We start from the raw sequence: 144,179 nt of genomic DNA on the forward strand, positions 1-144,179 counted from the left end.
GGGCAGTGGACAAAGAGAGCAAGTGAAAGCTGCTTGAGGCCTAGGACAGATCTGACTTGATGCTCCTTCTCCTGTATTCTATTTGTCAAACTCAGTCACCATCACAAGGGCAGCCCAGAAATGAAACGACATCTTGATGGGAGGAGTTGCAGAGTCACATAGCAAAGAGGTGTAGCTATAAGGAGGGGAATCATTGTGGTCATTTTTACAAACGGTCTACCACATTTTTCATACACTTGCCAATAACAGTATATTGTTATGATTATGGATTTCTGCCACTCTTTTTGGTAAAAAAAAGAAAAAGGTATTTTACTGGATTTTATTTTATTTTTTATTTATGTTTTAAATTTTATTAACATCTTTATTGGAGTATAATTGCTTTACAGTGGTGTGTTAGTTTCTGCTTTATAACAAACTGAATCAGTTATACATATACATATGTTCCCATACCTCTTCCCTCTTGCATCTCCCTCCCTCTTACTCTCCTTATCCCACCCCTCTAGGTGGTCACAAAGCACCGAGCTGATCTCCCTGTGCTATGCGGCTGCTTCCCACTAGCTAGCTATTTTATGTTTGGTAGTGTGTATATGTCCATGCCACTCTCTCACTTTGTCCTAGCTTACCCTTCCCCCTCCCCATATCCTCAAGTCCATTCTCTAGTAGGTCTGTGTCTTTATTCCTGTCCTGCTCCTAAGTTCTTCATGACCTTTTTTTTTTTTTCTCTTAGCTTCCATATATATGTGTTAGCATACAGTATTTATTTTTCTCTTTCTGACTTACTTCACTCTGTATGACAGACTCTAGGTCCATCCACCTCACTACAAATAACTCAATTTCATTTCTTTTCATGGCTGAGTAATATTCCATTGTATATATGTGCCACATCTTCTTTATCCATTCATCTGTCGATGGACACTTAGGTTGCTTCCATGTCCTGGCTATCGTAAATAGAGCTACAATGAACATTATGGTACATGACTCTTTTTGAATTATGGTTTTCTCAGGGTATATGCCCAGTAGTGGGATTGCTGGGTCGTATGGTAGATCTATTTTTAGTTTTTTAAGGAACCTCCATACTGTTCTCCATAGTGGCTGTATCAATTTACATTCCCACAAACAGTGTGAAAGGGTTCCCTTTTCTCCACACCCTCTCCAGCATTTATCGTTTGTAGATTTTTTGATGATGGCCATTCTGACCGGTGTGAGATGACATCTCATTGTAGTTTTGATTTGCATTTCTCTAATGATTAATGATATTGAGCATTCTTTCATGTGTTTGTTGGCAATCTGTATGTCTTCTTTGGTGAAATGTCTATTGAGGGCTTCTGCCCATTTTTGGATTGGGTTGTTTGTATTTTTGATATTGAGCATTGAGCTGCTTGTGAAATTTGGAGATTAATCCTTTGTCAGTTGCTTCATTTGCAAATATTTTCTCCCATTCTGGGGGTTGTCTTTTTGTCATGTTTATGGTTTCCATTGCTGGGCAAAAGCTTTTAAGTTTCGTTAGGTCCCATTTGTTTATTTTTGTTTTTATTTCCATTTCTCTAGGAGCTGGGTCAAAAAGGATCTTGCTGTGATTTTTGTCATAGGGTGTTCTGCCTATGTTTTCCTCTAAGAGTTTGATAGTGTCTGGCCTTACATTTAGGTCTTTAATCCATTTTGAGTTAATTTTTGTGTATGGTGTTAGGGAGTGTTCTAATTTCATTCTTTTACATGTAGCTGTCCAGTTTTCCCAGCAACACTTATTGAAGAGGCTGTCTTTTCTCCAGTGTGTATTCTTGCCTACTTTATCAAAGATAAGGTGACCATAGGTACGTGGGTTTATCTCTGGTCTTTCTATCCTGTTCCATTGATCTATATTTCTGTTTTTGTGCCAATACCATACGGTCTTGATTACTGTAGCTTTGTAGTGTAGTCCGAAGTCAGGGAGCCTGATTCCTCCAGCTCCGTTTTTCTTTCTCAAGATTGCTTTGGCTATTCGGGGTCTTTTGTGTTTCCATACAAATTGTGAAATTTTTTGTTCTAGTTCTGTGAAAAATACCAGTGGTAGTTTGATAGGGATTGTATTGAATCTGTAGATTGCTTTGGGTAATATAGCCATTTTCACAATGTTGATTCTTCCAATCCAAGAACATGCTATATCTCTCCATCTGTTTGTATCATCTTTCATTTCTTTCATCAGTGTCTTATAGTTTTCTGCATACAGGTCTTTTGTCTCCTTAGGTAGGTTTATTCCTAGGTATTTTATTCTTTTTGTTGCAGTGGTAAATGGGAGTGTTTCCTTAATTTCTCTTTCAGATTTTTCATCATTAGTATATAGGAATGCAAGAGATTTCTGTGCATTAATTTTGTATCCTCCTACTTCACCAAATTCATTGATTAGCTCTAGTAGTTTTCTGGTAGCATCTTTAGGAGTCTCTATGTATAGTATCATGTCATCTGCAAACAGTGACAGCTTTACTTTTTCTTTTCTGATTTGGATTCCTTTTATTTCTTTTTCTTCTCTGATTGCTGTGGCTAAAACTTCCAAAACTATGTTGAATAATAGTGGTGAGAGTGGGCAACCTTGTCTTGTTCCTGATCTTAGTGGAAATGGTTTCAGTTTTTCATGATTGAGGATGATGTTGGCTGTGGGTTTGTCATATATGGCCTTTATTATGTTGAGGAAAGTTCCCTCAATGCCTACTTTCTGGGGGGTTAGGTTGTTTATCTGAGATGTTTCTTCTTTATTAAGGTAGGATTGTATTGCTATAAACTTTCCTCTTAGAACTGCTTTTGCTGCATCCCATAGGTTTTGGGTCATCGTGTTTTCATTGTCATTTGTTTCTAAGTATTTTTTGATTTCCTCTTTGATTTCTTCAGTGATCTCTTGGTTATTAAGTAGTGTATTGTTTAGCCTCCATGTGTTTGTATTTCTTACAGATTTTTTCCTGTAATTGATATCTAGTCTCATAATGTTTAGGTCGGAAATGATACTGGATATAATTTCAATTTTCTTCAATTCACCAAGGCTTGATTTGTGAACCAAGATATGATGTATCCTGGAGAATGTTCCATGAGCACTTGAGAAGAATGTTTATTGTGTTGTTTTTGGATGGAATGTCCTATAAATATCAATTAAGTCCATCTTGTTTAATGTATCATTTAAAGCTTGTGTTTCCTTATTTATTTTCATTTTGGATGATCTGTCCATTGGTGAAAGTGGGGTGTTAAAGTCCCCTACTATGATTGTGTTACTGTCAATTTGCCATTTTCTGTCTGTTAGTATTTGCCTTATGTATTGAGGTGCTCCTATGTTGGGTGCATAAATATTTACAATTGTTATATCTTCTTCTTGGATTGATCCCTTGATCATTATGTAGTGTCCTTCTCTGTCTCTTGTAATAGTCTTTGTTTTAAAGTCTATTTTGTCTGATATGAGAATTGCTACTCCAGCTTTCTTTTGATTTCCATTTGCATGGAATATCTTTTTCCATCCCCTCACTTTCAGTCTGTATGTGTCCCTAGGTCTGAGGTGGGTCTCTAGTAGACAGCATATATACAGGTCTTGTTTTTGTATCCATTCAGCCAGTCTATGTCTTTTGGTTGGAGCATTTAATCCATTTACATTTAAGGTAATTATCGATATGTATGTTGCTATTACCATTTTCTTAATTGTTTTGGGTTTATTATTGTAGGTCTTTTCCTTCTCTTGTGTTTCCTGCCTGGAGAAGTTCCTTGAGCATTTGTTGTAAAGCTGGTTTGGTGGTGCAGAATTCTCTTAGCTTTTGCTTGTTTGTAAAGGTCTTAATTTCTCCATCAAATCTGAATGAGATCCTTGCTGGGTAGAGTAATCTTGGTTGTAGGTTTTTCTCCTTCATCACTTTAAATATGTCCTGCCACTCCCTTCTGGCATGCAGAGTTTCTGCTGAAAGATCAGCTGTTAACCTTATGGGGATTCCCTTGTGTGTTATTTGTTGCTTTTCCCTTGCTGCTTTTAATATTTTTGCTTTGTATTTAATTTTTGATAGTTTGATTAATATGTGTCTTGGTGTGTTTCTCCTTGGATTTATCCTGTATGGGACTCTCTGTGCTTCCTGGACTTGATTAACTATTTCCTTTCCCATATTAGGGAAGTTTTCAACTATAATCTCTTCAAATATTTTCTCGGTCCCTTTCTTTTTCTCTTCTTCTGGGACCTGTATAATTCGAATGTTGGTGCGTTTAATGTTGTCCCAGAAGTCTCTGAGACCGTCCTCAATTGTTTTCATTCTTTTTTCTTTATTCTGCTCTGCAGTAGTTATTTCCACTATTTTATCTTCCAGGTCACTTATCCGTTCTTCTGCCTCAGTTATTCTGCTATTGATCCCTTCTAGAGAATTTTTAATTTCATTTATTGTGTTGTTCATCACTGTTTGTTTGCTCTTTAGTTCTTCTAGGTCTTTGTTAAACGTTTCTTGTATTTTCTCCATTCTATATCCAAGATTTTGGATCATCATTACTATCATTATTCTGAATTGTTTTTCAGGTAGACTGCCTATTTCCTCTTCATTTGTTTGGTCTGCTGGGTTTTTGCCCTGCTCCTTCATCTGCTGTGTGTTTCTCTGTCTTCTCAATTTGCTTAACTTACTGTGTTTGGGGTCTCCTTTTCACAGGCTGCAGGTTCGTAGTTCCCGTTGTTTTTGGTGTCTGTCTCCAGTGGCTAAGGTTGGTTCAGTGGGTTGTGTAGGCTTACTGGTGGAGGGGAGTAGTGCCTGTGTTCTGGTGGATGAGGCTGGATCTTGTCTTTCTGGTGGGCAGGTCCACGTCTGATGGTGTGTTTTGGGGTGTCTGTGGCCTTATTATGATTTTAGGCAGCCTCTCTGCTGATGGATGGGGCTGTGTTCCTGTCTTGCTAGTTGTTTGGCATAGGGTGTCCATCAGTGTAGCTTGCTCATTGTTGAGTGGAGCTGGGTCTTGGTGTTGAGATGGAGATCTCTGGGAGATTTTTGCCATTTGATATTACGTGGAGCTGGGAGGTGTCTTGTGGAACAGTGTCCTGAACTTGGCTCTCCCACCTCAGAGGCACAGCCCTGATGCCTGGCTGGAGCACCAAGAGCCTGTCATCCACATGGCTCAGAATGAAAGTGAAAAAAAAAAGAAAGAAAGAAAGAAGATAAAATAAAATAAAATAATGTAAAATAACATTATTAATCTGAAAAATAAGAAATAATTATTAAAAAAATTTTTTTAAATAAAAAAAATTTAAAAAAGAAAGAAATAAAGAAGAGAGCAGCCAAACAAAAAACAAATCCACCAATGATAACAAGTGCTAAAAACTATACTTAAAAAAAAAAAAAAAAAAGGAGAGACAGAATCCTAGGACAAATGGTAAAAGCAAAGCTATACAGACAAAATCAAACACAGAAGAATACACATACACACTCACAAAAAGAGAGAAAGGGAAAAAAATATATATATCGTTCTCCCAAAGACCACCTCCTCAATTTGGGGTGATTCCTTGTCTATTAAGGTATTCCACAGATGCAGGGTACATCAAGTTGATTGTGGAGATTTAATCCGCTGCTCCTGAGGCTGCTGGGAGAGATTTCCCTTTCTCTTCTTTGTTCGCACAGGTCCTGGGTTTCAGCTTTGGATTTGGCCCCGCCTCTGCATGTAGGTTGCCTGAGGGTGTCTGTTCTTTGCTCAGATAGGACAGAGTTAAAGGAGCAGCTGATTCGGGGGCTCTGGCTCACTCAGGCCGGGGGGAGGGAGGGGTATGGATGCGGGGCGAGCCCGCTGCGGCAGAGGCCTGCGTGACATTGCAGCAGCCTGAGGTGCACCGTGCGTTCTCCTGGGGAAGTTGTCCCTGGATTACGGGACCCTGGCAGTGGCGGGCTGCACAGGCTCCCGGGAGGGGAGGTGTGGATAGTGACCTGTGCTCGCACACAGGCTTCTTGGTGGCAGCAGCAGCAGCCTCAGCGTTTCATGCCCGTCTCTGGGGTCCGTGCTGATAGCCGTGGCTCGCACCTGTATCTGGAGCTCGTTTAAGCAGCACTCTTAATCTCCTCTCCTCGCGCACCAGGAAACAAAAAGGCAAGAAAAAGTCTCTTGTCTCTTTGGCAGGTCCAGACTTTTTCCCGGACTCCATCGCTGCTAGCTGTGGAGCACTAGCCCCCTTCAGGCTGTGTTCACGCCGCCAACCCCAGTCCTCTCCCTGCGATCCGACCGAAGCCCGAGCCTTAGCTCCCAGTCCCCGCCCACCCCGGTGGGTGAGCAGACAAGCCTCTCGGGCTGGTGAGTGCTGCTCGGCACCGATCCTGTGTGCGGGAACCTCTCCGCTTTGCCCTCCGCACCCCTGTTGCTGCGCCCTCCTCCGTGTCCCCGAAGCTCCCCCTCCGCCATCCGCAGTCTCTGCCTGCGAAGGGCCTTCCTAGTGTGTGGAAACCTTTCCTCTTTCATAGCTCCTTCCCTCGGATGCAGGTCCCGTCCCTATCCTTTTGCCTCTGTTTTTTCTTTTTTCTTTTGCCCTACCCAGGTACGTGGGGAGTTTCTTGCCTTTTGGGAGGTCTGAGGTCTTCTGCCAGCGTTCAGTAGGTGTTCTGTAGGAGTTGTTCCACATTTAGATGTATTTCTGATGTATTTGAGGGGAGGAAGGTGATCTCCACATCTTACTCTTCCGCCATCTTCACTACTTCTCCATGTTAGTGGATTTTAATTCGCATTTCTATTGTTATAAACAGGTGGAACATCTTTTTCTATGAACAGTCTTTACATGTCTCTTGCCCTTTTTTTAAATCAGGTTGTTATTCTTTCTTGATTTTCAGCTAGGATTTTTAATATATTAGAGATTGATCATTTATCTATACTATCAATTTCAGTTTTCCCTTCCCTGGTTTGTCATATATGTTTCTCCTTTATTTGTGATGTTTTATTTTCTGTGCTATATTTATATGGCTTATCATTTTTTCCTTTATGTCTTCTGGATTTTTGATTCATAGTTATAAAGGTTTTCTCTATTCCCAGTTTTTAGTGGTGTTTATCATGTTTCCTTCTAGGTCTATTAATTTTAGAACCAGCTAATGTCCCAAAGTTAAGAGCTGTGCTTGAGTTTTTGCTAACTCCATAGAATAGTGACACATTTTAAGCTCATTCTCTGAAGGCAACTTCTTGTTGGAGAAGGTGCAGTGTACACTTTTCTGCAGGTTGCAGAGAGAAGGAAAGGCAGAGAGGCAGATAATAGAGAAACCTTGATCCAACAAACAGATTTACTTCCAAAAGCTCACTTGCAATGTTTGTTATTTGAGATCCAGAACATCAATACCCATAGAAACAATGACAGAAACGATGGTTTGGTTTTCTCGCCTCTCACCAACTTTGTTTTACCTGCATCATAGGATAAACCACACTTTGCTCTTTATTACCCATTCCTGTTCCCATCTCTAGACCTGAAGAGGCAGGGGCAGGAAATAACATTATCAGTGCCTATGAGAGCTGGAATGTGGACCACAGGCCACCCAAAGGAGCTGAGGTCATAAAGAGGTGTGGCCACTGCCTTAACATAGTGCTGGAGCAAGAAAAGAACACAGGGGAAGAAAAATCCCAGTTCCAACCGCTGATATTCTGTCAAACCCAAGTGGAATCGAAAGGGCAAAAGATCCCAGGTGATTTGGTTCATAAAGGTCAGCTCTGAGGGCATAAAGAAGAGAAAGAAGGATGGATAATGATTAAAGGGTACAAACAGAGAATTCCCATACAGTTAGAGACTGCAGGGAACAGGTCCAGGGTGAGAATTTCAGAGTACCAGGATCTATATCATTATAAATGCTAGAATATATCTTGCATTTCTTCTTCTTTCCCTGACCTTTACTTCTAGACTAGGAAGTTCTCCAGGCCATCTGTGTATCCTTATTGCTTAGTTTAGTGTTTAAAACATGAAGGGAGCACAGAACACATCGAAGAGTGAGCAATAACTGACTAAAAATCGATTTTCCTCTCCAGTGTTTCCCCTTTCCAATTGTTTTGGAAAGGCCATGGAGTTAAACAGCTTTACGTTCAACTACTGGCTGCTACTTACTAGCTCTGTGAGCTTGGGCATATTTCTTTCTTTCTTTTCTTTTTTTAAAAAAATTTTTATTGGAGTATAGTTGACTTACAATGTTGTGTTAGTTTCAGGCATACAGCAAAGTGATTCAGTTATACATATACATGTATTCATTCTTTTTCAGATTCTTTTCCCATACAGGTTATTATAGAATATTTAGCAGAGTTCACTGTGCTATACAGTAGGTCCTTATTAGTTATCTATTTTATGTATAGTAGTGTGTATATGTTAATTCTAATCTTCTAATTTATCACTTCCCCTCATGATTCCCCTTTGGTAACCATAAGTTTGATTTTGAGATCTGTGAGTCTGTTTCTGTTTTGTAAATAAGTTCATTTGTATCATTTTTTTGTTAGATTCCACATATAAGTGATATCATATGGTATTTGTCTTTCTCTGTCTGACTTACTTCACTTGATATGATAATGTCTGGGTCTATCCACGTTGTTGCAAATGACATTATTTCGTTTTTTTTTTTTTTTTTTGGCTAAGTAATATTCCATTGTGTATATGTACCACATCTTTTTTATCCATTCCTCTGTTGATGGACATTTAGTTTACTTCCATGTCTTGGTTATTGTAAATAGTGTTACAGTTCTTAAACTCTCTAAGCCATAGTTGCTTTGTCTATAAAATAGAGATAATAAAAGAACTTAAAGGTACTTTGAGGATTCTTGTGAGGATTAAATGAGATAATTCATGTGAAGTTCCTGCTACCTAAGTGCTCAAAATGGTAACTGCAAAATGCATCAATGACCTAAATGTAAGAGCTAAAACCATAAGACTATTAGAAGAAGAAAACATAGGGATAAATTGTCGTGAACTTGGACTTGGCAACAGATTCTTATATATGTCATGAAAAACATGAGGAACAAAAGAATTTTGGGGTACTTGGGTCATACCATCATAAATGTGAGAATATTACATAAAATATTGTATAAAATGTAATTAAAATAGTAATATTGGGCTTTATCAAAATTGAAAAACATTGCAGTAAAGGACATTATCAAGAAAGTGAAAAGACAACCTATAGAATGGGAGAAAGTATTTGCAAATCATCTATCTGATAAGTTTTTAGGATCCAGACTATGTAAAGAACACTTAAAATTCAATAACAAAAAGACAAACAATCCAATTAAAAATAGACAAAGAACTTGAATAGATATTTCTTCAAAGAAGATGTACAAATGGCAAACTAACACATGAAAAGATGTTCAACATCATTAATCATTAGGGAAATACAAATCAAGATCACAATGAGGTACCACTTTTCACCTACTAGGACAGCTATAATAAACACACACACACACACACACACACACAGGGAAAATAACAAGTGTTGGTTGAGGATGTAAAGAAATTGGATCCTTAATATATTGCTAATGGAATTGTAAAATGGTTCATCCACTATGGAAAACAGTTGGGTAGTTCTTCAAAAGTTAAACTTCAAAAGTTAAACATAGAATTACCATGCAACTCAGGAATCCCACTCCTGGCTTTATACTCAAAAGAATTAAAAATAGATGTTCAAAGAAGTACATGTACACACATGTTCACAGTAGCAATATTCACAATAGTCAAAAGGTGGAAACAGTTCAAATGTCCATAAATGATGAATGAATAGACAAATTGTGGTAAATCCACAGAACAGAATATTATTCAGGCATAAAAATGGATGAAGTACTGATACATGGTACAATATGGTGAACTTTAAAAACATTATGCTAAGTGAAAAAAGTCAGACATAAAAAGACACGTATTGTGTGATTCCATTTTAACGAAATATCTAGAATAGGTAAATCCAAAGAGACAGAACACAAATTGGTGGTTGCCAGTGGTTGGGAGGAGTGGGAAACAGGATCAACTGCTCAATGGGCACATAATTCCTTTTGGGGTGATGAAAATGTTTCAGAACTAGATAGAGGTGGTGGTTGAACAATGTTGTGAATGTACTAAATGCCACTGAATTGTTCACTTTCAAATGGTCAATTTTGTGCTATGTGAATTTCACCTCAATTAGGAAATAAAGAATAAAAAACAGGAGGAAGGAAGTGGGTGGTGATATAGGGGAAAAAATATTGGCCATGATTTAAATACTAGGTATATGAGGGTTCATATACTATTGTCTATTTTGTATGTGTTAGATGTTTTCCATAAAAATTAAATGAAAGCAAGAATAACAAAAATTAATACTGCACCTGATATAGGTGTTACATATTTTAATTGGCCCATTGCAGAACAGATTGCAATCTCAGAGCTTTCCCTCTGTTTTTCTATCTTTGACTCAGGTATACAGCTCTGATAGATTTTGTAAAAGGCATTAACCACACCCACCCTCCGAACAATTCATCTCATCTTAACCCATCTAACACCAAATAATTAAGGAATAATTATCTCACTCTCAAAAGCTATATTATGCTATTTTCTTTTCTCCTCATACTTACGGCAGTAAGGTTCTGCACCTGGGTTTTCAGGCAGTCCTGAACAACATGAAAATATTTGCGACATTTGTGTTTCTGTATTATATACCTTTTGAGTGAGGGAGGGGTTCATAGCTTCCATCAGATTCTCAAAGAGGCCTATTAGGACCTCATAAAAGCATAAATATCACAGCAAACAGAGAAAGATGAATTATACAGAGTTGGAGAATTAAGGTACACTTGAAAATGACAGAAATCATGGATTAATTTATGAAGGAACATATTGGTGGATATAACTAACAAACAGGGGTGGTTCAGCTTCAGGTATGGCTTCATGTAGGGACTCAAACAATGTCTTGGACACAATCTCTCAGCTCTGTCTCCATCTGCTTTGCACTCTTCTCAAGCTTTTTCATGTGGATATTCAAGCAGTCACATATTCTCTCTTGACACAGGTGGTGTGGAAATGTCCACCCACATCACAAGTATAAGAGTGGAAAAAATGTGGATCCTTGAAAGAAAACTGGTATGCTAGCATCTCATTACCAAAATAAAAGGAAATGGATGCTGAGAGGGTAAACATAACAAATGTTAGCTGGGAATACTAATGATGAATCTTCATATGGGCATAAAAGTAAAGTAGATCCACTTCTACCTATGCTTCCTGATATTTAGGATTTCTCTGATTAGGAATACTTGTAATTAAGAGCAGAAATGCCCTCTGAGTGGACCATGCAGTGAAAACTGGAGTTAGGGCAAAAGCTGCGGGTTCTGCCAGCAGTGATGGCATTGGTGAAAGAAGCGAGAAGAAAGGCAAAGTGTTCTGGCTAAAACTCTTGACCTGACCAGCAAAGAGAGAAGTGCTGACAGCAAATCAGAACCAGCAGAGGCTCAGCAACAACTCACAAAAGTGAAAGCAATGAAGACGGGAGATCTATATTTAGAAACAGGTGGGAAGGGAGTCACAGGATATAGTCTTTCAGTGGACATAATTATAATAATAAAAATAAACACCATTTATTAAGCATCTCTTGTATACTAAGCACTGCCCCTGTGTGTATTATCTGCACTATAAACTCCTGTGAGGTGGATGTTATTATCCCCATTTAATTTGGAAGAGATCAATCTCATTATGTTTATATAGCTTGCCCCCGGCCACAGTGTCTGATTACTAAGCGCATTCCCCTTGCCACTTGCTTTGCAGAATGGCTCCTTGAGACCAAAGAATGCACTGTTCTGACAGCATGTTGCTTATGACTCTGAGCCTTGCCTTTACAAAACGTGAGAGAGTATTGCACATGCTAGAACTGAAAATTTGCTGTGTAAGCACTGTGCTAAGAGCTTCGTGAACATTACCTAATTTTATCTTTGCAAGAACTCTATCCCCATACGACCAATAAGGAAACTGAAAAGTGTGATTTCCTGAAGTCACACAGGGAATCCAGGGAATCTGATCCAAGAACTATGCTGGTCATCACTCTTTTGATCACAAGATCATTAGAAACAAAACTTTTGGATAATTCTCATCTCAGTGAAATTTCAGGGCCCGAATTTATCTTTGCCCCCAAGGAGATCTTTGTACAATGGTCTTTCTCCATCAAGCATGTATGTTATCAGATATCAGGGTCTATAGAAAGAAATACTATAAAATATTTTTTAACTTGGAGAAAAAAAAATTAGAGTTGTTCTGGTTCTTATTTTGCCCTGAAGTTTTCACTGGTTTTTCTTTATTAGATTTCTCTCCCGATGCCAAAAGTTTGATGTTTTCCTCCTTGTTTTTTCTTTTCCTGGAGGTGATTTTGATACTGATATGTGATTTGATTCCATTAGCTGGATTCTTCCTGGCTTATTGTTTGGTGCTGTGTTTTTAAATTCCCACAGATATGCGTCAGAAGACAACTGCTTTATTCTCACATGCCAGGAAGGAGAAAATCAATCTCCATTCCCTATGGGTGCCAAAAATTTTCCTGTACCCTAAGCACTTTCTTTCTGTCATTGTTGTCCTTTAGCAAGATAGAGAGCAGGAGAACATTGTGTATGAGTACTATATGATAGTATTAATAATAATAATAATTAGTATTCATTCAACAATTATTTATTGAGCACTTCTTATATTCTAGGCTCTTGGAATGCATCAAATAAACAAACCCTCAGAGAGCTTGCATTCTAGCAGGGGGAAATGGACAACAAACAATAAACATAATATAAATAAGCAAAATAGTATATTGCTTAGTGATAAGGCTATTAAAAAGGGTAAAAACAAGTTAAGCAGGAAAATATGGGGTAGAAGATGGCTGCAATATTGGTAGTATGGTCAGTGCAAGCATCACTGAAAAGGTGAGATATTAACAAAGACTTGAAAGAGTGGTGATGAAGGAGCTGTAAGCATAAAGATAGGGAAGAACATTCCATGCAGAGGGACAGCCAGTGCAAAGGCCCTGAGGCAGAAGCATGCCCAGCAAGTTCTTGCATCAGCAAAGAGGCCTCTGTTCCAGAAGCCAAGTGAGGAGGGGGTCAGATCAGGAGGAGATAAAAGACATAACAGGGAGCTAGAGTATGTAGGGTTTGTAAGAATTTAGTCGTTTTATTTTGATTGAAATAGGGTTTTAAACAGAGGAGGGACTCAGTTTATCTTTTATTTTAAACAAATCACTCTGAGATTAGACTATAGGATTACGAAGATGTTAGCAGGAAAATGTATTAGTAGATTATTACTGAAATCCAAGAGATGGCTCAGACTAGGTGACAGCAATGAAGATGATGAAAGAGGTCAAGTTCTGGGTAGATCCTCATGTTTACTGACAGATCTGTTGTGAAGTGTGATGTACAGAGTGGTTATCAACTGAGATGGGGAAGGTTATGGGTGGAATAATTTTGGGAGGAAGACCTTGATATCTAAATGCATTCTTTTATTTATTCATCCATTCATTTTTCATTCAGTCATTCAATAACTATTAAGTGCCTCTTACTAATTTTCAGAAGAAATATTACAGATGAGGAAACATAGGCTCAGACAGTTTAAGCCGTTGGCCAAAGTTCGTTCTGCCAGTAATCAGTAACCAGTAAGTCCAGTCGGAGTCTTTGTGATTTTCTCTTGCAAGCCTATCCCATGTGACTTGACTAAACTGACAGAACCAGAGAAAGATGAGATTGATACGGTTTTACTTATATGTTGTTAAATATCAGATAATACTTTTTTGCAAGCAAACATTTCTTGTCTGATATGTCCTATTTTATCTTTCTGTGAGACACAAGGAAGTCTCCCCCTTCCCATTACATTTTAAGGCCCTTATAATATCCCATTCATAACTTCAAGCAAAAATGACTAAGTGTTCTGCTTTTTGGAAGATGTAACAAAGATATAGTCGAAGCTTCTAAAATACTGAGCACTTACTGTGTAACAAGTGCTATATCTAGATATTTTCTAGAATAATGTAAATTTCTTGACATCATTATAACGCCTGTCATTTCTTTATCAGGGATGTAAAACAGCAGTAAGAAAGCCACGTTAATAATTAGGGTAAAGATTTTCCGTGAATCAATGTTCATTGCAGCTCTATTTACAATAGCCAGGACATGGAAGCAACCTAAGTGTCCATTGACAGATGAATGGGTAAAGAAGGTGTGGCACATATATACAATGGCATATTACTCAGCCATAAAAAGAAACGAAATTGAGTTATTTGTAGTGAGGTGGATGGACCTAGAGTCTGTCATACAGAGTGAAGTAAGTAAGAAAGAGAAAAACAAATACCGTATGCTAACACATATATATGGAATCAAAAAAAAAAAAAAAGTTCTGAAGAACCTAGGGGCAGGACAGGAATAAAGACGCTGACGTAGAGAATGGACTTGAGGACACAGGGAGGGGGAAGGGTAAGCTGGGACGAAGTGAGAGAGTGGCATGGACATATATACACTACCAAATGTAAAATAGATAGCTAGTGGGAAGCAGCCACATAGCACAGAGAGATCAGCTCGGTGCTTTGTGACCACCTAGAGGGGTGGGATAGGGAGGGTGGGAGGGAGACACAAGAGGGAGGGGATATGGGGATATATGTATACATATAGCTGATTCACTTTGTTATACAGCAGAAACTAACACAACATTGTAAAACAATTATACTCCAATAAAGACGTTAAAAAAAATATTTTCCTTGAATACTTTTGGCAAAAAACAAAGAAACAAACAAAACATCAAAAAGTTTCAATAGCTGGAAATGTATCTCTTTGGATATGAACTGTAAGATCAAAAGAGGATGATTTTTCTTCCGAAAGTATCTTTTAACAGCTCTGTGGGATGCTCCTCTGGCCCTCAGGCCCTCTTACTCCTTCCCGCCTCCCAGAAGGGAATGCAGCTTCCCTGATGCTTTCCCCTGTGCTGCCCTGAGTTCTGGTTTGGGGCTGCATTAATGTTTCTGTTATTCTTGATTGGCTCTGTTGGTGGTTAAAAGGACTCTTTTAGCCATGTTGGAGGAAAAAATAATCTCATTCTTTTCTATCCATTTCTTTTATTTTAACTTTTAGGAGTCTATTTAATAACTTTTCTTTTGGACATAGCCTCCAGTTATGATTTTGAGGCTATTCTGGGTTTTTTTAAAAAATGTTTCTGTAAAGATGCCATTTTACCAGTGTGCATGCTTCGTGGACTTTATTTTCTATTACATGTGAAGAAAGCAGCACCTCCTTCATCCATCCATGATGCTGCCTTTGTTCCCCTAGGTACAGTTTTGAATTTAATAAAAAGGATACAGCTCGTAGCTATGAGAAAAGAAAGATGTGCTCACAGCATGACCCTCCTTCTACCCTCACCTCCAATGCCATCCAGAGGGGAAACATGAGCAGGTGTGGATTGAGAGGTGAGGGAGGGAGAATTTATCACTAATATGAGGCCAGTAGAACCCATGAACACACAGAGCCCATCAGAAAATAATAGCAGCATTCATAATGTGTTGGCTCAGTCCAGAGTTGTAAATAAAATGTAGAGATTATCAAAAGAATGGCAGGGTTGGCTGAATCATAACCACATGCCGTTCTCATTCTGAAAGCTGGATACAGAAGCAGAGACTGAGTCCCCAAACATGGATTTCTTCCATCAACAGAGGAGCAGTTATGCCATGATAAAGACGATGATGTTTTCATCTTCCCAGTGTCTCTCAAATGATGTTTGGTCCTTGTTCTTGCAGACCACTCTGACAGAATGCCTCTAGAAATTTTCAGTTTCTCTAGATGACTTGATTTGGTAGTATAAGAAAATCTCCTTATTTTCTACCATACCAGTTCTGAAATAGTGTTAAAGGAATAGGAATAAGTCTTAAATTTACTTTTCCATGATTGTCTAAGAAATGAATTGATTGCTGAGAAACTATCTCACCTGCCTAAGAATTTGAAAGACTTTAAACTCTTTAATTTTTTTGTTTTTATGATAAAAAGTTAACACTGTAATGTTCAACCTCTGCTTTCTAATTATTAAAGTAGGTGAATCTGTGTTTTATGGCCACTGTAACAAGTTGCTACAAACTTAGTGGATTAAAACAGCAAGAATCTATAATCTTACAGTTCTGTACGTCAGAATTCTGATGTGCATCCCAATGGGATGAAAACAAGGTATTTATGGGGGATGAATTCCTTTCTGGGGGCTCTAGGGAACCCATTTTCTAGCCTTTTCCAGCTCCTAGAGGCTGCCACATTCCTTAGCCCATGACCTCTTACATCTTCAAAGTCAGCAATGCCCAGTCAAGTTTTTCCCACATGCCACCAAACTGACACTGACCCTTTTGCTTTCCTCTTCCACATTAAAGGACGCTGGTGGGCCATATCAGTAATCCAGAATAATCCCCCTATTTCAAGTTCAGATTAGCAATCTTAATTCCATCCTCAATTTTTATTCCCCCTTGCCATATAACGTAACATGTTCACAGACCCTGGGGTAAAGATATGGACATCTTTAGAGGCCATTATTCTACCTACCACAGTAGGTTGTTCTGGAGGACCTTCATTAGATAGCAGAGAGTTAGTCCAGACCTTAGAAACAAAATTTTTTTTTGTACTCCAGTGCCTTGTTGTCTGCTTATAACATAGGCATTGCTAATTGCTCACAGTGTTCTTTTTCACTGAAACCCAATACAGTCTCAGAATCCTTCTTAATGGGAAGCTCCAAGCATTCCTCTAGCAATTGATCAAAGTCATCACATGAGGTGAACCATTTTGTCATTTCTATCCCAAGTCGTTTTACTTCCTCTTTATGAGATCTAATTTCTTAAAACATTTGTAAAGCATGTTTCCTGACACTAATTTAGACTGGCATTTTCCTAACTTATCCTAGTCAATACAGCTTACTAAAATCAGAGTCACGGAATTATATTTGTTCATGTTTGCTCTATGCATATCCCTATATTGGATAAGAAAGTTTAAAAAACAGACAATACCAAACACTGGTGAAAATATAGGAATTCTAATATATTGCTGGTTGGAATGCAAAATGGTACAGTCACTTTGAAAGATAATTTTGCAATTTTCTTATAAAGAAAATGTTCTTACTACATGACTCAGAAACCACATGCCTAGATATTTACCCATTTGAACTGTAAATTTTGTTCATGCAGATACCAGGTGTGTATGTTTATAGGAGATTTATTCATAATTGCTCCAAACTGGAGGCGACCAAAATGTCCTTCAGTAGGTGAATGGATACGTATCATACAATGGAATTCTATTTAGCTTTAAAAAGGAATGAACTACTGATTCATACACAAACATAGGTGAATCTTAAGTACATTTTGCTAAGTGAAAGAACCAAAGGCTACGTATCAAATGAGTGCCTTCATAAGATATTCTAGAAGAGGAAAACTATGAGAACAGAAAATAAATCTGTGGTTGCCAAGAGTTGGTGGAGGGGAGAGTGGTTGATGACAAAAGGAAAACAAAGAAGAATTTTTAGCGTGATGGATCTATTCTGTATGGTAAGGTGAATACATGACTATGAATTTGTCAAAACCCACTGAAATTTACATCCCAGAGAGTAGACTTTAATGTATGCAAATTAAATTAAAAATCAACCAGGAGGTTAGAGAAAATCCCAGGATGAAATGTTGACTGTGACAAAAGAATAGTCTATATTGCATAGTATGACATGACTTCGTGGAAAAGGATGAGGAAATAGGGGTTGACTTAGGTAACTTTGGAAAATAGACTTTTAACTAGAAACCATAAGGCTAAAGAATAAACGTACTGACCATGAACACTGTACTCTAGTCAGTAAAGTTGTTTATCATGGGAATACAGGTTAATTCTGAAAATGCCTTATTTTGTATACTGAGGTCAAAAAATAATTAAATGAATATGAATGGTGGTGAGAGAGAGACTTCTTGTTGGAGAGCAAAGTTACAGATGAGCAAGAGGGGAGGCGAGAATGAATTATATGGTACTGGATTTAGAGTAGGAGATATTAGTGTTAATATATGGTTAATTTATCTTAATACAGATGGAGAGAACCAGAAACAATTATAGGTACGTATATATACATGCGTTAGTATACATACATAAATGTCTTAGTCCTGTCGACCAAGAAAGCCTAAAAGTAGTGACATTCCAAGTAGCAATGAAGATATTCAGTGCCCAGATCTTTGATTCTAGACACCATTCTCCAATAATAGGTACCTGGGTCTCTTGGAGAAATTGTTGATTCTAGGGCTGAAGAAAAGAAAATACACGATGAACCTGGTGCTTCTCGTAGTGCTTCAATGTAAGAACATGCTCAAAAATCAAAAGGATGGGAGCTTGTTGAAGATACACAAGAGCAAATCTGAAAAAGATCCTAATGGCCAAAGCTGGAACAATTTAGTAACAAAACCAGTACACAAAATAAAAATTAAATAAATAAATAAAAGTTTTTCATACAGAAGAATTCCAAATAATTTATGTAGACACTTCCCCCTTCAGTTGGTAGAGCTTAATCTCCTTCCTGTCCTTGAACAATGGGCTGGACTTGGTGATTTGCTTCCAATGAATAGTGTAGAATGGAGAAACAACACTGGAAAAGCCTGGTAATACTGTCTTGGCCAGGTGATTAAAGTTAATATTATAGGTGATAAGTTATGTTGATAGCATGTACCCCAGATATGATGACATGAGAAAAGTACTTTACATATGATATACCTTCAAAACAACAGACAAACCCACATTGAGGGACATTGTACAACATATTTGACCAGTACTCTTCCAAAATATCAAGGTCATCAATAACAAAAGGGAGAAACTGTCACAAACCAGAGGAATCTAAGGAGACATGATTACTAAACACAATTTGGCTTCCTGACCTGGATCCTGAAACTACAAAATAAAGGACAGTAGTGTAAAAACAAATGAAATCTGAAGAAAGATTTGAGTTTAGTTAATAATAATTGCAAATGTTGGTTTTTTTTTTTTTTTACTTTTATTTTTAAATTTTGACAGATGTGCCATGGTTATATAAGATGTTAACAATAGGGGACACCAAGTAAGGAATATATATGAATTCTTCACACTGTCTTTGTAACTTTTCTGTAAATTTAAAATTATTCAGAGCAAAAGCAAAAAAATTTTGACTTGGCACCTTGTTAGAGAATATTTTGACCATACAGTGTCTCTCTACTTATAAAATATTCCATTCATGGATTTGTCTGTCTTTAGGCCAGTCAACACTGTTTTTATTACTAAAGCTTTGTAGTAAGTCATTAAATAAAATAATGTTAAGTTCTCCATCTGTCTCTCTCTTGTTTTTTGTGTGTGTGTGTTTTTTTTTTTTTTTTTAGTGTTTTAGGTCATCTAGATCCTTTGCATTTCCATATACATTTTAGAATCAACCTGTCAATTTCTTCTTCAAAGGGCTGTTGGAATTTAGATACTAATTGTATGTAGATCAATTTAGAAAGAATAGGTGTCTTAATAATACTGAGTCTTCCGATTCAGGAATATTCTATTTGTCATCATTTATTTAGGTCTTATTTAATTTTTTGCAGGAATTTTGAATAATTTTTACCAGTCTTATACATTTGTTGTTACGTTTGTTCCTAGGTATTTTATGTTTTAGGTGCTATGGTAAATGGTACTTTTTAAAAATTTCTAATTATTTTTTGCTAATACATAGAAATACATGTGATTTTTGTATATTGACTATGTATCTTCTGTTTTGCTAAACTCATTTATTAGTTTTATTTTTTCTTAGAGATTCCATTCAGTCTTTCTACATATTCAATCATGTTATCTACAAACAAAGATTTGTTTCTTTCTAACCTGTGGACTTATTGCACTGGGCAAGACCACCTGTAAAATATGCCTAGAAATCATTAGAACAGTCATTCTAGCCTTGTTCCTATTTTAGAAGAAAAGTGTTCAGTATTTTACTGTTATATATTATGTTAAGTTTCAGGATTTTTTTAGACGCCCTCTTTCAGGTGAGCAAGTTTCCTTTGACTTTTAACTTACTGAGAATTTTTATGTGTCTGCTGAATTTTATCAAATTTTTTTGGCATGATTTGTATCCTTTGTTCTTTATTGTAGTAAAATACATTGAGTGATTTTCAAATGTTGAACTAAACTTGCATTCATGGGATAAACATCATTTAATTATTTTGGATTTGATTTGCTGACCTTTAAAATTTTTTTATCTTTTTTTTCCTCTTGCTGCTTTTATGACTTGCTTATTGTCTTTGGTTTCTATCAGTTGGCCATGGTAATTTGAGATGTGAGGTTCTTTGCATTTATTCCGCTTCATTCTTGCTGAGCTTCTTGTGTCTGTAAGTTGATGTCTTTTGTCCATTTTAGAAAGTCCTTGGCCATTATCTGTACAAACAGTTTACCCCTTTCTCTCTCTTCTTCTGGAACTCTAAATATATAGTGTTAGACCAACTGATATTGTCCCATAAACATCTGATTTTTAACCCCTCTTCCCCATTTTTTGGTATTTCCTTTTGGATATTTCTGTTGACCAATCTTCAAGTTCTGCCTTATTTTCTGCTGTGTTCAGTCTGCTCTTAGGCCTACCAAATGAATTATCCATTTCTAATATCAAATTTTTCAGTTCTAGCGTTTATTTTTTTCATATTTTTTAATAGTTTCTATCCATCTCTTCTCTATGAAGGAATTGTTACATTCTGGAATTAGTTTTTTTAGAGTTCTTTGCATCCTGAACTCTGATGGATGTTTTTGTTGTTTGCTAACTGTGATTTTATAAATTATTGGGTTTGTTTGATTGTTAGAGTGAGGATGAAAATCTCTTGTGATTTTTTTTTTTTTTAAAGATCCTTACTTCACTATCTTTTTTTTTTTTTTTTAATTGGAGTTTGTTTATTTATTTATTTATTTATTTATTTATTTATTTTTGGCTGTGTTGGGTCTTTGTTTCTGTGTGAGGGCTTTTCTCCAGTTGCGGCAAGCAGGGGGCCACTCTTCATCGTGGTGCGCAGGACTCTCACTATCGCGGCCTCTCTTGTTGCGGAGCACAGGCTCCACACGCGCAGGCTCAGTAGTTGTGGCTCACGGGCCTAGTTGCTCTGCGGCATGTGGGATCTTCCCAGACCAGGGCTCGAACCCGTGTCCCCTGCATCGGCAGGCGGATTCTCAGGCACTGCGACACCAGGGAAGCCCTCTTGTGATTTTTAAACTATCTAACTGTAATTGAAATTTGTATATTATTTTCAAGGAAAGGTTTGTGGAAATATTACTCTTTCCCTCTGTGGGATATTATAAACAGTGGAATTGCTTTAAGCACACACAAACAGCAAGGAATTAGGAAACTTTTCTCAAGTGATGATCTGGGCACAGATTGCAAATAATACCTCACAAATAAACTGTATCTGTACTTGACCCTTATGTGGGGTATATCATCAGAGGTTTTATAGGTGATGGGTCCTGGTGTTTGACCTCCCTAAATTCAACAAAATTCTCCTTGCTCATCTAAGGAGAGATGAGCATCTCTGAGCTTGGGTGACTGGAAGGCTAACTCTAACCATGCTTCTAATATAATGTGTGGCTTTGGAAATGACTTCCCTTCTTATGACTGAAGAACTTCTTGCTAAACAGGAAAACATAATTAATTTATAACACATAATGTATTTGTAATTACAGTAATGGAATGGCAAATCAGTTGTTAGGGCCAATACCAGCACATATGAATAATAACTTTGAGAAAGCTTTGATAATAAAACACAATTCTTTATCCTTTATGCATATGTTCATAATCCCATTAGGTAGATACTATATTAATAATTATTTATATTTTTACAAAATAAAAACTGAACCATTGATTGGTTGAATCATTTGCAATAGTGAGCATCTGTTATATTTTCCTTTCTAGCTTCAACTCATTCTTATTTCCTTAGGGTAATAACAACATGCTGATTTTCCCTGGGGGAATGAAATCACCAGCATTTTCTGTTGGTGTAGTTTGGGTGGAGATGACTCCATCCTGTCCTCAGTGTTGCACATGTGACCCAGGCCTGGCCAATCAGCTTTGTAACAACATGGCCCACTGTGATTGGTTCATATTGGGCATGTGATTCAATTCTAAGGATGCTTTCAAGCTGTTAAGAAAGAAAGGATCTCTTTTTCTTCTGGGACTGCTAGCACTAAAGATGATGTACAGAAAGGAAAGCAGAACTGAGAGAGAGAGACCAGTTGCTGATTACATGCTTTGAGCTCTTGGATCCCAGTCAAGCCTGCAGTCCTTTGATCCCTCAACTTTTTCTTTAAGTGTACCAATATATTTGCTTAACCTGTTTGGCTCAGGTGTCTCTCCCTTCCTTGCATACAAGATTGTTATGGCTAAATTTATTCAGTGCAAGAAGTTAGTGAGAATTGAGATTTGAAGTCGGATATCTATTTCAGATGACTATATATTTGAAACCGTGCATGTCCCAACTTTCTTACTGAAGCTGCTTTGCTGCAATTTCAACCAGCATTTCTTGAGTTAGGAAATTATCTTGCCCAACTTGCCTGGTTTAAGAGGAGAGGTAAATATTAAGAAATTTATTTGTTCAGTTCTCTGTTCCCTTGGGTTGACTCTAGGTTGTGATTAACTGCAGCTTTGGGCTAATTTGTTTAATATTCTTGTGCAAAACTGTAGATGTCATACTAGATTTAACTAGGAGAAGCAGGGGGCTGTCTTCCGCAAGCCTAGAGTGGCATGAACTATGCAAATGCACATTCACATAAGAGTGCATGTTTGTCTTCCTCACTGCTGTTCCCCTGCAGGTTAACTCTAGCTAATCTAGTAATTAGTGGTAGGGAGCTTGCAGATTTGCAAGCTAATTTACACATAAGAAAACCATGTTTAAAATGACATTAACTCACTTGGTTTCTATGTGGAGCTTGGCACACAGTTGTTCTATCCCTTTGGCTATATAACCCCTGTGGTGCTTTGAAATGGGAAAAGGCATTAGGGTCTGCCTTGGAACAAGATATGCATAATGGGGAAGGAAGTCAAGACAGAAAGTGTTTCTTTTCGGGCCACTGAAATGCTAATAGGCCCTATTACTGATTGTAGAAGGGATTAATGGTCAAGCACTAAGTAGAAATAATGACAACTCTTCTCAATTAATGAGTGCTTACTATGTCTTAGTAACTGTGATAGATGCCATATATATATATATAAAATTATATTTTCTCCTCCTCAAAAAAAAATTATCATCCTTATGATGTGGATGAGGAAATAATGCCTCACAGACCTTCACTAACTAGTCTAAGTTCAAACATTTACCAATAGCAGGGTCATAATTCCTATTTAGGCTCAACATTTTAATTACAATGTGTGCTGCCTACTATAATAATAGACTTTGAAGAAAAGTGTTATCCAAGACGTTAGCAACATTTGTAGTAGAGGCAACCCCATTATAATACAGCTTCTTATCAGAAACCCCACAGGCGTGCAAACATCTTAATATCAGTTAAAAAGAGACACACTTGAACCTATGTCCACTGTCACCTACTACTTAATTTTTTATTCCCTTTCACAGGAAGACTGCTTGAAAGTGTAGGCTATTCCTGTTGGCTCCATATCTTCACCTCCTCTTTTCTCCTAAACCTTCTCCAATAGGGCTTTTGTCCTGATAAGACAGTGGCTCCTGTGAAGGTGAACAATGACCTCTAAGCTCCTCTTCCTTGTTGTATCAGCCTCCTTTGACAGGACAGATCCCTCTCTTTTGCTTTAAACGCTTTCTTCACCTGGCTTCTGGGACACCACACTCTCTTACTCTTTTGGTTACCTTACTGTCTTTCTTACTAATCTCCTCTGCAGACTTTTTTCTTCGGTCCAAAGTTTTAAGCCACCCTGGAGTGCCACCCTAGGCTCCATCCTGAGACCTCTTATCTTCTGTCTTTATACTCCATTCCTTAAGACCTGTCACTTCAATCCTCACCATGTCTTATAGGGGAGCAAAATTTGCCACCCCAAAACGTGTGTCTTTGGCATGCCGATTATTTCAAGCTGAAAACAATCAAGGCCCAAAAGACTCAGGAAGAACCTTTGACCTCCCAACTGCCTAAAAGAATTTATATAGAGGGCTCCCGGAATAGAGCTACCACCAGAGATACCTGCCAAGAATATGGGCTAGGTGTGGTGAGGGAAAACACAGGCAGGGCCTGGAGATGAGAATCCACTCTGTGTCCTATTGTCTCTATATGGCCCAGCAAACATTTGTTTACCAAATTTTGCTTTTCCATGTGAATTGCCTTCCTTCCCTTTGAAATCCCAAACCACTATCCCCAACATCCTTTTATGTCTTTAGCCGAAGATGGTATTTAAGGTGAGCATTTTGGCCATTTTGGCAAGTTAACTCAGGTTTCCTGGGTTCCTCCCATGTACACGTTATTAAACTTTTGCGTGATTTTCTCCTGTTAACCGTCTTACATCAGTTTAATTCTTAGACCAGTCATAAAAATCTAGAAGGGCAGAAGAAATTTTTTTTGCCTCTCCAGCAGTCTCAAATCCAGTTATTTCTAACCACAGTTCTTTCCCCTTTCCTTGTCTCAGCCACCCTTCTCTCTTGCCTGGACTCTTGCTATAGCTTCTACTGTGGTCTCTTTGTCCTTTCTTGCATCCCTAAAATCCATTCCCTTCATGCAGACAAGGTGAATTTATTAAAACACAAATCGGATTGCAAATTTCTTGATTAAAATCCTCCAGTGTTTTCCTGTTGCACTTAGGATACAATTCAAATTCCATTTCACGATGAACAAGGCCATTTTAGATTTGTGCTTCCTTCCTTCTCTTATTTCATTTTTTACTGCTTTCTCTTTGTTTTCTCTGTTCCAGCTACATTGTCCTGTTTTCTCTTTCTCAAATACACTCAGTTTATTTCCAAAACATGACTTACACAGCTCTGCCTTTGAATTTTCTCCCCTAAGGTTTTCATGTAGTGGGGTGTTTCTTATCATTCAGATCTGATCCTAAATGTCACTTCTTCAGAGATTGTTCCTATAACCCAATCTTAAGAGCTTCCTACCCAAACCCCTGCTCTCTAACCCCTTACCCTGCTTTATTTTCTTCATTGCAATAAGTCTATCTAAAATTGTCTATTTAAAAAACATTTTTACTTGTTAATTGTCTATTTGTCCACTAGACTGTAGATGCATTGAGGATAAGAATTTTGTCTGTTTTTACACTGCTGTTTCCTAGAAACATGGAATGATAGTAAATATTCTAAAATATTTGAATTAATGAATGAATACATTTTAATAAAAGGTATTTTAATGTGTCCCATCATCAAGACTTCCTCTAATATAGAAAGCCCTGCCAATCTCCTTGATGGTGTATCTATTTCTCTCCCACTTTTCAAATTCCTTCCAAATAACTTTATTAAATTTCCCTAGTTTATATTTTCATATCTTTCTGCCCTTCATATTACCTGATATAGTGCAGGCATAAATGAAAGATGGATAAAGCAAGCATTTCATGCCACGAATATTCATTAAATATTTATGGTCACTCAGAATGTGGGATGGGTGGGAGAAGAAAAAAGTGAAACAAAAGTTAATACACCATGGTTTAAATTAGGTCATTTTATGAAAGTCTGGAGTTAATTTAAAGACTTTAAGAGTCATCAAATGCTTTTTGTTAGGAAATTTGTAGCATTATGTGATTACATGATTATTAGTAAAAGACAAACACTATTAGCAGTGGGAAGAGTGGCCGGGAAAAGAAAGAAGATACAGGCAGGGAATCCAGGTTGGAGGCTCTTGTAATGCAGGTAGAAAGGAATTAAAACTCTAAACTAGGACATTGGCAAAAAAAAAAAAAAAAAAGTTTAGTGAGTTCATTTTAGGGATAAATTGTGCAGGATTTAGTGAATAACTGGATATCTATGCTACGAAGAGAAGACATTAAAGAGAGTTCTGGGTTTATAACCTAGGAATTTCATTGCCACTAATTTTGACAAAAAATACAAGAGAGTTCATGGAGGGGACTCTTTTTATTATAGAAATTCAGGCCGACCTAGTTTATACACACAAGGGAATTTGTTTCAACGACATTGAGTGTGGTAGAAAAAATAATGGTCCCTCAAAGATGTCTATGTCCTTACCCCCAGAACCTGTGAATATGTTCCCTTTCCTGGCACAAGGGACTTTGCAGATGTGATTAAGATTAAGGACCTTGAGATGGGACCATTTTGGATTATCCATATGGACCCTGCCTAATCCCTTGAATACTTAAGGCCAGAGATCCTTTCTCAGGTGAGTTTAGAGAGAGATGTGACATTCTGCCTTTGAAGACAGAGGAAGTGGCCATGATTCAAGGAATGTGGACAGCCCCTAGAAGCTAGAAAGAGCAAGAATTGGATTCTCTCATAGGGCCAGCAGAAAGGAATGCAGCCCTGCAGACACTTTGATTTTTGCCTGTTGAGATCCGTGTCAGACTTTGGATCTACATAACTATCTCAGAAGGCTCAAAGACAGGAAAGTGATTGGGCCTCAGGAATAATCACAACCTAGAATGTAAACAGGATTATCTGCCCGCATACCTCTCTGCATGTCTTCTTCATCCTTCTCTCTCTAGAGACTGGCTTTCTCTACTTCTCCAATGGCTATGTCTGTACAATGGCTCCTGAGAGCTCCTGAATGTTTTATATATAATAGTTTCATCACCCAGAGAGACTGCTTCTCTTTCTTGACTTTATTTCCAAAACTTTTGTACAAGAATTGTAATTGTCTGTGCTTGGATCAACCAATTATGGTCAGAAGAGATTATTAGCATTAATTAACAGGATGACACCTAAAGTAACCAGGTGGATGGAATGAAATTGGGAAGATCTGTCCCCCCAAAAAGAGAAGGGATGATGCCTAGACAAAAGAACAAGCAAAGTAGAAGGACACAGGTGTAGAGGTTGACATTGCTTCTTTTTCCGTCCATTAGAATTCAGACAGTATATGAGTATTTATGGAGTGCTTATTTTGTGCCAATCACTGAGATAGTCATTGTGTAGCCTTGGTGAACATAACCAGCAAGACCAGTGTCCACGCTAAGCTTGTACGTTTAGTGGGAAAGGCAGTGATTTAATGTTTTTTAAAAATTAACATACATTTAAAACTGTGTAAATAGCTGTAAAGATACAAACGTTTTAAAAGAAATGTCTAACTGGGATGGAAAGATGGTTCATAGAAATGAGACCTACCTAATCTATGCACTAGGGGAGCGTTTAAGCTGAGACCCAAGGATAAGAAGGAGTTGATCGGACAAAATTATGGGGGTTCCAGACAGAGGAAACAGCATATGTATTAAGACAGAAATGAATGTGTAGTTTTATAGAAAGTGAATGACAGTGTAGCTGAAGGTGAAACAATGAGGGGAGAGTAATGTATGTGGAGACTAGAGAGATAAGGGCCTGGGCGTGCCCTTATCAGGGTGTAATAAGTCACTGGGACTTTGTACAAATGTAAATTAGGGACTTAAGTATAAGGCAGTGCTTCAAATAGAGCTGGGCTCGATCTTTACATTCAGATCATGAGCCTCACCTGTAACCTTCCAAATCAAAATCTCTTGGGATAGAAACTGAGGTCTCTGAATTTTAGCATCATCACCTTATGATTCTTATGAACTTTAAATTGTAATAGCTACTCTTCAAAGGGAAATGACAGTGGTACACTTTTGTTACAGTATTATTATTAGAGAATTCAAGGAGGGTTTCATGTATCTCTCAAGAACTGACAGAGGAAGAATAGTGATTATGTGTTCCCCAAATGCAAAAGATAAAAGAGTTAAAGTTACAAAATTGTCAGACTTCACTGATGTTCACATAAGCATACTCGTTTCAATTAACCTACTCAATCTCAATATCAAAATGAAGAATGCTTGTAGTGGAATACACTGCTAATGGGTGTTGCCCAGCTTCTGCCCCTAGGGAACTCTTGATACTTTGTTTATACTTATTTTAAAATATGAGAAAGGCCCTTATACAGGGAAGAATGCAGGACGTGTGTGTTCACCTGTGCTGTAATTGCTGGATGCACTGTTTGTTCATACCCCTCTAAATTGGCTATAGTGTAAATTGATGAACTCTGACAACTGTTAACTTTTTATCTACTAACTAACTTTTTTTTAGTTCAAATTACATTAGCACTCAACTGAAATAAACAACGATATGCGAAATGTCTACTGATCACAAAGCACCTAGTATGTTAGATGTTAAAAAATCTTTGGGCATGACTTTGGAAAGTGTGAAATATCTTTCTTATTTCCATTTGTCCATAATGGGAAGACATAGACGCTGAAAAAAAAAAAAAATCTCTAGTCAACTGCCTATACTCACTAAAATGTTCTCTGCTGAATTCTCTCCTCTTTCTTTTGAGGGGATTTAAAGACGACCCTTCAAAGCACTCCACTCCTTCCTCATGTGCAATGTAGTTGTTGCTAAAGGCCAAGGACAGAACAAGAATGTGGAGACAGGTTTTTTGAGGTTCCTAAATCTGGGGGTGGGGTGAGATGGCAGATAGGCTGTTATGTGTGAAGATTTCTGAAGAATCATTATCACTTAGCATCTCAAGCCCTGCTAAAGGGAAAATCCTGATTCTTCCTGAATAAACATTTGAAGCCAAGTGTGAACTGAATCTTAGTAAAGCTGCAATAAAAATTACACTCAGGTCAATCACAGATTAGCAACCTCAAAAGAACCATGCCTTTTTGTCTAGGTGTAATATTGCTTACTTCACTTTCTATTGTTCTTCTACACATGGTATCCAGCATTAGTTTTTTTTTTTTAAAACATAACACACATAAAGAAGCAAGAAAATATGAAACATGGTCAAGAAAGGAAAGTGTCAATAGATGGAAAAATGATTCAGATAATTGGAATTAGAGACAGATGAGGACTTTAAAATAACTAGGATAACTATGTTAAAAAGTAGAGTGGAAAATGTGGACAAATTGTGTGAACAGATTGAGAATTTCAGCAGAGTAATAATCTATTAAAAAGTACCAAATGGAAACAGTAGAAAGAAAGTAGTTGTTAGAAAAAATGAAAAATGAATATGAAGATGTTAACAGAAGACTGGACATAACTGAAAAGGATAAAGAAGCTCGAAGATTATCCAAGTGGAATTATTTGGAGAAAAAAAGAGTGAAAAAAATGAACCAGAGCAGTTGAGGCCAGTGGGGCAACATGAATCAGTCTAACACTGTCAATAATTACACCTATTTGATACTTATAAACATGGCCCCAAAACTGCAGAATACAATTTTTTTTCAAGTGTATATGGAAGAGTCACCAAGAAAGATTATATGGTGGGCCACAAATCAGGTCTCAACAAATTGTAAATGATTGAAGTTGTACAGAATATGTCTTTGGTCACAACAATAATAAATTAGAAATCAATAATAATAAGATATATAGAAAACTCAATTATTTAGAAATTCAACAAGATCCTTGAAATAACTCATTAATCACAAAATAAATCAGAAGAAAACACAATCAAAATATATCCTATGCAGTTAGAGGGAAATTTATTGCTTTACATGCTTATATTATACAGATAATATAAGGATGGGGGTTATTATTAAATTCATGAAAATAACTGAAAATTTAGATGAAATGGAAAAATTCTTTGAAAAACACAATTTTTAAAAATAGATGCAAGGAGATACAAAAAACACCAGTAGACCTTTATCTATTAAAGATATTGAATTCATAAATAACAAAAACAAAAATCAAACCTTCCTACCAAGAAAATTTGAGACCCAGATGACTTCACTAGCGAATTCTTTCGAACTTTTAAGAAAAAGTAATAGCAGTCTTACTCATTTTTTTTTTTTTTTAGAAGACAGGAGAAGAAACATTTCTCTATATGTTTTATGAGTTCAGCATAATTCTGACCCCCCCCCAAAAAAACACAATCCAAGTCTAATAACCCTCATGAAAAAGGGCCAAAAGTCCTTAGCAAAATATTAGCAAATCAAGTGCAGCAATATATTACAAGATCCTCAAATCTGTGCACATGTTCTTGCCTCAGCCTGGCTCAGTCCTAAACCCCTTCCTGCTTTATTTGCATATCTGGATATCTGGTGCTTTGTCATTCTTGAGGTCCCTGCTGAAATGTAGCCACTTCAGATCCCCTAAAGAACATCTTGGATCAGTCAACCTAACATAGCCTCTCTTCACCCCATGTTTCATAGTACCTCATACCCATGTGTTTTCTTTATAGCACTTATAATAATGTAAAAGAATCGGATTTGTACATTTCCTTCCTTTCCCAGAATATAAGCTTATGAGCAGAGATTTTGTCCTTTTGATACCCACTGCATTGCTAGAGTGTCTGACAAAATGAATAGCACTAGTAATGGGCACTCTAAAATATTTATTAATTGAATGAATGAATGAAATGCAAGTGGTCAGTGAAACTAAGCAACTTAGTGCCTACGTCTGTGAATTTTGGACATCTCTGAAGTTTCTGCTTCATTTCTGCAAAGCTCTATTAGTCAGAACAGCCCTCTTCACAAACTGAATTTTTGCTTTAGATTATAAAGCTGCTCCGTGGGGATCTGTACTGTATCAGGCAGGTGCATTCCCTAGGGAATTATGTGTCTTCACACCAGATGCCCAAGCATGAAAAGCCACCTCTTCCATACATGAGTCAGGCAGTTTCTGATGAAAGCAGCCACTTACTCTTGAAGGGCTTCCAGGAAATCCAAAATGTTGGGAATGTTTTGTTAATAAAGACTTTTAAAGAGATGGGCATGTGTTCTTGCAATGGTCTGAATCAAGCTACTGCAGCTCAATCCCTGCACCTGAGACATAGCTGATTACTCATTTAAGTGGGAGGAACTGTGCCCAAAATACAAGAGTCCAGAAAAGTATCTGTGTTAGCTGATTCCTAAGTCTAATACTTCTTATATTTTACTGACACAGTGACTGCATCTCATTTTAAAACAAAAATGTCACGTGATTGCAATTCAACTTTGGTTCAGTAGAACCAAACATTTAAAATTTTATTAGGCTGTCACTCTGGAAAAAGAAGCTGTGTGTGTGTGTGAGAGAGAGAGACAGAGACAGAGACAGAGACAAATTGAGACTCAAGTATTCACTTCTCTCTTTTGTAATAAAGGAGAGTATTCACCTCTCCTTTGTCTCTGGAGTAGTTTTACATGGCATTAAACAAACTAACAAAACAGCAAAAGCCCACTGAAGACTATGGTCAGAAGCTATCTGCATAGAAGTATTTTTTTTTCTTTAGCCTAAAATAATATAGGCAAATGTTCCCCTAAGCAGGTTTCCCCCAAGCAGGTTAATATCTAATGAAGGTTAATATCTTTGACTATCTAATGTTTGTGCCATAGCTAACTCAGGTAGCACAAGTACACAAAGTGACAAATCATGTATTTGGGACGTTCACCTCATTTCTCAGTCTCTTTCTGCCACCACAAAAATCATTTCAGGGCTGTACAAGTGTGAGTTGATGCTCCTTTGCTAAATCACCTTGTTTAAATCTCCATAAAACATTGCTGCCATCAGCAGCTAGAAACTTTGAGAAGCAATTTAGGGTTGATATAATTTGCAAGTAATTTATCACTGCAAGGGGATGCTTTTATTAAATAGCTGCAGGGTGCCTTCATAAAAAACAAAAGAAAGATTATATTACCTGTGTTCGTCCTCCTAACCCCTTTTGTTTTCTGATGTGGTTATTTAAACTTCTTCTCCTAGGTTGGAGAATAAAGAAGTAGACAAACCCTAGCATGTTTTGAACTGAAAAGATCCATAAGTATATGATGACCCTCCCTGCTTTTATGAAAAAAGATTCCTGCAAAGAAAAGGCACAACAAAAGCTAGACCAAGCAGAGAAAATGTTGTGGAAGAGGTGGGCTTTGAGTCAGATCATAGATGACTGGAGGAGGAGGAAACTCCTTTAAGACAAAGCAAGAGTATGTGGCAAGGTCCTGGGGCTAGGAGTGTAGAGGTATTGAGACCTTCTAGTAGAATTTTATTTATCATTTTTGCTTTGTACTTAACATACTAAATTGCTATATCTATATATTAGATTGGTGATTTAATGTGTCTGTAGCTTAATTTTGAATAAATCTATATGTGATGTATCCAAATTATTCAAAATTCCTAAGGCTAACATTTGTTCTTCCATTCAACCAACAGAGCTTAAACTTCTGGTATATGTCACACAGTGTGTTAAAAATTAGGGGTACAAAGAAGATTGAATCAAATTGTGTAATAAATCAACCTATTAAAATTAAGTGTTTTAGTGGAACTTAGTGTTTTAGTGGAATTTCTGACTGAAGTTCTGTGTGACATGGGACAGAATGAGGCATTTTGACAGACAGGCACCAGCTTAGGGTGAGTAAGGTTAAGTCTTTGCATCATCATGTTTTTAATAATTCTTCAAACATTGAAATTCCAAGTGAAATTGCTGTGAGAATGCAGAGGGGGTGGGTACAGCTTGAGCGAGACAAAGAAGGCTTTCAAGAGCAGGTAAAGGCTTCAGTAACAAATGAGTTAGTGAACTTAGAATAGTTAATGTGTATGGATTGCATGTTCTCCATGGTTTGTATTAATTCAAGGGGGTTTGTGTATGGTTGTATGCATATATTTTATGGAAGCACATTTATATCCTAGATGATTACTTGGACTAAAAATGGATAAACCATAAATTTTTAAATGAGTTATTTGGCCCATAAAAAAAGCAGCCACTGGAGTGTAAGCAGCTAACAGAATTAATATGGCTTTGAAGAGAAAGAATTGTCACTACTCAAAACCTGGTGTTGATTTGCAAGCAAGGCCCCTATCCCCTTGCCCTCATCACGGTCATCTGGTCTCCCTATCTGTCACTTGTGCCTTTGGATTTCAATCACATTTCCATGTAGTATTTTGGTTCTGGAAGCGGAGATGGAGATTTTGTGGCCACACTGTTGGAGAACCCAAAGATGTTCTCATATTTACATACTTAAATATGGCCCAGTCACTAACCTCTTTCTAATTCATTGGCTCTACTAAATTCAGTACAGGCTGCAAAACCAGATAATGCTCCCTGTTTCAGTGGAGATAATACTGTTGGCTAATATTTTTTGAAAGAAAAGTAATGATTAAAAGAAATGAACATGAATTTTTTGAATTGAATTATTTGAGACATTTAAGGAAAGCTGATTTAAAATGTTTTACCATCTTTTTCCAGTTTGTTTTCCCATGGGCTATGCCCATAGGGAGATTTTTTATTTTCCTCTTCCCCAAATAAGATCTTATTAAGATTTGTTCTAAGTTATTTTTTTAAATAAAGAAATGCATACAACTGAATAGTTTATCTTCTAATACCACTGAAAGAAAAAAATATTATCAAGTTCTTATCCCCTAAGGAAACAATATACAAATTCTTACTGGGTGGTTTATGAATAAGCTATATCCATGGAAAAACACTGGAGATTCTAGGAATCCTGATGCTCAAATTTGGCTCCATCCCTTATTAATGACTCACTAGTCAAGGAGCTGCTGGCAACAGTACGTAGATCTTAGATTTGGCCATTTATCCCTCATCAACATTGGGTACGTGTGATTTTCCTCGCTCCTCAATGCCAAGAATGGATGAATTAATTAATGAATTGTTCACAGCCCAAGGAAAAGAGCTCTCTTTGGTCTTGCTCTCTGATTTTGTCCTCTAGTCAGATTTGTGCCTCAACCACAGGAGATAGGAGCAAGGAGACTAAATCTTATAGCGGAAGCCACTATGGTGAATAAAGGAGGGATTAGAGTCTGCCAGGAAAAGACCTAAATTATTGGGCCCTCAACTTTCTTTCCTCCTACCCTAAATGGTTCATGTGGACTAACTCCAGGGTCAGAGATGATGGAAATTTTACCCTACTGATTCATTCTGAGGTTATTCTTGGCTGTGTCCTCAAAGTGTATTACTATTTATTAAGTGCCTATTTCATGGCCAACACTGTACTTTCATGATCTTTAATTAAAAAAAATTTTTAATTAAAAATTAAAAAAAAACCCTTCAGAAATAGGTATAAATTGTATGTATGTATGTATGTATTTAAAATAGAAGAAGAAACTGAGGGCCAAAATGAATAACCAACATGCTCTAGGACATACAGATGGTACAAAGCAGGGCCACCATTGAACCAAGGTCTGTGTAAGGCTGATGTTTTTGAGCTTTCTACTGCATACAAATGGCCTCTTTAACAAACAGGTTTGAGCTCAAAGCTAGATCAGTTGGAGATTATTGATCTCACTATCACTTTAAGTCATTATTTGTATGAAGTATCACCCGGAGCCTGGGAGGAGGGCAAATGAGAGAAAGTATTAAGTGGGTTAACAAAACGTTTTCACCTTATCTTCGAGGATGCATTCACGGCTAGAAGAAAACATATCACACTATCTGATAACTCACTCATGACATAATATGAGTAGGATAGCAACTGCTGGTTAAGAAAAGTCATCAAGAGAAGAGTTGTGAGTAGGACTTCTGATCTTTAATTGCTTTGAGATACAATCAGGGCTCTTTGGTGTCTATCATTTTCATGTTCACTGTGTCTTCAGAGCTCCCTGTAGGAGCCTCGAAAATGAGAGTGAGATTCCAGCTCAATAGCAAATGAATTTAGAATTGATTCTTCATACACTTAAATCTATGATAAAGTAGATAAACAGACAAGCTGCTAGTAATAACAAAAATAAATATGAATTATAAAGCAACTAGGTAAGAATTAGATGAGTAGATTTTTCATTTGAAAAGAAAAATGCAAGTATGTTAGGTGTTGGTATCCAGAAACTTTAGCTTTATGATGGAATATTTACAGGTCCTGACACTTGATAGCTCCATGACTTTTCAGGACAAAATTCTCTATGCCTCAGTCTTCTCACAACCAAATGGAGATAATGGTAGCACCTACCCACCAATGAAGCAGTGATGAGGATAATAGGAATGCTCCCTATACACAGGGCCTGACCTGCTGTGAGCCTTGATACATTTAAATCATCAACTATGATTTATCACTGTGATTACCACTGAAATAGTGTGTAGGAAGATGGTAACACCTTTGGACAATTGAAAATTGAATATTATTTCACTGGGGTTCAAATCCATTCTTGTACCGTGAGGCAGGTCTACAAATGGAAAAGCTTCTTAATTTTATTGGGTCTTCCAAAAAGATGTAGATTTGCTTTATAAAAGCCCTTAAATCATGTTGTAATTATTCTTTTACCTAAAAGTTTGACACATAATAACTCCTCAACAAAACTGAGTTATTTTTCTTTGTATTATCTGTTCTAATATAAGATAGGTAAGCATATAAGATGTGTCTCTATGTACAAAACTCATCAATTGGGACTTATGATATTTGCACAGGATTCGTTGACTGCTATCATAAAACTATTTAACACAGTGACAGTGATTCTATTTTGTCAAACACTTGCACTGCAATAAAGTTCTAATGTGACAGAATAGATAATTTGATGTTGTTTTAAGACTCAGTTTTCCCTAAAATCAAGAAATGTGGTCTATTTATATGCTGCTAGAAATGCCAGGGCACAAGTACACCTGATGCTCTTAACCTTTGTTCCAGTTGGTGCAGAAGGCAACCATTCATTCATCTGACCAGCATCTATTGAGCAACTTCTATATGACCAGGACTGTTCCAGAAACTGGGATTAGAGGGGTGAACAAGTTATACAAGGTCCTTGCTCCCTTGGACTTGCGTTCAAGTGAGTGTAGTTAAACAGTAAATAACTAAAGGACCTACAGAAAGTGATATGAGCTGTAAAGAAAATTAAATGGGAAAGGTTAATAGAAAGTGACTGTGATGGAGGTATGTTTCCTTTAAATTGGGTAGTAAGGAGATCCTCTTTGTTTGTGTGACACAAGTATTTTTAGGAGCATACTTGAATTCTCTTGAAGGTTGGGGGATCTGAAAACCATCAAAATGAGCGTCATTTTTAGAGTTTAGAAAGCCTTCGCATAGCTGGGTTTATTTTGTTCCAGGATTTCAATAGTTATCAAAACTGGGAAGCTCCTTCTATCTTGCATGACTGTCCCCAGTTCTCTGATCACTTTGGTTGGACTCAGACTGAATTTCATCTCTTCTAGGAAGCATCCCTGATCTCCTGAATGTGATGTTATATCCTTTCTGTGTGCTCCTCTAGCACGTACCTCTATATAATACCAAGTTAAAGAGATTTATTTATTTGTCCATTCCACAACTTACTATCCATACATAAAACCATAAGCCCCTTGAAAGAAATGACTTTTCTTATTTGAGTTTGTATATCCAGTACTTAGCACACCTGCAACTTTCCCTCATGAAAGGTGATAGATGATACACAGGACATTTAAATTTTGTTAAGTGTCAGACTCATTTATTAAGCATTTTTATATTCTGTACATGTTGTGCATTTTCTCACCTGATCTTTGGCCCATGTAAAACTAACTAACTCCTATAACCTCGGAAAGGCCATTGTGTTGTAGAACCAGCTTTTTGATGTCTTCCAAGCAACAGGTCATGGAGGCCCTGTAAGTAATATATAAGCATTAAGTGTTCAGCTCTGGAGCATAGTTAATAAATAATAATTCATAGTTACTAAATAGAAAATTTCCTTTTTTGTGCCATTTTTCTGTCATTCTCCTCTCTAATCGAACCCAGTGACTCACTTCTTCCCATACCCAGTCTAACCCCTTATCTTTCATCTAAGACACCTCTTCTTTTTTTTTTTTTAAACATCTTTATTGAAGTATAATTGCTTTACAATGGTGTGTTAGTTTCTGCTTTATAACAAAGTGAATCAGTTATACATATACATATGTTCCCATATCTCTTCCCTCTTGCATCTCCCTCCCTCCCACCCTCCCTATCCCACCCCTCTAGGTGGTCACAGAGCACCGAGCTGATCTCCCTGTGCTATGCGGCTGCTTCCCACTAGCTATCTATTTTACATTTGGTAGTGTATATATGTCCATGACACTCTCTCACCCTGTCACATCTCACCCCTCCCCCTCCCCATATCCTCAAGTCCATTCTCTAGTAGGTCTGTGTCTTTATTCCCGTCTTGCCACTAGGTTCTTCATGACCTTTTTTTTTTTTTTTTCCTTAGATTCCATATATATGTGTTAGCATACTGTATTTGTTTTTCTCTTTCTGACTTACTTCACTCTGTATGACAGACTCTAACTCCATCCACCTCATTACAAATACCTCCATTTCATTTCTTTTTATGGCTGAGTAATATTCCATTGTATATATGTGCCACATCTTCTTTATCCATTCATCCGATGATGGACACCTAGGTTGCTTCCATGTCCTGGCTATTGTAAACAGAGCTGCAATGAATATTTTGGTACATGACTCTTTCTGAATTATGGTTTTCTCAGGGTATATGCCCAGTAGTGGGATTGCTGGGTCGTATGGTAGTTCTATTTTTAGTTTTTTAAGGAACCTCCATACTGTTCTCCATAGTGGCTGTATCAATTTACATTCCCACCAACAGTGCAAGAGTGTTCCCTTTTCTCCACACCCTCTCCAGCATTTATTGTTCGTAGATTTTTTGATGATGGCCATTCTGACCGGTGTGAGATGATACCTCATTGTAGTTTTGATTTGCATTTCTCTAATGATTAATGATGTTGAGCATTCTTTCATGTGTCTGTTGGCCATCTGTATATCTTCTTTGGAGAAATGTCTGTTTAGGTCTTCTGCCCATTTTTGGATTGGGTTGTTTGTTTTTTTTGTTATTGAGCTGCATGAGCTGCTTGTAAATCTTGGAGATTAATCCTTTGTCAGTTGCTTCATTTGCAAATATTTTCTCCCATTCTGAGGGCTGTCTTTTCGTCTTGTTTATGGTTTCCTTTGCTGTGCAAAAGCTTTTAAGTTTCATTAGGTCCCATTTGTTTATTTGTGTTTTTATTTCCATTTCTCTAGGAGCTGGGTCAGAAAGGATCTTGCTGTGATTTATGTCATAGAGTGTTCTGCCTATGTTTTCCTCTAAGAGTTTGATAGTGTCTGGCCTTCCACTTAGGTCTTTAATCCATTTTGAGTTTATTTTTGTGTATGGTGTCAGGGAGTGTTCTAATTTCATACTTTTACATGTACCTGTCCAATTTTCCCAGCACCACTTATTGAAGAGGCTGTCTTTTCTCCACTGTATATGCTTGCCTCCTTTATCAAAGATAAGGTGACCATATGTGCGTGGGCTTATCTCTGGGCTTTCTATCCTGTTCCATTGATCTATATTTCTGTTTTTGTGCCAGTACCAAACTGTCTTGATTACTGTAGCTTTGTAATATAGTCTGAAGTCAGGGAGCCTGATTCCTCCAGCTCCATTTTTCGTTCTCAAGATTGCTTTGGCTATTCGGGGTAAGACACCTCTTCTTTTAGAACTTAGTTCACATTTGAATTTTCCACTTGAAATGCATCTTGCTTTCTACACTTTCAATCCTTAGAAAAAGTTGTGGAAGGGAGAAGTTGTACTACGCTGGAAAGAGCTGGTACTGGGGATCTGGTGGGCAACAGAAACCATCAGAGGAGAATTTAGCTTAATTTCTAGAGACTGACTGACATTGTGCCAGCATTTCTAGTAAATTAGGATCAACCCTAAAATAGAAATAGTAAATGAAATCTTCTAATATGTTCAGCTCAGTGAGCTTCAAAAATCTTTTACATCAAAGTTATTCATGAAGTTTTGGAATTTTGAACATTTTTGTTCAAAACCCCCATGCTGCAAAATTCATGTGCAGATCCAAGAAAAAAGAATCTCTTTGAGGGAATTTGAGGTGAGCTCTGAAGTTTTATATAGATATTCTCGGGGAGCTGAATAAATTATTAAAAAAAAAAATATATATATATTTCACAATAAATATGTGCTACTTGCCACTTTCTGAGTATTTTATTAGAAGAGATATACAGCAGGTTTAGGGCTATACACATTGTGAGTTCCCAATAAATGCTGTTTACTGATTGATGAAATATAAGCTATAATCCTAGGCTGTGATTGAAGCAGACCAAGCCTGGCCAAGGCTGACCCACAACACTAGTTTCATTTCATGACAGCTTTTGTCAGCAAATAGGGCTGATTAGTTCACAGCACGATGTCCTGTTTCCCCAGTGCCTTTGAATCTTGCCACTATCACCCTTTCTTCATGTTATAGGTAAGAGAAATGAGCTATTGCAAATCTATTTGAGAAGTTTCTGGGTGTGAAATGCTGATTCTCATTGCTAATCAGTTGCTAATCCTGCTGATTTTACTTACTGTATATTCTGTATGCTTGTCCACTTAGCCTGAATCCCACTGCTTTTTGCCCTTATATCTTTCATTAAATTAGATAGCATGTGCCTGGCACTTAAAAGGTGCTCAATAAATGGTAGATTTCATACTTTTTTTTGAATATCTCTTCTTTCTCCCTTCAGTGTATTCTGTATACTGCACTCACATTAATCCTTTTACAGCATCAGTCTAATGTCACATCTTTGCTGAATACCTTCAGTGATTCCCAAATGCTTGGAGAATAAAGCACCCACTCCTTATTTTGGTATTCAAAGCCATCTTGGTCCCAAGTAGTGACTTTAAAAAACTTTTCTTGATCATGAAGCCTATGTTCCTGCATAGTGTTTAAGAACTTGGACAGTGGAATCAAATTCAGATCCTGGCTCCACAGCTTATGAACTGTATGGCCTAGTGTACTCATATGTAAAATGGGGAAAATAATATTAACTACCTCCTTTGGTTACTTAATGATGGTCAAGATCACAAATATGATGAAATATAAGCTATAATCCTATGTTGTGACTGAAGCAAATTTCTTAGAATTTCTGATGTGGGTCTTAGCTCTTGACATGTTCACTTTTTTTTTAGTATTAATTTTTAGCAGCTACTTTGTACAGAGTGCTACATTATGTTTTTATAATGGGAAAATCTGAAAGACACACCTGAAAGGCATACCCTCCCTTCAAAGAGTAATGTACTTTCCATCTATTAGCAGATGATTTTGTGCCAAAATCTTGTCTAATGGCCAAGGAGAATTGAGCAGCTTCAGTTTAGCTGATGATATTCTTTCTGTAACTTTTCTGTTAGTCACGCTCAATGAATGGACAAAAATAACTCCCCCAAGGAGAGTAATTTTCCCCCATAATAATAATGTCTGTAGAGTGCCTGAGAGTAATGGCGTTATCAGGAGATTCCTATGGATTTCCTGTGTCCTAGATGCAGACAGCAGGTACAGGAGATGGAAGGCTACCCCAGGGAACAGCCTTTACCTCCTTCCTCTTTCCCGTTTCGTCTCCCACATTATTAATGCAATGCCTCCCTGCCCTCTTCCTGCTCCCAAGGAGGCACTGGAACAGAATGCCATTAATAATATCTCAGTTATTCTTTCTACATTGATAACCACCCATCTGGGAAATGATACAAGAATATACACAGAGAGTGAAAAAATTTGAAACTAAGAAATGACTGATGTTCTTAACTAGCATTATAAATGTTACTTATTTTGCAATTTCTGCCATCGTTTTTTTTTTTTTTACCTACATTCTTTCCATTCTCACTGAATAGCTTGTGTGCATCCTTGCCCTTATCTCCTTGGACATCAGTCTTTTCATTAATGTGAGGCCTATCACATTGGGTATCAATCTGTTAATTAAAACTACAAGGAGAGTCATCCAAGAGTTGCACAATGTCATCCAGGGCTTCTCAGTCAGAAGGGATATTATGAGTAACCTGTTAAACTTTGTTCAGCTTTAGGACAGACACTATCAGAAAACTCTGATTTTTAATTTATGACAGTTGAGTATTAAACATGTGAAATAGACATGGTGCCCTGAGAGCTATTATAGCGTATAGTTCCTGACCAACAAAGCCCCAGGGGATCCCTTATACCTAAATCTATACACTTTGAATCATGAGAACCCCCCCCCCCCCTCCTGGCCACAGACTGTTGACATCTGATCTAAAGGCAGCCAGTGAAGCTACTGACCTAACATGGGTCCGCTCTATTAGGTGGTTACTAACAGATGTACTCAGATTTTGTTAAAGCCCTTTGAATATGAGTAGATGTTTATTCATCAAATGATCCCTTATTGAGTATGCACTGTGGATTTGCTCACCTTTTTATTTCTGTACCTGATTTGCCCCATTTGAGAATTTTCAGCCATTATTTCTTTGAATATTTTTTCAGCCCCACCCTCTTTCTCCTCTCTTTCTGAGATCTCCAGTGACACAAACGTTAGATCTTTTGTTATAGGTCTGTAGGTCTCTGAGTTTCTTTTCATAGATTTTCAGCCTGTTATTGTTTTAATTGGATAATATCTATTGTTTCATCTTGAAGTTTACTGAGTTTTCCTTCTGTCCTGTCTTCTGCTGTTGAACTCCTGTATAAGTTTTATATTTTGGTTATTATATCTTTAAGTTCTAAAATTTTTATTTCATTCTTTTTAGTATGTTCTGCATCTTTTCTGAGACTTTCTCCATTACTTTCAAGCATGTTCATAATTGCCCTCTGGGGCATTTTTCAGTTGGCTGCTTTAAAATCCATGTCACTCAATTCTAGCATTCTTGTCATCTCAGTGTTGGCATATGTCTTTGGGATTTTTCTAGTTCTCTGTAGTATATGTGATTTTTCATTGAATTCCAGACATTTGGGTATTATGTTATGAGACTATTAATTGAGTTTAAACCTTCTGTTTTAGCACTGACACTATGCAGTGGGCTAAGTAGATAATGACCTGGTTGGATTGGTGGTTATCCAACCACCAGGTAGGGTTGGAAGCCCAAGTTCCACACTCAAGGTCCTAGACACCCTGAGTAGGATCATGTCTCAGTACTGCTGGGTGGTGGGTGGGACTTCAGACTCCTCATCAGGCTTCTTTTCTGATACCACCAATGCTGGGAGGGTTAAAGATGGCGTGTTACTATTCCCATATCACCTTCACTGATACCACAAAGGGGGTCCTTGTCGTGTATGTTATATGCCACCCTGCACTGTAAAGAACCAAGGAATTTTCTTGGAGAAGTGGCTGATTCCAGGACTGGGACAAAAAGGGTCAGGAATGTCTTATTTTATCAAAAAGTAAGGAAGACATACGTTAGAAGGACACGGGGACCAGCTTGAATGGGCTCCCAGTGATCAAATCTTGAATACTTTAAATGTCAAAATAAATAATGATAGCAATGAATGATAACCCATTAATTAAAGTAAGAATTCCCTGATTTTATGCTAAAATAAATAAATAAATAAAGCTCTTTCTCATAGTGGAATTACAGCTAATATGTATGGAAGTTGAACAATCATCAATGGAAACTAAAATTTGTAGGTGTAAGTTTGATCAGGAACAGGATATTTGCAGAGTGTCAAAATAGCTCCCACGAATTACTTTTTTGATCACAAAGGGAAAAAGTTATAACCTTACAGTGAAGACACCTGGCAGACACCACCTTAAATGACAAAGATAACATTTAATATTCCTCATGTTGAGACAAACTGACATCAAGTGCCTTCTGTCATAAGGCACTGGGAATGCTTCTTCAGTGGCATTCCTATCAAAAAATGCATATCCTTAATCTAACTGTGAAGAAACATTAGAGAAATCCAAATTGAGGGATACTCAACAAAGTAACTGACGTGTACTTTTAAAAAATATGAAGGTAAAAAAAGAAAGAGACCTGTGGTGCTGTTTGTTTTAAAAGAAACATGACAACTAAATGCATGCAATACATTATCCTGAATTATTTATGACAACTAAATACAACAGATTATCCTGAATTGGGTTCTATGCATGGGGGAAAAAGGGTTATAAAGGATACTGTTGTAATAATTAACAAAGTCTTGGATATGGACTCTGAATTATTAGGGATAGGCAAACTACAGGATGTGAGCCAGATTCATCCCAGGGTCTGTGTTTGTATGACTTATGAGCGCAAAATGGTTTTTACATTTTAAAGTGTTGTTAAAAACAAACCAACCATAAAACCTCCAAAATATGCAAGGGAGACCTGATGAGGCTCTCAATGCCTAAAATGTTTATTATCTGAATCTTTACGGAAAACAGTTTGCTAACTCCTAGACTAGAGTACTGGTAAAAGTCAAGATATGTTTTAGTTAAGCTTCTATTATGGCAAGATGTCCCCCTTGCCTTTTCATGTGCATGAACCAACAAATCCCTTTCATTCTTCCAAAGCCTCTTGAGTTAGAGTTCTAACGCTTGTAACCGAAGGGGTCTTGAATGATACAAACAACCTGCACGACCAAGGCAATGTGCCCTTGCTTTCCTCTATTTTATTTTCTAGTGTTGACCGCATTTAAGGTGATGCGGTTCTTCAGAGGCCTTATCAAGTCTCCAATCCTGGCTGGCGTAACTGTACAGGTATAGAGTTTTCCATTTAGGCTGGTTTATGTGTCTCTGCAAGTGCCATTATACATTCTGCCGCTCTCAGAAGAAATATTGATGAAATGTGTCCAGTGTAATTAAAAATGGATTCATAATGGAAGTGCCAATTCAATGAACATAACTAATAACACTGTGAGTTCATATAATTACTTTTTAAATGGTCTAAAAATCTGATAGGAAAAAAAAAACTTCGCTATCATATTATGCTATTTCATATATTTTTACATCCCAGAAAACACATAAAGCAATTCTTAAGGGAGAGGGGAGTTGAAGGGAAAGAAAGAAGTGTCAAAATGATTCAGAGAAATAAGAACTTTTGCTTCACAGAGTTAGTTCAGAATCTTCTATTCATTCTCCTTTCCATTCATCTCAGCAAACATGTGTTGAGCAAATATCTGGGCTGTGCTCTGTGGCAGGTACTGAGGCTACGCTAATTAATATGATGCTCCTTACTGTTGAGGTGATCAAAAGGTGTTAGGTAGGGAAATATTATCCCATAATTGCAATGCCATATGATAAGTGAAATGAAAGTTGTGCATGTATACCTTATTGCTTAGGTCATTCAGAAAAGCCTTGTCTTCTGTTCTTTAGAACAGAAGTTTGATCTGGGTGTTGAAGGTGAAGAGGAGGTTGCTAGGATAATCTTGATAATGAAGCAGGCATGTGCCTTTGGAGGGGAGATTAAGGGAAGTTTTTATAGTCATTTAAAAATCCAAGAAGGTTGTACATTCAGGACAAAATACCAAAAGATAGTAAAGGAAAAAAAGTTGAATTTTTCTTTTAAGTTTTTTAGGAGGAAACCTTGGGTTCAAGAGGAGCCACCTTGGACAAATAAATGCAGGATAGAAAGCTGGAAAACATAAACAAAAGCAAGAGAAAAGAAGGGGATTAGACAGAGAAGGAAAGAGGGAAAGAAAGGAAGGAAGGAGCCAGCTGAATGTGGGTTTCCAAAAGTCACAGGTCACTATATATCAGGAGATGGCCAAATGCAGACCTTCCAGGACTAACAAAGAGTAAGTTGTGCTGTCTCCCTTGAATTTGCATCTGAGACATGATTTGAGGCTCCCAGGCTTAACAAACCCATCAAACCTTTCTAGAGCTGCTGATTTACACAAGAGAAAGTATGGAGCCCTAGAGGAATCTGTAAATGTGTCACAAGTCAGGAGCATGGTCCCCTACTTTCTTTGCTTTTCTACCATTCCCCAGTCTGTGAATAACAGAACTCCTGTTTCATTTGGAGCATCATATCTTCTGTGTGATTTGGGTGAGCCAACTTGACTCACTCCTAGCTAGATGTTCTGTGTGACCAAGGCCTACCTAATCATAACCGGGACTCCTGGGATTTAGTGATTTGTTAAAAAGTGACCCGATTCTAGTTTGAACTTCTGGAAGAGATCCCTTTTTATTCACTCAACTGATAATTATAAAAATATAAGCTTGAATCTACCTGGGGTCACTACCAGCAATGAACCACCAAAAAAAGAAGTCAACAGCAAGGATGATGGAAGCACAGCATGATGTCATTGTGTGTGCATCTGGGTCTGCTAGTGACAGATTTCCTCAGTTATAGGTTTTTCTGGAAATGTCTTTTTATTCAACCCTTGTTTTTGAAGCACGTTTTACCGGGCACAGAATTCCAAGTCAGTGATTTTTGTTGTTGTTGTTGTTCATTTATTTCCCTTTAGCAGGTTAAAAATGCCATTCCATTATCTTATTGTTTGCATTATTTCTGTTAAATAACAAGCAGTTAGTTTTATTGTTGACACTTTGAAGCTAATGTTCTTTTTCCTCTCTGTACTTAAAATTTCCTTTTTGTTTTGTTTTCTACAGTTGGACTATAATGAGCTTAGGTGAGGCTTTAGTGTATTGACCCTGCCTAGAATTTGCTGAGCTTCTTAAGGCTGTGGGTTGATTTTTGTTTTTTATCATTTTAGAAAATTCTCATCCATTTGACTTCAAATATGTGGTATCTCATTCTTTTTCCTCTCTGAGACTCCAGTTACACCTATGTTAGACCTTTTCCATATATGTCTTAAGCCCTTTTATATATATATATATATAGATATATATATATATATATATGTCTGTGCATCTAATTTTTTCCTGAACTACTTTCTGGTTCACTAATAATGTCTATTATATTTTTCAGTTTTGGACTATTCATTTGATTTTTTTAAGAGTACAGTTAGTTCTCTTGTGAAATTCTCCATCTTGTTACCTATTTTCTTGTACAGAGTAATCATAGTTATTTTAAAGTCTATGCCTGATATCTCAAATATCTGGGTTACCTTTAGGCTTGTTTTATTGCCTTTTTTGTCTTAGTCACTTTTCTTGAGACACTTGGTAATTTTTGATTAAATATTCATAGACGAAATTGTAGAGGTTTTGGATGAAATTATACTCTTCAAGAAATTTATTTACCCTCTTCATTGGCAGTTAGCTAGAATAGGGCTTATACAGTCAATACAATCAGGGAGAGAGTTTCTTTAAATATCAGTGTAAAGATAAATGTTCCTAGGGTATTCTCCAGGGGTTCCAACTGAAAGCCTGGAGTTCTTATCATGAGCCCTCCTCCTTGGGATCCTCAACTCCAATTTTGTTTACTCAGAACTGCTAAAAAATGTGTACTATTTTGAACATACAGAATTCTTGTTCCTAAAAAGCAAAAATTGTTTGGTGCTCAGTGACTGCCTTCTTTAGATGCAGCATGCACTTTCCAGCTCACCGCAGACCCCACCACTCCCTATTGTCTTGCACACAACTAGCTTCATTCATTTTCATCACCTGCATGGTCTCTGTCTGTAACCATTTGATTTCTTTCTCCTGAAATCCAATAGGAGCATAGGATATTCTCTGTTCTTCAGACTTAGTAGAGGAAAGAAGCTTCAGTGGCAGTAAAATGGTTTTGTGTTAGGCATAAAGTAAGACACACCTTAAGGACTGGCAAACGTTTCAAAGGAAAAGCATATGAGTTTTAGGCTTATGTCTCTACCCTTCCTCCTCTCAGGAATCTTATTTCCTCTCATACTTATAGCCTTGACAGCCTTAAACTTCAATTTTTGTTTTCCCAGTCCTGCCCAAACACTGATGACTTGTCTACCTGTGTGCATTTGCTGCCTCCTGCTTTTTGGCTTCTCAGACTCTCACTTTCTGCAAAAATGGTAAATTCTCCGAGCAGAAAAGTGATTTTTCAGGATTTACACCTCACCTCAATGAGCTTCCTTTTTCTGAAATATTGATCTCACAAATCCTGGTTGTCTTGGCATTTTTTACTGTACCTTCAAACAGATTGTTGTGTCTATGCATGCATTTGTGTGCATGTTTATTTGTGTGTGTGTGTTTGGATTTTTAGTCGTTGTTAATGAGATGTGCTATTCCTTAATAGCTTGAAGCAGAAGAATTCTTACCTGCACATTATTTTAGGCATCAGTACGTCTCACATGAAAATTCAGATTTTTTTCACTTGAAAAGTAACAAGTTACAGTAACACAGAATCCTTCTCCTTTCAACTCAGCATGAATTTTATAGAACACACAGTCTTCACCACTCTATATTGTCTTTCACCCTTCTACCCTCACTCATTTCTTTCACCTGTACATCCCTCTGTAACCATTTGATTTTGCATCTCTTGAAGTGTATTGAGAGAACAGTATGTTCTCTGTTCTTCAAAGCCACAGTAGAAGAAAGCAGTTTCAGTGGCAATAAAAGAGATTTTTGTTAGACATGAAGCATTTCTCCATTATAGGCACTTTCCAAGAAAGGCGAGGCACTTCTAGAATACGATACAAATAGACTATAAGCCCCATCCATTTAGTATAGATGAGACTATGTCAGAGGTTTGGAATTATTGAAAATTAGACTAACTGGGTAGCCTTGATAAGTATAACTTCATTAACTTCTGGCACAGTGATTAAGTAATAAAAGAGCATACATAAAATAAAATGATAATCATTCAGGAATTTGGTATGAAAGTCCATCATTCTTTCAATCTTTATTCACTCAATATTTATTGCATAGATACTATATGCTAGCCTAGTTTCCAGGCACTCAGTATTTGGGATGAGTTTTAGTTTTAGCAGGATAATACAGTAAGTGCGTAAAGAAACAAATAAGGTAATTTCAGATAGTGTTTAAGTATTTGTGGTAGGCAGAATAACGGCCGCCGACAATATCCATGTCCTAAAGCCTAGGATCTGTCAATACGTTACCCTACGTGGCAAAGTGGACTTTGCTGATGTCATTAAGCTAAGGACCTTAAAATGGAGAGATTATCCTGCATTAACCTGGTGGTCCCAATATAATAATATGAGTCTTTTAAAGCTGAGAACATTTCCTGGCTACAGTCAGAGGGAGCTGTGAGCACAGAAGAAGGATTAGAGAGCTATAACATTGCTGGGTTTGAAGATGAAGGAAGGGGGCCATGAACCAAGGATTGTGGATGATGTCTGGGAACTGGAAAAAGGAAGAAAATGGATTCTCTCCTAATGCCTTCAGAAAGAAATGCAACCTAACTTGCACACTAATCTTAGCCCAGAAAGACATGTATTGGACTTCTGACCTACAGAATTGTAAAATAATCCCTTTGTAATGTTTTAAGCCACTAGGTTTGTGGTAACTTGTTACCACAGCAATAGAAAACTAACACAATACTATAAAGAAAATAATAAAAGTCTATGGAATACAGAGTATGCAAAGTGGGGGGTGGGGGCTGCACTAGCTAAGGTGATGATAGAAAACTTTCCAAAGAGGAAACAAGATGAGTAAGTCAGAGGACAATGTAGGGAAAGTTTGTTATTTGAGGACTGGAAAGAATACCAGTATAACTGGAGACTAATGAGAGAGTGAGATGTGTGCCTTTAGGAAAGTGGAGGGGGCACAGAGGACAGGGTAGGAGGTGAGGTAGGAGAAGCAAGCAGGTGACAGATCGTGGAGGACATTGTGGGTCTTGATAAAGTGTTTGGATTTTATTCTCATTTTGTTTGGAGGGATTTTATCAGGAGACTGATAGAATGTTATTTGCATTCTTGGCCCCATCCCCAGAGAATCTGATTTATGAGGTTCATGAAGCTACCTGAGGATCTACATTTGTTCAAGCACCCCTACTGATTCTCATGCAGGTGGTCTTTGGATCACACTCTGACAAACACTGCTTCAATTTCTGTACCTCTTTTGGGGCTCTTTCTCTGGCTCATGTACATCTGCTCCCTCCCCTCTTTCTTGCAGACACTTTCCCAAAATCTCAAGACCACAGAACATTTTTTAGGTTCCTGCCATGTTCCTCAGGGAGCCTAGCCTTATGCAGGGTATGCAAAAGGCATCTTAGTATACACTTATTTAGTTGAATTGAATGATATTTATATACTATCACCATTCTAGGTTGCCATTTTTTAGGTTGAAAAAACATATATATAAAATAAATATATATATAAAAAATATAAAAAATATATATATAAAATAAATATATATAACATAAATATATATATATTAGTATGCACTTTTAATGATGCTTAAACCATGGAAATTCTACTATTTCTCTTGCTTTCCCCTCATCCCTTAGGAATATGCTACTTTTTAAAGGAAAAGTGTTCCTGATGAAGTAAATAGGCTTTTAGCTATGTTTGGGGAAATTATATATTGTCTCTTTTGTTGAAGGGCAGGGTGTAAGGAATATAAGAGTGGAGAGATTGGACTAGGGAAAGAATGTGTCTTTAAAATAGCTCAAATCTATAAATTGGATTTAGGAAAATAGACCGTGATTTGGGACACCATAATATGGGGAGACTTTTACAAACCACCACAGTAATAAACATTTACTTCCTGTGTAAATAGCCATCACACTTGATTTGACCTTCTTGCTTCTTTAAAGATAACCCCACAGAGCTCTCAGTAATTCCCATTTGCCCAAGCAACTCCTCATCTCTCTTCATAAGCATCCAAGGCCAGTGGGTGGCATAGAGAGGAGTCTTTCATTTTCAAGAGGTAGCCAACTTTGTCTTAATTTGTGCTTTCTGGTACTATTGAAAGTCAGCAATATTTTTTAAATTGTTAATCTTTCTTGCCTCATAACTATGTTTATTTCTGGGGACTGATGATTGCCAGGCAAGCTTCCTGTTTAAGGCACCCCTATTTCAGGTGTTTCAAAATTATCTTTGATCTTATTCAGAACTCAGCAGCTACATGTGGAATTCTTTCCTGGCTTCTCACCTAATCTTTTCTTCCATCTCTGGTTTGGCTTCGGGATTGTGCTTGCATTTTCTTCAGAGGAATTATTTTTAAGTGACAGCATTGAATAGAAGTGAGTGAATGTTCTTACATAATTGTTCTGAGGATGTGCCTACAAAGAGGAGAGCGGAGACAACTACTTAGGTCATCCAGGCACCCGAACACTTTCTATTTTGCATTGGTGTGGCCTGAATGTTTGCTGTTCTCCTCTGTCCCTGGTAGCAGCTACACTCATATACTATTTCACACTCCTCAATATGTCTTTTCACAAACCTATCCAGGAACTCCTGCTCAAGTACACGAAGGACACCAGAATAGAACAGAAACCAATACCACGGCAGACCAAAAAAGCCCAGTTATCCATAGTTTCTGCTTCCTGATTTATAACTTGTATTCTTTACTACAATTATCTCTCAGAAATCTAGATCTTATCTTGACACTTCTCAGCTCAAAACCTTCAGTGGTTTCTCCTTGTGTTAGGATGAAAATATGAATTCTTACCTCTTGGTAGGAAATTCTAGGGTGACTATATAATTCATTGTCCTAGATGGGACATCTTGAGAGTAAAAGGAATGCTATGAATAATTATGTTTGGGCAACAGGCACAAACTCAGACTATTCTGGACAGATAGGAGCAGATGGTCACCCTAACTAAAAGCTGTTTGCAAACTCACGCTCCATCCCCCTCAGTCACTCTGCTCCAATCACACTGGTCTCTTTCTTGTCCTTAAAAGTGCTAAGCTTCCCCCCTTGTGGCCTTTGCAGATGCTATCCACTTTATGTAAAATACTTTTCACCTAGCTCCTTGCATGGCTGGCTCCGCATCCATTAGGTCTCAGGTTACAAATCACCACCTCAGAGATGCTGTCTCTGATCATCCACTCTTGTGACAATCCTCGCTCCATTATGCTCTATCACATGATACTGTGTATTTTTCTTACAACACTGATTGCAGTCATAAACTCTGTTTGTCTGTACCTTGCCAGCTTCTCAGTCGGTTGAGAAGCTACTCAGTCTACATGGAGTCCATATCTTCTTTCAGGGTTGCATTCACACAACGAGACTGACTCTTCTTGCCCCAATTGCAAACTCCTAGTGGATGGTACTGGTTGTCCCAGCTTGGTTCAGGTGACCTGCTCTGGTACAGTCAACTATCATTAGGGGAGTGGGTCAAGTTATATAAGCATCCATGCCAAGAGCCCACATTTTTGGATAGGGACAATTAAGGGGGTGTGGGCAAAGGCGTGCACTCTGCAAAGTGTCTAAACACATCTCCAGATGGTTTGCTTTCCTTTCTATATCTGTGGTTTCCTAGGGTAGGACTCTGATGTTATGTTCCCATTTCTCCTTCGCTCTTTTAATTTCTGGCAATATCTAGTTACACATTATATTCAGTTCTTTTGAATAGAGCAATTTGGAATTGTTTTCTCACTGATTTGTTCAGTTTTACTGAATTGAGTGGTTGTTTTTGGCATCATGTAGATAACAAACTCTGACTGAATCTAATGAATCATTTAATTGATCAAAACATGTGCACCATACCAATATTCTGAACCTGACCCTTGACATTAGGCCAAGGGATTTATTCTGACATTAGCTGCTTTTCTTTGGAAATTAGAGGGTTTATTCATTCTTGGTTGTATGTGTTTATTTTGTTTGCATTGCGGATTAAAATCAGATGCACGTTATGATTCTACTGATTTAGTAGTTCAATAAAACGGTTTTCTCCCCTTTGGCACAAAAACCTAATTAAACATGTACTCTCTCAGAGTCAGGAGTCTCAAGTCCTAGACTGAGTCCTGCCACTAACTAATGGTATGGTAGTGGGAAAGCCCTTTAGCCTGTCAAATTGGCCTTCCTCAGGTTTGAAATGAAATAATTGATTAAGGTTATTTCTGAGTTGCCTTCAGCCCTAAAATTCTGAGATGCTGTAACTTCCTGAAAAGGGATCAGATTATCTTTTGGCTAGCAATTAGTTTTGGAAAAGCCTCTGGAGAAAATACTTACTTTTAAGATAAACTCTTTAGGAAAAGTTTGTGGGGGAAAATTTTATTATATTTCAAAGAATTAAACATCCTAAGAGGACCTACCCAGGTCCAGAAGTCGATGAGTCTTTCAGAATCTGTTTTCTCTGTAGTCATGGAATTCAGTGTCACCTTGCTGCATTTTGTCTGGGGGTAAAGACAAAGAGGCGAAGTGGCCGAAATGGCTGCTGACCTGATTCTTGTTCAGAACGCTCAGAGGACAGTGCCAAGATGCAGACCAAAGTAAGAGTCATTATTTCTCATAGCAGATTAATGAGAGTGAAGTAGAGAAAGCTTTCTGCTTTGTAAAGATGCCACTTACAGTCATATAACATATGGCTCATCACAGAATAAGGGAAATTAAAATGGTCATTGAATGACAAAGGCCAGAAACTGCCATGATGTCATCTCAAGGAGCATGACGGATACCCTGACCCACTTCCTTCCCTGCCTGGCATTTCCAGTAATGAGAATGAGGACTCTTTGCTAGTTGCTGAGCGACTTCCCTATGAACCTCTCAAAGAGGGTTCATAGCATCTGCTCACCACACACTAACGACTTGAGCAGTATTGCTCCTGGCGTAGTCCCTCCCAGGAGAGACCTGACTACACAGTGCTTCTTTCTGAAAGACTTTTGGCAGCACTTAGCAATTCGCAGATGTCTAATAAATACATCTTGGTGAAATGATAGGTGTTAGGACAAGTGCTGGCAGCTCAGTTCATGTGTTTTTGGGTATCCAGATCTTCTGGGTGTATTTTAAGTATTGCTTTGGTTGCCTTTAGTTTTCAATGATCTCTAATAATGGAAGGAAGTGGTTAATCTAAAACAGCAGAGTTTTCAAGAATAATCTTGGCATTGGTGCAAATTTTGATAGCGATTTTAACAAGTATCTGCCTGATACTCTATCAGTTCAGATCAAGACTTAACCACACCAAAAAGAAACTGCGAAAAGTAGGACGCTTACTATTGCCCCTGAAAGTTTCCTAAATCAGAACTCTTTCATGCTTTAAATTCATTGCTGAGAATATAGAGAATCACGTCACAGAGAGGCAAAGTGCTGGTCTAAAGCATGACTAGCTTATCTCTATCAGAGTCTCTGTACCTTTCTACTCCCTTTCAATTCAATAAACATTCATTGAGTACTTACTGTATATGAGGCATGGAACGTAAAGGGACACACCTTGCTCTCACAGAGCTGACAGTCTAGTGAAGGACACATGCACCCAAAGAAATAACTAAAAGGCTGTGACGAAGTTGCACAGAACTTCAGAGCAGAGACGAGAGTGCAAGGTAGGGAAGTCAAGGATGCAACGTTTGAGCTGAGTTTTGAAGGCTCATTAATAATGTTTCAGGCAGACAAGGAGAGAGGAGGGCAATTTCTATGATGAGGGAACACCATGAACATAGCCATGGAGGTGTGCAAACCAACAACTAATTAAAGAACAGAGAATAATCCGATGTGAATTAAAACAAGTATCGTATGAGTAGAATGAATATTACTGAAAATCTCTAAGCAACTGAGTAAATCTCATGCCAGGCATGAACACCTATCCTCAAAGAACTTACAGACTAGTTTAATAAGCACAACAGGCATATAAGAGAGAGTTAATAACTCAAGATAACAGATGGTAACAGATAGTGTTTATGAGACATAAAAACATTAAATGCTACAGATATTCTGAGGACTGAGAGGTTCAGGACCCCAGAGATTCAGGGGTCACTGGAGGGCATCTGCGGAGGCAGAGGGGCGTGGGAGTTGGAGCTGAAAACTAGAATGCAAGGCAGGATTCCAAGGAGGTTTTCATAATATCCCTCTTCCATTTCATAGGCTTTCAAGTTGTGATCATCTTACTCACCTGAGACCACAACTATTAATTTACACAGCATTATTGTGTCCCTCTTCCACACACACATGCAAGCCCAGTTTTATTTATATGTATATATAGATATGTTATATGTTATGTCTTCCCTATGAATTGACCCTTTTGTCATTATATACTATCCTTCCTCATTTGTTTGAATTTTAGACTTAAAGTCTATTTTGGTTAGTATAATCATGACCACCCTTGCTCTCTTAAGGTTACCATTTGCATTGAATACGTTTTTGCATTCTTTGTGTGCCCTTAGGTCTAAAGTGAGACTTTTGTAAACAGCATACAGTTGGAACCTTTTTTTGTTTTTGTTTGTTTTATCGATGCAGCCACTCTGTGTCTTCTGATTGGGAAATTAAAACCATTCACATGTAAAGTAATTACTGATAGGCAAGGAGTTACTATTGCCATTTTGTTTATTGTTTTCTATCTAATAAACTTTTTGCCCTTTTTTCCATTCTTGCTGTCTTTCTTTGTGTTTTATTGATTTATTTTTAGTGTCATGTTCTAATTCTTTCTCATGACCTTTTATGTATCTTCTATAGGTATTTTCTTTGTGGTTACCATGAGGCTCACCTAAAACATCTTATAGTTACAGCAATTTATTTTAAGCTAATAATAACTTCAGTAGCATACAGAAACTCTGCTGTTTTTCCTTCCCCTCCCTAATTTATGTTATTGATATCACAAATAACATTTTTATATTTTGTATTCTTTTAACATATTTTTATAATTATAGTTAGTTTTTTATACTTTTTTTCAACTTCTATATTAGATGCTAGAATTAAAAGTGGTTTTCCCACCTCCATTACTGTAGTACATTATTTTGTGTTTGTCTATATATTTGCATTTATATTTGAGCTTTATTCTTTCATATTCTTCTGTGTTGCTCTCTCTAGCATCCTTTTATTTAAACTTGAAGGAATTCCTGTAGCATTTTTTATAATGCAAATCTAATAGTGATAAATTCACTCAACTTTTGTTTATCTGGGAAAGTCTTTCTTTTTTTTTTTTTTCAATTTTGAAAGACAGTTTTGCCAGATACAGTATCCTTGGTTGACAGTCCTTCTCTTTCAGCACTTTTAATATATCACCCCATTCCCTTCTGGCCTGCAATGTTTCTGCTGAAACATCTATTGATAGTCTTATGGGGCTCTTTTGTGATGCTGCTTTCATAATTCTCTCTTTGACTTTTGACAATTTGATTATAATATGTCTCTAAGTAGACTTCTTTGGGGACATTCTAGTTGTATTATTTTGGGTTTCTTGAATCTGACTGTTCATTTCTTTCCCCAGATTTAGGAAATTTTCAGCTATTTCTTCAAATAATCTTTTTCCTGTTTCTCTCTTCTCCACATGTAATTCTCATAATGCATATATTAGTCTTTTTAATGGTGTCCCATAAGTCCCTTAGGGTTTCTCATTCCTTTTCATTGTTTTTTTTTTTTTTTTCTTTTTTTCTTTTTGTTCCTCTAATGGATAATATAAATGACCTGTCTGAGTTTGTTGATTCTTTCTTTTGGTTGATCAGTTCTGTTGTTGAACCCCTCTAGTGAATTTTTCAACTCAGTGATTGTATTCTCAGCCCCAATATTTCTGTATTTTTTTAATACATTTCTCTTTGTTGATATTCTCAGTTTGTTCATGTATTGTTTTTCTGAGCTCACTGAGCATCTCTATAGTTATTTTGAATTATTTGTAAGATAATTCATATACTGCCATTTCTTTAGGGTTGCTTTCTGGAGATTTATTTTATTCCTTTGACTGTGTCATGTTTTCCTATTTCTTCACATGCTTCTTAACATTTTGTTGGGGTCCACACTTTTGAAAAAACAGCCACCTATCAAAGTCATTACCGACTGGCTTTTTGTAGGGAAAGAACTTCACCATTCAGCCTGGCTAGAGATTTTGGAGACCTGCAAACCTTTTCTGTTGGTATATTTTCTCTAGATTTGTGTATGTTAATTCTCAGGGAGATTAGCCAGTTTCTTTTCTGAGGAGCTCGTAATTTCTTGTTCTCTGTGGTGTCTGTCTGTGGTATTGCATTTTCCCTGGAGCTCTCTTTTTTCCCCAGCTCTCTTTTTTCTCAGTGGCCCCCATGATTCATGATTATGCCAGGCCCCATCAGTGTTCTAACAGGTGAGAAAGAAACCTGTCTGTCATGTAGCCTCCTGAAAACCCAGAACACTGGATGCAGCCTCCATGCTTTTTTTTTTTTTTTTTTTAAACCTCAGGGAGAGTCCACTGGTCTCTATCTGTATCATCCTCTGTCTGATATTCCATGGGTTTCTTGAAGCAGCACCAGGGGTCTTTTGGAGTAGCCATAAGGTGTCCTGCTCTGTTTTGTTCTCAGAAGCCTCCAGACAACCAGAGTATACCCGGTCTAGTCAGCACTCCAAAACAGGTGAGATAAAAGCCAGTCCTTTGGGCACCCCTCTGAAAAGCTGGAATGTTGGGTGTATGTTTCAACTCTTTCCCTGCCCAGGGAGAAGCTGGGAGTTGGAGGTTTTTCCCATCTTATTCCACATTTAGCCATGGATACGAAGTGTGGTGAGTGAGGGTGTTCTAGTCAAAAGTTTCTCCTCTGTCTTCTGCAGCCCCCAATCTGGCATCTTTTCCTGTCAGTGTTTAGATTTAGGTAAGATACAAACTAGTCCTTCAGGAACCCCCCTGAAAAGCCAGACCATTGCACATATGTTTCAGTCTTCTCTTCCCCTCCCTGGAGAGAACCAAAGATCTGGGTTTTTGTTTGTTTGTTTGTTTGTTTTCAATTATGCTTGCAGATCTGGGTGGGGTGTCTATGGTGAGTGGGTACCACAGATTTCCCTCCTGGCTACAATAAGGCTGGTTTCACACTCACCTGGGGTACAGGAGCCTCTTAGCTATTCTCTGCACTTCTCACAAAAGGAATTGTTCTCTGAATGGTTAATTGAATTGATGTCTCTGTAGGGGGAAGGTGGGTCTGGGGCTTCCTGTTTCACCATCTTGCTTTTGTCAACCTGTCAGTCTTATCTTAAATCCATGGCATTGTGGATTCATAAGGGCTTGGACTATGTGAGACTTATTTCTGCATCCTATGGGTGCTGCATAGTGAGTGTTCATCAAATGTTCAATGAAGGGATATAAATGTGAATCAAGCTAGACCTAAAATGGTTGAGTACAGACCCTTGGCATCCTTTTCTTATTTGGATAACATGAGGCTTTGTTTGGATAAGTATTTAAGGTGACATTTGCCATTGTTATGCTATTTTTTCCAAGTTCATCCATAAATGAAAAAAAAATGTGTTGAACTTTCCAGGTTGGTTTAAGAACAACTCAATGACGTTTCTTTTAAAAAAATTCTCACATTATTAACTCCCTTTACAGAGCTAGGATCACAGGATTATTTGGCCAGCAACATAGAGATCATCCTGCCAACTCCTCCCACACTTAATTTTACAAATGAGCAGACCAAGTCCTGGGGATTTTAAAGGTTGTTCAGAAATCTCCCTGCTAATTGGAGAGGAAGCAGTTACTAGGACTAAGGCCACCTTGAGTGTGGCTGTTTGTAATGTACCAAAACCATGTCTCAATTCTGGAATAATTAAGACGTGTCAGAAATGCCTTAAATTGGTTGAGTACAATATGCACTTCAAAGGTGAATTTAGTATTCAGAGATCATTCTTTCAGATCTCCAGCTGTTACAGAACAAGCTGCCTAAAACTCCAACATCAACAGATGTCTGCTGACACTTACTACTAATAATTGAAATAGTAAAGACAGTATTACAATTAGTCTACAAGAACAACAACAGAAAAACCCCACTGTTTTTATACTTGCTTTTTTTTTTATAGGTATTAATGCATCTGTGTAGCACCTTGAGTGAACATTCTGATTGAGGAAATTAAGGAAAAAACCTTCAAGATAGAGTATGTGTTGGAGATAATAATTTAAACTGTTTAAAAATCATTACCTAGGTAGTACATTTGGGTTAGTGATTTGGGGGAAAATATATTCTGAGTGCAAAAAAATAAAACAAGAATGATCTGAGTAGGCTGCTTGTTTACATGATAAGGTTAGATGAGAGCCCTGGTACTAGGGGGAGAAATGACATAAAGATTAAATGACTGAGCATTTTCAGTTTTTCCCTTTAACTGTTCAGCACAATTTGACACAAAGTAGTTCATCACTGATTTTGACCAAGGTTAATTTACTGGCCTACTCAAAAGCCTTCATTCATTCATTCATTCCAAAAATATTTATTGAACTCTATTATTTTCTACTTACATATTAGAAAGGTAAACACATGATCTGATCTGTATGGACATTTTATTTTAAAACATAAAAAAAAATAGCATCAAGTATTCACTATGTGTCAAGCATTTTGCTTACATCATCTCACTTAAGTCTTAAAAGGAATCTTATAAGGAATGTTCTATTATTATCCTTTGTTATTGATGAGAGACCTACGAATAAATTAAGTAACTTGTGCACGGTCAGAAAATTAGTATTTTGAGAGTAGGAATGAAATCTAGGAGTTTCAATCCAGAATATGTTTTCTTAACCACTATAAAATATAGACTCTCATAGGTAGAGCTACAGAGCAGACTGTGGCTCTTAAAATTGGAACAGGGAAGTTGTTCACAAGCTCTTTTTGGAATCCAATGAAATAAAACCTTTGCCTCTTAACCAAGGGACAAAAATTGTAATGCACATACACATGGATTTGGAATATATTTCAGTGTTTTCATGACCTTTTGAGTAGCATTTACAGACCTTGCTTGGGATGAGAACCTTAGGTTCAAGGTTAAGGCTGCCTGAGGGAGAAAGTCATTTCTGAGATCATTATTTCAATGTCTGTGTTCTTATACATGAGGAAATTGAGGCACCACAAACTTTAACATCTCTTCCAGGGTCACCGGGGAAGACTGTAACTAGTGCCCTCCTCTCTACCACACGGCCATCCTTCCTACACCTAATTCAACGGGAAACTCTTCCTAATAGATAGATTAGAACAGATAGATTAGGACAAGTTTAAATGGATTCAGGCAAATATACCATCAACAGGAAGTCACAAATGAATTATTTTGGAATAAGAATGAAAAGATATTATGGGAAAATAAAAACTGTTCAGTTCTCTTTAAGGACTAAGGAAATGGAGTGTGTTTAGGGATGCCATCTAAGATGTTCAGGCTCTTTGAAACAGGAAGCTAAGATATTAAAAACATTTGACATTCATGTATTCCTCTTATTTTTTTTTATTATTATTTATTTTATACATATTAGTGTATATATGTCAATCCCAATCTCCCAATTCATCCCACCATCCTCTTATTTGTTTTTAAACACTATAAAAAACCCAACAAAGTTTGAAATCAACGGCAATATAAATATTTATAATAATCCTTGTTGCTCTAGTTCAATTACAAATAACACTGGACTCAATGGATTCCCACTTTTCCCACTTCAGTCTTGGAGAAGAAGAATATTTCTATTTTTTAAACATTGTGCAACCCTGAAAATAATCAACAAATCCATTGTTCAAAAAGGAGCTTAAAGAGAATTTCTCTCTTTCTCTAAATTAAATAATCTATTTAAGTCTATTATTTATTGTGACATTTAGGAACTTTTGAGCACCTTGAAAGAAAATCTGTAAATTCTGACGTTAACACACAGAAAAATCAATTTGATGAATGCAGGGTTTGGATTCATTTTATTTTAGGGTGAAAATATACTTGAAATATGGGTTGTGAGTTTTATTAATCTTTTTATCCTTGGGGCCCAAATGCTGATACTTCTCCATTAGGCGCTTGAGAAGTTACAGTGATGGACAGTCTATCAGTCAGCCTCAGGCCATAGACCTTTCCAACAGCCTAGTGGTCCAGTGATCAATACGATATGACCTAGTGAAATCTCTTGCCGATGTTGTCATCACATTGTAGCTTGCAAAGAATACAAATCTAGCTGGTCTGATTTGCTGTGATATTTATTTGTCCTTGGGTTTGCTCTTCTTAGAGGATTTCTTTTTCCCCCAATGCCCAATAAATTATTAAAATGTACACATATAACATAGCAAAAAATTATGATATTGTGTTTGAAATCATTAAAAAAACCCAGCTGTGTGAACAAGGGCACATAACTTAGATCCATCTGGGTCTCTATTTCCATTTCTCTCTCTCTCTCTCTCTCTCTAAATCTGAGAATAAGACTTACTAGCCTAAAGTTATTACAAACGTTAAATGTGCTAAAGCATATAAAACACTTAGTGTAATGCTTAACACCTAAATGGTGTTCAATCAATGTTAAGTATCATATTGTTGTTAACATTTATAAAATTTCAAAAATATTTAAATGCCTTGAAGAGGACTCTTTCAGATGAGATAGAAAAAAATAATGTGAGAGATACAAAGGATTCTTGACTTCAAATGAAAACATTGGGGTTCTTGCCTCAGCATTATCATTGGTTAGTGGGACACATGCTCCCAAACTATAAATTGGAGAAGATATGTTAGATCTACTTATTCAAAAATATTTGTGGAGCCCTACTCTGTACAAGGCACTGAGATACAGTTGTGAGCAAGACAAAGTCTTTGCTCCCATGGAGCTTCCATTGTGGTGGGAGAGACAGGGGACAATATGTTTAAAAATACATAAATAAGATAATTTTATACTACAAGGTGGTAGCTACTGTAAAATAAGAAAATGGGTTAGAGAGCAAATAAGGGGAGAAAGGATCTACATTAGACATGGTGGGCAGGGGACATCTTTGAGAAGATGACGTTCAAATCAGTTCCTTAATGGTGAAAATAGTCTAGCCATGCAAAGCTCTAGGGAAAGAGCATGCCAGGCAGAGGGAACAGTGATTTAGGAAAAAACTTGCCCTGCTCAAGAAACAATAAAGATCAATGTAACTGGAATATAGTTAGGGCAGAAGAGAAGGTCAAGGGTGACGTTAGGAACATAGGGTTCTTTCAGTGATCCCTAAGCTCTTTTCCTGATGTAATTTGTGAAGTTTCTAAGACTGGACAGTAATCCTGATTTTTTCATAGCTTAGAAGGAAATGAGATGGCATATTCACTAATAGGTACGCATCCTGGGCTTATTCACAGAAAAGATTTTTTAATTCCTTCATGTTCCATGAATAACAGAGACGGGACAATGTGCACTGTTTTGGAAACTTGTTTTTTTTTTTTGTATTATGCTAAATTTTAATTATTAAAAGGCTCACATATTTCTATTATCATAAAGACAAAGAAAAGGACTGTGTCCTAGACTTGTTAGAGCCAAAGGGAAGCACAGAACCAGAGTAATTCTATACTTCCTACAGAATGAAAATATATTCCTTTCAAATAAATTAAAAGTAAAAACACCTCATAATATGTCTTGCTTCTTTTATAGGAGGAGATTAATCTAGTGATGCCTATAGATACAGCAATAACTTGTTAATGAGATATTGATTCCTAAAACTAAAATCTTAGTAGTATAATATTTTCAATCTAAATTAATGCTTCATTAATCTAATTAATAGCATGACAATAACTAGAACGTTTAGAGATTGTAATTAATCATAATCACATAGTATTCCTTTACCAATCCATAGGTGTAATGTGATCTTTTGGAAATCAGATAATTTTTACATATAAGTAAAGTAAGCTAATATGCTATTTTATTTTATGGGGCGCTAATGTTGCAATATAATTAGATGTGTAGGGTAGTATAAAGGTGTTTGACTGTATTTGGGAGAAATGAATTTTGACACTCCACCCCTTTTCTTTCCCATCTCTCTCTCCCTCTCCACCCGCCCCCAACTTCACACTACATGGTCCTTACAAATCACTTTCTCTCTCTGGATAGACCATTTGAGAAATAGAGTTGACCTAAAAGACTTCTAAGATCTCTTATATTTCTAAAAATGTTAGTTTGGGACAATGGCATTCCTTAGGAAGAAGGTGACCTCAGACACTCCCACTGTTTCTTTTAACAACTCTATGCTGATGGCCCCAAATCTGTATCTCTAATTCTCTCCTGACATTCAGCCTTTTTATCCAACAATTAACTGGACGTTTCAACTTAGGTGTGTTGCAGGTGCCTAAACTGCTGCTTAAGTAAAGCTGAACTCTTCGTCTTCCCCATTGCATTCACTCCTTTGGAGCTCCCTCTTTGAGTCAATAGTACCAACAACCACACAGTCATTCAAGTCAGAATATCTGGTCATTATAACCCGCGGTTAATTTGTCACCCAGTCTTATAGATTACAGCTCCCAAATGTCTCTCTAAACCACCCATAGTTCCCATCTCCCTGCCCTAGCGTTAGGCTGTGGCATTATCTTCTCTGAGCTGGACGTCTGAGAGCCATTTGACTGCTCTCGCTGCCCTCTGTTATGGCTCTCCTACATTCCTGTCTCTTCACTGCCTCCAAAGCAATTTCTTTGAAAGGTGAAACCAATGATGTGGCTTCTCACTCTACCAAGGACTCAGATATTATACATGTGCTTCAAGGCACCACAACTTGGTCCCTGTACTGATTAAGCTTTATGTTTTGCCACTTTCTTCTTTGCTGCTGTGATTATCCACCCCTCTCTTTTATCTGCGGCTTTGCATATCATGGCTATTCTTTTGGTTTTGAATATCATGATATTCTTTGCATATCATGGCTATCCTTTTGGCTTATCCTTTCCAACAAGTTCTTTTTTTGCGTGGGCTGACTACAACTTAACTTTAAAATTAGGTAAATTATATCCCATTTTAAACCCTCCAATGGCTTCCCATTGCAATTAGAACAAAATATATACTCCTTTATTTTATAGGATAAAATCCATACTGCTATAAAAATCTGCATGATCTGTCCCCAGCTTAGTTCTGTGCCTCAGGGTTGCCAAAGTTCTTACCTTTCCAGAAATATTCTTATCCAAGATCTTTACTTGATTGGCTGCTGCGCATCATTCTTTACTCAGTTCAAGTTGAAATTACCTCTCCACCACTAGTCAGTCTCTTCATTGGCTTAAAAGTGTTGATCACTGTCTGAAATTACTTTATCTTTTATTTTCTCACTTGTTTATTACTTTTCTCTCCAACTAAATTGTAAGCTTTCTGAGGGGACTTATCTGTCTTGTTCAGTATCATTCCTTAGTTTCAGGCATGTAATAGGTACCGAAAAAATATTTGTTAAGTAGTTAATGAAACCTACCACTTACACTTCACATCCTGGGGGAAGACTTCCTTGATTTCCTGGACCAAAAACATAATTCAATATGTTCCTAAAATACTATATCTGTGTTTATCTATCTTTTGATATAATGAACCACAACTATAATTTTCATAGCTTTATTAAGGTGTAGTTAATTGATGTACAAAGAACTACACATATTTATGCGTACAACTTGACAAGTTTGGACATATGCAAACATCTGTGATACTATCACCACAATCAAGGTGACAGACACCTCCCAGGGTTTCCTTGTGTGTCCCTTTTTTGTTGTTGGGATTTTTTTGTTGTTCTTATTTGTTGTTGTATTGTTGTTTTTGGATGTTGTTTTGTAAGGGCACTTAACATGAGATCTACTCTCTTAATTTTGAAGTGTACAATATCATAAGGTTAACTATTATGTACAGCAGATCACTAGAATTTATTTATCCATCATAACTGAAACTTTGCATCCATTGAATAACAGCTCCCCATTCCCCACACATCCGAGGCCCTGGAAACCACTGTTGTATTTTCTGCTTCTCTGAGTATTTTAAATAGCTCCTCTAAGTCCAATCATGCAGCATATGTCCTTCTGTAACTGGCTTATTTCACTTAGTCTAATGTCCTCCAGGTTCATCCATGTTGTCAGGATTTCCTTATCTTTTAAGGCTGAATAATATTCCATTATGTACACACACAGACACACACAGACACACACACATTTAAAAAATGTATCACATTTTAAAAATTCTTCTACTGATAGACACTTGGGTTGTTCCCATATCTTAGCTATTGTAAATATTACTGCAATGAGCAGATATCTCTTTGAGATCTTAATTTCACTTCTTTTGGATTTACACTCAGAAGGTGGAATGCTGAATCATAATGTAAGTCAACTTTTAATTTTTTGAGGAACCTCCTTACTGTTTGCAGCACTGTTTTACATTCCCACCAATAGTGTGCACGGGTTCCAATTTCTCCACAACCTTGCCAACACTTGTCTTTAGTTTTTTAATAATAGCCACCCTAACAGATGTGAAGTGATATTTCATTTTGGTTTTGATTTAGACACATATGTGATGGAATGAGGAGATACAATATTCTATCTATTAGAAGTTTTGGAAGAAAACAATGAAAATAATAGGAAATATTAAGATTAAGGAGATGTTGGTTAGCAGAAGTAAATGTATCTAATGTATGTAGAGAGGCAGAACATTTGAGAATATGAGATCCAGCCCTAATTTCCTTTTCTTCTTGTCAGCTTTCTGCTTCCAGTAATGTTTTGTTGGATGGTGGTTCCTGTCTGGTGGTCTTTGTATGAGGTCTTATTCCTTATAATACACCTCTTTTCATAGAGTATCTGAGTAAGCCTCTGTTCTTTGCAGTGAATCAGGCTTTAGCCAAATGAAAGATTTGGTGTGTTCAAGTGGTTCTGGATGATAGAAAGAGAAACAGGACTTGAATTCATCAATGTGCTAATTAATTCCCTGCTTTGGAAGTTAATGTTTAGTAGCTGACATTTGTTTTCTCTTTAATATTTGTAGAGGACATCTAAGGATATCTTTGCTATTTCAATACCATACCACTGAAACAACTGGGTTCAGATATATTACTGGCTTTTGTGAGCTCACAGCTCATCCAGCTGAGTTGAACATATCTACCTTCCTCCAGTTTGGTACCATGGTTGTCATCTCTCAGAAAGCACTGGCTGCACCACTCTCCTGCTCTGGGTCCCTCCACTTTGAACTCTGTTTCCCACTGAGTTAATAGTTTGTGACTTTTTATGAGCTGTTTTTCTGCTAACTGCTATCCAGTCTTCCTGCAGCACCAGGTTATTCATAGCCCAAAGTAATATTTTCCTTAGAAACGTAGAGGAGGCTTTTTGAAGGCATCCCAAAAGTTTTGCAGGCAAATGTTAGTTATTGATTGATTGATTGTCAGCTTTCTTAGCATGGGCAACAATGATTAGTATTAGGTAGTCCTACCCAGCATTAGGTAGGAAAACCTAGGCAAGAGAGAAAGAAAGTGAATCACTCAACATCAAGTCGAACAAGAATTAGAAACTTTCTTCCAACTTGGTAGTCTTAAACTACCTTCCCAAATCCATACTTTATCCATATACTGGTTAAATCCTGGGCCTATGAGGTCAGATGGCCTCAAAGCAACCCACATTTTGTCACTTACTAGCTATATTGACTTAGGAGAAATGATGTAGCCCCTTTATCCTTACTCTCCTCATTTGTGGGAATGGGGATAATAAGCACTACTGTCTCATAGAGTTTTTGTGAGGATTAAATGAGATGATGTCCGTAAATCATTTGGCATGGTGCCTAGTACACATTAAGTGCTGAAACATATTTCCTCTTACTGCGGTAGCAGTGCACAGCATGATAAATGGCTTATTAAAGTTAAGTCAAATCAATTATTAATGTTTGGTGAAGTGCCTCTTCCCAGTGCTTTGCCTTGTGTCCCAGGAAAATACAAAAGAAATACAAAACAGCCTTCAATTTCATGATGCTAATATAGAAGTTGGGTGGAAAAGGTTACCTGTGAAAAGTTGTTCATTTAACAAATACTTATGGGGTATTTGTCCTCTATGATGATACAAGGATTCCTACTCTAGTAGAGTTTACATTTCAGCTTGGGGATACTGGCAGTTACCAATACTCTTAATAAAGAAGTTAGTTGTAGGGTATGAGGGAATTAGGTTTTAAAAAGAGTAGATTGAATGATGCAACTTGAAATAGGGAAGTCAGGTAGGCCTCCGTGGGAAGATGGTGTTTGAGAAACACTTGAGTTTAGTGAAGTAGTCAGGCCATCATAGAATCAGACGCTCATTGTTTGGTGGAACACACAATCTGCTTACTGTGGACCCTGGAAGGACTCAAGTAAGGAAAGACTCAGAGGTGAATAGGGAAAAGACATTTCAGGTGGGAGAGAATAACAGGGTACAGTTCTTGGTTTATATGTTCGTTAAACCCTGAGTGGTTATTGAGTATCAGATAATAGAGAAAGTTTTAATGAAAGAGAAGTATTCAGAACAAAATTTGATAATGTAGCTTATAGGACACTCTATCTTCTTCCCCTTTCCACATCTGTAACAAAAATTATTAATACTAGATTATATCAAGCCTATAAACAGCCTCAGAATCTCTTTCAATATATCACTTCAGAAAGCTAAATCAGCGTATCATAGTTGACTTATGGGATGAGGTCTGTTTTCAAGCTCAGTGCTATGATCTTGCAAGACTTCATTCACATTTAGGACAGATCTGCTATCAAGAACCTTCTGGCATTCATTTTTATCCTTCTTTCCTTAATATTTATTCCTGTTTTATTTCCAAAATCCTCTCCTATCAACCACTCACCAAAGCAATGGTAGATAATGAGATATTTTTGTTCACTGCAAATTAGAGCCTTGTACATAAATGTAGTGAGTGGCTGCCTACATAATGTGATGGAGGATACCCATATCAAATGATCTATATCGTGGGTTTTTATGATAACCAACAATTCCACAATTACAGTTCTATTTATTTGTGTTGACACATTTTAACATGGTTCAGTGCTGTATGGTTTGATATTCTGTCTATTAATATACCTGAACTTATAATATTGTGCTTTCTATACATACATATGCTTCAAACCTGGAAGCTTCTTCTGGTTCCTAAAGCAATGATGTTGAGAATACTGGTACCTTATGAGCTGATTTTTCTCTTGTCCACAGTGACTTCTTTCATCCCCATTCTACTGAGTTAAAAGGCAAGCAGCTCAACTCCTGTACTGCCTAAGTGGCATGTTAAATTACAAGTGTTCCCACACTCTGTAAATAATTGTTTAGGACAGAAAATGTAGGCCTGTATTATTGATTCAGCAGCTTGGGCTTTTTAAGCAAGGTATACAAAATCAGAAGGAAATCAAAGCCAATTGCTTTGGAAAGGAAAATAAATAGAGTTGCCTCATCATTGCAGAACATTTTGAAGGAATTGTAAAAGCTTTTTCCAGGCTCAGATAAGGCATTTGGTTCAAGAGAATAAAAATGTTTACCACCAAAAAGCAAATTTCATTAACTGAACATCAAATTTGTGGAGGGCAACCAAGTCTCTATTGAAGCTGTTGTGCTGCTTCCTGAAAGTTGAACAATGGTATTCTGAAAGTAGATGCTTATGGTCTACGTTTTTAATGTTCCACGCGGCCTCTCTATGTGGCAACAAGCTCAGAAGTCATGCTTTGTAGGAGCTGAGGTGTGGTGGAGAGCAGTGCTTTGACAAGCATTTTGGAAGAGCCTGCACAATTCTACTTGTATCAAGCCTACATGGCAAGGCCACTGGAGACGTAATCATATCTTAGTGGTAGTTGTGGTACTCCTGTGTTCAGTGTATGCATAACTAGAATATGAATTGAACTAAAATAATACACACACAAATACACATGTGGGTTGAAAGGGAGGGAGGGAGGGAGAGGGGAGGATTCTATAGGCAGAACACAAAACAGAGGAGTAATGGTTACATTTAAGAGAAATCTGAAAAACAGGAAGTCTATGATGGCAAAGCAGAAAAATTAGTTTTAAGACTAGCTTACATGGGTATAAGAATGTGAATGTGTATGCATAAGTGCGTATGTGGATTTCCAACCTACAACTGGTACTTAGGAGGATGTTTGGTTTATGTCCTAGGCTCTGGAGGAAAGGCCTCCAGTTCAGTGGAGAGCTCATTGTATTGGGAATTAAAAGACTGAACCCTGCCCTACTTTTCTGCCATCATCAGGTGGTACTATCTTGGACCATGGCCTTTTTTACTCTGAGCCTCAGCTTCACTGTTAGTGAACTGAGAACTTATGGTTTTCGCTATCCTCTGTAGCTCTCACTAGGCCCTAATTCAAAAACATGTGCACGTACATATTTATATACTCAGGCAGTTAAGGAGATGTTGGTATCCTGGCAAAAGGCCTTTCTAGCATTTTCTCATGTAATTCTCACAACCACCCTTTGGGTGAGATGCTATTATCATCCTCATTCTACAGGTTAGGAACCAAGCTTGGGTGGGCTATGTTACCTTATTCTTGGTTAATCTGTTACCAGGGAGTGTAGACAAATCTTAAACCCAAGTTCCTAACATATGAGCAGTGTTTCTAACCACTACATATTTCTGCCCCTGCAGTATTTTATGCTGCTATACAGATGATTATTCTTATATGGCCCACGCCTCTAAAATATTTTTTTGCACTGCCTCGAGGTACATATATAATTGAGTATAGACTGGACCTATGTAGCTATGGTGAGACAGATAACATACATATTCTGTACTGCTGGTTTGAATCTCTTAATTAACAGGAAGAGTCAGAAAATAATGGTCTTGCCATTCTGTTGTGGTAAGATTTGGGGTAGGGAAGGTCTTTAATGATCAAGGAGGATTGATTTTCAATCATTAAGCCACATCACAGGCAACTGACTCTTATCTGGATACACTGGACATGCCTCTAAGCAAGAGTATTAAAAGAAAACCTCTCCTCTAAACAAGTATATTAAAAGAAAATATCTCCACTAGAAAATCTCTTTAGATACATGAACCCAACAATTTTTTTTTTTTTTGCAATTACACTAGCAACACAAGAAAATTATGGATAAGGACTTAGAGGAAGAGCTTAGCACCTGAAGACAGGCTCTTCCAACATTGCTAATGAATTCTTCATCCTCAAAACTTTGATGTCACCATCATTGCATCTGGTCACCATCACCACCGTTATCCTCATCCTCATGGTTGGCTCTTTCCACATTCTTTTTTGTATACTGCTCTTGATTTAGAACTGCTATTAGCTTAAATTCAACAGATGGCTATTAAGCACCAATTAAGTGCAGCTTAATATGAAGCTTTAAAAGATAAGAAAAAGATAAGTTTCACAGAGATGTGGTATTGATCATAACCAATTAGCGACAGAAACCCAACTCTTACTGGCTGAAGCAAAAAAAGGGAATAACTGGCTCGTACACTTAGAAGATCCAGGAAAATAGTTTTAGGCCCTTCTGAATCTTTGAGTGCAAAAACTTTGGTCTTGGTTCTTTCTCTTTTTTCTATCACTCAGCTCTGCTTCCCTTCATGAGTACTGGCTTTATTAAGCTTCATTCTCTGGTAGTATCTTTCTGTGTTGTGGGGAAGGGATCACCAGTAGCCTATACCATTACAACTCATGATCCTAAAGAGATACTTTCCTCCAGTGCTTTTGCCTATGTCAGCTCACCCTTGGGCTAATCTCTTTGCCATAAGTATGGGGCACTGATTAACTACCACAGTCACGTGTTCCTTCCTATGGCTGGAAGTTGATCCAATATCTGTGGTTGACAGCATTACTGAGAGTTCTCAAATAAAAGTTGGTTGGCCAGACAAACAGCATACGTCCACTACACATATGCAGTTATTTATGAATAATTTACATATTTTCCCGAAGTGTTTGAAGAACCTGGAAATAATGGTGAAAATAAGTAAACTGTGGTAAAGAGATAAGCATAAATCAAAGCACAAATATAAAAAAGAATAGGCTTATTTGCAGAAAACTAGGGTAATAGCAATGGAAGCTGGAAAGGTGAAACAAAGCTATTCACAATTTCACTTGTTGATTCAACTGGATGGATACTGTTAACTCTTCAGGAAGAAGTATTATCAAAATAATTTGAATCGATCAAATAGTAAAAAGTCACTTTCTCTTTTTAGTCAGCTAACTCACTTTGTTACTTAACTGTCCCTTTTCCCTCTCTGTCTCAATTATTTTTTTCGAACATACGTGAATATTTGCATGGAAATACTGATTATAGAAACTAGTTTAGGTCCCCTGTAAACCGTAAGGAAGCACAAAACCCAAATAGTTTTTCATTAGGATCACAGTTATGATTGCAGTATTATCACAACTTTGCTCTTCTAATAGTAGCCAACCAGTTACTGCAGAACTAATTTCCTCCTGGATGATGAGGGTGGTAGCTGTGGTTTGAGGTGACGAAGATCCACGTGCTTGTGAGATCTGGAAAGCCAAGTGAGCAAAAAATAGTTCTGGTCCAGTCAGTCTCATTTAAAAATCAGCTTTAAAAGCCCTCCGCCTTAAACAAGTTGACATTGTTAATGTTGTTATCTCCTTTTCAGAAACGTTGTTTCTCCTAATTTGAAACAAGTGCTTCCTTTAGGGCTAATTAAGCTGATGAAAGACATTTCTGAGGACCACATTGTTAACATGTTCAGTCTTACAGCAAAGCCAGGGATAGTGGTTACAATGAGTTAGAATTTGCACTTCCAGAAATAACTACTCTCTTTACTCTGGGAAGACACTGATTGGGTGAGAGAGAAAAAAAAAAAAAAACAACTACTTCATTAATGTTTTAATTTTCTTTTAGCATTTACTCCTTTTCTACCAAAAAAAAAAAGAAAAGAAAGAAATAGAAGATAGATTTCTAGAGGTCATTTGTTTGTTGCAACACTGGCATCTATTAATTTCTCCGGCCAAATAGTATTTGTTTCTCTCTTAAGAAATTTACCCCACTCTTAGAATAGTTTTTGTGATATTGACCTGACCCTAAGCTTTGGGATTGGGTCTTGACTTGCTTAAGGCACTCCAAGTGTCTCAGGCCATTGTGATTATATCAGGGATGGACACATGAGCTAATTGGCACCCATGAGCTAATAAGAAACTGAGGGTTCCAGGAAAATGAAAGTTTACTTCTTTAGAAGGAACTATGACAGCACTCCACTTGCTGGATCCAGACAGTATCTTTTCACCATAAGGTATTGTTGTATCTGTGAATGAAACAGAAGAAGCAGACTGACTAAACGCAAAGTCCAAGGGGGAAAATGCCAAAAATACCAACTTGGTTCTGATCACAATGAGTCCTGAATCATTTTCTCCTGAAGAGGAGCTACCCCTGAACTAACCAGATCCAGAGCCAGTAAATTTCCTTTCTTTATGTAGGTGGTTTAGACAGATTTAAAGAGGTAGGAAGAGTACTGATGTAGTTAAACCACAACAATCTGAAGAAGAAAGTGAAAAATGACCCATACCCCACTCACCCAGACATATCAATCATTCCAATATTGATGAGATGTTAAGCTCTTTTGGATTTTTCCAGGTGGATTAGAGAAAAAGTTAGATAATTACTTCTGTACTCTTGAGATAAAGGAGGACTTTTTAAGTATTTTACCATGGCTAGAAGCTATAATGAAAAAGATCAATCTCACCTCATAAAAGTTTAAAGTTTTTATATGTAGAAAAATAGTAACAAAATTAAAAGACATGACAAACTGGAAAAAAATACATGAAACAGTAAATTGGGTAAAGAATTAATGCTATTAATATATAAACAGCTTTCTCAAATTAGTAATTGAAAGTTGAATACCAATAAAAAGTAGGCATGGGGCTTCCCTGGTGGCGTAGTGGTTGAGAATCTGCCTGCCAATGCAGGGGACACAGGTTCGAGCCCTCGTCTGGGAAGATCCCACATGCCGCGGAGCAACGAGGCCCGTGAGCCACAACTACTGAGCCTGTGCGTCTGGAGCCTGTGCTCCGCAATAAGAGAGGCCACGATAGTGAGAGGCCCGCGCACCACGATGAAGAGTGGCCCCCACTTGCCGCAACTAGAGAAAGCCCTCGCACAGAAACGAAGACCCAACACAGCCATAAATAAATAAATAAATAAATAAATAAATAAAGTTTAAAAAAAAAAAAGCATGGAAAAGAAATAGGTAATTCACAGAAGAAGAAACTACATATATAATTGTATATATATATATGTATATCTCCAAATATTCAGCTCTACTCTGGCTAGTTTGGGCACTTTGAGCAATGGATCTTACTTTTCTACTTTGCAGTCTTCTTATTGGTTAAAACAGGGATAATGTTATCTGCTTCACAGCATTTTTATAAAATCAAAATGAAGAAAGATCATGTAAAATATTTTATGAATATGAAGAATTAGATTTAGGAAGTGGCCTCTAAATTTACTCATATGGTTGTCTTACCTCTGTCATTTTGCCTGTGGAAGAAGATTAATAACAAAAAAGTCCCTGTGATTCAGGAAGTTCATTTGCAATTTTTGATTGCTAAGTTATTGATCACAATAACATACTCCATTTGGGTCAATGGATTCCATAACCAAAATAATTGAACTACAACTAAAGCAATAAGTTTAATGTGGAAGTTATTGATATATTGCTCTAAAGTACTCATGGCCAAGGCTGGGGAGGAAAATAATTACTACTATCAAGAACCAAGTGAGAGAGTGGCATGGACATATATACACTACCAAATGTAAAATCGATAGCTAGTGGGAAGCAGCCGCATAGCACAGGGAGATCAGCTTGATGCTTTGTGAGGATCTGGAGGGGTGGGATAGCGAGGGTGGGAGGGAGACGCAAGAGGGAGGAGATATGGGGATATATGTATACGTATAGCTGATTCACTTTGTTATACTGCAGAAACGAACACAACTTTGTAAAGCAATTATACTCCAATAAAGGTATAAACAAAAAAAGAGCCAATTCTAGATAGATGATATTTTAAATACTTTTTAAGCATTATCTCATTCAATCTTTACAAAGACCCTAAAAGGGTATTATACAACTCATTTTTTGGAAACTGGGGCTCCCAGAGATTAAGTAACTTGCTCAGCTAATAAAGAACAGAGCCAAAATGTGAGTTCAGGCCAAATTCACATGCTCATGCTGTTCATTCTTTTACCTCTTATGTTATAGTCAGGTAGTGATTTTGAATTTTTTTAGAAATACTAGAATGATATCAGGATAATATACACAACATTTTTCTTTTATTTTCTCTACTTTACATATATATTGGTGCCCCAACCTCAGTTCAAGATTGGATGTTGAACAAATCTTTCAGAAGCCAGTGAGTGCCAAGCATTATGCTTGATGTCGGGGAGTTTAAAAAATGAGATTAGGCAGGGTTTCTGCCCATAAGAGCACATTATTTCTTTTTTCTCAGCTCGTAGCACATGCTGATTTATTGTTAGGTACTCCTTGCATGGATCACTGTTTGCAGTTGCATTATTAACCTTTCTAAACTCAGGGCTATGAAATTTAACATTCTTAGGTTCACATCCTCGCTTCACTACTTGCCAACTGTATAACTTTGTGCAAGTTTCCTTCTTATCAAACGGGGACAATAAAAACTATTTGATAGCAGTGGTATGAGAATTAATTGAGATACTTCATATAAAACACTTATCAGACTACCTAGAACATAGTGAGCACCCACCAAATGATCCATTTTATAACAATTATTATGGCAGATTTCTGTATTCAAGTCTGAAGGTGATGCATTTGGATGAAAAATTTTAGTCTACTTTGGTTTCATCAAAATCAGCAATGAGTTGAATTAATATAACTCTATACAGGAAAAAAATAATTTTAGTTTGAGGACACTGAGGCCTTCAGTTTTCATTACATTTCTAAAAAGAGCAACATATTTAACTGAGATCTTCTATCACAGAGTTAGGAATTATCAGGAACTCTTGGTGGAGCTAAAGTGCCCATGGATTTCTTTATCTCAGGGCAAAGTTAGCAGCAGCGAACAGCCACAGTTGGAATACTATTAAGTCATAGTATTTAAAAAGATGTCTCATGGTCCATTACATTCCAGATTGTATACATTTTTATTTTAATATTGAGACCTCTGACAACCCAACTGGTTCCCAGAGGATTCCATCAAGGATAGAACAGAATCGCATTGTATCTCTCCCCAGAATGAAAATGCTATCTGTTATTTTATCAACATGACGTTGTGTGCGTTAGCATATTTCAAATACACACCGATTTACGTAATGCTTAGAAAACCATCTTTCTATGATGCATAAAGTTTTCCATCTGTTCCCCTTATTTATTGCTATTATTGGAGGCTGACACACGTATACAGAGGAGAGTCGGTGTACAAGTTCAATGTGGCTGTGAGCGATGGGAGTCCTTAGTGTGGCCTTTGGCTCTGGCTGGAGAGAAGCAGCTAGGTGCTATGTTCTGCCTAAAAGGACATTAGGAGACCATTCATTAATTACAATCTGTCTCATTCTATGCATTTTCTGTTTATTTCCACTATTCCATAAATCCTATAAACTTTTGGCAGGGCTTAGAAGTATTTAAATTATTTTCTATTGTTTGTATTGGTGGTAGATTTTCCTTGTAAATAATTTTCTAAAGAACTTTGGCTTAGATATCTATTCTCTCTGTCCCAGGTTTTTCTTTCCCGGATGGAAGTTGCTTCCAGATATGTCTTTGAGACTCCTGGGAAATAAACTCTGAGACTGAGTTAGGAGTGCAAAAAATGTGTTCAGGAGAAAAAACCTGTGAAAGGAAAGGGGAGAAGATAGGATTGGGGAGGGCGACCTGACAGTGGAAGGGGATGCTTCAGAGGAAGGTTACCCATTAGAGGATTCCTATGTTGGACAGAAATGGCTTGGCACTTGAACCAGGGCTTTGCCAGTCACCAGCTTAGGTCATACATGGCTGAAAAGCTGAAGCAGACCCAGAGGAATTAACAACTGGAAGCCAGCAGCTAACTAGAGTCCCCAGAGCTGGGTAGCAAGTCCTTTCTTGAAGAGCAATCTGAGTGTGCATCTTTGACTGCTATCCCCCTAGTGCAAAGCAATATTTAATTGTTTTTCCTTAAAGTTGGAGGTTTGGAAGACATAAAAAAATGTAGAGAAACATATAACTCTCTTCTTGTTCCAAAATACCCTTATAACTGTGAAATTCTGATCACCTATTTGTCGGCTGTTGGGGAAAAGACTGATTTCCACCGTCAGCTTACAAGTTTTTTGGAGGTATGGTATGGCACAGACAGCAGTGTTGAATTTTCCTTTTAGATTTTCAAAGCCAAGTGGAAGCAAAAGTGGGTACCTCCTGTTGTTCCAAATAAGCCAATCACCAAACTATGTTCATAGTTCATTGAGAAATTACTGCAGAGTAATACTCATAAGTTATCTACGATATCGAAACTACTACCATTGGCTATGCATTTCAGGAAACCATTTAGCTACACTATTAGTCAATCAAGAATGTCTGTTTTAGTGGTGGAACCGAGTACATGAAAAAAGCCACCGTTATTCAGAGGATAAATGTGCATGTTTCTGTGAATGCTTGTAACATATGATACTTACCCACAACACATCTTCTTTCCATTTCGATCCCTTGCTCTAAACAAGAAGTTTGTTATGTGTGTGTTTATTACTCAGTGGATCACACCATGGGTCTAGCATTCTGTGTATTCAGGTGATATTTTGCCTCTGCCAGTTATACTATCTGTTTACAGATGCTTCCCATAATATTTCGTTAGGTAAGTTGAGCTGACTCACTTGATGGTTCCTTTACAAATTAAAATACTTTATTGCTTAACTATAGGCATATTTAGAAATGCTGAAAATCCCGACGTTGAACTCAGAGTAGTTTTAATCATAAAGCCCTTTTCTCCTGGCCCACCTTCTTTTCTTTTCCATATTGGTCTGCTAAGACCCTTGAAAAAAATATGAACTTCCATATTCCTTTTCCACCCAAGAGACTCATCCTTCATCTGTAAAATAATGGAATTGGACTAAGGGATCTTTAATGTCTCATTTAGGTCTGTGACCATGTGTTTCACGGGAAATGCTTTCCTCCCTGAGGAATAATCAAAAGTAATGACTGAACTAATTCTGCTAGACTCATTCCACTCACTGACACTGGTGGAATATGGTACCGGGCTCTAGGTGGGAAAGAGAGGGCTCTTATATCCAGAGACCTCAGGAGAGGTTTGACAATGTGACCTCTGTAAAGGAGCCTGGAAATAATAGCCTCATTTAGTGCCTAGAATGTACCCCTAACTATGACAAATGTTTACATTTATTGCATTTATAGCAACCCTATGAGAACAGCATCACTGACTCCATTTTATAGATGCTGAGAATGAGTCTAACAAAAATAAGCAGCATGGCCATTGTCACTGGACTTTTAGGGGGCTGAGCAAGGTACAGACATGGGTTCCACCTGACTCTACTTCTCTGGTCATTTTATTGGTTCATTCGTTCCATGCCTAGGTATCAAGACCGTGCATCATACCAGGATTGATCAAAGAATGGGTGAATGGTGGGAATGAGTCTGTGCTGGAGATGAGGAAGTTCTCTGTGTCCTTTGTGAATGAGAGAATGTTGTCTTTGTACTGTGGCTTACCCCCGAGGGTGACACCATGAAATGTTTCCCTTCTGACAACCCTGAAGCCTGGGTCTCATCAAGAGCAGCCATGGAGTCTTTGGTTGCCAGTATCTTAATCACAGCTTTTAATTCCCTAATTTATTCACTGGAGAGAAGTACTGGAGATTGTTAGGAGGTATGGTGAGAGCATCACTTTTTCTCCCTGTAACATCCTAAAGACTATGAGTGTGCAGTGCAGGGTGAGAGAGGACTCTTTAAGGAGGCACAGTAGGGTGGAAGGTGCGAGCGTGTGGGGAAGAAAATCATAAGGTCACATTTTCTCCCAATTTTGCAGCATTACTTTCAAGTTACCATTTCAAAAAGCAGAACTTTCTTGTGCTTACCTCTGTCTTTGAACTTATCATACGCTAATTTAATTGCTAACTGTTCAGTCTTCCCCACAAAACTAGCCTCATGTGTGTTGTTTACTTCGAATCATCAGCACCTAATGTCTCCTGGACCCAAATCTTTTTATATTTATTCAACAAATACTTAATGAGTACTACTATGTGTCAGGCACTGATATAGGCATTGAAAATGAGATGGTGAACAAGACAAATTTCTCCCAGCATGAGCTCACATTCAAGTGAAAAGACAGTAAATAAACAGAGAGCCAGGCAAAGATGTAGGTATGAAGCAGTTTCATGCAGTGACAAAGTGTAAAAAGAGAAATAAAGCCAGGTAAGAGGTCAGATATTCTCTTGCGATAACATGCTCAGGAAGTAGTTTCCAGAAATATAAAAATTACAGAGTCAGATCTAAGGGTAAGAATATTCCAGGTAGTAGAAGAAGCAAATAAAGGCTTGAGACAAGGATGGACTTGACCCATTTAAAGAATATAAAGCTAGCGCAACGGGATATTCAAAAAGAAAATGGTAGGTGAGAATTCACAGTGGTGAGGTAAGCATAACTGAGTTCACAGAGGGCCTTGAGGCTATAGTAAGAAGTTGGAACAAATCCTTCCTCAGCAAGTATTTATTGAATATTAACTTTGCAGCAGGCACTGTTCAGACTGTTCTGGATTGTGAAAGTACAGTTATAAACAAATTAGATGCATTTTCCAGCCTTGGGAGAGCTTACATTGTTGGGGGTAGAGACATACAAGAAGTCAGATGAAATATATATATACACATATACATATATAAAATGTTAATTAGTTATAAGTGGTAAAGAGAAAAAGTAGGCAGGAATGAATGATTGATATATTCATATTGATATATTATAAAACAATAATTTGGGAATAGAGCAAAGGAGGCTTTGAAAAGATGGAGAGATACTGAAGGAAGTGAGACAGCAAGCCACATAATTCTCTGGGGAAAGAACATTTCAGACAGAGGCAATAGACATGAAATTCAGCGACGAGCCAAAAGACCAATGTTGCTGGAATGATGGGAAGCAGAAGGAGAGAAGTGGGAGATGAGGTCAGAGAGGAAACAGGAGTCAGATTATACAGAGCCCTGTAGCTAATGGTAAAGGCTTTGTCTTTAATCTTAGTAAGAGGTAAATCCATCTCTGAGAATAAGAGTGCCACAATTTAAGTAACATTTCAGTAGGTTTCCTGTTTGAGAATAGAATAAAAGGAAGCAAGGGTGGAAGCAGGAGAAATTCCAATAGAAATGTAAGGCAAACCACAAAATCGAGCCACGTGTGTAATTGTAAGTTTTCTAGTATCCACATAAAAGGTCAAAAGAACTATGTGAATTTAATATTAATAACATACTTTACTTAACCTGATGAGCTATTTTACATTATTTTCACATTAGGGCTTTGAAGTCCAGTGTGTATTTTATACTTGCAGAATATCTCACTTTGGAGTAGCTTTATTTCAAGTGTTCAGTAACCACATGTGGCTAGTGGCTACTATATAGGATGCCACAGTTAGAAGACTTGTAGGTGATAGAAGATGATGAATGAAGGTGATGAAAAGGAGTCAAATTCTGGATATGTTCACAAGGTACAGCCAGTAAAGTTTGCTGAAAATATGAATGTATGAATGGATGAGATAAGGAATTAATTGAAATAAAGGAACTTCTAAAAAGGAAATTAAATTGTAGGCCAGTTAGGATATTCAATAAATTTTAAATATATCTCAAAGCCATCTTACACTTAAGCTATTGATACATATTGCAATCAGCTACCCTACCCTGGGTTATGAGGCCCATTAAGACCACTTTTCAGATTGCTAAGTACCTGGGCTCAGGAACCAGAGAATGCCTTTGTCATAGGAAAAGCTAAGTGAGGAGGGCAGAAGAGGACCAGAATGTGGTTCCTATGGTGGTTTTCTTCTCTGATTTACAGAACAACCACAACACTTACACACCTTCTAAGGTCCTGGGATACGAGCCCACATCAGGTAGCCATTTATCCTCTTCTGGGGCTTTGCAAATAACAATCTAACCCCAGGGAGAGTTCATTGATCCAAATGGGTACATGTTTATAATCACACAAATGTACAAATTCACACTCCCATTCACACAAAGGCATGGTATATACCAGGGTAGCCCAGAATCTGACCTGAATTTTCTTTTAGTTGGCTATCCTGTGTTGAGAACTTTTTAATTTAGGTGTTCTTAGGACATACAATCTTCATCAAGTGTTTCCCAATCTCCACTATCTCCTATGGCATTATGCCTGGACCTTGGGTATATTGGGAATACTTTACCAATAATCCTAGAAAACGCTGTGAGATTTATACATATTGGGACAGTCCAGACCTGAAATGATAACCATAGCCACTGGATTATTTTAGATTATTGGTTCACTACTGAAGTGAAAAATTGTGAGAGGGTACCCAAGATCATATTATTTCTCAAGTAATCCCCAAGCAAAAAACATGTCTTACATAGAAAGAAAGACAGAATGAATACTAAGAGGACAATAAAACAAACTTCATATATAATTATATATACACTATATGTATACACACAAATATATACATATATTTATTAATGTATACAACAATAGATTCTATTTATGGAGTGCTGACTATTTTGCTCTTTAAATCTGTACCTATGAAGTAGGTTCTTACTGTACAAATAAGAACCTACAGAGAAACTGAGCCTCAGAGAAGGCAAATAATTTTCCCAAGGCCATAAAGCTGGTAACAGAAATGGCTCGGGTTCTGGTTTTGAGACCTTGCTCTTACCCACTGTACTGTAACTACCTTGATACCATAGATGGTATCACCTATAACACCTATAGGTAGGATGGGCCTATTTTGCACTGGAGAAATTACTTTCAGCTACATGCCAGTGTTCTCCAAAACTCTCTAACTTGGCTCTTAAGAATGTGTCAGCATTTATTGGATACTTCTTGCCAAACATTTTGAGAGAGTATTTCTTTTGCTTGATGCCAATGGTTCTAATGGGCAGGCTATTCCTACAGGAGGCACCAGACTCAGTTCCCAAGCAAGAACTATCAGGAGATGTTAAGCAGGACGAGAGAAAGAATACAGCTCTCAAAGAAAATTTAGAGATACAAGAAGGGGGGGGGAAGTAAACAAATTGTAAGCTAGCTTATCAAAGCAAAAGTAAACAACAACAACAAAAATTGCACACTCCTCTTATCACTCACTTGAAGCCAGACATTAAGAAGAAAGTGAGAGATGTACCTGTCCAAACCAAATCAATGACTAAAGGTCTGAAAAGAAGTGCATGAAGGGAAAGGAAAGATGAAGATAAAGACTTCATGCTTGGACAGGAATATTACTCAGCCATAAAAAGAAATGAAACTGAGTTATTTGTAGTGAGATCGATGGACCTAGAGTCTGTCATACAGAGTGAAGTAAGTCAGAAAGAGAAAAACAAATACCGTATGCTAACATATATATGGAATCTAAAAATTAAAAAAAATGGTTCTGATGAACCTAGGGGCAGGACAGGAAAAAAGACAGACGTAGAGAATGGGCTTGAGGACACAGGGGCAGGGAAGGGTAAGGCTGGGGCGAAGTGAGAGAGAAGCACTGACATGTATACGCTACCAAATGTAAAATAGATAGCTAGTGGGAAGCAGCTGCAAAGCACAGGGAGATCAGCTCGGTGCTTTGTGACCACTTAGAGGGGTGGGATCAGGAGGGTGGGAGGGAGACGCAAGAGGGGGGGATATGAGGATATATGTATACATATAGCTGATTCACTTTGTTATGCAGCAGAAACTAACACAACATTGTAAAGCATTTATACTCAAAGATGTTAAAGAAAAAAAAAGACTCCATGCTCTGAAAGACATCAATGAGTGTGACTGGTTTTTGGCGGGGGGTGGGGGATGGCGCCATCCTTTTAATGTTTTGGTAGGGTCTCCAATTATTATATACATGAGCTCCTGAACCATGATTAGAGGTAATTTTGGTCACAAGGATGGAATCCAAAGCCCTTAGTAGATCTGTGTAGGAGCTAAATAGTGAAGGGCTTGGGGGGGTGTGGGGTGGCAAAATAATCACTAGCCACTGTACATGGTGTTAAAAACTGTTTTCTGCACAAATACAGACAGTTTCATCTCTGGGTCAGACTATGCCTATTCTCTGAGGACTTTATCAACCGCAGCTCTTGTTTCTCTTTTCTTCTCAAAATTATCCAATTTGACTCTTAAAGATAACATTTTTTAGCACATTGATTCATTCATTTGACAAATATTGAGTATATGCTGTGGGCTAGGCATTCTCGTCTAGGCAGTGGTGAACAGACAGACAAAGATAATCAAGTAAATAACTAAGTGAACAAGATGACTACAGAGAGTAATAACCGCTGTGAGGAAATTCTGCAGTTGCGATAGAGAGTGACTGGGCATTAGGAGTGGGAGAAGTTTGGCTCATTTAGATGTTGTGGTCAGAAATCCCTCTCTGAACAGGACACACCTGAATAATTTGTATCTCATAAGTATTTCTTTTTCTCCTTAAGTAGATTAAAATTAGGTCTGAGGGAGAAGGAACAAGCTAGGATTCAAATCATGCCCTGCCATTATTTCATTCTTTGATTCACTCTTTCATTCACCCAAAAAGCATGTATTGAAATACACCTTTTGTACCAGTAACTGTGCTAGGCAGTATTTATTCTTTAATTCATTCACACAATACATTTATTGAATGTCTACTAGGTGCTCTATCCTAAGTGTTTGTGACAATCAGTGAACCAAAGAAAGGTCATGACTGATAGTGGCCAGGCATGTGGTTTTGACTGTGTTAAATTGAAATGTTTATTAGACACCCAAGTGCAGGTGGTGAGTAGGTAGTTGGATTTGCCAGTTCAGAATTCGTGAGAGAGGCATGGCCAAGAAATCCAAATTTGAGATTCATCAGCAGAGAGATTCTATGTGAAGTCATAATATCATTTGGGTTCACCAAGGGAGTGAGTGTAAAGAAAAGGATCAATGACCAAACTCGGGGACACTTTAATATTAGGAACAGAGGGAACCATCAGATGAATCTATGAAGGAAAGATCAGTAGAATAAGAGGAAAACCAAGGAACTGTGTTGCCCTGGAATCCAAAGGAAGAAAATGTATCAAGGACATAGAATAACTAACTGTGTAAAATGCTGCTACTAAGTCAAGTAAGGTGAGGACTGAGAATAGATTATAAAATTTAGCAACATGGAGATCACCTGTGACCTTGATATGAGCAGTTTCAATAAAGCCTGATTGGAATTGTTTTAAGAGAGAATGGGAAGAGAATAATCAGGGATAATTCATATAGACATGTTTTTAGAAGAGTTTTGCAAAAGAAGACAGCAAAGAAATGGGCTGGAAGCTGGTAAGAGAAACATGATAAAAAGAAGTGTTGCTAAGTGGGGGGGGGGAATAATAGCATGTGTGCACACTGATGAGAATGATGCTATAGTGAGCAAAACGTTGATGATGTAAGGATGGTCAATTTCTAGAGACTTGTTCTGTAGTAGGTGAGAGGAAGTAGGATTTAGTGTGCAAGTGGAGGATTAGCTTTGGAGAGGACTATGGATATTTTGTCTATAGGCAGGAAGGCAGTGTACGTAGATTCCGATGCTTGGTGCTCTCGTGAAGGGCATCTGCAGAAGTTTTCTTATTGCTGCTTAAATTTTTCCAGTGATGTAGGACACAAGAGGAAATGTTCAGTTCCCATACTGTTTATAGCTATATAATTTCAAGCAAGTAATTCAATGTGTTTGAATCTCAGTTTTCTCATCTGTGAAATTGGAATAAAAATATTCATCTCTAAGTACAGTGATAATGATTAAATGTGGCATTATATAGAAAAAATACCAGCCTGGGGATCTGTACCATCAATTAGTTTTGGCCAAACTTGACCTCAGTATGAGCAAAAAAGAATTAGCATCTTAAATAGCATATGTCACCTAGATTTCAGTTAGGGGGACTTGCTTCACTACAGGGAAGCAGCCAATAGCTAACAAGAGCATGAAATGAAGTGGGATTGGCTTAATTATTAAGAAGTACATTTATGAAAGACTTACTACGTCTGTCATCTGGTCTCTGACCAAGCTGAACTCACTAAAACGTTTTAGCCATAATTCTTCTCCACACACCTATTGGTACCCACCAGCTTGGAGTGACAGTGATCCACTGAACATGAGGAGAAAGCAAATGTCAATGTTCAGTCTCCTGTCCCAGGCTAAGTGTTCCAGGCATGTGAGATATCACCCTGATTAAAGTGTCGAATGGCCTCTAATCACATTAAAATGAAATGTGACCACAGCGTACCAAGAAATGAGGCATCCCTGTCACCTTTTCTCTTTTCCCCGTAATAGCAATATCTATCTGATATATACCAGATAATATGAATGTCTCTTCACATTGTGGGGACAATGAGATGACTTGCATTTGACAGATCTTATTATGCTGGAAATCAACCACTCTAAAATTAACATAGGGTCTTATTAAAAGCGATTATGCAAAACTTCTCTGGTGCCTGAGATTTTCACCAGGCAAATCCCTTCCTCTTATCCTTCCTTACTCACTTTCCTCTTTAGGTATTTTTTTAAGTGGGAATAATACAGGGATCTAGTATAGACATAACTAATACCAGGAAGGCTAAAATGTTTATCCACTGCAGATATTTACCATCACACATCGGGTACCCATGATACTAGAGGAGACACCATTGAAACTATAGCTTGAGGGTCTGTGGTGTGTTATGAAAAGAACATTTTTCTTAGTTTTGAGCCTATGAAGTCAACACTATGAGAGTAGGGAGTTTACATTGTTCAGTGGTTCTTTTTCAGTCACCCAGAATAATTCCTAATATATAGTGAGTACCCAACAAGTGTCTGTTTGGTTAATTCATGTTAATTGATATTCTCTGGTGAAATTAAGCCTATCATTAAGAACTGTTTATTAAGAATCATGGGAAAATTACAACCCCTTAGATTAGAATTTTTTTCGAACCTATCTCCAACGAATACCCCGAAGTTACAATAAATGGCCCAGACTCTGTACAACAAATATCTTTCTCCCTCTTGAAATTATAATTTAGGAATCGCTTCCCTCATTTTTTGACTGATTAAATTCTGAAGAGGGTAAATGTGAAGAAGATAAAATATGTCCAAGACACAGCTAAAATCATGGGTATGTCTTTAAAGGGCTGATGGCTCAGTCAACAGCTTATATATGAACCTTGATTTTTTTAGTGTGGAAGATTAGGTTTGTCCCAACTTGGAATATAGCATAAGTTTGAAATAGCCAAAGTGAAATAAGGAAACATAATATTATCTAGTGACTTCAGTTTTGACCCTTAAAATTGCCATTTCTCAACTCAAGTCAAGCAAGAATCTCAGATGATTGCCAAAATGACAATGAGGTGTATGATTTAAGCTAGAGATCATAAAATCAGATGTCTACAAAGAGTAGACCAATGAATATGTGTGTGAGGCTGTGAGGGTAGGAAAATAGTTTGAGTTGAAAATGTGGTGAACAGGCACAAGCCTTTTTAAAAAGCGTTCAAATCAATCTGTTTTTTTAAAAAATATTGTACCCATGCATCAGTGGCATAGAATGGGCAAATCCTACTGCATGTCAGAATCACATTTTAAAACTACATACTCCTTACCTTCCCCGTATTCACACATACTTCCACAGTCCCTCTCCTCCCTTCCCCCACCCCAAGATTTTGGTCTGCTAGGTCTGTAGTGGGATCTCTGTTTTTAAAACACTGCCCAAGTAAGTCTAACGCAAGTGGTTTATGGACTATTATTTGGAAGACTTTGTTTGAAGGTGTATCATCCTTTCAGATACTTAAAATTCATCTGCAACAAAACAGTTTGGAAGTGAAAAATTAAAAAAAACCCAGTGTTGGGGGGAGGATGACTCCAATAGTAGTAATGGTGTGTCCAGTGAAGAAGGAAGTAAAATAAGAGTGAGAATTATTCACTGAAATTTCGATAAATAATGTTCACACTAATGTAAACATTATAGTGTGTAAATATTTGGGGGGGGTGGAATTTTGAATTCATGTATTTATCAAACAAACATATATTTAGCGTTTAATCAGACTGACTATTAAGGGATTTAGAATGTCTCTACTACATGGTATTTGGAAAAAATACAGTCTCACTGTAAGGATGGGAAATAGGCTTTATCTCATACACTAACACTGTTTAATTGGCAGTGGTTGCCTGGAGCACTCTGTTGACAGACTGACCTAGGCTCAACCTAGGCTCAGAAGTGTGCAGTAATCAATTAGTGATGTCTGACCTGGAAATAGAGATGAACGTGGACGCACTCATGACATATGTTCTCTTTTCCTAAGATAGTCTTATTTTTGTATTTGTGAACTATATCAAGAAGATTTTCTTTAATGTTCCCCTTCTACCTCTCGAGTGTACATATTGTAAATTGCACTGGCACCCAGAGAAATTCTAGGCATTGATGCTGAATAATCTGTGTATAGTTGAGTTGATTTCTTCCATTTAATTCTTAATGGCAACCCAACAAATTCTACAATTTCACATCTCCTTGGAGAGAGCCACAGTTCTTTATTTCTCTATGTCTTAGCGAATATATGGTTGAGAGTGCTTGTTAAGCAGTAAATATTTACAAGCTGGAGAAGTTAGAATTGTTAAATGGTTAGTTGAACATCACTGAACAGCATGGCAGTTTGGGGAAGGATAGCTGAGGCAGAGGTCCCTGCTAGAGACCTGTTTTTTAAAACAATCACAAAGTGATGACAGAATTGCCAACTGAATGCAGGGAGAAAAAAGGAGTAAATGTGCACTGCTGTAAGGCAGCTTCACCTGAGACTGAGAGATTCAAGCTAGACTCAAGATTGTGGATGTATTGGATCAGAGACCTCAAAAAAAAGCAAATGGGCCTTGCTGTCTTGTAGTATTATCTGCTCCCTTGCCTGACAACAAAAGCCTCAGGGTCTAGAATACCTGAGGTTTTCTCAGACCCTTTTGACCTCTTATTATCTTTCTAACATATATTTTAACACTTCGGGTAAATCAGACTTGAGAGTGTGTCTGATTTTGAAATACCAATTTTGTTGCTTGGAGAAAGCCAGAGAAATATTATACCAATGTAGAAGATATTTCACCCTTGACTGGATTTTAATGTTGTATTTTTTAGCTCCGGGGAGGAGATTGTGCCATTCATCCACATGTGGCGTCTTGCATGCCTATTGACTTGTATAGCTGGCAATGTTATGGTAATTACATGTATATGTTTATATACCTGATTAAATTGTGTCTTACTGAATAACATGTTGAATGGGATTTGATCATTCTCTCCAGGCTGTCGAAAAGGGTTTAGTTGATTAAAACTTGATTGCCTTCCCTCCAGCCACCCCCCTTCTTTTTCTCTCATGTTAACGTTGCTGTTTCAGGTTAGCAATAAAGTTGAATTACTGAGAAATACCCTGATCACATTTTCCAAAGGACAGAAAAACTAAACATAATAAAGAAGGACGTATTTCAAGCAGGAAATGCTTAGTACTGCTCTGTTAAGAGCAGCCTCTGTGATGGATGGTCTCTCCCAGTCTAGCCCAGGGTTTGAGGCTCAGTTGAGGAAAGTGCAAAATCAGGCTACCCAGTATGTTTTTTCTAGCTAATGAGATCTTTAATTATAGACGTAAGAATAGAAGATGGTGAGAAATAAGCCAGGAAAACGAGGTCTCTGGAGGGGCGCAAGTTTCTAGTAGGGTAGCTGCAGTTCAGTTCCCCCAGATGGCGGCCCTGCTCTAAAAGCCCCTCTTGAACTAAGAGTCAGTAGTTGAAGACTAGGTAGGCCACTTCATGTCCATTAGGAAATCGGTGGTATCTCTTACTGACCAGAGGCATATGGCCCAAAGACAGAGTCTAGGGACTATAGAAAATAGAGAATTCATAAAGGTACTTCACTGGAGGCAGATAAATTCAAAAGCCGAAGAATCAAGTAACAATGTTTTGGATGGCCAAAAAACTTGAAACTGTTAGTCAAAATATAAGTGGACCAGGGACAAACCATAAAGATCTAAATGCGAAGATTAGAAATGGATCATTGTCATGACATCTGGAAAATTGCCTCTGACCAGAAGCCGTCAAATACAACAGGATTTGGCAATATTTCCAGGCTGGACCTGGGGGTAACCCAGGGACCACTTGCAGTCAGTGATCTGATTTGGAGGGGTGGTGAAAGCAAACGTCTTTTCTGACTCTGAGAGCTCACAACGGGAAGCTGAAGAGTGATTGAAAGACTTAGTAAATTTAGAGTTAGTTAGTAGACATGGATTATATGACACCAGGAAAGGCAGTTAATGTCTGTGGATGCCATCTATTAATTAGAAGTTTTAATGCTTATTCTGTACCCCTCTCAGGTGGTTTATGAGAATCAAATTGAAAAACATAAGTATATGATTAAATTCTATTCAAATCTCCAGTTTTATCTTTTGAAATATTGTAATTAAATGCAGGTTGAATTATTACTTATATTTAGACATTACCACATCATTCTTTCTTTTGCTTGGCTGTCTCCTCAAAATACCTGAGAAATTCAGGGAATTCCCTGGAGGTCCAGTGGCTAGGACTCTGAGCTCTCACTGCCAAGGGCCCAGGTTCAATCCCTGGTCCGGGAAATAAAATCCCACAAGCTGCACGGCACAACAGGAAAAAAAACAAAAACAAAAAATACCTGGGAAATTCAGTGAGCTTCGGATGTGATTGTCAACTTATGTCTTGCCCACTTGTAAGATGGTCTTTGCTCGCCTCTTCTTTTACAAAGCCATCAAATCTTTGAAACTATTAGGGTTGGAATAGTCTGCAGCATTTAGGTCTAACTAATGCATAAATCTAGAGTAAAAAAGAAATTTGATATAGAAACGAGAGTAACGTAAGCCCTTCTTCTTGGATTTCAGGGCCCATCACAGTCTAGCCCCATTCTTTAAATGGTCTGGATCCCCACTATTCCCACAGATAACCTTACTGGGACTACTGGCTCTGTCTACTCAGGAGGTCAGTCCTCAAACTAGACCATGTTTTCAGAATTTTGCCTGTTATTTCTCATTTGTTTTCTTCACAGCATTGCCATGAAGTGCAAGTGAGGGACTTATGTAGGAATGCTTTGTAAACTGTAAAGTGCTATACAAATGTAGAGAGAAAGTTAAATCTAAAATTAGAAGATACAGGTTTAAGATCCAGTCCTGGCTGTTAACTGTGTGACTTTAAGGAGACCTCCTTATCTCTCTGGATCTCAATTTTTTGTTAGGAAGATGGAGGTTAACATTTCTGTCCTGTCAACCACAAGAATGTAAAAGGTGATTTTTGTCATTTATTTATTGTAGAAATCTTCCTGTTAGGAGATACCTATTTACCCTGTTATTCATGTACTTATTTCTCTGATTGCATTCATTTTCCTATTCATTTATTTATTTATTTGAGAATCATTTATTAATTCTCAATTAAATTAATGACATGGATTTATTCAAAATCACTTACTAAAATAATATTATATGAAATGTAATTTTCAGTGCAATAAACTTTATAGTATATTCTTCAAAACATATTTAGTTGATAATCTAAAGAAACTTTCTCCATGTTTTAATCCTGTCAGACAATTGTATGGGGTTTGGCACCTGAGGAGAGTTCTACAAATTTTAGCTTTTATTTTAAACAGAAATACTCATATTCAATTTTTCCCAATGGATCTTTTATTCTTAAGGACACTTACATAAATATTTCTGGCATTTTATATTTTACTATGGTACCTACTTCATATGTAGTTATTAGGATTCTACTATTAATAAATTGCTATTTTTTTCAAAAGCATTTTAAGTTTCTTTCATTTTTTCTGTCTTCTTCCAAAGTAATTTTCATCTTACCCTTACCTGTGATTATCAGGTATAACCTTGACTATGATGGTCAAATACAATATCTTATTAATTAACATGTGATGTATTATTTGTGTGAGGTTCATAGTCTCCTCTCATAGAACTAGTTTATTATCTTTTCTATCTCTATCACCTATAGCCATTTATGCAAATTAGAAGAATGCTATATTAGTTTTTCAAAAAAAGCTTAACTTATTGTATAATCAGAATTAGTCTTTTGGTTATAAAATCTTATTAAAAATGATAGATACTCAGACATTTTATTATTCAAAAATAATAAATGCTCAAGTGTTTTAGATTAGTTAACATTAAAAAATGTTTTTAATAAGTGATATTTCCTTTCCCTGTATACGAATATGATATTATTTTATGTATTCCTGATAGAATATCTCAAGCTGCCATAATCTACCTTAACTTTCTTATTTGATTCCTCATGGTTTTATCATTTGAACTCTAAATATTCAGAAAAGCTGCAGCCCCATCTGCTAAGGGATTATGTCTGTTATTGAAAGAAGACATATAAATAATGCATAATAATAGACAGCATGTCAATACTGTCTTCTATGTCTCTGGCCACTAACTGGTGATAAATCATCCAAACCCACTCTTATTTGTTTGACATATAAAATATGACATAAATACTTATTTTAAGTAGCTTTGATTTATAGCATGGCATACACACACACACACACACACACACACACACACACACACACACACCAGTACAATTCATATTTCCCTTCTTTACTGCCGTGCAGCCCAATTTTTGGATGTATCTGGAAAGACTTGTCTTTCCTCCCCCTTGGGTTTCTTTAGTCCAAAGTCTTGCCTAATTAATAACTCAAGAAAACTCCACCGTCCTTCCTCCTCTTTTTGGTAGAGTTTCAATTGTTTCATTTTACACAGAAACCCAGCAGAAGGATTACCTAAATTCATGCTCCTTTTAGTACTATGAAAACCCCAAGTGGCATACAGAATTGACAGATACCTTTAATACTAAAATCAATTAACCCAGAAGTCTTTATTGATTTCATTGGCTGCTAAGTGCTGTGTGGGATCCCTCAGAAAGACAGTGCATCATCTCTGACACTCAGAAAGCCGTTGGGGTACTAAGACCAGCACATATGAAGGAAATTAGAGAGGTATTTTTTCTCCCTGACACCACCTCCCTATACCTCTAGGCTGGTGGACCAATAGTGAATCTTAGTCCACAAATAAGTATATTAGAAATATGCATTTCTTCACATAATTCAGTTTATTTTCTATTTGTAGTCTGCAGTCTGAAATGGAAGTACAAAATTAGTTTCAGTCAATGTGGACCTTCCCTCTTTATTTGAAGGGGTTTTCTTCTTCTTTTTCATCATCATCATCATCACTGAACACATCTTTAAGCCTCATAACAACCTTGGGAGTAAATATTAGTATTGAAATATAAATTACAGAGAGTTAAATAGTTTTCATTTGGTTAGGTTGCAAACCCAAACACTCTGAATTTAGAGCTTGTGCATTAAATCACTCTGTTACACTGTATATTGCCAAGGCATCAGTGTGGCAGGGCAGCATTCAACTGATATGTTAATGTTATCTGTCTACACAGATATTCATTGAGTAATCCATCATGCCATCTGGCCCTGGACCAGTCATCTTTATAGGTAACCAAGGAGATGTCTCTCATTATCATCTAAATGTTCCCTTTTGGTTCAGCTACTCTTTTCTTTATTTCCATGCTATTCTTGGGCACAAGAATCTGTCTGTCAGCATCACAGTGAAATTCAGGGAGTCACTGTGACTCTTTCTAACATTATGGCTGTCTAGAACCAATGAAGAGTCATGTCCTCTCTCTTGGATCTAGTTGGGCCCTACTTAGAAAGCAAGAAACTGATCTCAGATCCAACACATCCACCAGGGATTTTGTCCTATGAATTAGTTTATGGGGTATCTTTCTCTGGGACTCAGATTCCTACATCTAAGGAATCATTTTCTCATCTGGCAGGAGGAGGCCTTTGCTCTCTCCCATGAAGATTTCTTTTGAATCTTTTTTATGGACCATGAGTCCTTTCTCTTTCCTCAGGGTATGAATATTTGACACTCAAAAGGCAGGAAAATTTACCTCTTCCTCTGCTTTCTGTAGCATCATCCTGTCCTTAAGGAAATGAGAACAGATCTGCCTAGCTGCCTGCACGTGAGGAAGAGTAACATGGAAAGGGAACTCTACCGCATCCGAGATATTATCCTCCATTGAATTGCGTTTCTCTAGTATTAGATTCCAGAGCAGCCTGCACCTGCCCTGTCACAGGTTTCATGCTTTATTTTACATAATATGCTGACTATATTCTTTACCATATTTTAAGCTCTGTGAAGGCAGAAACTATACCTTTATTTTCACTACTTGTGGTAAGCTCTTAATAAATAACTGATGGATAAGTAAATCAATCAGCTAAGCAGAAACCATTGAAGTCTTTTAGCCAGCTTAATATAAGATCACTATATAATTTAGAAAAACAAAGTGCCTATTTTGAATTGGATGGACTAATTCAACTTGTAGTCATAGCCTTGGTCTCTGGTTCCTGTTTTTATTTGGGTCCAAAATGATGTCTTCTCATTCTAAATGACATCCACTGGAATGGAGTGAGAAGCCCTATATACCAGGGTTGTTGTGAGAACTGAGAAATCTCTTGGCACGAACATCCTATTCAACTCCTGCACTAAGAGACTTTCCCAGACTTAATATGGCTTCCAGCAGTCTAAGACCATGTCCCTGGGACAACCAGCCTCCTCATGAGTTTCTGTCTGGAAAAGCTCACGGCTGGAAAAAGAATTTACTGTTCTAGCTAACGCCTGATGGTAGGCCCCTGACCTCCTTTTCTTAGAGCATTTACTGAAAAGGGCTTATAATTGGGAGTCCTTTTTCTCTCCCTTTGAGACATGTATGTATCCTCTACCACTCAGAAGTGTCTTTCTAGAAGACCTGAAATCCATGCCTTTGAAATTAATCATCAGGAAGGATATGACCTCTGTCTCCCAATCTCTGTGGAAGGATAGCATCCTACCCTCCATAATTGCCAGCAAGCAGACCCACTGGCCTAATCACCTGTATACTTACTAACCCTTTGCAATTTTTCACTTGAGTCCCCACTCACTTCCCCTCCCTACATCTTCATTCTCCCTTTAAAATGCCCAGTCACCTCAGTGCAAATCAAATCAAATTAAATTATGCTCAGCTCTTTCCCCTACCGCCAGTAGTTATTGAATAAAATCTGTTTTCAAGGCTTTAACTAATATCTGGCTTTGTTTATCTTGGACAGTTATCATATCCATACCTATCTATTATGTAGATGAGTAGATGGCCTTGATTTTCAAGAGGACTACAGAGAAGTTGGAAAAAAGGGTTCACACAGTGATAGAGCATCAATTTTAAAGAAGAGTTGGGAAACCTACCGTATTGGAAATATTCCTATAGCTCCTGCCCTATGTGGCTATGTGGTGTATGTGCCCCATGAAATGCAGAATATACACAGATAAATAATTTGCTGAGCACATGCTAGAATGATTATTTTTACATAAAGTCCCGATTTCACAGTAATGCCAATAATAACTAACATTTACCGATTGCTTACCCTGTATATCCCAGGTACTGTGCTAAAACATTTGACATGCACGATCTCATTTAATCTCCCTACAAATCCTACAGTGTAGGTGCTGTTGTCATCCCCACTTTATAGGAAGGATACTGGAGATCAGGGAAGGCAAGTGACTTCTCCCAAAATCGTATAGTTAGTAAGAGACTAAACCAGTACTTAAACCAACTCTGACCTCAAAGCCCGTATACTTAATCACCAAGACTTGCTGGCTCACTTTATTACTGAGAAATAGACAAGTCCACAAATAACAATAATCCAAAGTAGTATACTTTGTGTATCATAGATGTAGGAGGGAAAGATAGTACTTGTTCAGGGAACTTTTAATAATCATAATGAGATTAAGGAAGAGGAATTAATTAACACTGTTTCTGGCATCCTTCTCACGAATCTAGAAAACTACCATTTTTTCTGGAGAATCTGAACTTTCAGTTTAGGAATGGACTTAATTATGCTTGTGCTCAATCAGTTATTGGCTAACATTCTATGTACATAATTTCCTCTCTTTTCTATTCCTTCACAATTTCTTCCTCTGAATCATTTTCATATACTTCAGTAAATCTGAAAGCTGACTTTTGGCAAAGCCCACCACTTCAGGAGAGAAATAGAGGTAGATAATAAAGTAAGCTTGAGTCGGGGTGTTACAGCGATGCAGCCAGCCTCAGATGTGGCTTTGATTGGCTGGATTCATCACTCTGAGTGAGCCCTGAGCACTGGGAATCATTATCTTTACTCTCTCTCGACATTAACTGAAGAAATCCAAGTCAGACACTGTCTCTTAATCAGTCAGTGTCAAGAAGTGTTACAATCACTAAACATTCCTTTTATTACTAGTCTCATTGCAAAAACAAAAACAAAAACAACCAAAAACTCCCAAAAAACTCAGGGAGGCTTTGTCTCTTCACATCTGGCATGTTTGAAAAGAGTGATTTTTAAAAGCACTTTTCAAGTCACATGGCCTTCAGACCTGTACAAAGATGTACCGGGCCCTATCTCCTTAGAGATTCAGTGGCTTTCTCCATGCAAGTAAGTCCATTAACTGGTTCATTCTGCTTCAGAGATCATAAAAATGTTCAGCTTACCATTTACTAAAATCAGCATCAGCAAACGAAGGTTCTGGAATTTGAGATGTATTCCCCATGTGGGGCTCTATACATTTGTAAAGGCTCTCACAGCCTCAATAATGATGACGGAGTGAGATAATAGGGTAAGTACTTACTAAAGTAAGGATCAAGAGATTATTTCCTATAAACTCATTTCTGCAGTAATTGTCAAAGAATGACATAGTATTGAATCTGGAAAGGGTCTTAGGACCCTTCTTTAGTCAGTAAGGAGGGAAGAAGAAGAGAAAAATACTTCAATCAGATACATTCTAGCTGGAAGACATTGGGGAAGGTATTTGACTTTCTGAGGCTTAGTTTTCCTATCTATAAAATGTCAATAAATATTGTTGTCTTATAACATTATTAAATTAAATAATATTCAGTACAATACCTGTCATATGGTAAATGCCCAAAAGTTTTAGTTAACGGCTTCAGTATCATCATCATCATCATCCTTGTTACCATCATCTACATCAAACTATAGGCAGCAGGTCAAATCTGTAAATAAAATTTTACTTGAGCACAGTCACACCCAATAGATATATTGTCTATGGCTCTTTCTGCCCTACAGAAGAGGGGATGCATAGTAGCAGCAGAGACTTTTACAGAAAAAGTCTACTCCCCTTCATCAGTGGTTCTAAATCCCCTGGGAAATGATAGAAAAGCCAAGAAGAAAACTCTGGATTCTACCCCTGCCCATTGTATGTACTGGAGTTTTGAATATGATTTTATTATACAAAAACTTAGGAAAGGGAAAGTAGAAGGACTAAAGTTGAGCAAAGTAAGCTGGTGAAGTTTTTTGTTTTTTGTTTTTTTCTCAGAAGGGAAAGACTAACCCCTTTGAGTTAGTAGGTATGGGGCAGGAAGAAGGAAGAGAAGGATGTATTGGGTAGGTAGGACTGCCTCAGTAAAGACATACTAGTGCAAAAGCTTTTAAGATTCATTAGGTCCCATTTGTTTATTTTTGTTTTTATTTCCATTTCTATAGGAGGGGGGTCAAAAAGGATCTTGCTGTGATTTATGTCATAGAGTGTTCTGCCTATGTTTTTCTCTAAGAGTTTTATAGTGTCTGGCCTTACATTTAGGTCTTTAATCCATTTTAAGTTTATTTTTGTGTATGGTGTTTGGAGGTGTTCTAATTTCAGTCTTTTACATGTAGCTGTCCAGTTTTCCCAGGACCACTTATTGAAGAGGCTGTCTTTTCTCCATTGTATATTCTTGTCTCTGTTATCAAAAATAAGGTGACCACATGTGTGTGGGTTTATCTCTGGGCTTTCTGTCCTGTTCCATTGATCTATATTTCTGTTTTTGTGCCAGTACCATACTGTCTTGATTACTGTAGCTTTGTAGTATAGTCTGAAGTCCAGGAGCCTGATTCCTCCAGGTCCGTTTCTCTTTCTCAACATTGCTTTGGTATTTGGGGTCTTTTGTGTTTCCATACAAATTGTGAAATTTTTTGTTCTAGTTCTCGGAAAAATGCCATTGGTAGTTTGCTAGGGATTGCACTGAATCTGTAGATTGCTTTGGGTAGTAGAGTCATTTTCACAATGTTGATTCTTCCAATCCAATAACATGGTATATCTCTCCATCTGTTTGTATCATCTTTAATTTCTTTCATCAGTGTCTTATAGTTTTCTGCATACAGGACTTTTGTCTCACTAGGTTAATTGTTAGGTATTTTATTCTTTGCTGCAATAGGAAATGGGAGTGTTTCTGTAATTTCTCTTTCAGATTTTTCATCATTAGTGTATAGGAATGCAAGAGATTTCTGTGCATTAATTTTGTATCCTGCTACATTACCAAATTCATTGATTAGCTCTAGTAGTTTTCTGGTACTATCTTTAGGATTCTCTATGTATAGTATCATGTCATCTGCAAACAGTGACAGCTTTACTTCTTCTTTTCTGATTTGGATTCCTTTTATTTCTTTTTCTTCTCTGATTGTTGTGGCTAAAACTTCCAAAACTATGTTGAATAATAGTGGTTAGGGTGGACAAAGGAAAAGATAAGCAAGAGGAAAAGACAACCCTCAGAATGGGAGAAAATATTTGCAAATGAAGCAACTGACAAAGGATTAATCTCCAAAATTTACAAGCAGCTCATGAAGCTCAATATCAAAAAAACAACCCAATCCAAAAATAGGCAGAAGACCTAAATAGACATTTCTCCAAAGGAGATATACAGATTGCCAATAAACACATGAAAGGATGCTCAACATCACTAATCATTAGAGAAATGCAAATCAAAACTACTATGAGGTGTCACCTCACACCAGTCAGATTGGCCATCATCAAAAAATCTTCAAACAATAAATGCTGGAGAGGGTGTGGAGAAAAGGGAACCCTCTTGCACTGTTGGTGGGAATGTAAATTGATACAGCCACTATGGAGAACAGTATGGAGGTTCCTTAAAAAACTAAAAATAGAACTACCATACGTCCCAGCAATCCCATTACTGGGCATATACCCTGAGAAAACCATAATTCAAAAGGAGTCATGTACCACAATTTTCATTGCAGCTCTGTTTACGATAACCAGGACATGGAAGCAACCTAAATGTCCATCAACAGATGAATGGATAAAGAAGATGTGGCACATATATACAATGGAATATTACTCAGCCATAAAAAGAAATGAAATTGAGTTGTTTGTAGTGAGGTGGATGGACCTAGAGTTTGTCATACAGAGTGAAGTAAGTCAGAAAGAGAAAAGCAAATATCATATGCTAACACATATATATGGAATCTAAAAAAAAAAAAAAAAAAAAAAGGTTCTGAAGAACCTAGGAGCAGGACAGGAATAAAGACGCAGACGTAGAGAATGGACTTGAGGACACGAGGAGGAGGAAGGGTAAGCTGGGATGAAGTGAGAGAGTGGCATGGACATATATACACTACCAAATGTAAAATAGATAGCTAGTGGGAAGCAGCCGCATAGCACAGGGAGATCAGCTCGGTGCTTTGTGACCACCTAGAGGGGTGGGATAGGGAGGGTGGGAGGGAGGGAGATGCAAGAGGGAAGAGATATGGGAACATATGTATATGTATAACTGATTCACTTTGTTATAAAGCAGAAGCTAACACACCATTGTAAAGCAATTATACTTCAATAAAGATGTTTAAAAAAAAAAAAGGAGTGAAAAAAAAAAAAGAAGATGTGGCACATATATACAATGGAATATTACTCAGCCATAAAAAGAAACAAAATTGAATTATTTGTGGTGAGGTGGATGGATCTAGAGCCTCTCATACAGGGGAAAGTAAGTCAGAAAGAGAAAAACTAATACCGTATGCTAACGCATATATATGGAATTTAAAAAAGCGGTACTGATGGACCTAGGGGCAGGACAGGAATAAAGATGCAGACATAGAAAACATTGAGGCCACAGCAGGGAAGGGGAAGCTGGGATGAAGTGAGAGAGTTGCAGTGACATATATACACTACCAAATGTAAAATAGATAGCTAGTGGGAAGCTGCTGCATAGCACAGGGAGATCAGCTCGATGCTTTGTGATGACCCATAGGGGTGGGATAGGGAGGGTGGGAGAGAGGCTCAAGAGGGAGGGGTAATGGGGATATATGTATACATACAGCTGATTCACTTTGTTGTACAGCAGAAACTAGCAGAACATTGTAGAGCATTTATACTCCAATAAAGATGTGAAAGCAAATAACTAGAAATAAGTAAAAAGTTAAATTAAAGAAAACCCTGCTTTTTATGTAGATGACAAAAACTTGGAGCTGTAAGGGATGCAAAATAAGTTTTTGAATTATAATATATATGTGAGTGTGTATATATTCTTTATAATCTCTCCCTCTAGGGTAAAATATTTTGTCTTTTAATAAGATAGATCGACTTTTTTCTGTTTTGTAGTTTATATAATGGAAAGAAATAGTAGTATGTAGTCTTTTGTGTCTGAGTACTTTTACTCAATATTATGTTCAAGACTTTCAGTAATATTGTGTGTAGTTATCATTTGTTTATCCTCATGGCTTTAGCATATTTTACTATTTAAATATATCATCATTGTTTAAAAACATCTATTCCACTGTTGAATGTCATTTGGGTAGTTCCTAGTTTGAAATTTGACAAGTATTTGATTCCAAGTAATGCTGTTATGAAGATTTTTGCACAGTGTCTTTTGGTGAACATACTTATGCATTTCTGTTAAGTGTATAATTAGCAATAGAATTTCTGGGTCAAAAAGATGATTTCGCTACAGAGATTTATGCAGTTTTCCTCTTCGTTCCATTTATTATTTTTCTATATTCTTATTCATTAATATGGGCTTGATTATGTTCAGTAGAATTAGGAATGATGTAAGCACATTTGGGGGGGGTGGGAGCTTGGGCTGGTTAACTGTCACATACTCTAAGAGGTGGTCGTGATGTCCCATTTAATACTTACTTATTATTGGATCCCCAAAACAGTGGTATATCTTCCTCCTGAAGACCTCTTTCATTCTCCTCTGGTCTTCCGCACATCAGTCAGCCTCTGTTCTTGCTGTTGAACTGTTGAAAGGCTCTTGCTCTAGAGAATTACAGCATCTCATGAGGAATCATGTAATCAACCATCCAGCATCTTGATAGTAATCACTGAGTTTTTTCCCCTTTATATTAGTAAAACAAAAAGGGGAAAAATAACCCTCAGAGAAACAGGAAAAAAATTGTTTGCCCTTCCCCCTTTAAGGGACATTATCTCGTCCTCTGCTTGGATATATATTTTCACAATTACTTTGCATTTCTGTGTTCTCAATTGTGTTAGGTATTAGAATACTTTTCTTAAGGGCTGGTACAATCTTAGCTGAAGACTAGTCTTAAGCCTCCATGGATGTGCATATAGACTGGGATAGAGAATTATCATTGGCATTTTGTACCTAAATATCTAGATAATTTAGGATTTTTAAGGCACACCAAGGGTTATCAAATGTCTGGTCTTGGCTTATTTGGAAATCTAAGATGAAACAAGACACGTGCACAACAATAAGTTTATTCCTTTGCTCCACACATTAATATGAGAAAGACTGAAATATCAGGGACTAGGAGACATCTGTGTAAAATACTGAGGTACTAGCATTTATAAAATAGGGAAAATTTTTCTAGCTGAGTCAGGGCTGGGGGAAAAAAAAAAACCCTATCTCATTGCAATATTCTGGACATATTGTATACCCAATAGAATCATCTAAGATTTACTGAATAAATTTTATTGTGATAACATTTTAAAAAGAGATGGAAAGCAGTTAAACTGTTGTTTAAAAATGGTAGATGAAGGCAGGGCTGTCTTCTCTCTCTTTCTATTACCTAAAATTTTGAGACCGTGACTACTAAGTCGGGCTCCTTTAAAAATGAGAAAATGATGGGGAAAAGTCATATTGTTATTTGTTCTCTGCAATGAGTCCATGTCATTTTAAAAAGAAGGAAAAAAAGATTTGTACTTGATTGGAAGAATGGTTGGGGACAAAACAACTAGATGCAAAGTATCGTCTTGGATTAGATACTGGTGTAGATAAGCTATAAAGATTATTTGGGATCTGTTGGGAAATATAGAATGTGATCTAGATATCAAAGCTGTAAAAATTTACTAAAATGGAAAGGTTGAAATTAATTAATAAAAAATAAAAAAGGAGGTTGTAGAACAGTATGTACAATATGATGTTACTTCAGAGTATAAAAGTTACATGTGTATGTGAGCATGCTCATGTAAGAAACCCAGAAAGATATGAGCTGAAGATGTTATCAACAGAGATCTTGGCATGGTATAAATGTAAGTTTTTATTATGATTGTTATTATTTTTAACAATTTTTCTTTTGTTTATTTTCAACATTTCTATAGTGTACAAGTTCTTATTATTATGTTAATAAAAAGGATGATTTTACATATAAATAAATAAATAAGTAAATAGTTAAGGCATTCAGCACCACAAATTACATTATAGTTGATAATGCAATAACAGTAGCAGTTAAAAACTATGTTAATTAGCATTGATTAAGTGTACCAGGTGCTGTGATAAGTTTTGTACAAATATCACGTCAATTGATTCTCATTAAAACCGTACGAAGTAGGTACTGTTATCATTTACATTTTATAGATGAGGAAACTGAAGATCACAGAGATCTACCAACTTTCCCAGAAACACAGCTAGTAAGTGATGAGAGGTGAGATTTAAGCCCAAATCTGTCGGAATCCAAGTCATTCTCACTTAATTACCACTTACATTGCCTCCGATCATCTTATGACCAGCAGCATCATCTCACTAGCAGTCCCAATGATAGTTTCTCTATTCTATTAGCTATAGAGACTACTTCACAAATTACCAAATATAGCGTGTTAGATTTAAAAACTGCTAGGTCCTTGAATATAAAAATTTGGAAATTTGGAACAAAATTTTTAGTAAGAAGTGGTTGGCCCCTGTGTTCAAAAAGCTTATAATCTAGAGAGATCATTGTGACTATAGAGAAAGAATTTGAATGTATTTATTTTTTGAAAAGTCAATTTTAATACAGAGAAAAATAGAAATAAATTGGAAACAGTTTTCTAGAGTATATGAATACTCTAATAAATTAAGGTAAAACACTCAGCATCATTTTATATAGATGTTTATATAATTGCTGATAGATACTTACTGAAGAATGAATGTGTTGACAAAAATTTATTAATGTTTTCAGTAGATAAGAAAAAGTGTGAACTGAATCTTTGTTAAATACCTTCATAAATATGCATTAAATATGCTTAAGAAGATTTCACATATTCCCCTCTGGTTCATTCTGGGAAATGCATTTTGGTAGATCATATATATTTCATATATGTTCACTGGGATTTATATTGCAATTAAACTAAATTGAATAATATAAAAGGAAACAAAATATCAGCAGATGTAAAAAGTTAAGGAAAAGAACAATTCGTGTTAATTTTTTTTTTAAATGACACTAAAATGTCAGGTTTTTCCACTGAAATAAAGGGGATTTTCCTAATATTACTGAAATTTTTGGTGTAAGAACAACTCAGAAATAACAGGGAAGAAAAGTATTTCAACAGTGTGGCAGAACTTCTCAAGAGATGGGCTGCCTTCACTCTGGAGGTTTTAGGGAGGCAAAGAATACTTTTAGAAATCCATGGAACCATTTTGAACCATTGGGATTTTGGGTCGGGGACATTTATTGATAACGTGGGAACAGGGAGGAAAAGAGACAAATATTTACATTTAAGATCAAATTTATTACATGATATTACTACTTTAATCTCTTTCAACTGTCACTTTAAAGAAAACACTACTAATTAAATGAAAAGTATAGTTTCACACATTTTCCGTTAGACTATTTGGTAGCTGTACTGTGAATTGACTGGTTATAGTGATTTTCTGAAAAGGATAAGGACAGTTCCAACAAAGAAAATAGCTTACCTTCTCTGCAGACTATTGTACATTCAACAAAGGAAAGGTAGTTGGAAAGATTTAGACACCAGAGGTTTTTTGTTTTTTGTTTTTAAAGAAACCAAACATTTGTCTTGCTGTTGAACAGAGGTATCTTCCCCACTCACTCTTTCTCAGACTGAATTAATTCACCAAAGAAGTTTCTGACACCATTGTGCTAAAATAGTAAGCATTCTAGAGTTACAGGTATCTTATAGCAGGTGTGTGCCTTAGGAATGAGTAGTAGAGATACTTAAACTACTCATTTTTTATATGTAGATAACACTCCAGAAGCTAGGCATGCCTTCAGTTCTTACTGATACGGAAGAGATATTAGAATATCTCCAACATGTTTGGATTCTACCTTCTAGGCTATTTAGTTGTTGTTGTTGTTTTCTTAATTTAAAGGCATTCCCTGTTCTATAGAAAATCATGTTTACAGCAAAGCAAAAGACTTAATCCTGTTCATTTGCTTCTAGAGATTCCTAGAAATAGTCCTTCTGCCACCATGATGCATGTTATGAGCAAATGCAATGCTCTGGTTTGTATTACACAGACATTTTCTGTGATAAAACATGAACAATGAGAATATAAGAGTGCAAACTTGAGAGTCACATTTTCTGGGTTCAGCACTTGTCTCCACACATTTACCTGTTGTGAGATTTGGACAAGTTTATTAATCTCTCTTTCAGTATCCTAATCTATAAAATTGGGATAAGAATAGTATCTACTTCATAGGTTTATTTTATTTATTTATTTATTTTTATTTGTTATTATTTTTAATAGATTACAAATCTCTTGTGGACGTAGACTTATACACCCTTATACACCCTTTTATCTTCATTTTAGTATAATATCTTCTACTTAGAAGATAATTTTAAAATTTGTTTAATGAAATATAGGACTTCATAAAAATGGGTATATATTAAAACAATATGATTTTCTTTTTTTTTTTAACATCTTTATTGGAGTATAATTGCTTTACAATGGTGTGTTAGTTTCTGCTGTATAACAAAGTGAATCACCTATACATATACATATATCCCCATATCTCCACCCTCTTGTATCTCCCTCCCACCCTCACTATCCCACCCCTCTAGGTGGTCACAGAGCAACGAGCTGATCTCTCTGGGCCATGCAGCTGCTTCCCATTAGCTATCTATTTTACATTTGGTAGTGTATATATGTCCATGCCACTCTCTCACTTCATCCCAGCTTACCCTTCCTCCTCCTCGTGTCCTCAAGTCCATTCTCTACGTCTGCGTCTTTATTCCTGTCCTGCCCCTAGGTTCTTCAGAACCTTTTTTTTTTTTTTTTTGGTTTATATTAAGGATTAAATGAGTTTAAAAACACTTAGAGTAGTAAATGATACATATTCTGTGTGTGTAAAACATTCATATCCATCAATACATAGTGTTCTAATAAGTAAATATACTGTCATTGACTTTGCCATTCAGTTATCCTATTTGATGGATTTGCTTGTAACTGGGTTAGTCAATTTGATTTATCAGTTATATTAACCTTTTGGTGTATCAAAATTAACCAGAAAAAAATGCTCAGATTACCAAAATGTTCATATATTTTAGACCTTTTCCCAATTGTGTATAAAAATTCTTGGGTTATTTTCAAGCAAAGGAACAGAAATAAAGTAATAAAGGTAGCCATCTAGACAGTCTATCTGAAGAATATTACTCTTGTCCAAAATAAACAAACAGTACCTTGATAATAAAATATGACCTTGATAACAGTAACTAATCAAAGTAATATTTTCAGTGAGTCACTTTAAGCTTGTGGAATGATATAAACTCTAATTACAGCGAGTCAAAAGTTTCTCTCTGTTGAAGGTAGAAAACTTTTCTAAAAATATAACCCCTAAAAAAGCATTGATTAGACATGTAGTACTAGGTAGGTGGATTAACTTAACCTATTTGGAACATGAATATATCAACATCTGTTCTACAGGCACATCGCTTTAGCAAAATTATTATAAGTTTATTTACAAAAACTGTAGATTTAGTCATTTGTCCAAATTTTAAAAATTTGTTAGCTTTGCACATCGTCTTAGAACATGCTGAATACAGTAGACTTTTAAGGAGGAAGTCTCAATAGGGTTTTTGTGTTAAAATACTCCAGTTGAGTCACTAAAAACTCACGTTTTCTCTGTAAATCAGTTATATACAGAGGGAATATGAAGTGGAGGACTAGGCAAGTTTTATTAAGTTTGATAAATGTAGATGTCAAATAATATCAGGTTTTCTTTAACTGGAAGCTTTGTCTGTGAATTATTAAAACTACTGCCTTCAGTGTTTGGGTCCCTTTGTCTGTGTTTACCTAGTCTATATGAATTACATTAAATGGACTGGCATAGATACAGCTAGGTCCCACTAACCCTATGAATTGGATTATACTGAGTACCAACAACTATACTGACCTGCATCAGATATTTCAAATGGATCATGTGCTATGATTCTAACCTGGAAGGAAAGTAATAAGATCCAAAGACAATAGAGAATGTTCTCCTTTCCCACATATGATGTAAAAGAGAAAGTGTGAGCAAATATTTTTTAAAAGCCACAGTCGCCATGGGCAGACATAATATTTGGAAGACATATAGGACAGGTCCCTAAATAGAATCTGAGACTTTCCTGGGATGATTTTTCTCCCTCACAGGAAGAGATGATACTAACAGATTGTGCCTGTTGTTCAAAGCCAAATATAACAGGTCTTTGTGCCTCATCTAAAAGATGAACTGTTTTCCTGCACAATGGAGGAGAACATACACTATATGGAGTTGCCGAAAGACTTTTTGATGAGAAATTGTACTTTCTTTCTTACACTTTCTGCTTTGTAGGCAGTCATATGTGTATATGGAAAAATGTAACTTTTATATACTGAAAAAAGGTTTTTAAAAGGCAGTAAATAGATGTAATTAAGGACCAACAAACTCTGCTGGGGAAAGTAAGACGAAGGATAAGAACTTTTCTCCGTTTTCCTTGAGCACTCTCTCATTAGTACATACATGGAGTTTGGCTAGTGCCTGTGCTAATTACCGCTTAATTGGCCATCCCCACTCGCCATGTCTAGAGCCCAGAATAGCTCATATAATTGAAAATTCCATCCTTCAGGTAGACAGCTAAGAGTGATTCTGAGAGCTTGTTATTACTTGGTCCAAATTTAATCAGTGCTTATAAGAGTGTTTTATCTGGAGACTTTGAAGACAGGGAAATTATACTTGGGTTTACTTATAGACTGTGATTGGAAAATGCCTATGTGACACACTAAACCTGTCCATTTATCTTTGAAGATATGTGAAAGCAATGCCTACACCCACTGCCAGAGTTACATTATGTACATGCAAAATCTGGACCAGACTGAGGAGCTTAAACCACTCATCCAAAGGCAAATTAAATGAAAGGTATAGAATTAGTTGCCAAGAGACTCTTGGGTCATTGGGAATAAGTCCAAATCCTATCACATACCAAATAGTTCACACATAAACTTGGAACCTAGACAGATGGGGGATGGGTGCCCTTAATTCCTGAGAAATAAGTACTGACAATTCATAATGGTGGGATGCTTGACATTAAACTCTGAAGAATTCTCCGGTACTACTTCTAAGAAGCCGGAGTTCTTTGATTATAAGCAACAGAAAGGAAGTCAGCACTACATAAGAAAATTGCTTTGTTTTCTTTTTTTTTTTAGTGAACACAAATTTATTGTAAAGATTCAGCATATCTTTTTTTTTTTAACGTCTTTATTGGAGTATAATTGCTTTACAACGGTGTGTTAGTTTCTGCTTTATAACAAAGTGAATCAGCTATACGTATACATATATCCCCATATCTCTTCCCTCTTGCATCTCCCTCTAATCCTCCCTATCCCACCCCTCTAGGTGGTCACAAAGCCCCGAACTGATCTCCCTGTACTATGTGGCTGCTTTCCGCTAGCTATCTATTTTACATTTAGTAGTGTATATATGTACATGCCACTATCTCACGTCGGCCCAGCTTACCCTTCCCCCTTCCTGTGTCCTCAAGTCCATTCTCTATATCTGCGTCTTTATTCCTGTCCTGCTCCTAGGTTCTTCAGAACCTTTTTTTTTTTTTTTTTTTTAGATTCCATATATATGTGTTAGCATATGATATTTGCTTTTCTCTTTCTGACTTACTTCACTCTGTATGACAAACTCTAGGTCCATCCACCTCACTACAAATAACTCACTTCCATTTCTTTTCATGGCTGAGTAATATTCCATTGTATATATGTGCCACATCTTCTTTATCCATTAATCTGTCGATGGACAATTAGGTTGCTTCCATGTCCTAGCTATTGTAAATAGAGCTGCAATGAACATTATGGTACATGACTCTTTTTCAATTATGGTTTTCCCAGGGTATATACCCAGTAATGGGATTGCTGGCTCGTATGGTAGTTCTATTTTTAGTTTTTTAAGGAACCTCCATACTGTTCTCCATAGTGGCTGTATCAACTTACATTCCCAGCAACAGTGCAAGAGGGTTCCCTTTTCTCCACACCCTTTCCAGCATTTATTGTTTGTAGATTTTTTGATGATGGCCATTCTGACTGGTGTGAGGTGATACCTCATTGTAGTTTTGATTTGCATTTCTCTAATGATTAGTGATGTTGAGCATCCTTTCATGTGTTTATTGGCAATCTGTATATCTCCTTTGGAGAAATGTCTATTTAGGTCTTCTGCCTATTTTTGGATTGGGTTGTTTGTTTTTTTGATATTGAGCTGTGTGAGCTGCTTGTAAATTTTAGAGATTAATCCTTTGTCAGTTGCTTCATTGGAAAATATTTTCTCCCATTCTGAGGGTTGTCTTTTTGTCTTGTTTATGGTTTCCTTTGCTGTGCAAAAGCTTTCAAGTTTCGTTAGGTCCCGTTTGTTTATTTTTGTTTTTATTTCCATTTCTATAGGAGGGGGGTCAAAAAGGATCTTGCTATGATTTATGTCATAGAGCGTTCTGCCTATGTTTTCCTGTAAGAGTTTTATAGTGTCTGGCCTTACGTTTAGGTCTTTAATCCATTTTGAGTTTATTTTTGTGTATGGTGTTAGGGAGTGTTCTAATTTCATTCTTTTACATGTAGCTGTCCAGTTTTCCCAGCACCACTTATTGAAGAGGCTGTCTTTTCTCCATTGTATATTCTTATCTCCTTTATCAAAAATAAGGTGACCATATGTGTGTGGGTTTATCTCTGGGCTTTCTATCCTGTTCCATTGATCTATATTTCTGTTTTTGTGCCAGTACCATACTGTCTTGATTACTGTAGCTTTGTAGTATAGTCTGAAGTCCAGGAGCCTGATTCCTCCAGGTCTGTTTTTCTTTCTCAAGATTGCTTTGGATTTTCGTGGTCTTTTGTGTTTCCATACAAATTGTGAAATTTTCTGTTCTAGTTCTCTGAAAAATGCCACTGATAGTTTGCTAGGGATTGCATTGAATCTGTAGATTGCTTTGCGTAGTATGGTCTTTTTCACAATGTTGATTCTTCCAATCCAAGAACATGGTATATCTCTCCATCTATTTGTATCATCTTTAATTTCTTTCATCAGTGTCTTACAGTTTTCTGCATACAGGACTTTTGTCTCACTAGGTAGGTTAATTGTTAGGTATTTTATTCTTTGTTGCAATAGGAAATGGGAGTGTTTCTGTAATTTCTCTTTCAGATTTTTCATCATTAGTGTATAGGAATGCAAGAGATTTCTGTGCATTAATTTTGTATCCTGCTGCATTACCAAATTCATTGATTAGCTCTAGTAGTTTTCTGGTAGTATCTTTAGGATTCTCTATGTATAGTATCATGTCATCTGCAAACAGTGACAGCTTTAATTCTTCTTATCTGATTTGGATTCCTTTTATTTCTTATTCTTCTCTGATTGCTGTGCCTAAAACTTCCAAAACTATGTTGAATAATAGTGGTGAGAATGGACAACCTTGTTTTGTTCCTGATCTTAGAGGAAATGGTTTCAGTTATTCACCATTGAGAACAATGTTGGCTGTGGGTTTGTCATATATGGCCTTTATTATGTTGAGTTAGGTTCCCACTATGCCTACTTTCTGGAAGGTTTTTACCATAAATGGATATTGAATTTTGTCGACAGCTTTTTCTGCATCTATTTAGATGATCATATGGTTTTTCTCCTTCAATTTGTTAATATGGTTTATCACATTGATTGATTTGCATATATTGAAGGATCCTGGCATTCCTGATATAAACCCCACTTGATCGTGGTGTGTGATCCTTTTAATGTGCAGTTGGATTCTGTTTGCTAGAATTTTGTTGAGGATTTTTGCATCTATGTTCATCAGTGATATTGGCCTGTAGTTTTCTTTTTTTGTGACATCTTTGTCTGGTTTTGGTATCAGCATGATGGTAGCCTTTTAGTATGAGTTCGGGAGTGTTCCTCCCTCTGCTATATTTTGGATGAGTTTGAGAAGGATACGTGTTAGCTCTTCTCTAAATGTTTGATAGAATTCACCTGTGAAGCCATCTGGTCCTGGGCTTTTGTTTGTTGAAAGGTTTTTAATCACAGTTTCAATTTCAGTGCTTGTGATTGGTCTCTTCATATTTTCTATTTCTTCCTGGTTCAGTCTCTGAAGGTTGTGCTTTTCTAAGAATTTGTCCATTTCTTCCAGGTTGTCTTTATTGGCATATAGTTGCTTGTAGTAACCTCTCATGATCCTTTGTATTTCTGCAGTGTCAGTTGTTACTTCTCCTTTTTCATTTCTAATTCTATTGATTTGAGTCTTCTCCCTTTTTTTCTTGATGGGTCTGGCCTAATGGTTTATCAATTTTGTTTATCTCCTCAGAGAACTAGATTTTAGTTTTATTGATCTTTGCTATCATTTCCTTCATTTCTTTTTCATTTATTTCTGATCTGATCTTTATGATTTCTTTCCTTCTGCTACCTTTGGGTTTTTTTTGTTCTTCTCTCTCTAATTGCGTTAGGTGTAAGGTTATGTTGTTTATTTGATGTGTTTCTTGTTTCTTGAGGTAGGACTGTATTGCTGTAAGCTTCCCTCTTAGAACTGCTTTTGCTGCATCGCTTAGGTTTTGGGTTGTCGTGTTTTCATTGTCATTTGTTTCTAGGAATTTTTTGATTTCCTCTTTGATTTCTTCAGTGGTCTCTTGGTTATTTAGTAGTGTTTTATTTAGCGTCTATGTGTTTGTATTTTTTACAGGTTTTTTCGTGTAATTGATATCTAGTCTCACAGCATTGTGGTTGGAAAAGATAATTGATACGATTTCAATTTTCTTAAATTTACCAAGGCTTGATTTGTGACCCAAGATATGATCTATCCTGGAGAATGTTCCATGAGCACTTGAAAAGAAAGTGTATTCTGTTGTTTTTGGATGGAATGTCCTATAACTATCAATTAAATCCATCTTGTTTAATGTATCATTTAAAGCTTGTGTTTCCTTATTTATTTTCATTTTGGATGATCTGTCCATTGTTGAAAGTGGGGTGTTAAAGTCCCCTACTATCATTGTGTTACTGTTGATTTCCGCTTTTATGGCTGTTAGCATTTGCCTTATGTATTGAGGTGCTGCTCTGTTGGGTGCATAAATATTTACAATTGTTATATCTTCTTATTGGCTTGATCCCTTGATCATTGTGTAGTATCATTATTTGGCTCTTGCAATAGTCTTTATTTTAAAATCTGTTTTCTCTGATATGAGTATTGCTACCCCAGCTTTCTTTTGATTTCCATTTGCATGGAATATCTTTTTCCATCCCCTCACTTTCAGTCTGTATGTGTCCCTAGGTCTGATGTGGCTCTCTTGTAGACAGCATATATATGGGTCTTGTTTTTGTATCCATTCAGCCAGTCTACGTCTTTTGGTTGGAGCATTTAATCCATTTACATTTAAGGTAGTTATCGATATGTATGTTGCTAGTTACATTTTCTTAATTGTTTTGGGTTTGTTATTGTAGGTGTTTTCCTTCTCATAGTTTCTGCCTAGAGAAGTTCCTTTAGCATTTGTTGTAAAGCTGGTTTGGTGGTGCTGAATTCTCTTAGCTTTTGCTTGTTTGTAAAGGTTTTAATTTCTCCATCAAATCTGAATGAGATCCTTGCTGGGTAAAGTAATTTTGGTTGTAGGTTTTTCCCTTTCATCACTTTAAATATTTCCTGCCACACCCGTCTGGCTTGCAGAGTTTCTGCTGAAAGAGCAGCTGTTAACCTTATGGGGATTCCCTTGTATGTTATTTGTTGTTTTTCCCTTTCTGCTTTTAATATTTTTCTTTGTATTTAATTTTTGCTAGTTTGATTAATATGTGTCTTGGCGTGTTTCTCCTTGGATTTATCCTGTATGGGATGCTCTGTGCTTCCAGGACTTGATTGACTATCCTTTCCCATGTTAGGGATGTTTTCAACTATAATCTCTTCAAATATTTTCTCAGTCCCTTTCTTTTTCTTTTTCTCTTACTCTTCTGGGACCCCTATAATTCGAATCTTGGTGTGTTTAATGTTGTCCCAGGCGTCTCTGAGACTGTCCTCAATTCTTTTTTTCTTTATTCTGCTCTGTGGTGGTTATTTCCACTATTTTATCTTCCAGGTCACTGATCTGTTCTTCTGCCTCAGTTATTCTGCTATTGATTCCTTCTAGAGAACTTTTAATTTTATTTATTGTGTTGTTCATCATTGTTTGTTTGCTCTTTAGTTCTTCTAGGTCCTTGTTAAACATTTCTTTATTTTCTCCATACTATTTCCAAGATTTTGGATCATCCTTACTATCATTAGTTTGAATTCTTTTTCAGGTAGACTGCCTATTTCCTCTTCATTTGTTTGGTCTGGTGGGTTTTTACCTTGCTCCTTCATCTGCTCTGTGTTTCTCTTTCTTCTCATTTTGCTTAACTACTTTGTTTGGGGTCTTCTTTTCACAGGCTGCATGTTTGTAGTTCCTGTTGTTTTTGGTGTCTGCCCCCAGTGGCTAAGGTTGGTTCTGTGGGTTGTGTAGGCTTCCTGGTGGAGGGGACTGGTGCCTGTGTTGTGATGGATGAGGCTGGATCTTTTGTTTCTGGTAGGCAGCACCACTTCTGGTGGTGTGTTTAAGGGTGTCTGTGACTGTATTATGATTTTAGGCAGCCTCTCTGCTAATGGGTGGGGTGGTGTTCCTGTCTTGCTAGTTGTTTGGCATAGGGTATCCAGCACTGTAGCTTGCTGGTCGTTGAGTGGAGCTGAGTCTTAGCATTGAGATGGAGATCTCTGGGAGAGCTTTCGCCGTTTGATATTACATAGAGCCGAGAGATCTCTGGTGGACCAGTATCCTGAACATGGCTCTCCCATCTTAGAGGCACAGGCCTGACACCTGCCCGGAGCACAAAGACCCTGTCAGCCACATGGATCAGAATAAAAGGGAGAAAAAAAGAAAGTAAGAATCAAATAAAATAAAGCAAAATAAAGTTATTAAAATAAAAAATTATTAAATGTAAATATAATTTAAAAGTCATAAAAAAGAAAGAAAGAAAGAAAGAAGAGAGCAACCAAACCAAAAAACAAATCCACCAATGATAACAAGTGCTAAAAACTATACTAAGAAAAAAAAAAAAACCAGACAGGTAGAATCCTAGGACAAATGGTAATAGCAAAGCTATACAGGCAAAATCACACAAAGAAGCATACAGATACTCATTCACCAAAAGAGAAAAAGGAAAAAAAATTGTATATCTATATATATAAAAAAAAGAAAGAGAACAGCCAAATCAGTAAACAAATCTACCAATGATAATAAACTCTAATTAGTAAACTAAGATGAACATAAAACCAGAAACAAATTAGATGCAGAAAGCAAACCCGAAGTCTACCGTTGCTCCCAATGTCCGCCACCTCAAGTTTAGGATGATTCGTTGTCTATTCAGGTATTCCAGAGATGCAGGGTATATGAAGTTTATTGTGGAGATTTAGTCCACTGCTCCTGAGGCTGCTGGGAGAGATTTCCCTTTCTCTTCTTTGTTCGCCCAGCTCCTCGTGTTCAGCTTTGGATTTGGCCCCGCCTCTGCATGTAGGTTGCCATCTGGCTTCAGTTCTTTGCCCAGACAGGACGGGGTTAAAGGAGCAGCTGATTAGGGGACTCTCGGTCAGTCAGGCCAGGGGGAGGGAGGGGTATGGAGTGCAGGGCGAGCCTGTGGCAGCAGAGGCCAGCAGGACGTTGCAACTGCCTGAGGCGCGCTGTGTGTTCTCCTGGGGAAATTGTCCCTGGATCACACAACCCTGGCAGTGGTGGTGTGCACAGGCTCCAAGGAGGGGAGGTGTGGATAGTGACCTGTGCTTGCACTCAGGTTCTTGCTCGCTGCAGCAACAGCCTTAGCATTTCATGCCCGTCTCTGGTGTCTGCGCTGATAGCCGCAGCTTGCATCCGTCTTTGGAGCTCGTTTAGGCAGTGCTCTGAATCCCATCTTCTCGCGCACCCTGAAATAATGGTCTCTTTCCTCTTAGGCAGTTCCAGACTTTTTCCAGAACTCCCTCCCAACGAGCTGTGGTGCACTAGCCCCTTTCAGGCTATGTTCACGCAGCCAACCCCAGTCCTTTCCCTGGGATCTGACCTCCAAAGCTGGAGCCTCAGCTCCCTGACCCCACCTACCCCGGCTGGTGAGCAGACAAGTCTCTCAGGCTGGTGAGTGCTGGTCAGCACCGATCCTTTGTGCAAGAATCTCTCAGCTTTGCCCTCTGCACCCCTATTGCTGCACTCTCCTGTGTTGCTTTGAAGCTTCCCCCCCACCGCCACCCCCCATCTCTGCCAGTGAAGGGGCTTCCTAGTGTGTGGAAACTTTTCCTCCTTCACAGCTCCCTCCCAGAGGTGCAGGTCCTGTCCCTATTATTTTGTCTCTGTTTTTTCTTTTTTCTTTTGCCTTACCCAGGTACGTGGGGAGTTTCTTGCCTTTTGGGAAGTCTGAGGTCTTCTGCTAGCGTTCAGTAGGTGTTCTATAGGAGTTGTTCTACATGTAGATGTATTTCTGTTGTATTGGTGGGCAGGAAGGTGATCTGCATATCTTACTCCTCGGCCATCTTGAAGGTCTCTCCAGATTCAGTGTATCCTAAGATGAAACAAAAAATTAAATAACCAGACTCCGAAAGAACAAAAGAATGGGAGAATTATGTCACTTTTGAGAATATGCTATTAGAATTATTGGACTATTGTTGGTACCTCAATGTTGACGTAATTATCTGTGATTTTTCTGTACTTCTATCACTTCACTTGGGATTCAAGGTCTTAGTAGACAGAGAATCCAGCTAAACTGACTTAGATGATAATCACTTATCCAGGGTTGAGGCAGATGTCTTATGCATTAATTTGATTAAAATTGCAGCCAAGAAATTTAAATTGATTCAAAAGAACATCAGGGTAGTATTACTAAAATAATATTAATAGATAATGGAAAATAAGGCAATGAATATCCATTAGATCAACCATCTACTCAATGTATCCCTAAATTAGTCAATGTATATATAAGAGATTCTAAGGCCAGCATATAATTTGTTTACTACAGTTATAAGTATCATATATATATATGTGTGTGTGTGTGTGTGTTATATATATATATAAAACAGATGTCTCAAACTTGGCAAGACTCAACTCCAAACTCTGTATCTCATGCTGTTTTTTTTGAGGCTTGTTTTGGTCTGTGTTCGGCATGGTCCTTAGTCCTAATGCATGGTCTCTTTGGTGTCTCAGCTAGATGGCTAGAATATTAACAAGATTTATTTACTCTGGTTGGTCCAGATTTGCAATATCTTCTAACCTATTTTATCTCTTTTATCTCCATTCTGCTCTTAACCATATAGCAGTTACTTCCTGGTAAGCTTCAAAAAGTCTAGTCCTGTACATATGCAGCCCAATCTCAGCCAAATAATTTCCTGGAAACTCCTCCCCTTAAACTTCTAGGTTCTTTCCTTTCTGTAAATCTCTCGTAAGTTCCCTACCCCGACAGTTTTCAGACATTTCAGAACTCTGCTCTCTCCCCTCTCAGGTCAGTGGGACTGCCATTGTGTGCTTATAATTCACCCCCCTCTGCAACATTCAGGAAATATTCCCTGAACAGAAAGCTGGAAAAAATGAGGAATTTACTGATGAGCTTCTCTTCTCTCAGGGATTATGGTCATGTAGTGTTGCTGTTCAGTCTGAAAACAGTTACCTTAAATATTTTGACTGGTATGTAGGTATGTATGTGTGTATATATTTATTTTTTTATTGAGGCATAGTTGATTTACAATATTATATCAGTTTCAGGGTGTACAGTATAGTTATTCAAAATTTTTATAGATTATACCCCATTTATAGTTACTATAAAATATTAGCTGTATTCCTTGTGTTGTACACTATATCCTTGTTGATTATATTTTATACACAGTAGTTTGTACCCCTTAATCCCCTATATTGCCCTCCCCATTTCCCTCTCCACACTGGTAACCACTAGTTTGTTCTCTGTATCTATGAGTCTGCTTCTTTTTTGTTATATTTACTAGATTGTTGTATTTTTTAAATTCTGCATATGTGTTATCATGTAGTATTTGTCTTTGTCTGACTTATTTCACTAAGTATAAAACTCTCCAGCTCTATCTGTGCTATTGCAAATGGCAAAATTTCATTCTTTTTTTATGGCTGAGTAGTATTGTATTGTGTACTTTATTTATCTCTTGATGAACACTTATTTTGCTTTTCCATATCTTGGCTATTGTAAATAATACTGCTATGAACATTGGGGTGCATATAATTTTTTGAATTAGTGTTTTCATATTCTTTAGATATACACCCATGAGTGGAATTGTTGTATTATATAGTGGTTCTATTTTTAGTTTTCTGAGGAATCTCCATTCTGTTTTCCATAGTGGCCGCATCAATTTCCATTACAACCAATAGTGTACAAAGGTTCTCTTTTTTTCACATCCTCACCAACATTTATTATTTGTACTGTTTTTGATGATAGCCATTCTGATAGCTGTGAGGTGATATCCCATTGTGTTTTGATTTGCATTTCTCTGATTGTTAGTGATGTTGAGCATCTTCTCATGTGCCTGTTAGCCATCTGTATGCCTTCTTTGGAAAAATATCTATTCATATCCTCTGCCCATTTTTAATAGGGTTGTTTTTTTTTGATATTGAGTTATATGAGCTATTTATATATTTTGGATATTAACCCCTTATCAGTCATATCCTTTGCAAATATTTTCTCCCATTCAGTAGGTTGTCTTTTCAGTTTGTAGATGATTTCCTTTGCCATGCAAAAGCTTTTAAGTTTAATTAGGTTCCATTTGTTTATTTTTGGTTTTGTTCCCTTTGCCTTAAGAGAGAGATCCAAAAAAATATTGCTATGATTTATGTCAGAGAGTGTTCTGTTTATGTTTTCTTCTAGGAGTTTTATGGTTTCCAGTCTTACATTTAATTATTTAATCCATTTTGAGTTTATGAGTATATGGTGTGAGATAATGTTCTAATTTTGTTCTTTTACATGTAGCTGTCCAGGTTTCCTAGCATCACTTATTGAAGAGACTGTCTTTTCTCCATTGTATACCCTTGCCTCTTTGTGATAGATTAAATGACCTAAGTGTGTGTGGTTATTTATGGACTCTGTATTCTGTTCCATTGATCTATGTGTCTGTAATTGTGCTGGTGCCATGCTGTTTTGGTTACTGTATTTTTGTAGTATTGTCTGAAGGCAGGGAGTGTGATACCTTCAGCTTCGTTTTTCTTACTCAAGATTGTTTTGGCTATTCGGGATCTATTGTGTTTCTATATAAAGTTTAAAATTATTTATTTTGGTGCTGTGAAAAATTCCATTGATATTTAGATATTTACAGCAAAAGGGCTGGCCCAACACCAGTTATTACATCATGGCCTTAAGTAGAAGTCCATGAAAATAATATTTAATGAAACTGTGAGTTCTGAAACATCGATACACCCTGTACATTTTTATAAAAATTTAGACGCATCTTTTTAAAAACATACTTTTGGAGACCATGCATAGATGAAAAGGTAATCAAGGTGAAAACACAGTATTAAGGATACTTGGTAGCTCAGGTAGGGAGGGTTTCAGTCTTCCTGGGGTAGGACTTATAGGTAGATATAAGTTATTGCCAGTATTCTACCTTTTGTGTTGGATGTTAGTTTCATAGTAGGTGCTTGCTATATTATTAAAGTAGAGAGCTGTGGATAAGTAAATTAATTAATTAATTTAAAAGGGGCTTGTATTGATGACTGATGAGATTTTATCATGAGCAAGGTAGTATGATTTCTCTAATTCTCTCCTTGTGAGGCCAGATTTCTCTAATTGCTTGTAAACTGAACCATCCGGATCACTTAATGTTTTTTTGCTAACAAATTAAAAAGTAATGTCAAAAATTACTATATAGAAACTCCTTTATTTGAAGCTAATGGAGTTTCTGAGGGACCCTGAGATGGAAACTGTTGTGTTCTTTAATGAATTGAGACCTTCAAAATACTTTACATGACTTAAAATATTTTCAGCTCTGATCAGCATTCAGAAACTTAATTTATAACTGTTTAGGACCAAGATATTATTTATAATGGCCCTAAATTAGATACAATGTCCTGCCATCCAAGGAACAACTCATTGAGATCACCTGTAGATAAGTGGAGGAAGCACTGCCCTGTGACAAATATCAAAGGCCTTACCTGCTGAGGAAGAACTTTCCAGGGTCCCTTGATATATTTTACTGATTGGTCCAATTGGTGATTTGCTTTCTGGGTCTGAGCTCTCCTCCTTTTGAGTCAACTTGTCTTGAATAAAATAAATGAACACAAACTTTTCTCAGGCTCCAAAGTGATTTGTCACAGAAGAGAAACTTCAATTTGACAAATCTTCAGCCATCACCCAAAGTGTCTGCTTTCTCTGTAGATGACATTCTATTATAATCATGCACAAAAATCATATTGTCAGGAAGAGGGAGGATTGAAGTCAAATCATGACTTTCTTTAATGATTTGGCCTCTAATAGATAAGAAAGCCGTTTTTAGTGTGTGATTTGGTATCTTATTGAATAAAGTAAGAAGTTCTTAGGACAGATTTAAGGCAAGATATATTTATTCATAAACATGTGATTTGGAAATAGTAAAAATTAACACTGCTACAGTGTCCACTATGTTTTACATACTACATCACTCTGAACTTGATAAGCAAAAAGATACACTACAAGTTTTATGTGACTAAGGGGTTTAATATGCGAATTAAGACTCATACAAATGTGGAAAGGTCTGGGGGAGTGAAGACCTGAAAGACTACATCTGAAGGATTGAACATATGTTCATTACACAAGCTGAAGCCCTGGATTTGGGGAACGAAGTGACCAATCATGAATCAATCTGTATAGCACCATGACATGAAGGGGAGCTTGTGAAGAGATGTGGAAGCCTACTGCTTCTGGCTCTCTTAGCCTTCCAAAGAATGCTAGCTTCTGCTTCACTTTTCCTTGAAAGAGCATGTGAATTCCTCTCATTGGAGGGAAATCTGCTTTACCCAAAATTCACTGATTTAAATGTTAGTCTCATCCAAAAATGCTCTCCACTTTGACTCATGAAATTAACCATCACAGGTGTGTCCACTACTCCTAAAAAAAATCTTATGATACTAATACCCTTTTATCCTTTCTTTACAAGTGAGGAACTAAGGTGCAGAGAAATTAAGTAATATGACAAAGATCACCTATGAATAAAAAATGGAGCCAGGATTTGAATCCAGAGTCTCTTATCTACTACACTCCTTTGGTAGAAATATAGTGCCCACTGGGGTAACCCTTTCCTGCTTGTTCGAAAGGGATATATCTTCAGGTAGTAACAAAGGGAAAGTAAAAATGTAATAGACAAAACAGAGAAATTTAAAATAGCAGTTAAAGATAGATTTGTGACATCAAATTCCTGCTGACTTTTCTGAGGGAATATCAAAGAGACTGCGATGTATTGAGACCCTTCTCCATGGCAGGCATGGAGACTTTTTGTAAAGGCTTTTTATCTATATGTCCAAATTTTAATCCTCTTGAACACCCAGTAGGATAGCAAGTATTATTCTTCATTTACTCATGAGGAAAAAGGCTGAAAAAGTGACTTGTGTAGTCATGCAGTTGGAAAGTGACGAAGCCAAAACTCAGAGTCAGATTGTCCTCTTCTCATGGCCTTAGAGGGAACCAACTCGTCCTTGACCAACAGCCCATTTCCACACACTTTAGCATATGGAAGGCAATAACTTGTCAGTAAATAAGCACAATGAAGATAAAGATATTGAATAATGGTGTCATTAATTTTTATCATGTTTCTTTATTCAAAATATTTTCTATCATGACTATAATTTTGAACACTCATGATACGTCTATTCCCAAATATTATGTGTTTGCTTTTGTTGTTAAAATTTGGTTTCAAATATTTACTTGGCTAGTAACTGTCTAGAAAGTGTCTAGGTGTTAGACTTAAGCATTTAAATGTTTGTTTGCCTAAGACACAGCTTTACATGTTATTTTTAATGATAAGATATTTTTGACAAAAACTATAGAACTTTTTTTATAAGGTTCTAAGAGCCCTCATTTTCTTAGTTGAAATATAATTGACTTACAATATTATATTAGTTTCAGGTGTACAAAATAGTGATTTGACATATACATTATGAAATGATCACTGTCCTAAATCTAGTTACCATCTGTCACCATATGAATTTATTACAGTATTATTATTTTCTCTGTGATGTATATTACATCCATGTGGATTATTTGTAGCAAGAAGTTTATACCTTTTACTCCCCTTCACTTATTTATCTCATTCTCCCACCCCTCTCCCCTCTGACAACCACTAATTTGTTCTCTGTATGAGTCTGTTTCTGTTTTACTATGTTTGTTCATTTGTTTTGTTTTTTAGATTCCATACATAAGTGAAATTGTACAGTACTTGTCATTTCCTGTCTGATTTATTTAACTTAGCATAATACCCTCTAGGTCCATCTATGTTGTCACAAATGGCAAGATTTCATTCTTTTTTATGGCTGAGTAATATTCCATTGTATCAGTAGTAAAATCTCTTCTTTCATTTCTGATTTTAATTAGTTGGGCCCTCTCTCTTTTTTCTTTCAGTCTGGCTAACAGTTTATCAACCTTGTTTATCTTTTCAAAGAGCCAGCTTTTGTTGATCTTCTATTTTTTTAGTCTTTTTTCATTTATTTCTACTGTGATCTCTATTATTTCCTTTCTTTTACTAACTTTGGGTTTTGTTTGTTAACCTTTTCCCAACTTCTCTAGGCATAAAGTTAGATTGTTTATTTGACATTCTTCTTGTTTTTTGAGTTAGGCTGCTATCGGTGTGAACTCCCCACTTAGAATTGCTTTTGTCGTGTTCCATAGATTTTGGAAAGTTATGTTTTCATTTTCATTTGTCTTTAGGTCACTTGATATTTCCTTTATATATTCGGTGCTCCTATGTTGTGTGTGTAAATATTTACAGATGTTATATCCTCTTCTTAGATTTACCTCTTTATCATTATGTAATGCCCTTCTTTGTCTTCTGTTACAGTCTTTGTTTTATAGTCCATTTTATCTGATATGAGTATTGCCACCCAGCTTCTTTTTCATTTCCATTTTTATGGAATATGTTTTCCATCTCTTCACTTTCAATCTATGCATGTCTAGTTCTGAAGTAAGTCTCCTGTAAGGCAGCATATAGATGGGTCTTGCTTTTTTATCCATTCAACCAACATTTTGATTGTCTTTTGATTGTCTTTTGATTGAAACACTTAGTTCATTGACATTTGAAGTGATTATTGATAAGTATGCATTTACTGACTTTTTGAAAAATTGTTTACTAGTTGCTTTTGTAGTTCTTTCATCCTTTCTTCTTTTCCCTCATGGTTTGATGATTTTCTTTGATGTTATATTTGGGTTACTTTTTCTTTATTTTTGTGTACACTTATTTTAAATTTTAGTTTGTAGTTACTGTGAGGTAGGGGTGTGTGTGTGTGTGTGTGTGTGTGTATCAGTTATTTTAAGTTGATAGTCACTTAAGTTCAAAGACACTCTAAATCATTACATTTTTACACCCCCTCTCCCAACAGTTTAAGTTTTTGACATCATATTTTTGTCATTTTATTTTGTGTATCCCTTAACTATTTATTGTAGTTACAGTTGATTTTACTACTTTTGTATTCTAATCTTTATACTAAGTTTTTAAATGACTGCCCCACTGCCTTTACTATATATTTACTTTTACTAGTGAGATATTTTTCATATATATATATATATTTTCTTATTTCTAGTTATTGCCTTTTTATTTCTTCTTAAAGAAGACCCTTTAACGTTTCTTGTAAGGATGATTTATTTAGTGGTGAGAACTCCTTTAGTTTTTGCTTGTCTGGGAAACTCTTTCTCTCTCCTTCAATTCTTATTGATAACCTTGTTCAACTAGAGTATTCTTGGTTGTAACTGTTTTTTTTCCAGCACTGTGAATATATCATGCTACTCCCTTCTTGCCTGCATAGTTTCTGCTGATAGTCTTATGGGGGTTCCCTTGTATGTAACTCTTCGTTTTTCTCTTGATATCTTTAAAATTATCTTTATCTTTAACTTTTGCCATTTTAATTATGATTTATCTTCTTGTGGATCTCTTTAGGTTCATCTTGTTTGGGACACTTCTATGCTTTCTGGACCTGGATATCTGTTTCTTTCCCTAGGTTAGGGACAACCATTATTTGTTCAAATAAGTTATTGCCTGCTTTATCTCTCTTTTTTCTTTCTGGTGCCCCTATAATGCAGATGTTAGTATGCTTGATGTTGTCTCAGAGGTCCCTTAGACTATCCTAATTTTTTAAAATTCTTTTTTCTTATTGCTGTTCTTACTAGGTGAATTCCATTATTCTGTCTTCCAGAACATTGACCTGTTCTTCTCTATTATCTAATTTGCTCTTGATTCCTTCTAGTGTATTTTTCCTTTCAGTTATTGTATTCTTCAGCTCTTACTGGTTCTTTCTTATATTTTCTAACTCTTTGTTGAAGTTCTCACTGTGTTTTTCCATTCTTCTCTAGAGTTTGTTGAACATTTTAATGACCATTGTTTTGAATGTTTTATCAAGTACATTACTTGTGTCTGTTTCATTAGGTTTTTTTCCTCTGGGGTTTTATCTTATTCTTTCATTTGGAACAAAATATACTGCCTTCTCATTTGTTTGACATTCTGTGTTTATTTCTATGGATTAGTCAAAAGAGTTACCTCTCCCAGTCTTAAATGTGGGGCCTTACGTAGGAGCATCACCTGTGTAGATTGCTTGTGTTGGCTGGCTTTGGCAAGCCAGCTGGACCTGGAGTGGGAACAGGCTGGGCCAGAGGGATGTCCTGGGGGCAGGCTATGTCAGAGCCACCAAAACAGTGAAATTCTTAAATCCACAAATCAAAGAGTATTTCCACTGGAAATGGTCACATAAACACTCAATCTAAGTCAACCAAAAATTATTTTAATGTGTGTTTTTATTTATTACGTTACTGTTGGTGTAACAAGTTACATTATTTTGTAAACAAGTTAGGCAAGATTCTTTCTGGATTGAGTTTCGTCTTTATGACCTTTCAGGGTTTCTTGATCAGTTTCTCGGAGTCAGTGTCCATGTATCAATGGGAACCCGTTTGCAGGACTCTACATATTGTAATCCCAGCTTCCAAAGCTGACTTTGGAGCTCATCTCTGTAGATAAATTCCCAGGACACAGGACAGTTGAAATGTTCACTATTGCTTGAATGTGCTGCTACAAATCAGAACATTGTCTTTACTTTAGTTAAATAGAATTGCCATGCATTACATTCAGTGCTTTTGAAATAAAAACTTAACATTGAATGAATATTGATGACACTTTCACCATCAGCTTAATTCATATTTCAGGACTTCTTAACTCCTCTGTGTGAACACAGTGGGCAGGTGTGATTCACCAACCTGACATCCATTCCCAAACCCATTCTTTTGGCCATCTCTAACATAAAAGCTCAGAGAGTTAAAAAAGCACCCTCCCGGCCTACCTTGGAGGCCATGCGCTGTAGTTTCATCAAGGAAACATAAGTGGATGCCTTTTTGGAGTGCAGGGATGGCTTTGATCTTGGGTAATACAGTACAAATCTCTAAGTCTTAGCTTATACATAGGCTGAATGTGTACCTTCTTATTTAAGATAGAGAAAATATAAACATATCCTGTAGCATTCACAAGTGTATTCAGTCCCTTTTGCAGCTGTGGAAAATCGCAATCACACAGCTATTAAGCAGTATAGCCAGGGTTCATAGCCAAGTGTGTCCGATTCCAAAGTTCATGTTTTTAATTACTATGCCTTTCTGTCCCCAGGAGACACTAGAAGCGTAAGTAATAACCAAAGTTCCTATTCCCTGAGGAAAGTCTACAGAGGGAGACTAACATGGAAACAATATTTTCAACACTGTAATTGGACAATGCAAGATTAAGGTGGTGCCAATTTGATGTCTCATATGTCCTCTGAGCTCATGTTTTGCCAAAAGGATATTGTAAAAATCACTAATGTGTGTGTGTGCACTCGTGCGTGTGTGTGCGTGTGCAAGAGAGAGAGAGAGAATGCTTTTTGTCTTCTGCTGTTGCTTCTTATAGCATGCTGTTGTATGATTGTCCTAGATCACGTAGATCACCTTTGTCATAGACTACTGGGTGTACTGGGGGCTACTTTTTGGAGAAGAATAGCATGAAGGGGGACAGGCAGGCTGGTGTGGGGAGGAGGGGGATGAAGACCTCCTCTCCAGTTTGGTTCCTCCCTACCCTTTGAGTTCTGGAATCACACTGGTTGTGTTCTTGAAGAAAACAAAGGAAGAATTGAAGCCATTAATATTAAAATGTTTACTAGGGACATATGCTATCCTTTCTAGAAACTCTGGAATGAGAATTGTTCAAGTGATTTAAATTCCCTAAAACATCATTCTACTGTGTTATTTCAAGACTAATGAGCTGAATATGAATAGTATGGCAGTGGAAAGAAAATAATCTTCTGAAGTTTTCTTTCTGGATTTCAGTCTCAACTCCTTCAACTGTAAAGTGACAATTGTCATCTCTGTCTTACTATGGCATCCTAACTCAGATCACTATGTTTTCATATATTTCGACTGTGCAATTCAGTCATAGAATAGCAGATTCTACTTGCAAAATTTAACAAACTTTAAAAATTGCTTGGGAATTTGGAACATTTTAGACAATTAAAAGTGAACATTATGCCCCGGCAAAATATTAATAGGAGACTGTGGAACAATCAGTCTTTGCACAGCAATTTGGGAACATATGGCGATACATTCAAACAAAAGGCCACATTCAAGGTTGAAACAGCTCTTGTGTAATGGGGCCAGGCAGTAACTTATGCCATTGATTACATAAAATCCAGCTCCAGCCTTTTCTCCTGGCTCACTGTTTTGTAGGTACACACTGGGTAGGTAGTAAGGAAAGCTGGATGTGTGCTCATGATTTACAAGGCAAATTGTCCATCTCTTGGTCATTTATTTGCTCCCCTTGTCAATTCCTTTTCATGATCCTATCCTATAAGAGGTAACATATAGTGACTTAATGGTCCACCCTAGGTATGAGAGTTAGAATCAATCTTCTTTTTCATCACCCCATTTCAAAGGAAGAAAAACATTGATTTGGAGTCATTACATCCTCTAGTGTTGAGAATAATAATTGTTTCTGTGTAGGCCTTTTAACAATTATTGTTAAAGAAAAAAAATTGTCATGAAACTGTATCATTTTATAAAAACATGTCCCACAATTTAATCAGAAAACAAGACTTAAAGAAGTCCACCAGCAAAGATATAACCGAACAACTACCCCTGTGCCAAGAACTGTTAAAACTAACCAAAAAAATACAGAGCTTAACCACAATAACCTCATAGTTTAATTAGGTAGAAATGTTTTTTTCTGTTATCATTTTTGGTTGTTGGAAAGTTTCCAAAATACACTAGGTTATTCTCAGCTTTATTAGGTGGAATATACTAAAAATAATTCTGTTGTTCTTGGATAAGTGGCCTTGTGCTGACTTATATTTATTATTCATATTTGATCATTTACTTATTTACATATCCAACAAGTATTTACCAAGTGTCAACTGTTTTTCAGGCATTATAACAGAGTCAGGGGCTGAAATAATGAATGAGTTACTACAGCTGCTGCTTTCATGTAGCTTACAGTTCTTGTGAGTAATATATTGATATAGTATATGAAGGGGTATGTTAATGGGACTACAGGATACCATGAGACCTTGTGGGAGAGGCATCAAATCCAAATTTGGATGGTCAGGGGAGGATTTGTGAGCGGTGTTTGATATGGGATTAGAATTCGTTATGCAGAGCAAGAGATGTGAAAGAATGTTTTTGACAGAGAGAATAATGAGCATCTCAGGAGGTAAAAGGAAAAGAGAGAAAGTGTCATATTTCCAAGTATTGAAATACATTTAGTATAAACGGATCATTGATTTTCAGGTGAGCATAAGAATCAAGAAGGATAGAGAGGTAGCATGAGGCCAGAGTGTGTGGGGCTTTATAAACCATGTAAAAAGTTTAGACATTATCCTAAGATAAGGTAAAGTCCTTTGAAGGATTTTATAGAGAAGAGTGACATGAATAAGTTTATGTTTATTGTTCCTGCTGTGGGCATACAAGGGTGAGGATTTGGGAGGAAATATAGACATATCATAGAATATACTCAAGGATGTTGAATATTTGACGTAAAAATTGATTTCTACTTGTTTTTTTATGCTTCTTCTCCCTTTATTTACAATCTAAAACTAGAGTATCATATTAATTTAAGAAAAATAAGACTCATTTCTTGTCATTTTAAAATGAAAAACTATAGCCAGTTAGAGGGAGAAAGATTTCACCTCCATCATGACAAATAATGATCTCATGATTATAACTGTTTGAGAATGGAATAGGTAATCTCAAGAAGGAAGTCTCCATTCCTGAAAATATATTTACAGAGGTAAATGACCACCGATAAAAGGATATTGAAGAAGAGATTACTGTGTTTCCAGGAGGTTGGACTAAATGGCCCCTAGAGTTTCTTCTAGTTCTTAGCTTATTTTAAGGTTCTATTTGCTTGAATTCTAGTTAACCAAGTTTCTAATGTAATTTTAGATTGCTGTAGTGTCTTAAGTTTTTGAATAATTTTTAATCTTCCTCTCTAGGCATAGAGGGTAAGTTTTTTTTCAGATGTTAAGACTCTCTGTAGTCTTTATTGCAGGATGTGCAATGAAATGAGCTAGGAAATGAATCGTTTGTGTGCTGCCCTGAATTTTTATAGACCTTGATGCCTGGCACAGGATTATTTTCTTTGCTGTAGGTAGTTACATCTTTCAAAATTCCTGCTCCATTTTGAAAACGTCTTGAAGACTTAAAATGAGCAACCTTGACTCAAAGATACAATCCAGGACATAATTTTTCCAATGGAGAACAGTATGGAGGTTCCTTAAAAAACTAAAAATAGAACTACCATACGACCCAGCAATCCCACTACTGGGCATATACCCTGAGAAAACCATAATTCAAAAAGAGTCATGTACCAAAATGTTCATTGCAGCTCTATTTACCAAAGGCCTTATTATATACATTTGGGCACAGTAGTGCTTATCCAATTAACCACATTGATAACCAAGACACTCTCTCCTCTTTTCTTCTCTCATGCCTCCAAATGTATTCACATATGAATAAATGAACAAATACATTGGAGATTCATGGTTGATATAACAGATAATGTTGGAAGATTTTCCATGTACCAAAAGGAAGATATAGGGAACAGAAGTTTAGCAATCTCTGAATTGTTACTGATATTTAGGACTTCAGTCTTGTTTTAATTCTGTACCTTTCAGTACTTTCAAATTAAGCATGCAAACTAGAGGTGCTATTTGCTATAAATTAGACTCAAGGTAAAGTGAGTTAGGATAACTTCACTTCTATCTGTATCATGCTACATAATTTTATTTTAAATGGTTTTTATATCCTTAAGATGTTTCTAGCATAGTTTGCTGTGCTTTTACTCCCTTTGGGGCTTTAGAACAATAAACACAGAGGTTATTAACCAAATTGATGAAGATTTTAGTATAAGACTTTTAGAATCAACTACACAGTTACTTTCTCCCCATGTAACTCATTCTGATGTTGAAACTTGGGATGAGTTAATATATATTATGCTCAAAGGACCAAATAATTCCATTATACTGTATTCTAAAGGAAGTTTTTGATTTTGAAGTAATCTTTTGTGTGTCGGAAATATGTTCTGTTTTGGTTGTTAGGAAATGTTTGGGAGGATGACTGTATGAGACAGATTATAATTAAAAATGTATAAACAGTAATTGCAGAGACGACCCCCATAGTTTGCTGATATTCTGCACTAAGCATACTACTAGTGAATCCAGTAAAGCCAATTGAACTTTCTCAGTTACTCGGAATTAATTATGTGGATATTTCTTACCTATGCTGGGTATAGATAAAAAAGTAAGTTAGATAATAGCATATGAATAAAAAGTGAATTTACCATTACTCTTTTATCCTTTCTACACTATCTCTTGTTCCAAAAGAGAAAGAGGGAATCATTTAAACACATTTTTGTGATATTGGTTTTCTATTGTGAATGGTCCAGCTGAGATTCTAGGAAATGTGCAGGAAGAGGTTTCTATTGTCTGTTCTTAAGAAGACATACTACTAAGCACCCTCTGAAACCCAGTGAAGGAAGCAAAAATTACATTGACTTGTGGATAGAAATTTTTTTCATCTTACCTAAAGAAACCCTCTTTTGTTCAGGATTTTATATACCCCTGTACATTCCAGGAGGCTCAAGGGAATTTGAATTTGGGATCCAAGATCTAGGGATTGCTTTACAGCAGTGATCTCCCTTGATGAAGATTGATTCGGAGATGGGAATTGACACCAATGAGTTATAAGGAGGGAATTCATATTAAGGTCTTTGTTGTTTTTTTTCTTGGAGACCATCCAGGAATGGCTTTCCCTTTATATTAGTCTGGATATGTTGGGTTATTGGTGGGTTACAATAACAAAAGTTTATCTACTTTTTATATTAATTTCCATCATAAGTGGCATGGGGGTTCTCCTCTGCTCCATCCTCTCCCATGGACATGGGCTGGCAGAGCAGCCACTCTCCAGAACATTTCTCATCACTGTAGCAGAGGAGATTGGCCTTTAGAGCCCACACCCAGTAGTGACTTAAATAACTTCCAATCACACTTCACTAGCAAGAGTTGCACGACCACATCTAACGTCAAGGGAGCCGGGATGTGCAATCTACAGGCACCAGGGAAGAAACCAGAGATGTCTGTTGGCAAATACTAATGAATACCACATTTTTCCTTTGAGTATCATTCTTTGTCTTGCTCATGGGCAGAGTAGGACACTATGACACAGAAGGAGGCATTGCCAAGAGATTAGCAGGAGAAGTGGTCCAGAGACCATAGATTAAGTCAGTCTCGAAGCCCATCTTACCTCTGGATTTCTAGCCCTTTGAACCAATCAGTTTTAAGCCAGTCTTAGTTTTCTCTAATTTTCAGCCAAAATTACTGAACTAATAAATATTTATTATTATCAAATGCTTTTTGAGTCCATATCATCAGTCAGGACCCATTCTAAAGAGAGGAGACACAGACTCCCTTTGGAATCTTACATTCCAGTGAGATTTATATTGGAAACTCTTGTGTAATAAAATGTAAACTGAAGCTCTGCACACAGGTAGTGTACCACTCTGTTATGCTTCAGTAGAACAATTTCTTCCTTTATATCATATATAAAATCCATAGACATAAGCAAAGGAGAACTTGCTATATCTCATTGCAGAAACTGCAGAGAAAGGCAGATGCTTGCTTTTTATTTCCTGGCTCTGGACTCTGATATGATTGGCAATTGGACACTGGAGAATTGACCATCTCATCAGATTCGACTGTTTTTGAAATGTCACAGAGCAGCAACAAAGTTTTAGTGGGAGCTTGTGCAGTATTATAAGCTCTATCTAGGATATATTTTTGATCCATTTTGAATTACGTCTTACAACTGTAGAGGCCAAATATAACCAAAATTAGAGGCTATTGTTTTCTTTATTTTTTTAAAGACATAAAAATTCAGTACTGTGAGTTTTAGAGGGGGTAAGGAGAAAGTGAGTCAAAAGTGGACCAAGTGGGCCTCTGTGGAGAACCAATGAATGCCTTGCATTTTTCTCAGCTCTACCATGCCAGTCTCTGTTGATTCTTACTCTCCTTGATCTGCTTTATGAGTGCCATCCTGTCCTCAACTTGCCCTGGATATATCAACATGCTCAGAAAAAGGAATTACTAATCCATCTATACATAAAGACTGACTAGCCCTGGACTTCCAACACTGCCTGAAGAACTAGGTTGAGAAGGATTCTGAGTCCACATTTCATGGGAAATAGTGCCATGTTTGATTAGTGGTATCTGCAATGGAGTCAGAAAGGAGGATTTATTACACAGAATTTGCCATAATTTGCTATCCTTGATCAATATATTCGCTTACAGGTGAATGAAAAATTTGGATCTAAGCTTTTGGCAAAAGAGAGAAAGGTTATTAGTTATGCAAATTTCAGGGCCCACAGTATAGAAATATACATACTGTTTAGGGGTAGCCCAATTTTCTTGCTAGTAAATGAGACAGAATCCTTCCTGACAATTATTGTGAAGTGGACAGTTCGGTATAAGGAGCATCATATCTGACAACATTCTAAAAGGGGATACAATGACAAATTTATAATTATTGCTATAATATTATTATTATTTTTTACAATGACCCTAGATAAAGGTAAGGGGGGTTTTATATGGCACAATTCATTGAAAATCACCGTTGGTATAGCTAGTATGTTGATGTAGCCTAGGTATACTGTCCTTTATCCATCTGGGTAGATTCAAGAAATATATGGAGGAATTGACAAACTGAACGTATTTCAATCAACCTTCCATGAAAATTCTTTCTCCCAGATAATCTTTTGATTCATAAGCTTAGAATTTTGGTACTACAAGCTTAATATTATATTTAATGATGAGGACAAGTGCCTAAAGTGTAGATATTCTATGTGCCTGGGTAATTATGGAAAATAATACATATAATAAAATTGCAATAATATCTTACATCCATTTCATGTACAAATATCAAGGATCTGATTTTTCTCTTCACTTAACACTGAGGCACACACTCAGAACTAATGCTAGTGTTAAATGAGGGAATTTATTTTTTAATGTAGTCATTGGATGCAAGCAATTCAGTATGATCCAAAATGAGTTCATTTTTATCTGATCGCTAGGCTTTTAACCAGAGAGTCTAGCAAAGATTCTAGAAAGAGGAAAATTATATTTCATTTCAAATAAGCGCAATGGTGAGAAATTACTTACATATAGTTGAACTCAATCAAAATCTGAACAATTGATTGAAAGTTGATTAGAGTGAAGGTAGGGGACCACCCCTGATCTGTGAAGATAACATTGTGATTAGCATTCACTCGTCCCAACTCTATCACTTTGTGCCATCTTCAGAGACAAAAATCCTGATTTTCCCCACTTTGGATTGACCTAGAGCAATAGTTTTTATTTCCTCATACTTGACTTGAATTTCCACGTGAGTGTTGTGATGGGCATTTGATGTTTGTCTCTTTAATATTCATTTCATCTTTCCCTCTTCTTAGCAGTACACCAAATTTCCCAGTCATGCTCATGAATGGAATTGATCTCACTCCCAGTTCTGCTACTTGGCCCCAATTTTCTTAAGTCATTCAACATATGTTATCTTCCTGGCCACAGCAATAGACTCTGGCATAGGCACAAGACCCAAAATAGGAGACACAATTAAAGGTGTTTAGTTAGGCTATGAAAAAGCAGGTTGATTCTTTCCCAGCTGAACATGGACAAGGAAGTATGGGACTGCTGATATGCTGCTACCCATCTTGAAATCATGTGGAAAGAGCCTTACTGAATAAGGAGCTGATTCTGAGAAAGCATTGCTTAGAAATGGCATGGGGAGGGGGGGTGGGGGCAGCAGGGAGAGAATGAAAGAGAGTGGGAGTTAACCCTTGAAAATAGGAAATCTTGCTAAGAGGTGATTAAAAGAAGAAGAAAATGAGTCTGAGGTCACATAATTTGAGTCCTTGGTAAAGCCACATTGGAGCTATTTTAACCCCTAAAACCATCAGTAACTTATACCAGTTGCATGTAAGTGTGTGTATGTTGTGTATGTCTAGTCTGGAAGCTTCAGCCCAAAACCTTACTTAAAGGAAGTCTGTGAGTTTTATTTTAAACTCTCAGGTTTTGCATCAGAAAAGAAAAAGTCAACATAGGAGATAGAGCTTTAGTCCGGTTTACACGTTAATATGAAACCGAAATAACTATTTCTTTATTTTGAACTGTATCTTCAGCATGCTGCAATCTGTTGCCTTTTTTTTTCCAGAAAATCATTTGAAGTCTTATTAATATTCATTGGTATCTCAGAAATAGAACTTCAGGGTGTTTGAAGAGTCAACTGTATCAAATTGTTCCCAAAATTTTCCACTAAGTAAAGTGATAAAAATGAGGTTTTTAAAGGTCTCATTCTCTTTTCTTGTGTGATCCCTTTAGCAAAAAGATACTCATAAAGGATAAAATGGAATTGTATGCACGAATACAAAAATTAGTCCAATTTGAAATGAACTGAAAGGGCCTAGGAAAGGAAGTTGCGAATGAGATACAGGAAAGTTGCCACCATGGGCAGTGTTCTCTCAGGACTTTGCAATCATTTTGGCCTCATCTGCATATCAACAAGAAATTATAGATTAATTTAACTTATTAAATGTACTCCTATCTCAATTTTACAAATTTTTGCTTAAATGGTAGAAAAAAAAGCTTGTCAAAAATAAATAAAGGCCATGGCCTGATGGAGTTCATTATTTGTACATTTTGTACACCAGCCAGCTGTACCTAAGGGGGCACATCTGGAATGTGGGAACTAAAATATTCACTAGTGGTAAATTATGCATATGGATCAGTAGTTTTATCTATGAAGAGGCAGGAATACAAATAAAATTAATCTTTGGTTTTTTAAAAGGCAATACCTGGCTATTCTCAGAAACACTTATTTTGGAGACAGATGCAGCAGAGCTTGAATCCTGACTCCTGTATTTCTCATTTGTGTGACTGCTCCAGTCTTTCATCATCTGTAAATTGGAAGTAAAAATGGTATTTCCCACATAAGTTTGTAGTGAGGATTGAGAGACGATTCATTCAAAGTGTTTAACTGTGTCAAACACTGAACTAAGAAGTGGAAGCATATCTTGGTGACTGGGCACTAGTAGGTTCAAAATCATTCTTAGCACAAAACAAAAACAAGGGACACAGGGAAGCTCTGGGAGGTGATGGATATGTCTGTTACCTTGATGGTGGTGATGCTGTCCCAGGTGTTTGCATATGTACAAACTCATCAAACTGTACACATTAAATGTGTGTATGCAGTTCTTTGTATATCAGCTGTACTGTAATAAACTTGTTTTAAAAGGACATAAAGGCATATACCCTGAGAAAACCATAATTCAAAAAGAGTCATGTACCAAAATGTTCATTGCAGCTCTATTTACAATAGCCAGGACATGGAAGCAACCTAAGTGTCTATCATCGGATGAATGGATAAAGAAGATGTGGCACATATATACAATGGAATATTACTCAGCCATAAAAAGAAATGAAATGGAGGTATTTGTAATGAGGTGGATGGAGTTAGAGTCTGTCATACAGAGTGAAGTAAGTCAGAAAGGGAAAAACAAATACAGTATGCTAACACATATATATGGAATCTAAGAAAAAAAAAAAAAAGGCCATGAAGAACCTAGTGGCAAGATGGGAATAAAGACACAGACCTACTAGAGAATGGACTTGAGGATATGGGGAGGGGGAGGGGTGAGATGTGACAGGGTGAGAGAGTGTCAGGGACATATATACACTACCAAATGTAAAATAGATAGCTAGTGGGAAGCAGCCGCATAGCACAGGGAGATCAGCTCGGTGCTTTGTGACCACCTAGAGGGGTGGGATAGGGAGGGTGGGAGGGAGGGAGATGCAAGAGGGAAGAGATATGGGAACATATGTATATGTATAATGGATTCACTTTGTTATAAAGCAGAAACTAACACACCATTGTAAAGCAATTATACTTCAATAAAGATGTTTAAAAAAAAATAAAAAAAAAAAGGACATAAAGAAAGTAAAAAAGAAAACAACTTTGAAAGGAAAGTAAATGTTAGCAAAAATTCCATCTATTTAATACTTCATCTATTTACTAATCTGTTTACTAATATATTTGACTATATATTTATTAAGGCCATGGGCTCTAGGGTAATTCTCCCTAGATTTGAATCTCAATTCTTCCACTGAATTCTCTTATTTTAAGATGTATCATACATATAAAAATGTATTAAATGTATTAAAAATATGTATATTTGTGTGTAAATGAATATTTATCAGATGAGCATTTGTGATCATCAACAAGATTAAGAATTAGAGCATACCAGTAAATAATCTCTTTCTGTGTCCCTCTTTAATCTTATAACTTGCCTTCCCCCTTCACAGGTAATGAATAGATGGCCTGAATTTTGAACATTTTCTTGCTTTCCTTTACAGTTTTCTTTCTGATATATATATATATATTGATTATATGCATATGTTTCCAGTCATATGGGCAACAGTTTCTCTAAGGTATACTTAGTGGTAGAATTACTAAGTCATATTCGCTACTTAATGCCAAAACTATTGCCAAAGTAGTTGTAACAAATGACATTCCCCACTTGCAGTGTATGAGAATCTTAATTTCTCTCACCTTACCAACACCTGATATTATTTGATTTGATTTTTGGGGGGTGCGGTGGGCAAGTGGCGTAGCAGGAGGGGAATTAGATGAGTGTGAAATAATACCTCACTGAATTTTCCCCAGCTTTATGGAAGTATAATTGACAATTTAAGACTGTATATATTAAAGTATACCACTTGACAATTTGATATACATATACATATGAAATAATCATCACAATCAAGTTAATTAATATATCCATCATCTCAGTCAGATTTTATTTTCCTTCTTTTACTTTCTTTTCCTTTACTACTTTTTTCTTTTTTCTTTTGTTTTATTTTTTTAATTTTTATTTTTTTATTGATGTAGAGTTGATTTACAATGTGTTAATTTCAGATGTACAGCAAAATGATTCAGTTATACATACATATATATCATTTTTTAAGATTATTTTCTCTTACAGGTTATTACAAAATATTGAGTATAGTTCCCTGTGCTATACTGTAGGTCCTTGTTGGTTATCTATTTTATATACAGTAGTGTGTGTATGTTAATCCCAACCTCCTAATTTATCCCTCCCCCCCTTTCCCCTTTGGTAACTATAAGTTTGTTTTCTATGTCTGTGTGTCTATTTATGTTTTATATATAAATTTATTTGTATCTTTTTTTTTAGATTCCACATATAAGCAATATCATATGACATTTATCTTTCTCTGTCTGGCTTATGTCACTTAGTATGGTAATCTCTAGGTCCCTCCTTCCTTCCTTCCTTCCTTCCTTCCTTCCTTCCTTTCACTTAAGGTCTACCCTCTTAGCAAATTTCAGTTATTAGTACAGTATTGTTCTTACTCATCATGCATAACTGAAACTTTGTCTCCCTTGACCAACATCTCCTCATATTTTCCTGCCCGCAGTTTCTGGCATCCACCATTCTACTCTCTGCTTCTATGAATTTGATGATTTTCGATTCCACGTATAAGTGAGATTCTGCAGTATTTGTCTTTCAGTGTCTGACTTATTTCACTTAGCATAATGCCCTCCAGGTTCATCCATGTTCTGGCAAATGGCAGGATTTCCTTTCTCTTGGATGAATAATATTCCATAGTATATATACTACATTTTCTTTATCCATTCATTGGTGACAAACATTTAGGTTGTTTCCATATCTTGGCTATTGTGAATACTGCTTAAATGAACATGGGGTGAGGGTGTGTCTTCAAGATTCTGATTTTATTTTCTGCAGATTAATGTCCAGAAGTGGGATTCCTGTATCATAAAGTAGTCATTGGCCATAGCACCCTGAATGCAGCTGATCCATCTGATTATGGAAGATAAGGAGGGTCTATTGTCCTTTGCTGATTTGTGATTGTCTTATCACAAAACTTGGGTCTTGCCACAAAACTTGTACATTTATTTTCTACCTCTGATATCTTCAACACGGTAGGCTCTGCTGGATATTATGGGTCAAGCAGCAAGACTATTTGACTGCAGCCTGGACTGATGCCCAGTTTTTTCCTGCTGTGGGTCTCATTCCTAGTTTAAAGCCATTCACGTTGTCTGGTATGTGAGCCAAGAAAGCATCCTCAGGTGTAAGGGGAATGAGCTGCCCACAGAATCTGAAGAGGCCCACCAGGCAGTGTGCTTTCTTCTTCATGGTAAGAGATAAGAGATGCAGTGATCTATTTTTTACTTAGGAGAGAATGCCCCTCCACCATCATGACCACTTGAACTCTAAATGTTATAGATGCGGTTAGCCTCTAAACCAGAATAGATTTTATCTTTCCCACTCTAGGCAGCATGCGTTTTACCAAGGCCTTCAGCATACTAGCCACTTCTTCTACAGCCGCATCAACTTACTCTTATTGAGGTAGTAAATCAACATGATGCACTCTGGTGCCCATACTGTCCAGATTTCTTTTTACTATATTAAGACAGAAAGCAGGAGAGTTAGCAAAATGATAATTATATTGGTGTCTGTTATAAACTGTTTATTATTCTGTATATTATTATTAGGATAGAAAAGAATTAATTTACCAAATCATTGGTTATATCCTATCAACTGGAGGCAATACCGATCTTCTCTAGCAAAGGAGCAATATCTGGCATAGCAGCTGAGATCTTGGTTACTACCTGATTAAACTTGTTGCATTTTTCCTAGGGGTACTGTAACAAAATAGCACTAACTGTGTAGCTTAAAACAACAGAAAGTTATTCTCTCATAGTTCTGAAGGCTAAAAGAAACCAAGGTGTCTGCAGGACCATGTTTCTCTGTAACCTATAAGGGAGAATCATTTCTTGCCTCTTCCTAACTTCTGGTGATTTGCCAGCAATCTTTGACATTCCTTGGCTTCAAGGCTGCAGTTATATCTCTGCCTCAACCATCACATGAAGTTCTCTCTTCATGTGTCTCTGTGTCTTCACAGGATTATTTTTCCTCTGTGTCTCTTCTCTTCTTATAAGAAGACCAGTTATATTGGATTAAGGACATACCCTACACGACTTCAGTCACCTCGTATTAATTTATCCTGTTGCTACGAATGAGCTAGATTCTGTAATAGCTTCTCCTACAGTCAGTCCTACAGTCTAGAGGAGAACCACTGCTAAAAATGTTAACAATGCTCATTCTCCTCTCATCAGCACATTTGTTATGGCTTTGGTGACTGGTATGTCCTCTGGGTCTTCCTGTGAAACAGAATCATTTGGTGAGTCTTCTGATTATACATAGCTTACCTATTTCAGCATGTGCATTTCATTAATCCCCTTAATCCATTCCTCCTTCATCTGCCATGCAGTGATTTTAGCTGTTTAACTTAACGCAGTACAGAGCATCAATTTTTCCGTGCAACTGGGAGCATCCTAGTAGTGAGTTCATACACCAGGGTGTTAAATCCCTCTCCAGTTTTATCTCCATTGTTCTTGATCAAGCATATTCATGTTTACTTTGCCATGGCTAGGTCTTGCAGCTCCTTTGATTGCTCTCTCTCTCCCCCATATATATATATATATATATATGGTCTCATTCCTCTTTTTTCAGTCTCAGCACATCCTCAGCTGAGCTGTGCTATGACTTAACCTTATTAATAGGTCTACTGACCAGGAGGGAAAGTGGGAGCAGGTACTGAGGGTGATACATGTTGCCTTGAGTGTGTGTGAGAGAGAGATCTGCAGTACCTTCAAGTAATAATAGGAAAGGCGCTGGCCATTTTTGAAGACTCAGAAAGTTCAGAAGATTCTGAGTAGTCAAAATCTTTAGACCTCCCAATTAAATGTCCTATCCCTTTATATTGCCCTTTACAACCATACCTACTTTCCTCCCATGTCTGTGCTCGCATTTCTAACCATAGGCAACCACTAATCTGATCTTCATACTGAAAATTTCCTCATTCCAAGAATGTCATATCAATGTAGTCATGCAGTATAAATGTTTTGGAATTGACTTTTTTTCACACAGTACAATTCCCTGGGCACTTATCCAGGTTGTTGCATACATCAGTAGTTCTTTCCTATATATTGCTGATTAGTATTCCATCATATGGTTGTACCATAGTTTGATCAAACAATTCGCCTATTGAAGGATATCTAAGTTGTTTCCAGTTTTTTACCATTATGAATAAAGCTACTCAAAATATCAGTGTACAAGCTTTTATATGAAATACACAGGCATTATTGTGGAATAAATACCCAGGGGTGCAATTGCTGGGTCCTATGGTAAGTATATTTTAAGTTTTATAAGAACAGAGCAAACTGTATTCCACGGTGATATACCCTTTTACATTCCCACCAGCAATGTATGATCAAGCCAGTGTCTCAGCATCCTTACCAACATTTGGTGTTTGATTATTTTTTATGTCACCTATTTTGATAGGTTGGCTCATTGTGATAACTCATTATGGTTTTTTTTGTTTGTTTTTAATTGGGGTAGAGTTGCTTTACAATGTTGTGTTAGTTTCTGCTGTACAACAAAGTGAATCAGCTATATGTATACATATATCCCCACCCTCTTGGGCCTCCCTGACACCCACCCATCCCACACATCTAGGTCATCACAGAGCACCAAGCTGAGCTCTCTGTGCTATACAGCAAGTTCCCACTAGCTATCTGTTTTACACATGGTAGCATGTATATGTAAATCCCAATCTCCCGATTCATCCCCCCACTCCACCCCGCCATGTCCACACATCCGTTCTCTACATCTGCATCTCTATTCCTGCCCTGCAAATAGGTTCATCTGTACCATTTTTCTAGATTCCATATATATGCATTAATATATGATATTTGTTTTTCTCTTTCTGACTTGCTTCACTCTGTATGACAGACTAGGTGCATCCACCATCTCTACAAATAACTCAATTTTGCTCCTTTTTATGGTAGAGTAATATTCCATTGTATATATGTGCCACATCTTCTTTATTCATTCATCTGTTGATGGACATTTAGGTTGCTTCCATGTCCTGGCTATTGTAAATAGTGCTGCAATGAACATTGGGGTGCATGTGTCTTCTTGAATTATGGTTTTCTCAGGGTATATGCCCAGTAGTGGGATTGCTGGGTCAAGGTACTTCTATTTTTAGTTTTTTAAGAAACCTCCATACTGTTCTCCATAGTGGCTGTGTCACTTTACATTCCAAACCACAGAACAAAAGGGTTCCCTTTTCTCCACACCCTCTCCAGCATTTATTGTTTACAGAATTTTTGATGATGGCCATTCTAACTGGTGTGATGTGATACCTCATTGTAGTTTTTATCTGCATTTCTCTAATAATTAGTGATGTTGAGCAGGCCCTCATGTGCCTCTTGGCCATCTGTATGTCTTTTTTGAAGAAATGTCTATTTAGGTCTTCCGCCCATTTTTCCGATTGCATTGTTTGTTTTTTTGATATTGAGCTGCATGAGCTGTTTGTATATTTTGGAGATTAATCCCTTGTTAGTTGCTTCATTTGCAAATATTTTCTCCCATTCTGAGTGTTGTCTTTTCATTTCATTTATGGTTTTCTTTGCTGTGCAAAAGCTTTTAAGTTTCATTAGGTCGCATTTGTTTATTTTTGTTTTTATTTCCATTTCTCTAGGAGGTGGGTCAAAAAGGATCTTGCTGTGATTTATGTCAAAGAGTGTTCTGCCTATGTTTTCCTCTAAGAGTTTTATAGTGTCTGGCCTTACATTTAGGTCTTTAATCCATTTTGAGTTTATTTTTGTGTATAGTGTTAGGGATTGTTCTTATTTCATTCTTTTACATGTAGCTGTCCAGTTTTCCCAGCACCACTTATTGAAGAGGCTGTTTTTTCTCCTTTGTATAGTCTTGCCTCCTTTGTCATAGATTAGGTGACCATAGGTGCATGGGCTTATCTCTGGGCTTTCTATCCTGTTCCATTGATCTATATTTCTGTTTTTGTGCCAGTACCATACTGTCTTGATTACTGTAGCTTTGTAGTATAGTCTGAAGTCACAGAGCCTGATTCCTCCAGTTCCTTTATTCTTTCTCAATATTGCTTTGGCCCTTCAGGGTCTTTTGTGTTTCCATACAAATTGTAAAATTTTCTGTTCTAGTTCTGTGAAAAATGTCATTGGTAATTTGATAGGGATTGCATTGAATCTGTAGATTGCTTTGGGTAGTAGAGTCATTTTCACAACCTTGATTCTTCCAATCCAAGAACATGGTATATCAATTTTGCTGATAACTAATGATGTTGAACCACTTTTAATGTGCTTATATGCTATCTATATATCCTCTTCAGTGTAATGTCTTTCATGTCTTTTTCTACTTTCTAATTGGAATATTTGATCTTTTAACTAGGTTTTTTAAATAAATAAACTTAATATTTAGAGCATTTTTGGGCTCACAGTAAAATTGAACAGAGAGTACAAAGAGTTCCCATAAATCTCTGTCCTCCCGCCGCCTAATACAACCTCGCCAAACATCGACATTTTGTACCACAGAGCTACTTCTCGTATGACTGATGAACCTGCATTGACACATAAATATAACCCAAGGTCCACAGTTTATGTTAGGGTTTACTCTTGGTGTCGTACATTCTATGGGTTTTGACCAAATTATAATGACATGTATTCACCATTGTAGTATTATGCAGAATAATTTCACTACTCTAAGAAACCTCTTTTCTCACCCCATTCATCCCTTGCTCTTTTCCATAATGTTATGTAGTTAAAATCATACAGTATGTACATTTTCACATTGGCTTCTTTCATTTAATTTTTCCAAGGCTTGTTAGCTCTTTTTATTTTTATAAGTGAATAATATTCCATTGTCTGGATATACTACAGTTTATTTATCCATTTGCCTACTGAAGAACAGTTTCGTTGCCTTTAACTTTTGGCAATTACTAGTAAAGCAATTGCAGTAAACATTTGTGTACAAGTTGTTGTGTAGACATAAGTGTTCAATTCATTTTGGTAAATACCAAGAAATATGATTGCTGAATCACATGATGAGTGTTTCGTTTTATAAGAAACTGCCAAACTGTCTTACAAAGTGACTGCTCTGTTTTTTATTGTCACCAGCATGGAATGAGAATTCCTGTTGTTCCCCATTCTTATTTGCATTTGGTGCTGTGAGTGTTTTGGATTTTGGTCATTCTAATAGGTTTGTTGTGGTATTTCCATGTTGTTTTAATTTGCAGTTCCCTAATGTCATATGATGTGGAGCAAGCATCTTTTGATATGCTACTTGACATCTGTATATCTTCTTTGGTAAGATGTCTTTTCAGGTCTTTGCCTATTTTTTATCAGTTGTTCATTTTCTCATTGTTGAGTTTTAAGAGTTCTTTGTATAGTCCTTTATCAGATATTCTTGTGGAAATACTTTCTCCACATCTGTAGTTTATAATCTCATTGTCTTGACATTGTATTTTGCAGAACAGTTTTCAATTTTAACGAAGTCCAGCTTATCAATTATTCCTTTCATGAATCATATTTGTGGTGTTGCATATAAGAAAGACCCAATATCATATTGACTTTCTCCTATGTTATTTACTAGGAGTTTTATGGTTTTTCATTTTACATGTAGGTCTATGATCCATTTTTTTTTTTAAACATCTTTATTGAAGTACAATTGCTTTACAATGGTGTGTCAGCTTCTGCTTTATAACAAAGTGAATCAGTTATACATATACATATGTTCCCATATCTCTTCCCTCTTGCATCTCCCTCCCACCCTCCCCTCTAGGTGGTCACAAAGCACCGAGCTGATCTCCCTGTGCTATGCGGCTGCTTCCCACTAGTTATCTATTTTACATTTGGTAGTGTATCTATGTCCATGACACTCTCTCACCCTGTCACATCTCACCCCTCCCCCTCCCCATATCCTCAAGTCCATTCTCTAGTAGGTCTGTGTCTTTATTCCCATCTTGCCACTAGGTTCTTCATGACCTTTTTTTTTTATTTTTTTTTCCTTAGATTCCATATATATGTGTTAGCATACTGTATTTCTTTTTCTCTTTCTGACTTACTTCACTCTGTATGACAGACTCTAACTCTATCCACCTCATTACAAATACCTCCATTTCATTTCTTTTTATGGCTGAGTAATATTCCATTGTATATATGTGCCACATCTTCTTTATCCATTCATCCGATGATGGACACCTAGGTTGCTTCCATGTCCTGGCTATTGTAAACAGAACTGCAATGAATATTTTGGTACACGACTCTTTCTGAATTATGGTTTTCTCAGGGTATATGCCCAGTAGTGGGATTGCTGGGTCATATGGTAGTTCTATTTTTAGTTTTTTAAGGAACCTTCATACTGTTCTCCATAGTGGCTGTATCAATTTACAATCCCACCAACAGTGTAAGAGTGTTCCCTTTTCTCCACACCCTCTCCAGCATTTATTGTTTCTAGATTTTTTGATGATGGCCATTCTGACCGGTGTGAGATGATACCTCATTGTAGTTTTGATTTGCATTTCTCTAATGATTAATGATGTTGAGCATTCTTTCATGTGTCTGTTGGCAATCTGTATCTCTTCTTTGGAGAAATGTCTATTTAGGTCTTCTGCCCATTTTTGGATTGGGTTGTTCGTTTTTTTGTTATTGAGCTGCATGAGCTGCTTATAAATCTTGGAGATTAATCCTTTGTCTGTTGCTTCATTTGCAAATATTTTCTCCCATTCTGAGGGTTGTCTTTTTGTCTTGTTTATGGTTTCCTTTTCTGTGCAAAAGCTTTTAAGTTTCATTAGGTCGCATTTGTTTATTTTTGTTTTTATTCCCATTTCTCTAGGAGCTGGGTCAAAAAGGATCTTGCTGTGATTTATGTCATAGAGTGTTCTGCCTATGTTTTCCTCTAAGAGTTTGATAGTGTCTGGCCTTACACTTAGGTCTTTAATCCATTTTGAGTTTATTTTTGTGTATGGTGTCAGGGAGTGTTCTAATTTCATACTTTTACATGTACCTGTCCAATTTTCCCAGCACCACTTATTGAAGAGGCTGTCTTTTCTCCACTGTATATGCTTGCCTCCTTTATCAAAGATAAGGTGACCATATGTGCGTGGGTTTATCTCTGGGCTTTCTATCCTGTTCCATTGATCTATATTTCTGTTTTTGTGCCAGTACCAAACTGTCTTGATTACTGTAGCTTTGTAATATAGTCTGAAGTCAGGGAGCCTGATTCCTCCAGCTCCATTTTTCATTCTCAAGATTGCTTTGGCTATTCAGGGTCTTTTGTGTTTCCATACAAATTGTGAAATTTTTTGTTCTAGTTCTGTGAAAAATGCCAGTGGTAGTTTGATAGGGATTGCATTGAATCTGTAGATTGCTTTGGGTAGCAGAGTCATTTTCACAATGTTGATTCTTCCAATCCAAGAACATGGTATATCTCTCCATCTATTTGTATCATCTTTAATTTCTTTCATCAGTGTCCTATAATTTTCTGCATACAGGTCTTTCGTCTCCTTAGGTAGGTTTATTCCTAGATATTTTATTCTTTTTGTTGCAATGGTAAACGGGAGTGTTTTCTTAATTTCACTTTCAGATTTTTCATCATTAGTATACAGGAATGCAAGAGATTTCTGTGCATTAATTTTGTATCCTGCTACTTTCCCAAATTCATTGATTAGCTCTAGTAGTTTTCTGGTAGCATCTTTTGGATTCTCTATGTATAGTATCATGTCATCTGCAAACAGTGACAGCTTTACTTCTTCTTTTCCGATTTGGATTCCTTTTATTTCTTTTTCTTCTCTGATTCCTGTGGCTAACACTTCCAAAACTATGTTGAATAATAGTGGTGAGAGTGGGCAACCTTGTCTTGTTCCTGATCTTAGTGGAAATGGTTTCAGTTTTTCACCATTGAGGACAATGTTGGCTGTCGGTTTGTCATATACGGCCTTTATTATGTTGAGGAAAGTTCCCTCTATGCCTACTTTCTGCAGGACTTTTATCATAAATGGGTGTTGAATTTTGTCGAAAGCTTTCTCTGCATCTATTGAGATGATCATATGGTTTTTCTCCTTCAATTTGTTAACATGGTGTATCACATTGATTGATTTGCGTATATTGAAGAATCCTTGCATTCCTGGAATAAACCCCACTTGATCATGGTGTATAATCCTTTTAATGTGCTGTTGGATTCTGTTTGCTAGTATTTTGTTGAGGATTTTTGCATCTATGTTCATCAGTGATATTGGCCTGTAGTTTTCTTTGTTTGTGACATCTTTGTCTGGTTTTGGTATCAGGGTGATGGTGGCCTCGTAGAATGAGTTGGGGAGTGTTCCTCCCTCTGCAATATTTTGGAAGAGTTTGAGAAGGATAGGTGTTAGCTCTTCTCTAAATGTTTGATAGAATTCGCCTGTGAAGCCATCTGGTCCTGGGCTTTTGTGTGTTGGAAGATTTTTAATCACAGTTTCAATTTCAGTGCTTGTGATTGGTCTGTTCATATTTTCTATTTCTTCCTGGTTCAGTCTTGGCAGGTTGTGCATTTCTAAGAATCTGTCCATTTCTTCCAGGTTGTCCATTTTATTGGCATAGAGTTGCTTGTAGTAATCTCTCATGATCGTTTGTATTTCTGCAGTGTCAGTGGTTACTTCTCCTTTTTCATTTCTAATTCTATTAATTTGAGTCTTCTCCCTTTTTCTCTTGATGAGTCTGGCTAATGGTTTATCAATTTTGTTTATCTTCTCAAAGAACCAGCTTTTAGTTTCATTGATTTTTGCTATTGTTTCCTTCATTTCTTTTTCATTTATTTCTGATCTGATCTTTATGATTTCTTTCCTTCTGCTAGCTTTGGGGTTTTTTTGTTCTTCTTTCTCTAATTGCTTTAGGTGCAAGGTTAGGTTGTTTATTCGAGATGTTTCCTGTTTCTTGATGTAGGCTTGTATTGCTATAAACTTCCCTCTTAGAACTGCTTTTGCTGCATCCCATAGGTTTTGGATCATCGTGTCTCCATTGTCATTTGTTTCTAGGTATTTTTTGATTTCCCCTTTGATTTCTTCAGTGATCACTTCGTTATTAAGTAGTGTATTGTGTAGCCTCCACGTGTTTGTATTTTTTACAGATCTTTTCCTGTAATTGATACCTAGTCTCATAGCGTTGTGGTCGGAAAAGATACTTGATACGATTTCAATTTTTTAAAATTTACCAAGGCTTGATTTGTGACCCAAGATATGATCTATCCTGGAGAATGTTCCATGAGCACTTGAGAAAAATGTGTATTCTGTTGTTTTTGGGTGGAATGTCCTATAAATTTCAATTAAGTCCATCTTGTTTAATGTATCATTTAAAGCTTGTGTTTCCTTATTTATTTTCATTTTGGATGATCTGTCCATTGGTGAAAGTGGGGTGTTAAAGTCCCCTACTATGATTGTGTTACTGTCGATTTCCCCTTTTATGGCTGTTAGTATTTGCCTTATGTATTGAGGTGCTCCTATGTTGGGTGCATAAATATTTACAATTGTTATACCTTCCTCTTGGATCGATCCCTTGATCATTATATAGTGTCCGTCTTTGTCTCTTGTAATTGTCTTTATTTTAAAGTCTATTTTGTCTGATATGAGAATTGCTACTCCAGCTTTCTTTTGATTTCCATTTGCTATGATCCATTTTCAATAAATTTTTGTGAAGGGTGTAAGGTCTGTATCTAGATTTCATTGTTGTTGCTGTTGCTGCATGTAGATGTCCAATTATTCCAGGACCATTTGTTGAACAGATGAGCTTTGCTCCATTTTATTGCCTTCACTCCTTTGTCAAAGATCACGTGATTATATTATGGGGGTATATTTCTGGGGGTATATTTCTGATTTTTCTGTTCCATTGATCTGGTTGTGCGTTCTTTCATCAATATCCTATTGTCTTGATTATTGTAGCTTGAAAAGAAGACTTGATGTTGGGTATTGTCAGACCTCCAACTTTGATCTTATTTTTCAATATTGAGTTGGTTACTTTGGGTCTTATACTTCTCCATATAAGCATTAGAATCAGTTTGGCAATATCCACAAAATAACTTACTAGAATTTCGGTTGGGATTGCATTGAATTTATAGATCAAGTTGGGAAGAACTGACATCTTGACAATATTGAGCCCCTCCTGCATCCATGAACATGCAATATATCTACATTTATTTAGCTCTTTTTTGATATCTTTCACTGGAGGTTTGGTTTTCTTGAAATGGACCTTGTACCTATTTTGTTAGATTTATATCTAAGTATTTCATTTTTTGGAGCTAATATAAATGGTATTGTGTTTATTTGTTGCCAATTCAACTTGTTCATTGCTAGAATATAGAAAAGGAATTGACTTTGTACCTTCCCCTTGTATCCTGCAACCTTACTATGATCAGTAACGTGGATTACTTCCACGTTTTCTTTTATTCTTGGATTTTCCACATAGATGATCATGTCATCTGTGAGCAAAGACAGTTTTATTTCTACCTTCCTAATCTATATACTTTGCATTTCCTTTTTGTATTATTGCATTAACTATAACTTCCAGTGCAATGTTGAAAAGGAGTGGTGAGAGTGAATACCTTCATCTTGTTCCTGATCTTAATGAGAGTGCTTCAAGCTTCTCAATATTAAGTATAATGTTAGCTAAGGTTGTTGTTGTTGTTTGTTTGTTTATCAAATTGAGGAAGTTCTACCATATTCCTAATCTGCTGAGAATTTCTATCAGGAATGGGTAATGTTGAGTATTGTCAGATACTTTTTCTGCATTTATTGATATGATCATATAATCTTTCTTCTTTAACCTGGTAATATAATGTTACATTATTTGATTTTTGAGTGTTGAATCATCCTTGCATACCTGGGATAATCCCTCTTGTTTGTGGTGTATAATTCGTTTTATACATTGTTGGGTGTGACTTGCAAACTTTTTTTCTAAAATTTTTGCATCTGTGTTCATAAGAGATGTTGGTCTTTAGTTTTCTTTTCTGGCAATGTATTCATCTGGTTTTTGTATTAGGATAATTGTGGCCTCATAGAATGAGGTAAGAAGTGTTTTCTCTGCTTCTATCCTCTGAAGAAGATTGTAGAGAATTAGTATAATTTCTTCAATTAATGTTTGATAGAATTCACCAGTGAACTGATCTGGGCCTGGTCCTTTCTGTTTTGGAAGATTATCAATTATTGATTCATTTTCTTTAATAGACGTAGCTCTGTTCAGGTCATCTGTTTCTGAGTCTTGGCAGATTGTTGCTTTCAAGAAATTGGCCCATTTAATCTAGGTACCAAATTTGAGGGCATAGAATTTTTCTGTTTCTGTTCTGTTTCCTTCAGTCTTTTTTCTCTTTGCTCTTCAGATTGAGTAGTTTCTATTGTCATATTCTCATTCTCAGAGATTCTTTCCTCAGCTGTGTACAGTGTATTAATGAGCCCATCAAAAGTTTTCTTCATTTCTAATACAGTGTTTTTGACCTCTAGCATTTCTTTTTGATGATTTCTTAAGAATTTCTATCTCTCTGCTTGCATTATCTATCTGTTCTTGCATGTCATCTACTTTTTCCATTAAAGCCCTTTACATATTAACAAGTTTTTAAAAATTCTCATGAGATAATTCCAATATCCATGACATATCTTAATCTGCTTCTGATGCTTACTCAGTAGCTTTGTGTGTGTGTGTACATATTTTTTACTGAAGTATAGTTGAGTTAAAATGTTATATAGATTTCTGATGTAAAACACAGTGATTTGGTATTTTT

This window comes from Eubalaena glacialis, chromosome 4 (assembly GCF_028564815.1).
Source record: "Eubalaena glacialis isolate mEubGla1 chromosome 4, mEubGla1.1.hap2.+ XY, whole genome shotgun sequence".
In the NCBI taxonomy this organism is placed as follows: Eukaryota; Metazoa; Chordata; class Mammalia; order Artiodactyla; family Balaenidae; genus Eubalaena; species Eubalaena glacialis.